Below are 144,179 nucleotides of genomic sequence, written 5' to 3' on the forward strand. Positions count from 1 at the left end.
TCGGTAAAGACTTACCAGTTCAATTATCTGCCCCAAACTAATCCAACATCAAATATTAGGCGGCTTTCATTTTTCTGGAAATCAATTACAAGTTGAATTTCTTAAGTGCCTCTGAAAGGAGACATATGTCATTCAAGTCCTTTTATTTACCCCAGCAACGACTCCGAGGTGGAGACCACCATTACTGACATACGTGTTTGTAAGTCTTAAACATAAACATGTCAATGGAATTAGTTCACATTGGTCCAAGGAAGTATTGACCCTTTAGTATAGAAAGATGTTATTTTGGGCTCTGTCTACGGGAACCAAATATATTGTGTTTGTGTGCATAAGACTTACAAACACGTATGTCAGTATTGGTGGCCTCCACCTTTTAGTCGTTGCTGGGGTCTCTAATATCAATGGCCTCTTGTCTTCTCCAGGAACGATAAAGCTCTTTCCATCAAAAGAAACAGCTGTAGTCTCTGAGATTATTGACTTGTCCGGAGCTTCATCAATCTTGTTTTACAAACACAGATAAAGTGTTATGACATAGAACAAGCATAGGAACAACTGGGAAGAGAGCCTGCTGCCTGGCAGCACCGTCATCAGTCATCAGGAGAAGGCTGGTTCAGCTGCAGAGCTTGGGTGGCAAAGAGAAGATTTCTTCCATCTGGATGTGTATAGTACACCGATGCAACCATTTAGTCACTCGTGCAATGTCCCCCCTTCACTGCCACTTCACTCAGGTCTAATATGAGAGCAGGGCAAATATTTTAGGCCCCTCGTGAATGGAAGGGGGATCCCTTGGATGAGATTTTTTAAATTCAAGTCTGTCATGTAAGTTCTAGTAAGACACAGACAGTGACAGGCTGTCCTATGGGGTTTTCCCCCTCCTCATCCTGAGTGACAGGAGTGGTGGTGCATGTGCTAGGCCCTCCCTCTTCGAGCTACAGGAAGGAAGTGCCTAAATTATAGTATGAAGTTCAGCCCCTTAGGCGTGGATCCTTCAGTCTGTGATTGGGTTTCCAACTATCCCTTCATGGGGTAGGAGCTCTGATCCCTCCTCCCGGCTGGGAGGGAGAGACATGTGCTCAGGCCATCATGGGCTGAGGCACTAACCTAATCCAGAGAGGCCTCACTATTACAGCAGGGAAGTACCATCCAGAAGCCAGGGATCTACCTTATCAACTAAAGCATTCGCTGTAGCAACATCGCAGAGGCTGCTATAATAAAGATCATCCTCATTTATACTTCTGGCTCCATGGCAGTCTGTGTGGAGGGAGTATTGTGAGTAAGGACTGCCATACCGTTGACCCTCTTCAGCCTTGCTGAATCCCCCTATGTCTGGAGGCGCTGTCACCAAGAAGAACCAGAGGAATCCCTAAAAGTCTGCCTGTCCCCCCACACCATCGCAGGTACCTCAGCTCTCCTGTGCCAAACATGTAACCAGCACTACACCTAGCAATAGCCATGACAAAATCTCCCAGAGGTGGGGGAACATGTACTACAAATGGAGGCGCTGCTGAGATGTGCAGGCTTTAGAGACTTTTGCACTGGCAGCTGTTAATTAAAGAGGCCGGGCCGGGCCCCTGATGCTACCCCGGGCACCCATATCGTATTCAGGACAGAACTTTGTTGGGGCGACCCCTGTGAGGGTGGGGTGTACCCAGGCCATTGAATAAAGGTGTTATATCCGGTTGGGTGCCCCTGAGCCATATGGGGGAATTGTGATTGTCAGCACTTCAACCCAATCATAGCATGTAATTGCATTTGTAATAAAGGTGTATGTGTATTTTTAATGTTCCAGGAGTGCCAACCAGCGGAGAGGTGCAGAGCGTGAGTTTCAGGGGTGATTTTACGGTAAAATGTTGTCAGGGTGTGTTTGGGTAGAAGGGGGCCAGTGTTGTGGGTTACCCCAAAACATGTACTCAAGAATCCCCCCAGATTCCTGAGGACATAAGGAACACAGACCACCGGATAAAATCCTCCCTATAAAGCAGTTTGCAGGTCCTCACCAAATCTCCCTGCTTCAGCACAGGCCAGGACAGTAAGAACGGGCAGGGAACTGAATTACATTACAGGTCCCGGTATATGCCCAAACCCCAGAACCCAGTGTGGGGGTTCAGTACATCTCTCACCAAGTATAAGGTGAAGAGAGTTATAGGTATTTTAAGTTAAAGTATAGAGTGCCAGCTCTGCACCCAGTAGTGGCTGCAACATTGCAAATGTATTAAACATGTCTGTGTGTGTCCCACCAGGTATAAGGTGGCGGCAATAATTTCATGAATTAAATGTATGGGTTATTGTGTCCATGTTTCCCTGTAAACCGCGCAAAGGAAAAGGGTTTTTTAAAAAGCAGCAGCTTGCAGCATAGTGCATAGTGTTTAGCTAACTTCGGCTAGGAAGGTCCTGGAGCGCTGAGTTTTGGCTGTGAGTGCTGCTGGAGTAAAATCATTTAAAAGGTTATGCCGCACTTTTTATAAAGGTATATAAAAATTTATGTATAAAAGTCCTCAAGGGTTATGTTTTTGGTAAAGTAATGTTCAGAGGAAGTCATTCAGTGTGGATGAAGGTCAATTTGCATAGGAAACAGAGGAAGCTACCCCGCCCCTAAGCTTCAAAGGACCAGTTTCAAAGGCCGTCCATGTGTTAACCATGTGTTGGCATGGGTATGGAAGCGTTGGACCCTGTGTTAGCAAAAAGGGGTGAAGAAAGAGACTTCAATAAGCCATCCTGCCAAATGGCTGCTCTGTCCAGACTTTCCGGCGCTGAGCCGGCAGGGGGTCTAACATGACAAATGGAAAAAGATGATGTTTGTTGCACATGCCCAGTTGCTATGCTGAAGCTCCCAGTGCCAGTCTACACAGGACTGTCAAACTCCAGGATAGGTGGGATAATTTATTTCCACGCAGGGATTGGCTGGCCAGGTTAGGTATAGGTATTTTTAACCCTATAATAATCCATGCAGCCCATCAGGAATCAGTTCCATCTAAGAGTCATCATGCGGTAACAGATTCACCTAAGATTTATCATGCAGTGAAAGATCCATCCTGTAACAAGACTTAACATCGTAACTAGTAAGTTATTTACTATTATTATTTTGTTGTAATTGTAAATCAAGCTGTGTATGTTCATTGTGTAAATAAATTATAATTTATTTTATCTCTTGCTTTGCTCAATCAAAGGATCCGGGTAATTAAGGTGTTAAAAGCATTGGTCTCCCGTGACAACCCCCCCGATGGGATGTTACCGGGGGAGCGCTGTTACCCTTCATCATATCCAAGACAGGGCCAGGACAAACCACCACGCACTGTGAGGAACCCTGGGTACCTGGGCACATAGACTGTGCAAAGTTGGGGCAACCCCTCTGATGGGATGTTACCGGGGGAGTGCTGTTACCCTTCTTCAGTTACTGGAAAACGGGCCAGGGCCATCACCGTGGACTGTGAGGACCCTTGGGTATCAATGCACATAGACTGTGTATATGGGACGGGACCTTTCAGGCTCTGGGGCAACCCGTGCACCAAGCAGGACGGGCTGTGCTTTTGGGGGCGTACCCAGTGGGAAAATTATCCCAGGAGCGTGTACATCACATCTCTGTTCTACAAAGTACTGGCCTCTCACAGTGTACCGTGGGAGACCTTGTGCACCTTCTCAGGCTCTGGACTTGTGTAAAGTCGGTAAAGAGTATGAGGCTGGCCCCTGACGCATCCCCGGGGACCCCGTGTAAGTGTATTCTAGCTCTATTGCAGTGCTCCCAAAATGGAGTGCGTAGTGAAGCAAGATGGCACTCCCGCCAAACAGTAGGACCACGTGGGTTGAAGGAGGCCAATGCCCTTTCTGCAAAATCCCAGTCTGCAAAAACACAGTTTGCAAAAAGTTCTGAAAAGTTGCAATCTTGTTTGGCGGCAAAGTGAAGCCCCACCCCTCATTGTGACTGGCTCATCCGGAGCCTGGTCACTACTTGGTCCCACCACTAGTGGTTTCATGTGGTAGGTTCTTTCTGTCTGTATTGTAGCAGGTGTTCACGTGGGGCTTTTTGTGCAGATGTAATAGTCTTTGATTTGTATCCCTTCTATCTGAACGATTTGGTCAGAGTTGTGAGATGCCTGTTTCTGTCTTCAATGTCAGAGCATATGCGGTGGTATCTTATATCCTGGCTGTGTATGATACCTTGTTTTGTATGAGTGGGATGGAAGCTGGAGTTGTGGAGGTAACTGCATCTGTCTGTTGGTTTCTTGTATACAGATGTGTGTAGTTTGCCATTTTTCAGTGTTACTGTTGTATCTAGAAAGTTTACTAGGTTTGCAGAATAATCAATTTTGAGCTTAATTGGTGGATGGAATGAGTTCAGGGACTCATGGAATTGTTTTAGGTTTCCCTCACCCTCGGTCCATATTATAAACAGGTCATCAATGTATCTGTAGTATTTGTAGGGTTTGTGGGGGCATGTAGTTAGGAATCTTTGTTCAAGATTTGCCATGAAAAGATTGGCATATTGCAGTGCCATGTTGGTACCCATTGCAGTCCCCATTAGTTGTAGGTACACGCAATTAGTCAACAGAAAACTTCATAACGAACATAAAGATACTGATAATTGCACAAAACTGTGCAACAACACATGTTGCAAACTCTGCAAACATATATGCCAAGATCCCACAGCCAGTCACAACCATGGAACACTCAATGTTAAAGGATCATACTGCTGCACATCCAGGATTCTGGGAAATGACATGCAAATGAGCACACAGTGCCACCTTTTGTCACAAAACCAGTATTACATGGAACCCATAAGCAAATGCTTGCTGTTTTAAATGCAGCTTTTAAACATATCCTGGGATGAGATGCAAAGCCAGTGAACCCACTCACAGGCAGACTGTTTCGGCCTTGTGGGTCTCATCAGTGTGAGGTTGATTGTACTGGCTTTGCAATTTGAGACAAGAGTAGGTCTTCACCACAAATTATTTACAACAAGTGCACCAACTATACTGTACACACTGTGGGCAGCGCTGCCACACACTTCAGGGTGGGTTGGCTACTGTGGACATCAGGTTGGATAGGTGCCCTGGGCACCTCCATTACGTTGGGGACACTCTCACCAGGATGCAGACTAGGTGGTTGGATGGTGGGATACGGGGTGTGGGTAAGGCCGTGTGAGGCCTGAGTTATATGTATTATAGTGTTACCAATTGCATGTCAGTATACCTGTTATTATATACGCTGTTTGTACTTATTGTATTGAGTCCTGTGAAGGGGTTATCCGGTGCTGTCAGGATCCCTCACAGGTGGAGGCACTGTCACCGGACGATTCAAGTACACCCCAGGCTCCCAGCAGCGGAGGTTCAGGCCTCCTGTGAGCCGCAGGTAAAAGCACCACACCCACACTCAGTAGCTGCCACATCTCCCATAGGGTGGGGGAAACAGCGCTACAATAACATACCTCTAGTCATACATGGCGAGCTATACTGATCTTAATGCTCCTCTCCCACTAGTTCCAAGATTTTTCAACCCCCTCATCCTCTCACCCCCCCTCGTCCTCATCTCACACCATCACCCCCTCCTCCTCCTTCCTCACCCCGCTCCTCCTTTCTCACCACCACCCCCTCCTTCCTCAGCACCAAACCCCTCCTTCCTCACCACCTCCTCATCCTCCTTCTTCACCACCTCCTCATCCTCCTTCCTCACATCCTCCTCCCTCACCTTCTCCCCCTACCTGTGGAGGCAAACAGGGAGGGACTCAGTGGAGCTCTTCTCTCCTCTCCCATGTGCAAAGCTGGAAGGAAACTACATTGCCCAGCATGCAAATGGGGGCGCTGTGCATGTACCTTAATTACATTGAGCCCTCCTATTGGTTAGTCTTCTCCTTGGCTGGGAGGGGGGGGGTGGATGATGCCACCCGTTGCCCTGGTTACCAGACGCTGCAGCCTGCTTCTGAATCGGAGGTAAGAGCCCCTGCATCCAGCCACCCTACTCGCGCTGCCCGCACGTCCAGTGTGTGTGTGTGTGTGTGTGTGTGTGTGTGTGTTGTTTGCTTGGGTTGCCTAATACCCCTGCAATGGCCCTGAATACGTAACGACATATTATTGGAAGATAACTCAATGCTGTGCTAACAGGACATTCAGGCTATTTTTTGCCTATAATTAGTGAGACCAGCTCAAGGTCTCCCCTGGTTCCTGAGGTACCTACCGATGAAGTTACCGGGTTCAAATCCCTCTCCAGGGGAAACAATATGGCTGCCAAATCTCAGGTCATTAGGAAGTCGCAACATTGTTGTGGCAGCTGTACATAATGTGGCATGTCCACGTCATTCTGTTGGCGCAGCTAAAGTGTTTTTCTGCCTAAAGAGGCGGCTGTGGCCCTGTCTAGTGGAATGAGCTTTCACCTTTCAAGGCAGATATTTCCCTGCACTTCTGTGTGGTTCTGTAATGCATTATTGTATCCAACAATAAATGGATGCTTTAGAGGCAGCTTCTCCTTTACAGGGCCCCTGAAAGAATATAAATAACCGGTTTGCTTCCATAAAGTCCTTTGAAGATTTCCATGCCTTCTGTAGATCCAGATTATGAGTGTTTTTCTTTCTAGTTTGATGCAGGATGAGGGAAGAATTATATCCTGATTGAGACAGAAAGCAGATACAATTCCACCAGAACACAGTGGTGCTGTGCACAGAACCACAGTTTATCATGAAAATTGTAAATATGAATGCTTACAAGAAAGGGCATGAATCTCATCCACTCTCCGTGCTGACGTAAAAGCCGTTAAAAATAGTTTCAGCGTGAGGAATTTCAAGGATACTTCCTGGAGAGGTTTAAACAATCCAGCTGGCGACAGTTTTCCAATGCTAGGTTAAGGTCCCAGGAGGGTACTGGGCAATGCGCTCTTGATTTTGGGTATCTGTCATGGGTGACCTGAACAATTTACACCAGGGATCAGTACAATAGACAGAACTGCAGAGTTGAACAAAATTAATTTATTGGAAAAAGTTTCCACAAACTTCCAGTACTTAAAACACGCACACAAACTCACCCAACTGGGGTAACCTAAAGTCCTAGGTGCGGAGACTTCCACCCGGAAGCTTACCCCAATACGCGTTCTCAACTTGCGCCGCTGTCATCTGCTCTCCGCTGGCTAGCAGTTTCAAATTTCCTGCCATTGCTTCACTCCAAACAGCTCTGGCCAATGCTGCACACACAGACTGCAGCAATACTGGCTGCTCCAGACCCCTGCACTGGGTCTCCTCAGTTCCCTTCTGCTGACTCCCTGTCAGCTCTTCCTTTACAGGGGCTCTGCCAGTCCCCTGTCCGCACACAGCCTTCACAAAGAATATTTAGTCCAGAATGACACTCTTGAGGCTGGGTAGAAGGCGTATTTATACCACTGTCCCAGTCAGGGAGATGCCAACTAGTCTGGGTAGGAACAATGTTCTTGGTCTCTGCACATGTCCCTAGATCCAGTTGATGAGATTACTGGGGTTGAAGGTGGGCCAGAACAATGCTGATTCAATCCCCTTCAACAGGCAAACAATACAGATACAGCCCCAGGTCTTTCAGCTTTCTTGCAGTGCAAGTCCACTCTGCAGGTGGTCGACCTCTCCCTGGCTCCTCAACAATGGCCCTAATCACATCAGTGTCCAAGCCTACAATACCAAACTCTGATGTGATTACAGCTCATAGAGAGTTAATCACTACAGGTCCCCACTATTGAACAGAGCTGTACATCACTGGTTTTTTTTATCCTTTAAGAGGAACATATATAGGACTGCTACAATAAACTGTACATACATAAATAACTACATCATATTATTGACAGGTAGGGGTAATGGCGGACGTAACCTTTATATAAAAGCAGCCAAATCTACCCCGACCGTCACAGTATCGCTCTAACAAAACGAACTATGAGCTGAGCCTGCTGAATCCCCCTATGTCTGGAGGCGCTGTCACCAAGAAGAACCAGAGGAATCCCTAAAAGTCTGCCTGTCCCCCCACACCATCGCAGGTACCTCAGCTCTCCTGTGCCAAACATGTAACCAGCACTACACCTAGCAATAGCCATGACAAAATCTCCCAGAGGTGGGGGAACATGTACTACAAATGGAGGCGCTGCTGAGATGTGCAGGCTTTAGAGACTTTTGCACTGGCAGCTGTTAATTAAAGAGGCCGGGCCGGGCCCCTGATGCTACCCCGGGCACCCATATCGTATTCAGGACAGAACTTTGTTGGGGCGACCCCTGTGAGGGTGGGGTGTACCCAGGCCATTGAATAAAGGTGTTATATCCGGTTGGGTGCCCCTGAGCCATATGGGGGAATTGTGATTGTCAGCACTTCAACCCAATCATAGCATGTAATTGCATTTGTAATAAAGGTGTATGTGTATTTTTAATGTTCCAGGAGTGCCAACCAGCGGAGAGGTGCAGAGCGTGAGTTTCAGGGGTGATTTTACGGTAAAATGTTGTCAGGGTGTGTTTGGGTAGAAGGGGGCCAGTGTTGTGGGTTACCCCAAAACATGTACTCAAGAATCCCCCCAGATTCCTGAGGACATAAGGAACACAGACCACCGGATAAAATCCTCCCTATAAAGCAGTTTGCAGGTCCTCACCAAATCTCCCTGCTTCAGCACAGGCCAGGACAGTAAGAACGGGCAGGGAACTGAATTACATTACAGGTCCCGGTATATGCCCAAACCCCAGAACCCAGTGTGGGGGTTCAGTACATCTCTCACCAAGTATAAGGTGAAGAGAGTTATAGGTATTTTAAGTTAAAGTATAGAGTGCCAGCTCTGCACCCAGTAGTGGCTGCAACATTGCAAATGTATTAAACATGTCTGTGTGTGTCCCACCAGGTATAAGGTGGCGGCAATAATTTCATGAATTAAATGTATGGGTTATTGTGTCCATGTTTCCCTGTAAACCGCGCAAAGGAAAAGGGTTTTTTAAAAAGCAGCAGCTTGCAGCATAGTGCATAGTGTTTAGCTAACTTCGGCTAGGAAGGTCCTGGAGCGCTGAGTTTTGGCTGTGAGTGCTGCTGGAGTAAAATCATTTAAAAGGTTATGCCGCACTTTTTATAAAGGTATATAAAAATTTATGTATAAAAGTCCTCAAGGGTTATGTTTTTGGTAAAGTAATGTTCAGAGGAAGTCATTCAGTGTGGATGAAGGTCAATTTGCATAGGAAACAGAGGAAGCTACCCCGCCCCTAAGCTTCAAAGGACCAGTTTCAAAGGCCGTCCATGTGTTAACCATGTGTTGGCATGGGTATGGAAGCGTTGGACCCTGTGTTAGCAAAAAGGGGTGAAGAAAGAGACTTCAATAAGCCATCCTGCCAAATGGCTGCTCTGTCCAGACTTTCCGGCGCTGAGCCGGCAGGGGGTCTAACATGACAAATGGAAAAAGATGATGTTTGTTGCACATGCCCAGTTGCTATGCTGAAGCTCCCAGTGCCAGTCTACACAGGACTGTCAAACTCCAGGATAGGTGGGATAATTTATTTCCACGCAGGGATTGGCTGGCCAGGTTAGGTATAGGTATTTTTAACCCTATAATAATCCATGCAGCCCATCAGGAATCAGTTCCATCTAAGAGTCATCATGCGGTAACAGATTCACCTAAGATTTATCATGCAGTGAAAGATCCATCCTGTAACAAGACTTAACATCGTAACTAGTAAGTTATTTACTATTATTATTTTGTTGTAATTGTAAATCAAGCTGTGTATGTTCATTGTGTAAATAAATTATAATTTATTTTATCTCTTGCTTTGCTCAATCAAAGGATCCGGGTAATTAAGGTGTTAAAAGCATTGGTCTCCCGTGACAACCCCCCCGATGGGATGTTACCGGGGGAGCGCTGTTACCCTTCATCATATCCAAGACAGGGCCAGGACAAACCACCACGCACTGTGAGGAACCCTGGGTACCTGGGCACATAGACTGTGCAAAGTTGGGGCAACCCCTCTGATGGGATGTTACCGGGGGAGTGCTGTTACCCTTCTTCAGTTACTGGAAAACGGGCCAGGGCCATCACCGTGGACTGTGAGGACCCTTGGGTATCAATGCACATAGACTGTGTATATGGGACGGGACCTTTCAGGCTCTGGGGCAACCCGTGCACCAAGCAGGACGGGCTGTGCTTTTGGGGGCGTACCCAGTGGGAAAATTATCCCAGGAGCGTGTACATCACATCTCTGTTCTACAAAGTACTGGCCTCTCACAGTGTACCGTGGGAGACCTTGTGCACCTTCTCAGGCTCTGGACTTGTGTAAAGTCGGTAAAGAGTATGAGGCTGGCCCCTGACGCATCCCCGGGGACCCCGTGTAAGTGTATTCTAGCTCTATTGCAGTGCTCCCAAAATGGAGTGCGTAGTGAAGCAAGATGGCACTCCCGCCAAACAGTAGGACCACGTGGGTTGAAGGAGGCCAATGCCCTTTCTGCAAAATCCCAGTCTGCAAAAACACAGTTTGCAAAAAGTTCTGAAAAGTTGCAATCTTGTTTGGCGGCAAAGTGAAGCCCCACCCCTCATTGTGACTGGCTCATCCGGAGCCTGGTCACTACTTGGTCCCACCACTAGTGGTTTCATGTGGTAGGTTCTTTCTGTCTGTATTGTAGCAGGTGTTCACGTGGGGCTTTTTGTGCAGATGTAATAGTCTTTGATTTGTATCCCTTCTATCTGAACGATTTGGTCAGAGTTGTGAGATGCCTGTTTCTGTCTTCAATGTCAGAGCATATGCGGTGGTATCTTATATCCTGGCTGTGTATGATACCTTGTTTTGTATGAGTGGGATGGAAGCTGGAGTTGTGGAGGTAACTGCATCTGTCTGTTGGTTTCTTGTATACAGATGTGTGTAGTTTGCCATTTTTCAGTGTTACTGTTGTATCTAGAAAGTTTACTAGGTTTGCAGAATAATCAATTTTGAGCTTAATTGGTGGATGGAATGAGTTCAGGGACTCATGGAATTGTTTTAGGTTTCCCTCACCCTCGGTCCATATTATAAACAGGTCATCAATGTATCTGTAGTATTTGTAGGGTTTGTGGGGGCATGTAGTTAGGAATCTTTGTTCAAGATTTGCCATGAAAAGATTGGCATATTGCAGTGCCATGTTGGTACCCATTGCAGTCCCCATTAGTTGTAGGTACACGCAATTAGTCAACAGAAAACTTCATAACGAACATAAAGATACTGATAATTGCACAAAACTGTGCAACAACACATGTTGCAAACTCTGCAAACATATATGCCAAGATCCCACAGCCAGTCACAACCATGGAACACTCAATGTTAAAGGATCATACTGCTGCACATCCAGGATTCTGGGAAATGACATGCAAATGAGCACACAGTGCCACCTTTTGTCACAAAACCAGTATTACATGGAACCCATAAGCAAATGCTTGCTGTTTTAAATGCAGCTTTTAAACATATCCTGGGATGAGATGCAAAGCCAGTGAACCCACTCACAGGCAGACTGTTTCGGCCTTGTGGGTCTCATCAGTGTGAGGTTGATTGTACTGGCTTTGCAATTTGAGACAAGAGTAGGTCTTCACCACAAATTATTTACAACAAGTGCACCAACTATACTGTACACACTGTGGGCAGCGCTGCCACACACTTCAGGGTGGGTTGGCTACTGTGGACATCAGGTTGGATAGGTGCCCTGGGCACCTCCATTACGTTGGGGACACTCTCACCAGGATGCAGACTAGGTGGTTGGATGGTGGGATACGGGGTGTGGGTAAGGCCGTGTGAGGCCTGAGTTATATGTATTATAGTGTTACCAATTGCATGTCAGTATACCTGTTATTATATACGCTGTTTGTACTTATTGTATTGAGTCCTGTGAAGGGGTTATCCGGTGCTGTCAGGATCCCTCACAGGTGGAGGCACTGTCACCGGACGATTCAAGTACACCCCAGGCTCCCAGCAGCGGAGGTTCAGGCCTCCTGTGAGCCGCAGGTAAAAGCACCACACCCACACTCAGTAGCTGCCACATCTCCCATAGGGTGGGGGAAACAGCGCTACAATAACATACCTCTAGTCATACATGGCGAGCTATACTGATCTTAATGCTCCTCTCCCACTAGTTCCAAGATTTTTCAACCCCCTCATCCTCTCACCCCCCCTCGTCCTCATCTCACACCATCACCCCCTCCTCCTCCTTCCTCACCCCGCTCCTCCTTTCTCACCACCACCCCCTCCTTCCTCAGCACCAAACCCCTCCTTCCTCACCACCTCCTCATCCTCCTTCTTCACCACCTCCTCATCCTCCTTCCTCACATCCTCCTCCCTCACCTTCTCCCCCTACCTGTGGAGGCAAACAGGGAGGGACTCAGTGGAGCTCTTCTCTCCTCTCCCATGTGCAAAGCTGGAAGGAAACTACATTGCCCAGCATGCAAATGGGGGCGCTGTGCATGTACCTTAATTACATTGAGCCCTCCTATTGGTTAGTCTTCTCCTTGGCTGGGAGGGGGGGGGTGGATGATGCCACCCGTTGCCCTGGTTACCAGACGCTGCAGCCTGCTTCTGAATCGGAGGTAAGAGCCCCTGCATCCAGCCACCCTACTCGCGCTGCCCGCACGTCCAGTGTGTGTGTGTGTGTGTGTGTGTGTGTTGTTTGCTTGGGTTGCCTAATACCCCTGCAATGGCCCTGAATACGTAACGACATATTATTGGAAGATAACTCAATGCTGTGCTAACAGGACATTCAGGCTATTTTTTGCCTATAATTAGCTTTGAAGATGCGTGTTAACCTCAGGGAACATAATGTCTGTTCGTATTCTAGGTAATATCACGTTATGAGCCCGGATTTAACAGAGCCTTGTGGATCTGGGAAGAACTTAGACCGAGTTCTTCTGGCCAAGAGCCCTTTATCTTAATAGCCTTAATACCAGGGCTGGGCAACACCATTTCTCAAGGGCCCACATACAGGTCAGGGTTTCAGGATATCCCAGCTTTAGCACAGGTGGTACAGTCTTAGACTGAACCACTGAGCCACCTGTGCTGAAGCAGGGATATCCTGAAAACCTGACCTGTTGGTTTTAATGCAGGGGCAGGCAAAGCCATTGTATGCTCGCTATAAATTAAATGCCGCAGCTTTTCTATCACTAATACCATTCTTTCACATGTCTTTTCATCTGTGTCCAAGGTCAGCTTTATGATGCCATCTTGTGGCTAAACCGCGATGGTTCAAGAACAACGTTTTGAAAGCAGCTACATCCTATGACCCCCCTACTCAATGCAGAAAAGAAACGGGGTCACTCAGTTTACAATACATCAACTTCAATTCAAATGGGTGCCTCATTACCGGTGTATTGCTTCTCACTATTTGCCTCATGCCGTAAGCGCTGATAAGCCCCTTATCGCCAGTTTCTCGCAAAAAAAAGCCTACTGCGATTCAGTGAGCCCCGAGAAGCTGGCGATACGAGCAAAATTCGGCGTTTTTTTTTTTTACCAGAGTGTTATAGTACTATAAAAAGCCGGTTCAGTGCGATATTGCCCTGTTATCTAAGCTTTGTGAATAGCAACACAGGCAATATCGCAGTATAAGGGCATTTATACTGCTATAAGCCACTTATCGAAGTTTAGTGAATGAGCCCCAAATTCTTTCGTTTTCTGCAGTCAAAAGCACTATTTCTTTGCTGCCTGTGGATGTTGGCTATGTTTAGGCTGCTATATATATATATATATATATATATATATATATATATATATATATATATATATAGTGTGTGTGTGCAATGCATTGTCGGCCCTGCTGTTGACAAAGGAGTAACCATGACATGCTGCAGTGAACTTGAATTTTCGGGCATTGCAGAACATTTTAATTGTTGCTAGACTCAGGTAATCTAACACAGGGGTGCTCAACTCCAGTCCTCAAGCCCGCCTCCCCCCTCCCCAACAGTTCCGGTTTTCAGGATATCCCGGCTTTAGCACAGGTGGCTCAATCAGAGGCTCAGTTGAAGACTGAACCTCTGATTGAGCCACCTGTGCTGAAGCAGGGACTGATTGAGCATCTTGTGCTGAAGCTGGGATATCCTGGAAACCTTACCTGTTGGGGGGTGGGGGGTCTTGACCACTGGAGTTAAGCACCACTGGTCTAATTCACCAGCAAGGGACAAGGTAAGAAATCTAGTGTTATATGCAAGGATGATGCAGCATTTGTGTAAATGCACTTTTTAAGGAGTTTAATTTTATACAGCACAGGGAGTGTACTCAATGCTCTTGCTGTACAATACAGTCGTCCTTACCATAGAGCTTGTAATATTATGTATGAACTACTGTACGAGGCACAGATGGTGATTTGTCAAAGGTCATTCTTGAACCATAGTCTTCTATATCACAGGGCACTGTCCTAAATACAAGAATACTCATGAAATCCAGATCAGCATTGCAAGTATTGAGGCTAATTGAACCCAGTCTGTGTAAAGCATGAATAAGTATTAGTAGGACCCACAAAAATGAAGCATTTCACTTAGTGAATCTATGAACTTGCATTCATTGACAAGTGTTAATCACCTATTTGGTTGGTTATTAAAGATTGCACTGTTTGCTTTAACATTATTATTTATTATGAATTCAATCATTGTTGGCATTTTCTTTTAATACAAAGCTTATAACTAAATATACAATAATGAATAATCATAACTAGCTAAATTATAAAATAGCAGAATTTGTATTTGTTCATCCTATTATTTAATGCCGCAATCCCCCTAGCCCCAATGTTAACCCCCATTATTCTTTTTGTAGAGTGGAAACCAAGGGGTCTCTAGAGCTGAACAATGCTATTTCCAGCTCAAGGTCTCCCCTGGTTCCTGAGGTACCTACCGATGAAGTTACCGGGTTCAAATCCCTCTCCAGGGGAAACAATATGGCTGCCAAATCTCAGGTCATTAGGAAGTCGCAACATTGTTGTGGCAGCTGTACATAATGTGGCATGTCCACGTCATTCTGTTGGCGCAGCTAAAGTGTTTTTCTGCCTAAAGAGGCGGCTGTGGCCCTGTCTAGTGGAATGAGCTTTCACCTTTCAAGGCAGATATTTCCCTGCACTTCTGTGTGGTTCTGTAATGCATTATTGTATCCAACAATAAATGGATGCTTTAGAGGCAGCTTCTCCTTTACAGGGCCCCTGAAAGAATATAAATAACCGGTTTGCTTCCATAAAGTCCTTTGAAGATTTCCATGCCTTCTGTAGATCCAGATTATGAGTGTTTTTCTTTCTAGTTTGATGCAGGATGAGGGAAGAATTATATCCTGATTGAGACAGAAAGCAGATACAATTCCACCAGAACACAGTGGTGCTGTGCACAGAACCACAGTTTATCATGAAAATTGTAAATATGAATGCTTACAAGAAAGGGCATGAATCTCATCCACTCTCCGTGCTGACGTAAAAGCCGTTAAAAATAGTTTCAGCGTGAGGAATTTCAAGGATACTTCCTGGAGAGGTTTAAACAATCCAGCTGGCGACAGTTTTCCAATGCTAGGTTAAGGTCCCAGGAGGGTACTGGGCAATGCGCTCTTGATTTTGGGTATCTGTCATGGGTGACCTGAACAATTTACACCAGGGATCAGTACAATAGACAGAACTGCAGAGTTGAACAAAATTAATTTATTGGAAAAAGTTTCCACAAACTTCCAGTACTTAAAACACGCACACAAACTCACCCAACTGGGGTAACCTAAAGTCCTAGGTGCGGAGACTTCCACCCGGAAGCTTACCCCAATACGCGTTCTCAACTTGCGCCGCTGTCATCTGCTCTCCGCTGGCTAGCAGTTTCAAATTTCCTGCCATTGCTTCACTCCAAACAGCTCTGGCCAATGCTGCACACACAGACTGCAGCAATACTGGCTGCTCCAGACCCCTGCACTGGGTCTCCTCAGTTCCCTTCTGCTGACTCCCTGTCAGCTCTTCCTTTACAGGGGCTCTGCCAGTCCCCTGTCCGCACACAGCCTTCACAAAGAATATTTAGTCCAGAATGACACTCTTGAGGCTGGGTAGAAGGCGTATTTATACCACTGTCCCAGTCAGGGAGATGCCAACTAGTCTGGGTAGGAACAATGTTCTTGGTCTCTGCACATGTCCCTAGATCCAGTTGATGAGATTACTGGGGTTGAAGGTGGGCCAGAACAATGCTGATTCAATCCCCTTCAACAGGCAAACAATACAGATACAGCCCCAGGTCTTTCAGCTTTCTTGCAGTGCAAGTCCACTCTGCAGGTGGTCGACCTCTCCCTGGCTCCTCAACAATGGCCCTAATCACATCAGTGTCCAAGCCTACAATACCAAACTCTGATGTGATTACAGCTCATAGAGAGTTAATCACTACAGGTCCCCACTATTGAACAGAGCTGTACATCACTGGTTTTTTTTATCCTTTAAGAGGAACATATATAGGACTGCTACAATAAACTGTACATACATAAATAACTACATCATATTATTGACAGGTAGGGGTAATGGCGGACGTAACCTTTATATAAAAGCAGCCAAATCTACCCCGACCGTCACAGTATCGCTCTAACAAAACGAACTATGAGCTAATGGACGTTCTATTAGAACTTCTGCTAATGGCAGCTGGAATGAAACATCTAGGGCTGAAATTTACACTTACAGAGAGGCAGGTTTCAGGCCCTCTCTTTAGAACAGTTGAGAAAGCTCTTCCAGATGCTAGAAGATATCCTTGAAGTTATTGTTTTCCTTGACTGCAGCATTGTATCACTGGATCAGATACGCATCTATCCCTCAAAATCAGTATTTCACTCTCCAGGCCATGAGGTGAAGCATTAAAGGATCTGGGTGGAAAATTGGACCTTGTGACTAACCTTACTAGGCCTAAGAGGTCAATGAGAGGCTTTCAGGATGACCATTTGCTTTGTTCCTCTTCATTTTCTTCCGTACTTCCTAGCACACAGAGAAAGGAGGGCCGTACACAGGAGCACAATCCACAAAATGATTGACATTGCGTCTATGATAGTTGCTTAGTGATCTCTCCATCCTGCTGCATGTATTGGTAGTGAAAAAATAACAAACTGCGCACAAAATGTGAAGGGAAATAAAGGAAAATAACCAAGAGGCAATATATTTGCCACAAACGTGACCTTTACGTGACCTTAGGCCAGGGTATAATAGAGTCGGCTGCTGTGCTCAAAAAGATGTCTCACATCTCATGAAACTGGAAAAAAGCAAGAGGAAAAAGCGCACAACTCATGGTATAGTATATAAATCTATATTGGTGGAAGTGACGATGGTAAGTTATTTATTTATTTTATTTATTTATAAAATATTTTACCAGGAAGTAATACATTGAGAGTTACCTCTCGTTTTCAAGTATGTCCTGGGCACAGAGTTAAGACAAATAATACATGGTTACAAATACAATTACATAAGTGAACAGGGTATGCATTATATACAAGACATTGCGTGCACAGTTAAAGATAATACATATTATAAGCATTTGTAACAGTTACAGTCCAGATTAAAATGTGAGACAGCTTTAGTTTTGAAAGAACTTAAACTGGTGGTGGATGTGAGAGTCTCCGGTAGGTTGTTCCAGTTTTGGGGTGCACGGTAAGAGAAGGAGGAGCGGCCGGATACTTTGTTGAGCCTTGGGACCATGAACAGTCTTTTGGAGTCAGATCTCAGGTGATAAGTGCTGCATGTGGTTGGGGTGAGGAGCTTGTTCAGGTAGCTGGGTAGCTTGCCCAGAAAGTATTTGAAGGCAAGACAGGAAAGGTGAAGTTTGCGCCTAGACTCAAGTGATGACCAATCTAGTTCTTTGATCATTTCGCAGTGAAGTGTGTTGTAGTTGCATTGGAGAACAAAACGGCATATTGAATTGTAGAGGGTGTCAAGTTTGCTAAGGTGGGTTTGGGGTGCTGAGCCATATACTATGTCTCCATAGTCGATAATTGGCATTAGCATCTGCTGTGCGATAAGCTTTCTGACCAGCAGGCTTAGGGAGGATTTGTTCCTGTAAAGTACACCTAGTTTGGCATAGGTTGTGGATGTCAGGGTATCAATGTGCATTCCGAATGTTAAGTGGGAGTCAAACCATATTCCCAGGTATTTAAAACTAGTAACAGGAGTTAGGGTGGTGTTAGCGTTGGTTCTGATCTGGAGCTCAGTCACTGGAAGTTACACACGTACAACAAAGCTGTAGTTAAGGGCATTATATGCAATAACCAGCATATATTATCACAATCACAAGGAATGTCATGGGTGGACTCCGACGTCAGCTGTTCGGTCAGATGGACGAGATGTTTCTTTAAATCGCCTCACTGGTAAGCGGATGATGTCCAGAGCAATGGGGGGATAGCAATCCAAGTGACCCCCACGGTAGAGTCTGAGACAGTTGTTTAAATACAGCGCCAATGCTGCCAAAAACATAGCTGTATTGCTAGCCTGTATACTAGTGGGTGACCACCAGATACAACACCATTAAGCAGCCAACGCCGCAAGGTGGGAAGCGAGTCACAGATTATACTGCACAGGTGATAATTGATACTAGCAGCTACTAGCAATAGCATATAGAGTAAAGTTCAGAAAACTAGCGTATCACTAACAATATCCATATTAAGCAACATGAACATTAATAGAGCGCCACCCCGGACAGAAGCTTGTGACGGGCTAACCTGTAAATCAGAGGGCGACAGTCAGTGACGTAACTGCTGAGCCGCAAAGCATGTATTGGTAGTTTGCAATTGTCTGGCGTAGCCATCAGGTCTATGACCGGATGACCCCATATAAGGACAATCTGATGAAACACTTGCGAGAGTGCCCACTCTCCAGCGGATATCTTCTTTCAATTGAGACCGCCATCAGGTGACCTCCTTTTAGCTGGCTAGTCTTAGAACCTCATCATGTCGTGTTTTACCGCTCAGATTTCTAGAATATGGATCAGTAACCTGGCTTCCTCTTTTCTTCCAATCTTCAGGTTGGAGTCGGCAAAGATTTTCCCAGAGTCAGATTCCTCCAACCAAGTAGCCATTTTAGGCTTATATTTAGTTTAGCTTGATATGAGAATATTTTAAAATACATTCTGGGAATTCTTGTTCCAGATAAATAAGAAATTTCATTGGAGAAAAGTTGGGTGAAATCGTGCCTATGAAACAATTTCTATTGTTGCATTGAATACGCCTTTTAGCCTCATGAAATCTCGACTTGAAGGATGGTTTTGTGTCTTAAATCTGCCGACACACTCTCTAATGGAAGATAAACCATTCCTTTTATCTGTAGAAATGTACACCTAAGAAGCGTATTTGTTTTGATGGTAATAAATTGCTTTTCTTCTGAATTATGAGCCAGCCATGTTCCTGGCAATATGTTCTGAACTGTTTTCATATGATCTGAAGCTTCCTTTTCTGATGTTGCTACTATTGTTTTATAGTCTACTCTAGATATAGAATGGCGATTCCTTTTTGACAGACATGAGCTGCTACTACCACAAATATGTTTGTAAACACCCTTGGCACTGTTGATATGCCAAATGGTACAGATTTGAATCCACCCACTGGGATGGATTCCACGATTCGGGCCTGCTGCTCCTCAGGAGCTCTTGATTAATGTAGCTGACCATCGATTACCATATTGCCTGCCTGGTCTATAAGCTCCAGCTTCTTGATATCCTCATCTAGGATTTCGACTGTAGGTATAATCTGGCCCTTCTTGCCTGTGGCAAAATTAATTAATATAAAATGCTCACTCTACCTGTAGGGTGCTCACCCTGGATATTTAAGCTTCCTAGGAAGCTTAGTTACTACACAAAAAAGGTTAGGGGCAATGGGTAAGGGGGAAAGAGAAATATCCTTTAGATAGGGCACTCCTAGATATACCCAAAGTTTGGGTATAGCGCTATGTGAATCACTCCTACTGCTTCTAACCCTCTTACAGTTATGCCCATAGGAGTGATTCGCACAGCGCTTGCAAACGCGATCCGAAACTGCTACGCGGCACTCACTGCCTCAGGGGCTGACATTATTAAACAACTACCGGTTTTTAGCATCTACGGCTGCGGCCAGGCAGGGAGCGGGCGTGCTGGCGCTCGTGCGCTGGGCCCGGCTCGGACGGGCCATTCGTGGCTGGCGAGGTGCGCGCTTGGGGGCGTGTCATGGGGCGCGGCCAAGACGTCATGGAGCTGGTTCGCCCTCATTGGGGGAACCGCTCACGTGACGCGCGAGCGAGCGGCAGATTCAAATTTGCTTGCTTGGCAACGCGCCACGCATGCTCAGGCGCTCGCCCACGCTAGCCACACACATTGCCGCAATGTGTTTCATCGCGGCCCGCGTGATCCCGCTCAGCGCCACCCTGGCCGAGGCCTTAGAAGCCCCGTGGCTTTCTAAGCTTACAATTCAACAAGTGGGGGAATCAGAATCATACGCTAATCATGTACCAGCGTTATTGATTCATACTCTCACCCATCTCACAACCATACGATGTTGACTACCACTGTAAAGTCTGTCTACAGTGTTAACAACACTTTCTATGTACGATAAGTATATTTACAACTTCTTGTAGAGGCAGAAAGCTTTATGAGAGGATCAAACCAGGGGCAATTAGAATCCACTGTCTGTATTATACTACGTACAGTCGTGGTGTTTCATACCCATGTGAGACGGACTATCTAGAGCCAGGGTGGGCAACACTGTCGCCATTCGCCACTTGTGGCGAATTGGCAGTAAAACTGTGGCGAACAGGGCCGCCTTGACACTGTGCGACCCGCAACGGCCCCCTCAAACACCCCCTTCCTTGGTAAGGAGCGCGCTCCAGTGGTGTGACGCACTCCCCTCCCTCCCACACCCCCGCCTGCTCCAGCATGCGCGTGACACATGTGCTCCCTCCCCTCCGAGGCTACTCCATGACTCGCTGATGCCGCGCGCTCCCTCTCCTCCGAGCACGCTCCCCCCCGAGCACGCTCCAGCGTGACGCGCTCCCCTCGAGCGCGCTTCAGCGTGACGTGCTGACGCCCATCCGCCTGTCACCGCCGCGCTGCAATCTGGTAGGTGCAGGGGGGAGGTGCAAGGTGCAGGGGGCAGATGAAGGTTGCAAGGGGGAGATGAGGGGTGCAGGGGGGAGATGAAGGATGAAGAGTGCAGGGGGGAGATGAAGGGTGCAGGGGGGAGATGTAGGGTGCAGGGGTGAGATGAAGGGTGTAGGGGGGAGGTGATGGGGGGGTTAAAGGAGATGGTGATGATGAGGGGGGTGAGGAGATGGTGATGAGGAGGGTAGTGGTGGTGGCGTGAGAGGATAAGGGGGGTTGCGGTCTGAGGGCCGTTCTATAGTGCGTGTGCTTGCTGTGCCGTGCGTGCGGCAGTTATAGTTGGCTGAGGTTAGTCAGCCTTTCTATAATGGTGCCACACGCAAGGCAGTGAGTGTTCTGACAGGGGGAAGATGAGGAAAATAAAGATTTTGCGCCGCTACCGCCACTGAAATGTGCGTGTATATACAATGTTAATAAATAATTTATTAAAGTATTTCTTTATTTATTTCAAACGTATTTATAACACACACATACATTGCACCTCACTCACTCACAGCATACACACAAAAAGCATGCGTCACGTGCACGCGCGTTCGCACTAACACACGCACGGGGGCGCACACACTATAGAACGGCCCTGAGAATGTATAAACTTGTTCAAACAGTGTGTGTTTAAAATGTTCGCATGCGCAACATAATACCTCAATTTGTATATGGTGTGGCTATTTTCACTTCTAATTCGCCACACCTGTGGCTACATTGAAAAATAGGTTGCCCCCCCCTGATCTAGAGGCTATATGTGAACTATTTTGGAGTCAAAGATTATCCTGCAAGACTCCCTTTTCAACATACAAATCTATGGTTAGCATTTGCCAGGGGCAATCAGAATGATCTATCTGTGCAACATATACAGACAGTTTATTCGTACCCCTTGTGAGCCAGATCCATCAATGGTCATTTCTAAACAAAGGGTGGAATCATATAATATCCTGTAGTACCTCTTTAATATACAAAAATAAGAGGTCCGCATCTGCTGCAGAGGATACCTTAAATCAAGAGACAAACGGTCTCTTTTTGAACCATTAAGCTAACATTAGCGTTATATGCATACTGTATCTGCAAAAGGCACAGACTGTCTGTTCCATACCTTTGCCAGTTCTGCCATTTCATAGATCAAAGTATAGAGTATAAGGATGCATCACCATTCTAAAGTATACTCTTAGGTAACTAGTCTCTACTCTATTTGAAGAGATATACAGCTATGTGCTACAAAGGAATAGTTGTGAGATATACTTTTTGATTCATCAAGTTATAGATAGGTACATCAACTATTAGCACCTATCATCATTAGGCACCCAAAGGTAAAAGCGCTAAGTATACCATAGTTTTCTTTGCCAGTGAGTTTGGTTATAGATATTACCACGATCGGCATTCAGCCAGTATACTTTGGATCGAGGACTATATGTACGTTCACTGTCACCAGCGTATGTATTAGCCGCGCTACATTTCATCGTCACCCTCATATTTTAATAGTTTGTTTTTTTTGTGTTAAAGTTTGAGTGTAATAATTATTTGATGTATTCAAATGTATTTTAATTAAAATGTGATTTTTACCAATACTCTATACATCCAGGTATTGGTTACCTTAAAAACTTAACCCACTACCAACCAGTCAAATCTTTGCTAGTCCTAAGTAATATGGTTTAACTGCGTAAAGAGATACCCTAGCTGGGACGCACATTGTTAGCAAGCCAGCTAAAAATGTTGGTATATCTAGGACTGCCCCTATATAAAGGTTATTTCTCTTTTCTCCCTTACACATTTCCCCTAATCTTTTTATCTGTGGTAAAATTAAATTTTACCCCCAGAGATCCTTGAAATAATACTCAAGAGTTTTGAAGAACAGTCTTTTTCTTGACATACCCGATTCTATTCCCTCTTTGAGGTTAGCCGTCGATATTCATATAGTTCTAGTGATACATGCAATGGCTTCAGCCGCCTTCATTGTAGTGGTGATGTAAAGCTTTCGCCAAGACCCCTCAATTCTATCCGTCGGGTCTTTCTGCACTCAACATTATAGCTACAGACACAATTTTTGAGGATGAGAATCTCGGCTTTTAACATCATCTTCCAGAAATGGATACATTTTTGTAAACGTTCTGGCCATTCCTGCTCTTCTCTCCAGCGCTGACCATTCTGACATAATAATGTCCTGACTGACTGATGAACTGGAAAGCATCGACTCATTTTCCTGGGACATAGGAATGCTTGGTCGAGCAGGCACACCTGCTTTTAAAGTTCAATGTTTTGTCCTACCCCCAGCTAAGAGAAGTTATCCACTAGTATCTGACTGCCATGGTGGGATGCAAAAAAAAAAAAAAACTTTTTTGGTGATGTCACGGGAGACCAGCACTTTTAACACTTTTTACCTTCTGCGAGCATTCAATAGGCAAGACAAAGTAGTGGAATAAAATGAGGTTTATTCAGGTGAAACCCGCGTGCATACAATGAATATACAAAATACAGATTAAATACACTTACTGGGTGAAAACTAGCCTCAAATAGGTGTAGGGCGCCTGCTCCGGAAGGCTTACCCAGACTGGGACCTCGTCCCGAGCGTCCTGATAAACTTTTCGGGTAGAATACTCAACCGCGACCGCTTCGTTCTATTCTGAGAATTTGGTCCTCGCGTCTGACTTAGTTTCAGCTAGGCAGACTTTCCTAGCTCCAAAAATGAAGCTAGTTGCTCTGCTATACGCAACAGAGCAACTTTGAAAACCTGCCTTTGCATCATTGACACAAGCCACTAGATGGTCTGGTTCTATGATCGGGCAGTCTCCTTACATAGACACCACTGTTCTATGTTTAACATGGAAGAGAAACCAGCAACCAATCAGAGAACGGATCTTAACTCAGCCAGCTAATCAGAATGGGGGCTCACCTGGCTGCTGACAGAGGAGGGGGCGTGCCAAGCTGAGTGGGTGGAAAATATCAATCGGCCAATGGGAAACATGCCTACCAGCAGCATCATCTTCGCCCAGCCAACCCATTGCCACTCACTGGGCAGGCTCCACTAGGTCTGGCAGTCCAAAAGGTGCCCCAGCAACGTGCCCTTTGTTCTTCGGACCTGGTACTTCACCCTTCCTCGCTCACCAAACCGTCTTCTCACCTCTGGACATTCCCTTCTCTCCTTTGAACGCCGATGTCTGTGCAGACATCCCGGCGCCTATGTAGATGCGCGGACTGACTGTATAGACTTTAATACATATAGTATAAAACCATTATAGCACTGTTTCAATAAACTCATACCTCTTGGGACCCTTATATATGTGGGGGGAATGGGTCTGGGACACGGCTCGAAAATCAGGATTCTGGGTGACACTGGTTGGCCCCGGTGTAATTCACCTCGGGTACCCGTAAATCATGCCTGCACAATGGGGAGATTACGAGACTACCTGTCACTTTGTTCCCCGTACTCCTGCAAACAAGATAAACACATTTTTATCCAAATATCCCATCTAAAACTCCCACTCCCGAAGTCTCATGTTTATTGGGAAAGGGGTACAGTTAAAACCCACAACAGGATAGGTTTTAGATATACATTAGTGTCCCTGGCTTATAGTGCAACTTAGCTGCCAGGGGTAAGCAGCAGGCTTCACCTTTATTTATGAAGACTGGCTACCCCCACGTCACAGTTAATTTCTATTTTCAAGTGCTGCCCCCTTTTTCCACTTTTCATGCGCTAAACTCTTAGCAGCTCATGCAGCAGTTTTATTAATTGTGGACATTGGGTATCTAACAAATGTTAATCGGCTTCATGTTTTTTACTTGACTGTCTGGAAATATGCTGGCAGAATCAATCACCAGTTTTGGTTGGGATGACTTAAAGAGAGTGCCGTTTTGTAGGCAACACACACGCACACAAAAAAAACCCACCCCCCTTGGCCTAAGAATTTAACTAAATGACCCTCACGTCTAAAAAGAAAAGCAGGTACGTATTTAACTATATAATTTGGAATATTGGCTGTAGCACTGAGGCTTTAGGACTTAAAATTTATAGTTGTGTTTTTTTACTTGAGCGACTTCACGTCACAGTAAGGTAAACACAAATACCTCAAAAAGAATCTTCGTAACTCTGCAGTCAAACCTACCAGATCGGAACCAGGATAAAGAAGGACAAAGACCCGTCATCAGGAAGGGAATTTTTATTTTAACTCTGCATACACTTGTAAAAGTGAAATCCCTCATCGAAGGGTTAAATATAAGTGGCACTAAAAAGTGATGACCGTGTTACATCCACACACGATGACAGGAACTGGATTGATGGCGGCAGCAGCAGCAGATTAAAATGTCCATTCACTCAACATGAAATCTAAATGCTTTTATTACAATGTTGATTCTGGGTGATATCACACAATTTTATGAAGCCGAACTCCATAGAGCCTTGTGACAGTGACAAGTGAAGATTTCCAAGAGTTAAGGATCCACCCCCCAAAAAACTGATGTAACCTAATAATTTGGGGTGTAGTTTGCAGCATGCTTCCAACACCCTTCTCCTAGAAAGAGGCTGAAAAACACGCTTGTGCTTCCAACTTGTTGTCCAAGTTGTTGTTGCTGCAAAATAAAAGCAACTTGAACTCCTTGCAGCTACTGAATAGGAGCCCTCCCAGCTTGTTTTATTTTTTATTTTATCTAATAAACTAAATTCCACATGGTAATAATTTTTGTCATTACATTTTAATGTATGCTATTAAAATGCTGGCAGTATATGTATGAGGCGACACTTCCACACCAGCATATATAATTCACCCTGCCTTATTGTGATGTGTATTATGGAAGGTTTTACATATGTAGTATAAGATCAAAATTGTATACTCAGTCTTTCCAATTATCTCCAATTGACCAATTGTATACAGTGTATTAAGTTAGACACTGACTTTTAACATGATCCCTGATGAAGCCCAAAGCTGTGCGAAACGCGTAGTGGTCACAGCACACTACAGCTGATCCTGTTCGGTTTCTGACGCAGCCATCTGAGATGCGTCAGTACTCATCGCACCGGGAATCTCCATTGCGGACACATCCAGGAAGTGTCAGTGATTGTACTGCCTACAGAAAAATGTGTCCCAGCGTGCGTGACATGGAGTCGCACAGTGCCACACTATTCCGAGCGGCCAGCCGAGCAGTGAACCTCAAAATGTGCTTATCATGTAATACCTCAATTGTGTCTACTTACCTTTTACTAACTGTTTTAATACAACTTTTACACTTACCTTGGGTGCGCTCCCTGTTTTTCTACCCTTCTAGCCCTAACCTGGAAGACTGGCCAAATGAAACGTTAAAACATTGGTATCTTTTATCCTCTGCAAAATGAATGCCATTAGTAACACAAGAATGCTCCTTTACATTATTGGGCCAGTGGAATTTACTTCTCTGCCCTTGAATAGGTATGAATAAGGCAATGACATTAAAAAAAAAGACTAATGAGCAGATGGAATCCCCACATCTCGTTCCAACAAACATGATATATTTGGAGAATGTTAGTTGAATTAAAATGAGGAGTTCCTTTCCTGGCACAATATGAAATGGACTATCGAGCACATTCACCAAAACCCATCCAATAGTTCAGTGCAAGTTAACCCCTGGCATAGTGAAGGAGGCCCTACAAGTTTAACCTTTGCAACAGAATCTATACTGAAAACCATGTCCTTCTCTGGAATCAAAACACCACAAGTTAACATTTGCTTTTATTTTAATGCATTTTTAGCCAGGAAGGCTATTATCCAAAGAGGTAGACAGCATGCCAAATAAAATGTTATGTCATTACACAAGGGTATTATTCATAGCCAGTAATTTTATTTCTGAATTCACAAGGTGAAGAAACTTGGCATGTCGCAAGATAGAAAGGCTGCACAGAAAATTAAATGACTGAATCCCGTGCCGGCTGTGTTCCCTTTTTAAACTATGTAGCAAACTACATTATTGTTAAAACCAATATAGTATTCTACAGGGACTCCACATGTGACCTTCACCAATCCATGTAAATATATTTATATATGTATATTAAAAACAGAATGTAGATACAAACAGATATAATACACATAGAAAGATATAAAAAAAGTGCAAAGCTTAATAACATTACCCCACCACTCCTCCTCCATCCATCAACGATTAGCCAAATATCTCCTATTTATTGCAACCACGAGGAAAGTTCCACTGAATGATGAATGAATCATCCGACTGGAATTATTGTATTATGCAGAATTCCTGTTTTTAACCCTTTTGTGGCCAGAGGGGCCTTCAATGCATTTGTAGAGGGGTTAAATGTGCAGTGCCACCTGAGACCAAAGTGAACTAACCGCAGTGATAATCTGATTAAATTACATTTTACAGGTTTTTCTTTTTTTTTATTTAAATAGTCGGCAAAGTTTCAGTGTTTGTAATTAATCTAAAACTTGAGTGATTATTAATCTCGTCGGCACAATCCCGGGGTAGCCAAGTCCAGTCCTCAAGAGCTACCAACAGGTCAGGTTTTCAAGATATCTCTGCTTCAGCACAGGTGACTCAATCAATGGCTCACCTGTACTGAAGCAGGGATATCCTGAAACCCTGACCTGTTGGTAGCTTTTGAGGACTGGGGTTGGCTGACCCTGCTCTATCACAATACTGAGAAACTACGGACCCAGCCCTCCCTGCTGCACGCACGCCTGGCGGCGCGAGCACAGACTACAGCCGCGGTCTGTAGGTGAGCGATGTGCGAGGGGGCGGGGCCATGATGGGGGGGCACATCTGCCTTCCATTGGCCGCACGCGGACCACGTGACCATGTCGCAGCACGGGAAGACAACATTCTTGTCTTGCGTACGCGTCACAGCGCTTTGCGCTCCCACACACACACACACACACACGGCCACAAGCCTGCTCCATAGAGGCCTGTGCTGTGGTGGTGTGTCTGGCGCGCACGCTGTAGCGTGCGCCGCAGCGGCCACTGGGGACCTGGCCATAGACTGTTGCAGAAACCTTCCCATTGTTCTAGTAAATGGGACATTTACAATACAAACTTTGAAACATGCCTTACAAATACTTACATTTATTTAAATATATACACAACAGTTCACTGTAATCCTACATGGGACTGCACCATTAAAAAAAAAAAAAAAAAACCACCATAGGAATGCAGGTTATGGGGGAAGCCCCGATATTGTTCCATAACCCAACTAATGTTCCCACAGAAGCAAGCGTTTAAGAAAAAAAACATGGAATCCTTCAGTTTTCCACGTACAGATACTTTCCATCATCTTGTAACAAACAAACCAGTTTTCATACAACCGCCTACTCGGTTCACCATTAGATAAAGTGTTTCAAAGCGTGAAATAAATAAAGTGAGAGCATCTGTTTTTAGCACAAGATGGGCCTCGTGCAACACACGTGTAAGCCTCTCCCAGGCTCTCGTTACTGTCGCTGTCTTTTGGAAGGAGAACAATGAAGGATAGCTTATTTCGGGAAAGATATTTGGAGCATGGATGTGAAGTGGTATTTGTGCATTGCTAGCTATGTAAAAAGTCACAGCATGGAGTCAGCTTACAACGTACAACGTAAGTGCACGTGGAGAAAGAGTTAATGGGAGCTCGAAAGGTTGGCCTGTGTTAAAGACGACAGGGTCAGGACGAGAGGCTTTGTGAGGTCGTTGTATCCTCTGTGGGCAGGATTTCAATACTGCTGTCAGGCTGGCTGGGGGACACGCTGTCCGTGAGATCCAGCTCGTGTACCTGGCTCGGAGACAGTGGCTGGGGAGGGCTGGCTGTGTCTGGGCTGGGGGTTGGGCACTTGATTTCCGCCAAGCCTAGCAGCTCTTTAACATTGTGGGGTAATTCCTGTGAATTAAGCAAAAAAATTAAAAATATTGAACAGACACACAAAGCTGCTTTCCATGCAGTTCACGCACAAACCGAATACACCTATATATTATTTATCAAACGCAAACATAGTGTATCATATTACCCAAGAAAACCATAACAGAGCAAAAATAGTGCACATAATGTTTTACTGGATACCCCGATACATCGCCTGGATGTTTAGGCTGAATGTTCCTGCATTGCATTTTCCATCACGCTGTTCTAGAATATCTGAATTGACTCCTCTTAAGTTACAAGTAGATTTTCTCTCTTTTTTTTTTTTCTTGGAGCCCTAAATGCCTCTGCCCTCGTCCATTCAAATCCTTGTTAGTCCTGCCAGTGCCCAAATCTGTGTAAAATAGGATTGTTATGGTTTGTTGATTTCTGGTTAGACTGAAGATCAAAGCTCTTGTGGCCAATTCGTACCTTTCTGCAGAGAAGTATTCAGAGAGTATGGACAAGTGAAGGTACGGTAGGTCTGGCAGAGGCATATACATGCACACAGGGCCGGTGCAAGGGGATTCGGCCCCTAGGTGAACCCCCCACAAACTTCCAGATGTTTTTAATGTTATTATAGCCCCATTCTCTCACCCCCTCCTCTTCCTCTCTTGTCACCGCGCCCCCCCACTCCACCCCACCTCCCCTCTCTGGGACAGCAAAGAGCAGCACAGGTAGGAGAGCGCTGTTGCAGCGGCAGAAGAAGTCTGTGAAGACCTCCGGGTCGGGACGCTGGGGTGCGCTCCTTCTCGGCTGTTCTCCTCTGTTCCCGTGGTCCTCAGTCCTCTTCTCCCGCCGCCTAAAGTCCTCCTCCTCTGCCAACCTGCTCCCCTCCTGCCATCCTTTTCTGCCACCCAAAAATATGCCGCCCTAGACGACCGCCTACTGTGAGCACTGGCCCTGCATGTACATGTGCTAATAACACAGGTAATACAAAGCAAATAAGTTCATAAAGTCACCTAGAAAAAGGGTAGAGTTTCGGCTGCAGAGGACACCGCGAGGTGAGGTGAGAGAGGTGGTGAAGAGAAAACGTTTCTAAATAGAGTGGTCTAAGCCAGGGGTGCTCAACTCCAGTCCTCAAGCCCCTCTGTCCAACAGGTCATGTTTTCTGGATAACTGTAAGGAAACGGGGAACGCGTCCCATGCGGCGTGTTCCCTCCTTACCTGATGCTCCACACACCTCCGCACCGATAACAGAGCGCGTGCACACACGGAGCTCCTTGTAGCTCCGCCCCCTCCCGCGACGCGTGTCTGTCACGCGCAGCGCGCACACGTGACATCGTGCACTGCTCCCCAGCTGCGAGGCAAATCTCTCCCACCTGTCCCCTGCACCTTGCAGCCAATCTCTACCTCCGCGGAGACCGCGCCTCCCCTCTGTCTAATTCGCCCAGCTCTCCTATATATTTGGGGGGAGGGGCTTGACGACTGGAGGTGAGCACCCCAGGTCTTAAGTTACAGTATTTCGCTTTTGTTTTTAGTACTTGCCGGTACAACATTACATTCGTGGTATCAGTTCAGTTCTTTCCCCAAAATGTGAATATTTATGCTTAGTGGAAATGTCCCAAAACGTCACCCTGTGCCTGTGAAATGCTTCTATTCTATCACATGAAGCTGGGGTCATCGATTTGGTTTTTTTTAAACTTTAATTGCACAATGGGCTTAAAAACAGAGAAAGCGGAAGGCGGTTTTGTAATCACCATGAGGGCAAATACAATCTTGAATGAATACATTTAAACTTCAACTTCCAATATTTCATTTATGCACGTTAGTCAAACTCTATTCTAATGCACTGCTAACCGTGTTCTTTATTAAACCTGCAGCGCTGCTTTATTATTTCCCTGCACACTCACAAAAAAAGTTGCATCTTAAAAGAAGAAAATACAAACTAAAGCCCATCCAGGGACAGATGGTGTATGTGAGAAGAGGGACAGGTCATGTAGAATTGACAGTGCTGCAGCATTAGCAGCAGTAACCCAGGCACTCACCTGACAGTGTGCCAGCTGCTGATGCAGGGCTTCGGCCCGACACAGAATGTCCTCCACGCTCATCTTCATGGTCAGCTCATTAATGTGCTGGACAGAAACAAAGGGAACAGATAAATAACATCTGCAGAAGAGAAGCAGGAGGAGGGAGGGAGTGTGGGAGGAGAGAAAGCACCAGATCAGCAAAAACTGGAGAGAACAGAGGAAAAACAATAACGCTATATTTATATTCATGTAATCAAATCCTTCTGCTAACATTGTGTGAGTGTTACATTTACATACAGTAGCCCGGCCACTAAAATGTGTATAATGTGGGATGGAGCAGCTCAGTGCTCATGGTTCAAATCCTCAACCAATTCACTCACACCCTGTGCCTCAGGGGCACCACATTGATATTGCAAGTTCTACACGGCAGGGACTTTTGTCTGCAAAAATCTATGCACAGCTCTGTGTACGTTGTCAGCAATATACTGTATATGAAGATTTAAAAAAAAAAAAAAAACTTTTGAATTTTTTTTTTTTTTTTTACCAGTGTATAATTCTATCGTTTTGTTTAATCAGTTAGCTACGCTAACTAACGGAGGTTTCCAAGATGCAACCACCAGAAGCAGGAAAAGCATACTGGAATTTGTAGCTCTGAATTTTCCATGCTGACAGCTGACTGACAAACCCACTGGCACCAGCTGAGGCTCAGAAACATCATGGCATAGAGAAGATATACAATGCTAAGTCAGTGTATAAGCCATGCCATCTTTCCGCTCATTTCTGTGCAGCCATTTGTGGCTCAATCTTGTTCAACCGCTAGTGATTTATCTGTGATGAGAACTCGCACATTATCCAATTTACCGTTACACCACGGGCAGGAAAGCTCACACTCTTATTTTTACTGCCAGCCTCATCAGGGTGAGCCCAATCTTACAGAACTATCAAAGGTTTTTCCGAGATGTTCCTGGTGGTAGCGAGGTGGGGGAACACCTTTAAGGTGCACTCCATAGAAAGAATGTCTGGGGATCCTTACCTCTTAACAGCTGGCAAGCAACTGCATGGTCTGTTTTCCAGAGCAACCGGCACTTCTACATTTACCATGAAGCTACTCCAAAAAAATTAAATAGACAAAACCAAATTGCCATAAAAATAAACCCCTTTCATTCCTTCAATCTTCTTGCTATGAAGAGCTCTGATCAATCTGCCCTTTCTTTTCACACCATATGAAACCCTTACGACACGTTTGAGAAAATAAAAAATAAGAATACAGGAGTGCAGAAAACCTCTAAAATATCATAATATGCATTAAAAACAATGTAGTAACAGAGGAGGGAGAGGGAGTAGGGCGATATGATACCTTTTATTGGACCAACAAGTAGTTGATATGTTACAGGCCTCTGAACCTCTCGAGGTCCTCCATCAGGTCCTACCCTAGTGAGAGGTGCTGAAGCTTGTAACATATCAACTACTTGTTGGTCCAATAAAATATATAATATCCCTTACTCCCTCTCCCTCCTCTGTTACTAGGCAGGTATGAAGAAAACCGGAGCACTACCACCACGTGGAAAAAATAATACAGGATCAAGCGATGACTCCCATAAAATCAAGGTGAGCATAGGTATTTTATCGCAAGGAAACCATGGGAACTAATAAAATAGATTTGATGGGAATCATCACTTGATCCTTTATCTTTTTTCCCCCCTCGTGGTAGTGCTTCAGTTTTCTTCACACCTGCCTGGATTTCTACGTTTGCAGACGCACACCGCTGAATATCAATTTCCTGAGGACGCCACAAGGGTCACCTGGATACACGTGAGTGACTTGTGTTTGGACTTATTTATGTCCTCAATGTAATCTTCAATCAACTAATTATGGAGGAGGTCTATTGTGCTGCTGAGTTTGAGGCCCAATGGTTGGGACCCCACCAGGCGCTATTCCTTCAATCAAGTTATATCTGCTTAAACTAAGCTGCATACAGTTAGAAAGTCATGTATAAGGTCCAAAATATCCTAACTTTACAAACATTTGGAGCCCATACCGAGTCTGAGCACCATTATCCTGCGGGACTTTCACTCTCCTTTGTTACTACATGGAAGAAAGGAGCCACACAGCTACCCACCCTTCCTTGCTAAAAACAATATGTCCTATAAGAAAATACAGAAGACTGTAAACATTGGCTACAAGGCGTCTTATATAATAGCGCGGCTTAGTAAATATCACCTCTATTTTTAGTGGATAAAAAAAAGCCTAGAAATATCGTTAAAAGATTACTTTTTTTTTAATCCCTTTAATCCCTTCCCTGCCAGAGAAGCCTGCAGAGCTATGCAATGCGTGGGGGGGCCTACCAGAGAAGCTTGCAGAGCTATGCAATGCGTGGGGGGACCTGCCAGAGAAGCCTGCAGAGCTATGCAATGCGTGGGGGGACCTGCCAGAGAAGCCTGCAGAGCTATGCAGTGCGTGGGGGGACCTACCAGAGAAGCCTGCAGAGCTATGCAGTGCGTGGGGGGACCTACCAGAGAAGCCTGCAGAGCTATGCAGTGCGTGGGGGGACCTACCAGAGAAGCCTGCAGAGCTATGCAGTGCGTGGGGGGACCTGCCAGAGAAGCCTCCAGAGCTATGCAGTGAGTTGAGGGACCTGCCAGAGAAGCCTGCAGAGCTATGCAGTGAGTTTGGGGACCTGCCAGAGAAGCCTGCAGAGCTATGCAGTGCATTGGGGGATCTGCCAGAGAAGCCTGCAGAGCTATGCAATGCGTTGGGGATGCATGCATTTTTTGTATTTTTGTATTTAAGGTGGTTTTTAACATATTATATAATATTGTTAATTATGTTTGTCATGTTAATATATAAATGCAATGTAGAAGTGTAATAGCATTAATTATTGGAAGTTTGTGTTTTGTATTAGATAGAATGCATATAGCTACAGTTGAGAGTTGAACTAGTGCTATAGAGGGGTTAATTCGAGTCTTTGGTAGTATGTTTAATGGCTGTGTGATTCATTTATCTAATTAGTTTATAGGATACAATGTGTTACTGTGGAGTGATTGAAAGGGAATAAGATTTTTAAGCACCAATAGGAAACTAATTGAACCTAGTGGTATCCCCTATATAAGGGGTATCCTTGGAGTGCTAGGATACACCCCCTGACGAAGTGTTAAACTAAAAGACCATTTTATTTATTAGTTATTTATACATGTATATTTAGGCACTGTACCGTATATAAGTTTTTCTGGATGTGCACTGAGCTTTGTCTGTGTTTTATGTTATGTCTCTAGGATTACATCCCCTGACGAAGTGTTACTGAAACACAGAACGTGAAGAGGTATCCTGAGTCTCTGCGGGACGTGTGACGCCATCGCAGGACGCGGCTGGGATTCCCACTTTCCCCCTCACTTTCCTCAGTAGCGGGCGTGCAGCTTGAGCTCCGCTGCTAGCCCAGGTGTTGGTAGCTTGGACGTCATCCGCAGCCTAAGAGCGGGACCGGTTGTGAGAAAACCACACTGAGCACTGAGGTTTGTGTACATCTTGGGACAAGGGGGGAGTGGAAATGTGCCGTTACTAAAGACAGCCTTATTTATTGTATGTGCTGATAACCAGTGTTCGACAAACCTATACATTTGCACGCCCCGGGCGAGTGGATTTAACATCGTGGCGAGCTCCTATTGGCCCAAGCAGCACACGTGTGGTACTAGGTGGCGAGATTTTTTGGTGATTTGTCGACCACTGCTGATAATTATATTTTAACCATTGAGCAAATGTATAATTATTTCTATCACATTGACTTTGGGTTTTCTTGCGCCCCTTTCTTTTATATGTGTTATGAGTTGGGGACTCCTCTGGTAGCGAAGGCAGATAATTGAATATCTTAGGAGTCCAGTGTCAGTTACCTTAAGGATCTCATTAAAGCCATAGTCAGAATTCATCAGTGCCTCCCGCTCCAAGTCAAGGATGCCACAGGCCACAAGCAGGTGATAATTGGGACAAGGGAAACCGGTCCACAGCACCTTATTAAAACAAATAAACAAAAAAAATGGCATTTTAGGTGACATTTCCAATTACAGATTTGAAGTAGACTGAAGTTTGGCATCGTTTATGCCTCTGTAGTTTTTCACATAAGAACATCTGATATGTGGGTAGCTGGCAGCTCTTCAATACTAAAGATACATGCACAGCTTGGCAAATAGGGTTAACCCCCTCAGTGCTGCTGACCCCTACAGCACTAGGGGTCTTGATGTTGCAGGCAATGCGTGCTTTTAATGCAGTCTTCAGAAAAACCTTGTGTCAGAAGGGCTCACCTCCCACAAGACAAGGACGTCCTGGAAGGAGAATTCACGCTTGAACCAGATGAGCAGCCACCGGAAGCAGAAGCTTAAATTCCCAGAATCCTTGGTATCTGAAAATAAGGAATTGAGGCCAGGGACATGGTGGAGAAATTAAAATAAATGAAGCAAGGACAGAGGAGGGGGGGGGAGGAGAAACACCCCCAAGTCTCCACGCCTCACAGCTCCATAAAGCCTATTCCAGTATCTCAGACAGCACACACTTTAAATCTCATTGATATCTAGATTCTAGAAGTAGGCATGCAAACATGCACATAGTAATGAATAGACTTGACATGCAAGTATTAGGTAAATGTGACAACTGCACAACAAAAGCATCCTAAGGACACTAGCTAACCACCAAATCTCTAATCTACCCATGTAATACATTGCCTTTCTATTCCCACAAGTCTGCAGCATTAAGTTCCATTATATTTGGACGTGTGCTAATCTGTTAACAGCACCTAGCAGTTCCAATCTGCTCAGTCTTTGTTTTTCAATGTGTTCGTTGCTATTCAAACACATTCAGTAATTTTTAGATAAAAGAGGACCTAAACATGCAGATCCAACACTATAAAGAGACTACTATATTATCAAACTAGAACATGACCGCTGTTTCAAATACCCAGGAAATCACAGAGCACTGGATCCAACACACGGAGCAGTAGGTTCAACTGGACCAGCTGCCTCTTCATACTCTCCTGGCTTTCCTCAAAGTTGTGGTGCTGAAATGCAGTAATATAACAGTTGTTACAAACACATTCTCAATCATATTAACAGGGAGATTTCTTAATTCTGTAAAGCTCCCAGCCCTATTTCCCCCCACTAAATGACTAAGAAATGGAGCGCGCTTGTATTAATTCAGGCCTTTGGCATTGGAAATGCTAAACACCTCTTTCCTCACTCAACCAAAAGCAGTCCCAGAAATGTTATTCACAACTAAGAGGGAGTTCAACGTACATATTTTAAATTGCCCCACAATTTTGCCTTTAGCTTTATCCACATGTTAAAAAGTAATGCTTTATGGAAACTACCTTGTATGCAACATTAGCGTCACCTACAGCATGGGTGCACTCAACTCCAATCCTCAAGACCCCTCCGTCAACAGGTCCGGTTTTCAGGATATCCCTGCCTCAGCAGATGTGGCTCAATCAGTGGCTCAGTCTTCAACTTAGCCTGTGATTGAGCCACCTGTGCTGAAGCTGGGATATCCTGAAAACCTGACCTGTTGGGGGGCTTGAGGACTAGAGTTGAGCACTCGGGACCCTATAAAAGGACTCTACAGAGTCATAAGCTTCAGTCTCCTCTCCTCCAGGGAACTACATGCACGAGAAACACCAATGCTGCATAACATGTAGGTTATACTAAACATATCAGTGCCACCAGTGTATCAGTTTCTAAAAGAGGTGTTATCATCAAGCAGCACTTGATGCAGCTTCCCCATTTATTGACCGCTCATTGCATAATAGACTCCCTGCAACAATGTGACATGATCAAAATAGCACTGCCATTTACAGTAGCAAAGGTAGGGGAGATGTGCGAAAGTGAATAACCTGTAATTGCGATGAAGGGTCATTTTGAACATGATCTGAACAAGCATGAGTAGCAAAGTTATTTGCTCCTGTTTGATTTAGAGATGCTGGTTACATAGGATAGGCATCTGGTAAAGATTTTCTTAGGACGCATCAAGTTTGCTCGTTAAATTTTTTTTTTCTGATTTTAGTGCATAAAAAAAACCAAACGTTTGTTTAGTTTTTAACTTCAAAGTGAATGAACGCGCTTGGACATTTCAACTTTTTTCTAAATCCCTGACCGGTCTCGTCTGTCTCAAACTCTTATTTAATACCAACCATCAGAGAAGAACTCACCTTATCCTATCATAGCCAAACGGAGGCATTGCTCACCCCCGGGATGTCTGTTTGTGCCAGCCAAGGCATCCAGACCTTTTGGAAATTTGAGCCAGTGTCATTGACCAAGCTTGTCAACTTTTCCATCTGGCAGACAAACCAAATTCTGTTCCGAAACTTTTCAATAGTTGGAATCAAATCCCGCATCTCACACTCCATTCTTCTCACTTTTAAAGCTTTACACTCTTCTGCCCCTCCTTACATCTCAGCCCTAATTTCTCGTTATGCACCATCCAGACTCTTGCGTTCTTCTCAAGGATGTCTTCTTTCTACCCCCTTTGTATCTAAAGCCCTCTCCCGCCTTAAACCTTTTTCACTGACTGCCCCACACCTCTGGAATGCCCTTCCCCTCAGTACCCGACTAGCATCCTCTCTATCCACCTTTAAGACCCACCTTAAAGCTGCAGTTCAGTCTTTTTTTTATTTTATTTTTTTTTATTTATTTTTTTACTTCAATAGTTTCATGTGGGCAATCTCTAATTACCTAAAGAACTGTATAGCTGCAGGTCAATTCGTTCTCCATGTATTGATCGGTCGAAATTTGGTGACATAATTAGTGAAGGGATCTGTTTATATTCTGCTTCAGTCCGTCAGTGGAAGCTCATGAATATTCATGAGCACTCCTGCACTGACATGTGCTAGAGGGAGGGCAGGGCTGACAAAGGGGTGTGCCAGGGCTTGTGACAGGACATGAAGGGGCAGTGCCTTAGCAAATGCTTGTTAAAATAGAATACAAGAAAATTGGTCTTTCAAAGTTGTTTTTTTAAAAACAGAAAATGCTAAAAGTATTTTTTCTTACTACAGAACTGATTTATTAAAAAAAAAAAACACACATGCAGGATATTGACTGAACTGCAGCTTTAAGACACACTTGCTTAAAGAAGCGTATGAATAGCACTGGGAATAATACAGGACACATGATACATAAAGCTTGGCCCCTTGCAGACGCACTTACCAGAATTCCCTCCTACTGTCTCTGTACGTTCTCCCTACCTACCAATTAGACTGTAAGCTCCTCGGAGCAGGGACTCTTCTTCCTTAATGTTACTTTTATGCCTGTAGCACTTATTCCCATGACCTGTTATTTATACTGTTATTTATTTGATTACCACATGTATCACCACTGTGAAGCGCTATGTACATTAATGGCGCTATATAAATAAAGACATACAATACAATGTGCTTAATCTCCCTTACCTGCTGTTTTTAATATTTTATTAATGATTTAAACATTTTCCAAATGTAGGTCTGACATACATGCACCTTACAACACTATGGCAATAATAGGCAATATGCAATTAGAAATACTCTTTCAAGGACATGTACAATGAAGTAATACTGCAGAGAATTTACTGAAACAACTGGGACAATAATAAAGAATGTCTGCAAAAACCCATAATGGTGACAAATCTTCAAACAGCCCTGGAAATATTATCTGATTTTCATTGCTCTATTTAGCTTAAAACTACTAGCGAATTTCACAATGAAATAGACTATCTGGATGATTACGATATTGCAGAGTAAGAACGGTTGGATATGTAAGCGTTTAGTATCTCTTGATGGGAAGAGATTGGTGGTTGGGGACAGTAGCTCATGGTTGCATCTGGAATATATTATAGAGTTTCTGTCCCTAAACTCACCACAAGTTCCATGAATCCCGAGAAGCACCAGAAGGCATCCACCTCATTCTGTGTGACAAAGAGGATAGGAGAGAGGAGGTCACTCATTCCTTGCACATAGCCTGAAAGAAACACAAGTGAAATTGGGATGTGCAGGTACATTCTGGCGGCTGTTGAAGCAAGGCCATAATCATTGAACCCTTTGTAGAGAACTGCTAAGCATGCATTGCAAGCCCTTCTGGCAGTAAAAGTGTTCCAGCTAGGTGTAAGCACCACATACCCAAATCGAAATTAAACATGCAGTAGGTCATCAACACGTCATTGAGAAGAACCAGTCCTGGGTTATCATTTCCCTCATAGAACTTGTTGTTACGGTCAGTACGACTGACATCTCTCTCTGCAATAGACAAATGAAATCAAATGTTGACATTGTGGCCCATAATTGCTAAGAAGTCTTCTGCTTTAACACAACTTCCAGCACTGGAAGACACCTCCCAGCTCATTGAATGCGTTTCATACCAGCACTAGGGATTCCATAGCAAGAATCACGCCAGCTGATGTTACTAACCTATAAGACTGCGGTAACCTCTCAGCAAAGAGTTCCTCTTCTCCTGATCTTCAGTTACAGACTTCCACTGCAGCTTCATGCGGAAATACTCATCTCTGGTAACAGCAAGACAAACATTGCAGCATGTGTTGAATAATGTCCCACAGAGAAGGCATCTATCCCAAGCTGTCTGTCTGATGCTTCAGTTAGATTACTGTTTACAGCATGTAAGATGTGTGGGAGAGAACAAGTTAAAGAACTAGCCTACACACCATTTCCATCTGCCCAAGACAAGAGGCTAGAGCCAACAAGGGAAGCTTTGCAGAAGCTCTTCTGAGTACATTGCAATGAGCTTGCCACAGTAGTGCAGGTGACACTATCACTATTTTCTGTACTGGCAATAGAAAGGAAGTCTGCAGAGGATAAGTAGAGAACGTTTTAAAAAGAGAATAATGAAGGGGGGGAAAGAATGGGAGGCCAAACCAGGGAGATTGGATTTGGTCAGAGACGGAAAATATACATGGTTGGGAAACAAAAGCAGAAAACTGCAGCATCGAGAATAACGCAAAGAGAGAGAGAATGAACTCGAGGGTCAGACCCAGCAAATGGGAGAGAGAAGGGAAGACTAATTAAGCACTTCAATACAGAACGGGTGAGGCGCAGGGACATGAATGAGGAAATCGCAAAATAGAGCAACTGAATCAAGGCTCATGCACACAATGAGGCCGTCAGTGGTGATATTTTATGGGGTTTAGTGAACAAATATGTTTTATCACCTTTATCTGTGATCATTTATATTAAACATTTTTAAACAAATGTTTACAGAATGCATAAAAACGGCCAGCAGGTGAGTGAAAATAAAATTAAGCCCAAAGTGCTGCTCCATCCTAAGGCTGAGGTTTTACTCCATGCGCTGGTTCTGGTGCGCGGCAAAAGCAGATTGCTGACTCCTTATGAGACCGCCCCTAGCACTCATGCGTGCGCGCACACGACGGAGCACGATGGCGGGTCCGCGGTTTCAAAAGACAAGATTTTTGTCTTTTGGCGCGGCGGCCGAGCGATGGCCAGGTCACGGCGAGGGTTCAGCCGAGTGCGAACCAGCCGTGTGATGTCACAGCCGCGCCCCCCCTATCGCCTGAACATCGCTGGAAGGAGAGTTTACATATCACTTGTGCTAGGGCCGTGCTGCTCACCATGCGAGGGGGCTCTCACAAGCAAGCAGCTCTATAATCCTGGCCTAAGAGCTGTAAGCTGAATGTGATTGGTATATGGCAGGCCCCATGGACATTACTAAAGAGTGCAAAGTATATAGTTACTACTGGGGACCTCACTGATCAAATCTCAGACTAAGCAACATACTTACGTCTTTTTCCGAACATATGTCTTTCGTTCCTCTGCTGTGCTGTCCCACTGGTAATAACCAAGTAGGAACTTCCATGCTTCCTTTCGTAGCCCTGAACTCAGGCCCTGAAAGTAGAGAGATATATCGATCGAGATCTACATCTATATACACACACATTTATTCAATATGCCCCATATTCTGTGAGACTACATTTTCCATAAAGCTTTGCAGATGCTTGCTTCGAAAAACAGCTCCTGTTAGGGCACCGAGAAGGTAGGTAGAACAGCTGAGACAGAAGCTATTTTAAACCATTCCACTGAATCCCACAATGTGAAGGTGAAACCTCTGTTGAGCAGCCATACTCACCCCAGTGAAAATCCTCTTCTTCAAGCCATCCACTTCTACTACTCGGCCTTCAGGATCAAAGAACGACTCCCACTCCGGCTCGCTGACAGTTGCCTGGCGCTGTACAGCGGTGCGCTCACCCAAATCAACTTGCTGCAATACATTTTGCAGTTGTGTTAGCAAATCCACAATAACACCAGGCCCCATGAAATGTTGCTTTAATGACAGCACGTTATCGGAGTGCACTCCGACAAAAATCCCTAAAGCAGTACTATCTCCTTCAATAGCAATGAGGGGGCTCCCTTTAGTGATTAATGAGACATGTTGCATCCTCACATTTACTTACACAAGTGATCACCTCAAATCCTGTCTCGTCCTCCAGCCCAGTTGCCATCTCTGACAGGGGTCTTTGGTGGGGCCCATCTTGGTGTCGCATAGCTCCACGGAAGAAGTTGGTAACTTTGGAAAATCCCCCAAACGTGGCAGAGTAAGGATCCTGGAAGAATCTCTAAATAGATGAAAAGATAGAAACAATCCATTTTAATACATTGTGGGTGTATAATCTAAATTAAATTCAGTATTATGTAGGCCCTGTGGGCCTATGCATTGATGGGTCCTTTGGCAGCAATAGGATTCCTTTTCATTGCACAGTTTACTTAGCGCAATACACATACCTGCGGAAAGCAGACAATCAGCGAATAGTGAGAAGATAAAAATAAGTGATGGACTTGGATATTATTCTGATAGCAGTTAAATACACAAGCAAGATCAAAAACGCAATCCAAAATATTATGTATTTAATGATACCAACTGGACTATTACTGGGAATGTGATCTCGGCTATACAACAGAAATCAAAATTGTATATTTTCTCTTAAGTAAGGGTGGTTTATTTCAAACTTTTGGCCAAAGTCTGTGAAACTATTTTGACCAAGTGGATGCAACTTCTCCCAGTATTCCCAACTCGGACAGATCAGTTTTCACCTCCTGGTTTTAGAGACATGCATGTCTAAAACACATTTAAAAAAAATAAAATGGGGAGACTTCCGGTGATGTCGACTGGCATGGACGGGTAGCTTGGGAGCTCCGCAGACTCTCCTGTATAACTAACAATTTAAGCACCCTTTCACCTAAAACTCCAGCTCATCTCATATGCCCCCAAGAGGGGCAATATCCCAGGCATGTCCAGGCAACCGAAGAAGCCGGTAGCGCAAGCGGTCGCGAAGCTTTTCTACCCGCATCAGAGAAGCCCTGATCCGCAGTCAGACACCCAAGATGGCGGAGGCGCACGCGGGGACCACGCACCGCAGAGCAAAACAGCCCGACACAAGGAGGCCTCGGTCCAAGAACAGACACTCACCAGAGCCTTCATGGAAGAATTAATGGCGACGCAACACACGAAGCTACATGCCTCCCTACAGTCGGAAATTAAAGCGGCTTTACACGACCTGACCCAACAGATAAATGGTCTAGCGGACAAGACAACAGCGCTGGAGGGCGATATGGAGGAGTCCCAGCGGCGCCAGACAGAAACAGAGAAAGAAATCTTTCTGCTCCGGGAGGAACTCGGTCGACTCAGGGATGTGCAGGACCACCATGAGAACCGGGATAGAAGGCAAAATCTCCGTATCCGTAACATCCCTGAAACGGTTCTCCCTGGCCTCCTTCGCCCCTATCTAGTGGACCTCTTCGAGTCGGTGTGCGACTCCCTCCAGGATTGCGACCTGGAAATAGACAGAGCCCACAGGGCCCTGGGGCCCAGATCTGAAGACCCGAGTAGAAGAAGGGACGTTATTGTGCGCCAGCACAGTTATACCACAAAAGAAAAGATACTAATGGCGAGCAGAGGAAAAGAGACACTAACCTTCCAAAATGAACAACTCCAAGTCTTCTCCGACGTATCCAGGACAACGGTGGTGAGAAGAAAAGAAATGAAATCCCTAACAGCCTTCCTGCAGGAGAACGAAATCAGGTATCGTTGGGGGTTTCCCTTCAAGCTAACCGCGAGCAACAAAGGCAAATACCTCACTAAAAGATTCCCGGAGGATATGGCCCAGTATGTGCGAGCCCTAGGCCTAACACCGCCAGCTGCCTGGACAACAGACCAGAATCTCACCTCAGCCCAGCACGAGGAAGAGGGAGACAGCAACACTGAGCCTAGACGGAGAGAGGCCTCAACCCGCACGAAGACGCCTAGACAGTAAGGAGACCGACACCACATGCGTCTCCCACCATATTGACAGCACAGCCCAGACACCTAGCGAGACAAACAGCGAAGAACCGCCCTCTGTGCTGCTGACGGCGGGACCCCGCGATGCTGGACCCCGACAAACAGACATCCCATGGGGAAGAAGCCGCCAGCAGAAGCCCGCGGATGATCGGACCCACAGCCCACAAGTTCGAAAGCAGCTTAAACGGTTGCTGCAGTTCACAAGTTTTCAAAGTTGTTGTTTATGCGGAGGCAGCCCGCCCAGCCAAGCTCCACGGGGTTGAGTGGCTCAGGCTCCAGGGGGGGGTGGGTTGCGGGAGGAGGGGGGAGACGAGAACCGCTGAAGCTCTGTGAAGTCTCCAAACTGTAAGTACTTTTCCCCCTTACGCCACCGGACTGTCCCCCCTCCCTGGAGGAGCCCTGTCCCCGCCACAATGTTGTGGAGGCAACAGCACGGACCGGGTCCCCGAAAAAGTGCCCCCCCACCTCCCCCCCCCACACCTTCCCCCACCTTTTTTACCCCCCCCCCCTTTTACCCCCACCCCCCACCTAAGCGATCATCCCCCATAAGCAGGAATAACCCCCCAGAACCCTTGGTCACATAACCAAAGCTACCATAGCAAACGGAGCCCCATGCAAAGGCCCCCGCTCTCACACCCCCCCCTACCCCCGCCCCCTGGCCCATCTCGCAGAATCCGAGACTCCCTGAATTATCAGTCCCTCTCGCAAAGGCCCGGTGTCTTAGCACCAGGCACACGCGGGAAGCTCCCGGAGGGAAGCACTATGCAACATACCGCGGCGCCGGGGATAAGTACTTTTATCTGAACAGCAACCTGTATATAATGTATGATATCAACAATGTCGCCCGGAAACAAAACGTCTAGAGGAGCAACCCCCCCATCCACTCCCCCCCCTATCCCCTACCTCCCCCCCCCCCCGTACTCCCGCCTCCCCCTCTCCTGCCCCCCCCTCCCCCTCTCCTGCCCCCCCCTCCCTCCGCCCCCTGGCCCATCACGCAGCATCCGAGACTCCCTGAATCATCAGACCCTCTCGCAAAGGGCTCTTACGCCCGGTGTCTTAGCACCGCTGCCTAGGCCAACCAGGCACACGCGGGAAGCTCCCTCCCGGAGGGAAGCACTATGCAACATACCGCGGCGCCGGGGATAAGTACTTTTATCTGAACAGCAACCTGTATATATTGTATGATATCAACAATGTCGCCCGGAAACAAAAGGTCTCGAGGAGCAACCCCCCCCCCCTATCCCCACCCCCTCCCCTACCCTAAGGTGACAATGGCCTAGCATATCAACCAAAAGCTAAAGTATTCGCATCAACCTAACTCGAAGGTCAAAGGGGTAACCAAGCCTCCATTATACACAAATGCACTGTTCGATAAAGATGTTGGTACTGCATGAAATCAGCAGAGAAATATGTACCTTTCCCATCCCCCCCCCCTACCCCCTCCCCCTCAGTCCCCCCCCCTTATCCCTACCCCATCCTGTGCTCTACGGTGATAATGGTCTAATATACTAACCAAAAGCTAGAGTAATCGCCTCAACCTAACTCAAATGTTAGAGGGGTAACTAAGCCCCCACTGTGCACATTTACACTGACAAATGACAAATGAACATGCTGGTATTCTACGAAATAAGCAGAGAAATATGCACCCCCCCCCCCCTATTCTACCCCAACCCCCCCCCCCCCCATGCTCTAAATTGATAATGACATAACATGTTAACCAAAAGTTAAGGTAATCGTTGCAATCTAACTCCAATGTTAAAGGGGTAACTAAACCTCCATTATGCATTACTGTAATGTCTGTTAAACATGCTAGTACTGTACATTATTGGCTGAGAGATATGTACCCCCCACCCTCCCCCCCCCGTCAACCCCTTCCCCCTCCCTCAGCCCATCCTCCCCCCCTCCCCCCAACTACTAACCAAGTTACCTGAGGCCCTTAGCCCTGTCACCCCCCAAAATTTGTCTACACCCCGAGAGCAGTCCTGGAGGGAACAACTCGATACCCTTTTGGGAGTCCACGGGATAGGGTAAATATGCATATAGCTTTGCAGAGTCTGCTTTCCCGATTTGCTTGTTCCCCAGTTCAGGGGTCAACGGATTTCTCCCAACGGGCCTTAAGCCCACATGCCGGTCAATATTACCGGTAGTAAATATCGAGGATCACTCTCGGCCCTCTTTCCATTCTATCTCTACCTGACGACCCTGTCCCGCCAGGCCTTTTTTCCACCCCCTTCCCCCCACCCTGTGCCCGCCCCACGGAGCGCGGACACCCCCCGTGTGTCTTTCCTCACCTCCCCACACCCGAGGCCTACTGAAGTACTCTACTCACGCCTGGCCAGGCCTAGGCGCCTCAAGACACAAGAAACAGCTCTTGACATGGGAAATCCAAGAGCTTCGGAGCATAGGGCCCCGAAAGAAAACAAACAAAAATAATGTCCTCCATTAAACTGATATCAATCAACGCCAAAGGTCTCAACTCCCCGAGGAAAAGGAAGCTAGTCCTTTTGGATTTTTTCAAATCCATAGGAGACATTGTCCTCATCCAGGAGATCCATTTTAACTCCCTGACCCCCCTCAACACATTTAAAAGCGTATTCCCCCAGGCATACTTCGCCTCCTCCCCAAGCAAAAAACGAGGAGTAGCCATCCTAATTAGAGCAGGGACCCCTTTTGCCCTCTCCAAGACCCACTCAGATCCAGACGGCCAATTTCTAATAGTCCAAGGAACACTAGCAGGCACGCCAATTACATTGGTCAATGTCTATGCCCCCAATGACAATCAAATCCCCTTCCTCAGAAAACTCCTTGAATCATTAGAGCAACAATCCCTTGGGTCTCTGATCATAGGCGGGGACTTCAACATGGTGGCCCTCCCATACGCAAGACAAGTCAAACCCTACTACCACATCCCTTCCACCCCCACACGCCACGTACACCTCACAGTCCCAAAAGAAAACCAAGAAATTTAGGGACATTATCGAGGAATTCTCACTAGTGGATATCTGGAGGGCTCAGCACCAGGGTCAAAGGGACTATACCTTCTTCTCCTCCCCTCATCAGTCCTACTCGAGGATCGATTATTTCCTAGGTACAAGAAAAGTTTTCCAGGCCTCTGCCCAGTCAAGCATAGGATCAATCACCCGGTCGGACCACGCACCCATAGACCTTATCTTATCCCTACCCTTTGTTAAAAATACGCAATACAAGTGGAAGTTAAATGACTCTATGCTAAATTGCCCCGACACAGAGGCGACTATCCGCCAAAAACTCTCATTATATTTCCAACAAAACTCCAGCCATGCTCTGGGAGGCCCAAAAAGCCACAATTAGAGGAGATCTAATCTCAATAGCTTCATATAATAAAAAAATTAAATCTAAACACCAAAAAGACCTGACAGACAAAATCGCCCAATTGGAACAACAACACAAAGCCACAACGTCAAAAAAAATACTAAAACAATTAAACTTAGCTAGGTCGGCCCTCAAACAGTCCCAGCTAGAGGATGTCGAAAAAGCACTCAGGTGGACTAAACAGAAATATTTCGACAAAGGCAACAAGGCAGATAGACTCCTGGCCACTAAACTCAGGGGAACTAGAGTTAAGTCCCAGATAGCCCGCATCAAGACTAGAAAGGGACAGGTTACATACATCGAAAAAGAAATAGCGCAGGAATTTGCGGATTTCTACTCCGATTTGTATAACCTCCACCCCCCAGGCCAAGACCCAGTCAGTCTCGACACAATAACTCACTACTTGGAGCAATGCTCCTTACCATCATTATCCCCCGAGGAAATAAAGACACTCAACAAAAAGATATCACAGGAGGAATTAAATCAAGCCATAAGCTCACTTAAACTATCCAAGGCCCCGGGCCCGGGCGGCTTTTCCAACTCCTATTACAAGTTGTTCAAGCCCATCCTCTCAGCTCACGTACTCAATATGTTTAATTCCTTTCTCCAGGGCGAACCAATTCCCGCAACAATCACAGCTGCAAACCTTGCCATAATTCACAAGGAGGGAAGAGACCCGCTCCTCTGCGGGAACTATAGGCCCATCTCCCTATTAAATACAGACCTCAAAATCTACAGCAAGATCCTAGCAAACAGGTTAAACCCAATTCTCCCTAGGCTTATACATGTAGATCAGGTAGGTTTTGTGTCAGGAAGACAGGCCTCCGACAATACCCGCAAAATGGTGGATATAATTGACCACGTGCATCTCACAGGTTCCAAAGCAATGATTCTGAGTCTAGACGCCGAAAAGGCATTCGAAAGAATCAAGTGGTCCTTCCTAGACCAGACTATGAAGAGGTTTGGCTTCTGTGGACCCTACCTGGAGGGAGTGAGAGCCCTCTACCAAAACCCCACAGCCCACGTAAAATTGCCAGGGGGTCTCTCAGAGCCAATACAAATCAGGAACGGGACAAGACAAGGTTGCCCACTCTCTCCCCTCTCTCGCCACAATCAGGAACGAAAAAAGCATAAAAGGAATCCCAATTGCAGATAGGGAGCACAAAATCTCTCTATTTGCAGACGATGTGATCTTGACACTCGTGGACCCCCATATCTCCCTCCCCAACCTCCAGAGAGCCCTGACCCAATTCGGAGCAATATAACTACCCCCCCCCCCTATCCGACCAAATTAAAAAAGACCTAGAAGCATGGAAAAAGCATCAGATATCGTGGTTTGGAAGAATAGTCTCAATAAAAATGAAAATTCTGCCAAGACTACTTTACTATTTTCAAACCCTCCTAATCCCACAAACAGCGCTAAAAAACGTCCAATCCCAATTTTTCCAATTCATCTGGAACAATAAGAAACCCAGAGTTCCTAGATCAGTGATGCTTTCACCAAAAGAGAGAGGGGGTCTGGGGGTTCCCGACATAGTTAAGTATTATATCGCAGCACAATTGAAGCAGGCTGTAGTTTGGAATTGCGACCCGGCCTTTGCTTCATGGCTCGAAATAGAAACCCATTATGCGCGTCCCAACTCCCTCCAGGTGGCAATGTGGGCCCCGAGCAACAGTGGGACCGGACCACAGAGGTTCGACCTAGGAGCAATGAGATGCACGTGGAATGTATGGCTTAAAAGCAAAGGGAAGTATGGTCTGTTAGCATCCCCCTCCCAGCTCACACCACTCTTCGGGAACCCCAACTTCCCTCCAGGGTGTTCCCCGAGACAATTTGACCAATTCCAGGGTCACAATATTAGGCTGGTTGCTGATCTGCTGCAGAAAGAGGAGATATCGACCTACCAAGAGCTAAAAACAAATATCAGATCCAAGATCTCCACCTATTCAAATACCTTCAAGTTCGCCACTTCCTACTAGCATTGTCCCCAACCGCCAAATTCCCCCCGCTCACCAGATTTTAATCCCTTTGCATATCAGGTCTGATATCTGAGATCTATAAAGGGCTAGAACGTATATCCCAAGCCCCAGACCACCGGTATATGCAAAAATGGTCAGAGGAACTTCATCTCCAAATAGATCAGGAAGACTGGGCAGAGATCTGGGAGCAAGCTACAAAAACTTCAATCTGTACAACAACAAAAGAGAACATCTACAAAATTATGTATCAGTGGTACCTGACTCCAGCTAGACTGAGCCAAATCTACCCCGGCACATTGGATCTATGCTGGCGGGGATGTGGTCAAAAGGGGGACATGGCCCACATTTGGTGGTCATGTCCGGAGATTCAGAGGTACTGGACCATGATCCAGACGCTCATAGTTGGAGTAACGGGACTCTCCCTCCCTCTTGATCCGTTGACTCTGGTGCTGGGCAAACCAATGGAGGATGTCCCCTCCCCAATGTCCAGGCTCATCATGGCCATACCTACGGCAGCCAGGTGCTCTATAGCAGCCGCCTGGAAGCAAACCAAGGCCCCCTCGAAAACCACAGTGATCAGGAGAGTAAACGAGGTGATGATAATGGAGAAACTCACAGCCATGCTCCAAAAGAAGATGCCTCAGTTCCAGAACACATGGGACCCTTGGGTGGGGAGATAAATCTCGAGAAGAACTCACAGCCATGCTCCAAAAGAAGATGCCTCAGTTCCAGAACACATGGGACCCTTGGGTGGGGAGATAAATCTCGAGAAGGCCAAACAGGGGAAACCCTGAACCAGACAAACCCGCATGGAATCTAAGGCGATGATACCAAGATGGCCTCGGGCCCCGTGTGTGTGTGTGTGTGTGTGTGTGTGTGTGTGTGTGTGTGTGTGTGTGTGTGTGTGTGTGTGTGTGTGTGTGTGTGTGTGTGTGTGTGTGTGTACTGTAGTGTCAGGGTGTGTATGTTTGTGTTTTTTGGGAGGCATGTTTTGTGTTAAGGGGTTGGTCTTGTTGGTTGATGGTATATCTGTGCGGTATTGTATGTGGTGTAGAGGCGTTGTGTGTGAAACTTGTGAGGTGTGTTCCAGAGAGTAGGCGGTGTTTGAGTGTTGCGTTAGGCGTTGGGTGTGGTTCAGGCATGTGTGGTGTGTGATAGTAGGTAAGTGTTTAAGTGCATATGTGCGAGTGTTTAGTATACTTCCTGATCTTGTTGTGTGAAGGGTTAATGATGTGTAAGTGGTCTGTTATGGTTGTTTTGTAGACTTCAGCTGTCGAAGTGGTAAAGGCGTCAACGGTGATCTGTGAAAGTGTTTGAAATGGGTTAAGTGTTAGAGTCTTCAGGGGTGTTATTGTGGTTGTTGCGGGGTGTGTTTGTGGTGTGGGTGTGTGGGGGTGTGAATAGTGCGTGGATGTGGTGTGTGATTGGTGTGTGTGATTGGTGTGTGTGATTGGTGTGTGTGATTGGTGTGTGTGATTGGTGTGTGTGATTGGTGTGTGTGATTGGTGTGTGTGATTGGTGTGTGTGTGTGTGTGTGTGTGTTTGGTGTGTGATTGGTGTGTGATTGGTGTGTGTGTGTGTGTGTGTGTGTGTGTGTGTGTGTGTGTGAGTGTGATTGGTGGGTGTGTGATGGGTGGGTGTGTGATTGGTGGGTGTGTGTGTGTGAGATTGGTGGCTGTGTGTGTTGTGTGTGTGACTGTTGGGTGGCTGTGTGTGTGACTGTTGGGTGGGCTGTGTGTGTGAGTGTTGGGTGGCTGGGTGGGTGTGTGAGGGGTGTGTGGGGTGTGTGTGGTGTGTGGGGTGTGGGGGTGTGTGTGTGAGGGGTGTGTGAGGGGTGTGTGAGGGTGTGAGGGGTGTGAGGGTGTGTGAGGGGTGTGGTGTGTGTGTGGGGTGTGGTGTGAGTGAGGGGTGTGTGTGTGAGGGGTGTGTGGTGTGTGTGAGGGTGGTGTGTGTGAGGGGTGTGTGTGTGAGGGGTGTGTGTGTGAGGGGTGTGTGGGTGAGGGGTGTGTGGGTGAGGGGGGGGGTGTGTGGGTGAGGGGTGTGTGGTGAGGGGTGTGTGGGTGAGGGGTGTGTGGGTGAGGGGTGTGTGGGTGAGGGGTGTGTGGGTGAGGGGTGTGTGGGTGAGGGGTGTGTGGGTGAGGGGTGTGTGGGTGAGGGGTGTGTGGGTGAGGGGTGTGCGGGTGAGGGGTGTGCGGGTGAGGGGTGTGCGGGTGAGGAGTGTGTGTGGGTGAGGAGTGTTGGGTGTGTGGGTGGGTGAGTGTTGGGTGTGTGTGTGGGTGAGTGGGTGTGTGTGTGGGTGAGTGAGTGTTGGGTGTGTGTGTGGGTGAGTGAGTGTTGGGTGTGTGTGGGTGAGTGAGTGTTGGGGTGAGTGGGAGTGTTGGGTGTGTGTGTGGGTGAGTGAGTGTTGGGGTGTGTGTGTGGGTGAGTGAGTGTGGGTGTGTGTGTGTGGGTGAGTGAGTGTTGGGTGTGTGTGTGTGTGGGTGAGTGAGTGTTGGGTGTGTGTGTGTGTGGGTGAGTGAGTGTTGGGTGTGTGTGTGTGTGGGTGAGTGAGTGTTGGGTGTGTGTGTGTGTGGGTGAGTGAGTGTTGGGTGTGTGTGTGTGGGTGAGTGAGTGTTGGGTGTGTGGGGGGGGTGAGAGAGTGTTGGGTGTGTGTGTGGGTGAGTGTTGGGTGTGTGTGTGGGTGAGTGTTGGGTGTGTGTGTGGGTGAGTGTTGGGTGTGTGTGTGGGTGAGTGTTGGGTGTGTGTGTGGGTGAGTGTTGGGTGTGTGTGTGGGTGAGTGTTGGGTGTGTGTGTGGGTGAGTGTTGGGTGTGTGTGTGGGTGAGTGTTGGGTGTGTGTGTGGGTGAGTGTTGGGTGTGTGTGTGGGTGAGTGTTGGGTGTGTGTGTGGGTGAGTGTTGGGTGTGTGTGTGGGTGAGTGTTGGGTGTGTGTGGGGTGAGTGTTGGGTGTGTGTGGGGGTGTTGGGTGTGGGGGTGAGTGTTGGGTGTGGGGGTGAGTGTTGGGTGTGGGGGTGAGTGTTGGGTGTGGGGGGGTGAGTGTTGGGTGTGGGGGTGAGTGTTGGGTGTGTGTGTGGGTGAGTGGGTGTGTGTGTGGGTGAGGTGAGTGTTGGGTGTGTGTGTGGGTGAGTGAGTGTTGGGTGTGTGTGTGGGTGAGTGAGTGTTGGGTGTGTGTGGGTGAGTGAGTGTTGGGTGTGTGTGTGGTGAGTGGTGTTGGGTGTGTGTGTGTGGGTGAGTGGTGTGGGTGGTGAGTGAGTGTGGGTGGTGTGTGTGTGGGTGGTGTGTGTTGGGTGGTGTGTGTGGGGGGGTGGGTGAGTGTTGGGTGTGTGTGTGGGTGAGTGTTGGGTGTGTGTGTGGGTGAGTGTTGGGTGTGTGTGTGGGGTGAGTGTTGGGTGTGTGTGGGGGTGAGTGTTGGGTGTGTGTGGGGGTGAGTGTTGGGTGTGTGTGGGGGTGAGTGTTGGGTGTGTGTGGGGGTGAGTGTTGGGTGTGTGTGGGGGTGAGTGTTGGGTGTGTGTGGGGGTGAGTGTTGGGTGTGTGTGGGGGTGAGTGTTGGGTGTGTGTGGGGGGTGAGTGTTGGGTGTGTGTGGGGGTGAGTGTTGGGTGTGTGTGGGGGTGAGTGTTGGGTGTGTGTGGGGGTGAGTGTTGGGTGTGTGTGGGGGTGAGTGTTGGGTGTGTGTGGGGGGTGAGTGTTGGGTGTGTGTGGGGGTGAGTGTTGGTGTGGGGTGTGTGGGGGTGAGTGTTGGGTGTGGTGTGGGGGTGAGTGTTGGGTGGGGGTGAGGGTGGGTGTGGGGGTGAGTGTTGGGTGTGGGGGGTGAGTGTGGGTGTGGGGGTGAGTGTTGGGTGTGGGGGGTGAGTGTTGGGTGTGGGGGTGAGTGTGGGTGTGGGGGTGGGTTGGGTGTGGGGGTGGTGTGGGGTGTGGGGTGGTGTTGGGTGTGGGGGTGAGTGTTGGGGTGGGGGGTGTGTTGGGGTGGGGGTGAGTGTTGGGTTGGGGGTGGAGTGTTGGGTGGGGGTGAGTGTTGGGGTGTGGGGGTGAGTGTTGGTGTGGGGTGAGTGTGGTGTGTGGGTGAGTGTTGGGTGTGGGGGTGTGTGTGGGAGTGTGTGGGGGTGAGTGTTGGTGTGTTGGGTGAGTGTGGGTCGTTGTGGGTGGGTGTTGGGAGTGTGGGGTGTGTTGTGGGTGGTGTGTTTGGGGGTGGTGGTTGGGGTGAGTGTTGGGGTGGTGTTGGGTGTTGGGTGTGTGGGTGTGTGTGTTGGGGTGAGTGTTGGGTGTGTTGGGTGAGTGTTGGGTGTGTGGGGGTGAGTGTTGGGTGTGTGGGTGGTGTTGGGTGTGGGGGTGAGTGTGGGGTGTGTGTGGTGGGTTGGGTGGTGTGTGGGTGAGTGTGGGTGTGTGTGTGGGTGGTGTGGTGTGTGTGGGTGAGGTTGGGTGGTGGGGTGAGTGTGGGTGTGTGTGTGGGTGAGTGTGGGTGTGTGTGGGTGAGTGTTGGGTGTGTGTGGGGGTGAGTGTTGGGTGTGTGTGGGGGTGAGTGTTGGGTGTGTGTGGGGGTGTTGGGTGTGGGGGTGAGTGTTGGGTGTGGGGGTGAGTGTTGGGTGTGGGGTGAGTGTGGGTGTGTGTGTGGGTGAGTGGGTGTGTGTGTGGGTGAGTGAGTGTTGGGTGTGTGTGTGGGTGAGTGAGTGTTGGGTGTGTGTGGGTGAGTGAGTGTTGGGTGTGTGTGTGGGTGAGTGAGTGTTGGGTGTGTGTGTGGGGTGAGTGAGTGTTGGGTGTGTGTGTGTGGGTGAGTGAGTGTTGGGTGTGTGTGTGTGTGGGTGAGTGAGTGTTGGGTGTGTGTGTGGGGGGGTGGGTGAGTGTTGGGGTGTGTGTGTGGTGAGTGTTGGGTGTGTGTGTGGTGAGTGTTGGGTGTGTGTGTGGGTGAGTGTTGGGTGTGTGTGGGGGTGAGTGTTGGGTGTGTGTGGGGTGAGTGTTGGGTGTGTGTGGGGGTGAGTGTTGGGTGTGTGTGGGGTGAGTGTTGGGTGTGTGTGGGGGTGAGTGTTGGGTGTGTGTGGGGGTGAGTGTTGGGTGTGTGTGGGGGTGAGTGTTGGGTGTGGTGGGGGTGAGTGTTGGGTGTGTGTGGGGGTGAGTGTTGGGTGTGTGTGGGGGTGAGTGTTGGGTGTGTGTGGGGGTGAGTGTTGGGTGTGGGGGTGAGTGTTGGGTGTGGGGGTGAGTGTTGGGTGTGGGGGTGAGTGTTGGGTGTGGGGGTGAGTGTTGGGTGTGGGGGTGAGTGTTGGGTGTGGGGGTGAGTGTTGGGTGTGGGGGTGAGTGTTGGTTGTGGGGGTGAGTGTTGGGTGTGGGGGTGAGTGTTGGGTGTGGGGGTGAGTGTTGGGTGTGGGGGTGAGTGTTGGGTGTGGGGGTGAGTGTTGGGTGTGTTGGGGTGAGTGTTGGTGTGTTGGGGTGAGTGTTGGGTGTGTTGGGGTGAGTGTTGGGTGTGTTGGGGTGAGTGTTGGGTGTGTTGGGGTGAGTGTTGGGTGTGTTGGGGTGAGTGTTGGGTGTGGGGGTGAGTGTTGGGTGTGTTGGGGTGAGTGTTGGGTGTGTTGGGGTGAGTGTTGGGTGTGTTGGGGTGAGTGTTGGGTGTGTTGGGGTGAGTGTTGGGTGTGTTGGGGTGAGTGTTGGGTGTGTGGGTGGGTGAGTGTTGGGTGTGTGGGTGGGTGAGTGTTGGGTGTGTGGGTGGGTGAGTGTTGGGTGTGTGGGTGGGTGAGTGTTGGGTGTGTGGGTGGGTGAGTGTTGGGTGTGTGGGTGGGTGAGTGTTGGGTGTGTGGGTGGGTGAGTGTTGGGTGTGTGGGTGGGTGAGTGTTGGGTGTGTGGGTGGGTGAGTGTTGGGTGTGTGGGTGGGTGAGTGTTGGGTGTTTGGGTGGGTGAGTGTTGGGTGTGTGGGTGGGCGAGTGTTGGGTGTGTGGGTGGGTGAGTGTTGGGTGTGTGGGTGGGTGAGTGTTGGGTGTGTGGGTGAGTGAGTGTTGGGTGTGTGGGTGGGTGAGTGTTGGGTGTGTGGGTGGGTGAATGTTGGGTGTGTGGGTGAGTATTGGGTGTGTGGGTGGGTGAGTGTTGGGTGTGTGGGTGGGTGAATGTTGTGTGTGTGGGTGAGTATTGGGTGTGTGGGTGAGTGAGTGTTGGGTGTGTGGGTGAGTGAGTGGGAGTGGGGTGGTGGAGCAGCGGGGCATATGTATTGTCATAAATTATGTATCCGTCGCCCGTCCGGGCGTCGGTTCCCCCCCTTCCCTCCCCCCCAGGTTGGTCTCTCGATGGCTCGGGCCGCTCCCCCCTCCACCCGGCAGGAAGCGCCATGTGTGGTCCTGGCCTGAGGCGGGAGGCTGCGGGGGTGAAATTGGTGAGGTACTGTAGGGGGGACATCATTTAGTGATTAATGGCTGCTCCCCCGCTTGCTCCCGGGCGGTTGAGGCGGGACGCGCCGGTCGCAGGGGTTTGAGGCGCAGGGGTGGGGGGTGTGAGGCGCAGGTGTGGGGGGGAGGAGGGGTGAGGCGCAGGTGTGGGGGGGAGGAGGGGTGAGGCGCAGGTGTGGGGGGGAGGAGGGGTGAGGCGCAGGTGTGGGGTGTGTGAGGCGGCAGGGGTATTCGGCGGCAGGGGTGTTTGTTTGTTTGGGGGGAAGTTGAGAGGTGGGGCCGGTGAGGGAGTTGAGAGGTGGTGCGGCGGCGCAAGGGTGAGGGGTGTGCGGGTGAGGGGTGTGTGGGTGAGGGGTGTGCGGGTGAGGAGTGTGTGTGGGTGAGGAGTGTTGGGTGTGTGGGTGGGTGAGTGTTGGGTGTGTGGGTGGGTGAGTGTTGGGTGTGTGGGTGGGTGAGTGTTGGGTGTGTGTGTGGGTGAGTGTTGGGTGTGTGGGTGGGTGAGTGTTGGGTGTGTGGGTGGGTGAGTGTTGGGTGTGAGTGAGTGTTGTGTGTGTGAGTGAGTGTTGGGTGTGTGGGTGAGTGAGTGGGAGTGGGGGGGTGGAGCAGCGGGGATATGTATTGTCATAAATTATGTATCCGTCGCCCGTCCGGGCGTCCGTTCCCCCCCTTCCCGCCCCCCCAGGTTGGTCTCTCGATGGCTCGGGCCGCTCCCCCCTCCACCCGGTTCCCCGATGGCTCGGCCGGCCGACGGAAGCGCGTGCACGCGGCGGCAGGAAGCGCCATGTGTGGTCCTGGCCTGAGGCGGGAGGCTGCGGGGGTGAAATTGGTGAGGTACTGTAGGGGGGACATCATTTAGTGATTAATGGCTGCTCCCCCGGTTGCTCCCGGGCGGTTGAGGCGGGACGCGCCGGTCGCAGGGGTTTGAGGCGCAGGGGTGGGGGGTGTGAGGCGCAGGTGTGGGGGGGGGGGGAGGGGTGAGGCGCAGGTGTGGGGGGTTAGGAGGGGTGAGGCGCAGGTGTGGGGTGTGTGAGGCGGCAGGGGTATTCGGCGGCAGGGGTGTTTGTTTGTTTGGGGGGAAGTTGAGAGGTGGGGCCGGTGAGGGAGTTGAGAGGTGGTGCGGCGGCGCAAGGGTAGCGGAGAGTGAGTAATTTTACTGCGGAGCGGGCGGGCCATTTTGAGAGTGTGATTGAAGCGGCGACAGGGTAATGCAGAGATTTTGCGTGCGTAGCGGGCGGGAAGGGAGTGTTCATCGGGCAGGAAGGCGGACATTTTGAGTGTGATGATGAGGTGAAGTTGGAAATTTTGTGTGCGGAGCGGCGAGAGGGTGAAATTGCTGACGGGAACGGGCGGAACGTGGAGTGTGGAGCAACCGTGAAGGCGCAAAATTTGAGGGGGGTAGCGGCAGACAGGGTGCTGACTCCGCAGGGGTGATAGTCTCAGGTGGGTTAAATTTACCAAGGTCACTGTGTGACTCCGCAGGGGTGCTAGTCTCAGGGTGTGGGTGTGTGTGTGTGTCACAGTGGAGTAGGTGTGTCCGTTATGTCAGCGTACCTCTTGGCCAATGAGAGTCGTGGGGGAGGCGGGCCATGGGGGCGGGCGGACCGAGGGACCAATGACAATCCCCACATCTACTAACAATCAAATACTTTTCATTTTTATATACATTAGATAGAGCCATATGTATTAAATGGTGCTATGCCGTAGGACACATGCATTTGTTGATAACATTTTCATTTTCACGGGTTGGATTTGTGTAATTATCTTTACATTACTAAAGTCTTTGCTTCACGGTTGTGCCGGCATTTCTTCCGTGACAAGTATTGGTTTTGTAGGAGTCTTCCTCTATGTTGAGCTGTCCATTTAATAATTGTTTTTTTTTTATGACTGCGCATAATCCTTTTTTTTTTTTAAAGAAATCAGAACATTGAAGATAATTGAGCTCTTAATAAAAAGAAGCCATTTAAACAAAAAGTAAGAGACTTACAGACACCAAGTAAGAAGAGTTCTCATCAAAGAGCTGAAGTTCATCAAAGGAGTGGGAAAGTGCAAGGGAGTCGTGTGAAAACACCAGGAAGAGACGAGAGTCCTTTGGATAACTGTTTCAAGAGAAAGTCAAAGCAAAATATTAAATCTTTAAAAAAAAAACTTGGGTCTTAATAAACCAAACTGTTATAGTAACATTATGGTTCAGTCATATGATTGAAAGTCAGGATGACACATTGTTCAGTGAACTTGGGGATGAGTTCATGGCATTGGTATGTGTTGATGTGGCGGCGAGTGAACACTACAAGAACAGTTACTTAATCATTGTCATCTGCTCACATGAACCGTTAATGAGATTGATAGCCGACACAAATTACACCCACCAGTGTCACTTCCTCATCCGCAATTAGGCGTTATATTTTGTGATGACACAGAAGACACTGTCAATGTCAAACTATGAATTGTTTTACGTGTTAAGTGCTGACTGGAAGCAAACTGAAATAATAATTTCTCTCTGCTATATCATCCTGGATGGCCCTCCGACGCCTTAAACTCAACATGGCTAAAACAGAGCTCCTCATACTTCCTCCCAAACCTGGCCCTACTACCTCCTTCCACATTACTGTTGGAACTACAATCATTCACCCAGTAGCCCAAGCACGCTGCCTAGGGGTCACAATCGACTCCTCTCTCACATTCGCCCCTCACATTCAAAACATTTCTAAAACTTGTCGCTTTTTCCTCCGCAATATAACTAAGATACGCCCTTTCCTCTGTTGTTCGACTGCTAAAACTCTGACTCAGGCCCTCATTCTCTCCCGTCTTGATTACTGTAACCTCCTGCTGTCCGGCCTTCCTGCCTCTCACCTGTCTCCCCTACAATCTATCCTAAATGCTGCTGCCAGAATCACTCTACTCTTTCCTAGATCTGTCTCAGCATCTCCCCTCATGAAATCCCTCTCCTGGCTTCCGATCAAATCCTGCATCTCACACTCCATTCTTCTCCTCACTTTTAAAGCTTTACATTCTTCTGCCCCTCCTTACATCTCATCCCTAATTTCTCGGTATGCACCATCCAGACTCTTGCGTTCTTCTCAAGGATGTCTTCTTTCTACCCCCTTTGTATCTAAAGCCCTCTCCCGCCTTAAACCTTTTTCACTGACTGCCCCACACCTCTGGAATGCCCTTCCCCTCAGTACCCGACTAGCATCCTCTCTATCCACCTTTAAGACCCACCTTAAGACACACTTGCTTAAAGAAGCATACGAATAGCACTGTGGCTATTCTAAACACGATACATAATGCTTGGCCCCCTGCAGACGCACTTACCAGAACTCCCTCCTACTGTCTCTGTACGTTCTCCCTACCTACCAATTAGACTGTAAGCTCCTCGGGGCAGGGACTCCTCTTCCGAAATGTTACTTTTATGTCTAAAGCACTTATTCCCATGATCTGTTATTTATATTATCTGTTATTTATTTGATTACCACATGTATTACTACTGTGAAGCGCTATGTACACTAATGGCGCTATATAAATAAAGACATACAATACAATACAATAGTGATGCTTATGTTCAGTGGAAAATATCATGCACAACAAAAGTGAACTTTATACCCACATATCACAAAATCTGCTAAATCAATCAACCTGCATGTAGAAGTATTTTGTTTTACCTTCATGCTTTGCTTATTTTGTATTGATTTTAGTTAAACCATTGTTTCCATCAAAGTAAATCTACAGACATGATATATAGTGTAGTAAAGCCTTGCATATGCATTGTTACAAATCGGCTACATCATAAAAACGTTTGCTCTAAGCAGGATAAAGAGGTTGTTAAAAGTGGACAACAGCTCATAACATGCATGCCACTTTAAACTGGACATCAAAAGGAAGAGGACATAATGAAATGTATGGGGAGAAAATGTGCATTTTCAGCAGTTTCTCAAACGTAGAAAATGAGAGTGCAAGACAGATTTGGAGAAAATAGTAGAGTTTTCAGAGCACTGGATGGCATTGATAGAATAGGTGTATGGAGACAGATCATAGAAAACTATACTGCTGGTAGATTTACATTTACATCAGCAGCACTAAGATTCTGATTGAGACTAGGCTCAACTTTGAATTTGTTTCACTCGACACTGCCAACTTTGGTCAAGGCTCCTCCATCGGTGGTTCCAGGATTCGCCACATAATGAAAGAATTAAAATCCTGGCAAACCTTTAACTATTGCACAAATGTTCTCTTGAGAAAGGCTTAGTAACGAGTTCTTCACTGGTCTCCGGAGGACACTATTTATTTTATTTAAGTTGTGATGTACAAGCTTTCAGGAGTGCTCCGACTAATAACCAAGAGTTTCACCGAATGATCTAAAACTTTGCCTTACGGCCCCCTTCACGTAAACAATTTAGCACTGCTTAGTAAATATGCCCCTTAATGCCCAAGTCTGTCTCATCGGGTATAATTCAGCACTTGTCAGCAACCCATTGATTCCTAGAGTATCTATATAACAAGAGAGCAAGTGAAACTACTGCAGTGTTTAGTTAAGGCAAGAATACACTCTATGAAGTAATAAAAACGAATACAAGAAGGTCCATACAATCATTTTTGTATTAATCTTTATAAAAAGAGAAAAGGCTTTTAAACATGTTGTGGTTACAATGCTGTCTGTTCTGTATTGATTAGGTTACTTCCATTACCTTCTCAAAACATTTAGCTGCATCAGTTAATATAAATCAACTTTTAGTCACTTTAAAACTATTGTTTGCAAAATGTAAGATAGAATATCTTAAGTGTCGACTTCTAAAATGTCTAATGAGGCTCAGTTTTTCAAACACTTTAGCCTAATTTCTAGTGGACAGTACAGGACCTTATAGGGCACAAAGTTAACATCTTTATGGATATATGCTTATTTTATTTTTTGCACTAGATGAAATGCAGCTTCTTTAAGTACTCACGTTGCCAGGATGATGTATTTGCACAGAGCTTTGAGCAAAGCCTTTGTCCCGCCTTGGTGAAAATGCAGCGCTTGGCAGGACACCCCTTCCTTGGTTATAAAAATGAGGTAAGACCAGCCTAGGCCTGGCTTGCTTTTGCGGATGGACTTCAGCTCTGACAGACTGACGGTGAAGGCCCATTTTGCACGATTACCAGGCTTTGGAGCTGGTGAACGATGGGAAACGATAAGAAAATATAGTAAAGCAAGACCAGTGAATTAGGGGACTATTTACTAACCTTGGCTTAATCGCACAAGACCCCCCCCCCCCAAAAAATACTATTTCTGTTTTTTGAGGGCACCATTGTCATGTACTACTATATATTATGTTTACAGGGGAGCAGCGTTGCATGGTAGGTGTTACAACAATGAAGGAGAAAAGACATGGAAAAGGGCGTGCTTGAGAGCGGCCCATTGTTTTAACATGCAGATGTGATGTAAATAAATTAGCTGTGTGCAATTGTCTGCAAATTTTATTACCAGCACATCAGAGCTGCCTTTAAATGCTGCACCATGATAAATACATGGAATATAAATGGACACCAATGTTCAAAGTATTGAATGTTTAATCCGGTAAGCTTTTGGGAAATAGTGAAACAAAGAATAGTAAAATGAACAGTGAAGATCAGATCAGTTAATAGTCTCTATTGTTCAGGTGTCTGACTACATGTAATATTAGTCCCAAGTCTCTCCTTCAAGGTGTAGGGAGGGGAAAGAAACCAGAACCCTATGTGATGCACTCAACTCTACTAATATGAAAATAATAAAGTTTTATTAATATCTATTAAGGTAAACATAGAAAAAAGTTTAAAACCTAAACAGTGTACTTGAGAGATCCTAGGTGTGGATCTATCTTAATGGTCAGATGGCAGTGGTAATCACCTTTAAATAGCCATATAAGCTAGACTGGACTTGCAGTCAGATACAGATATAAAACTCATCGCACTTGAACCTGATAGCTCAAAAAATGGACACTTAGTGAATTCCCTCAGGATAATAGTACACAAAGTGTTAATCCTAAAGTGCCATGAGGTGCAGTGATACACGGAGAGGAACACTGAAAACTTTGGGCACTGTGTAACAATGTCAGTGTATTACACATAGCATTGGTGCCTGCACAAATGAAGTCAGTTGTGTCCCCCAGCAGGAGAAAAAACCCCCACCCTTGTAAACAAACGATGGGGATTAGCGTGGGTATGCAGTAAGTGTCAGTAAGTACACAACCTTGATGGCCAGTATGGTGTACCAGCCGGGCATAATCAAAACCCCAGGCTGCTTACATTGACCCAAACGCTATAATCCCAGCAAACACTTCCTGTAGTGTGTTGATAACACTGCATCCACTCGTGTTAACCTGTGAGCAACCTGGGTTAGATAAATCTAATCTTCCCTGTCACTTGCTAGTGGGATCCACATCTGTGGCCCACATCAAAGTTTAAACTGCCAAGTTACTAGTCTAGCTGACCGGAGAACATACTCCTGTGAGTATGTGGTACACTGAACGTCGCTATGACGTCATCCCGACGCGCGTTTCGTTCCAAGGCAAGGGAACTTCTTCGGGGGGAGGAGGCACCCTGAACTGACCTGCTTCTTATACCCTGCAGTTGCCATGGTGATCCGATGACGTGGTTTAGTGGGAGTGAACCCTCCTACCAGTCAGAGCGGTCCCTGCTGCTTCAATGCTATGCAGTTGCTTATTTCAAAGGAAACCTCGTATAAAATACAATGCAGTAGGGGTTAAAATAAACTATATATTACACACACAAAGACTGTTGTTTATTTATAGGGATGAGATTAAATGACACTTCATGTTGACACGATCCAAAGGTAAGTCAATGTATCATATGCATAATGCATATATTCCATTAGGCAGTGAAAATTAACCCCGTGGTAAGTATAAAGTGGAGTTAATCCTGTCCTGATTTCTCATGGAAAGCTTAATGCTTAATGACACAAATGGTGGAATATTTTCATAGGAATGCACAAAAGTTGAAATCTTCATTTAACCCATGTGGGGATTGTGTTCCTAAAATAAAAATCCACCTTGCCTCTTTTCTTAATAAGGCATTGTCAATATCACCTCCTCGGAGCCCAAGTGATATATGTTCTATACCTTGAAAGAGGACCGATGTAATGTCCCCTTGGTGTATCAAATTGATATGGCGTGCCAACGGTGTGTCAACTTCATTCCTAATGGTGCTGGCATGTTCAAGAATTCGGCGGCGTAGTTGGCGTGACGTCTTGCCAACATACATCATGCCGCATTTACAAGTCGCCAAATAAATAACTGCAGATGTTTTACAATTAAAGAATTCCTTAATCGTATATGTTTTGGACCCATTGGAATTTCTAAACGTTTTCTGGGGGTTAATAAAGCTGCAGGCTTTACATGCCCCGCATTTAAAGGTACCCTTTGTAGTGTTTGAAAGCCAAGTTGTACTTGTCGGAGTTTTGTAAACTTGTTCAAGGTGCCTGAAGAATTATTAAAATCTTGAGCACTCCTGTACTTCAGACCTCACTCATCCACTCCTCGCTTACACACAACACTCACCCTCTGTTTGTTTTTTTGTTTGTTTAAGTACACACCCAACAATTACCCATCCTCCTCTTACACCCTCCACATTCACATATCATACTCACCCTTTTACTCAACACACACTCCACATTTATCCCCCCTTCTCACCCTCTTTCTTAATCATAAACACCACGCTTCTCTTACACCACATACCTTCCCCCACCTAACAAGCACTGGCCTCCCTCACCTACCCCACACAAAGCACTCATTCCTCATCCCACCCACCCCCACAACATGTCAGCTGCTCAGCGGGCGCGTCCCGCGCTTTCTGGAGATGAAGAGGCTTCTCCCTCTCCTCTGTGCCGAACTGAGAGAGGAGAGGCTAATCGCAGCCACTACGTCTCCAGACAGCGTGGGAGAGGCCAGCGGAGTTTTTCACCCGGGGCCACGAAATCCTTGGTTGAGGGTTGCAGCACACCCGTGTTCCCCAGCGCCCTGGTTGAGCAACACTGCACTAGAAATGCCTTATTTACTTTAGCTCTGCCATTAAAAAAGTGATACAGTATTATCCTCTTTAATATCTTCCCCGTATTTATTGGCTATTAGAAAGGGAAGTTTGCTGCCTGCTTAATAGTACAAAGAATGTGAGCGCCAAAATGATTAGTACTTAATAGCGACATGCTATCTAACGGAATTTGATTTCGCACCATTTTAGTAAATTCGGTACCGGAGCTAGGACTTATTGACATTTGCTAAAGTCATTCCACCATATATGTGCCACGTGACTTTGAAAAACTTTCCTAAATAACCCCCTTTGGAATTTGCTAATCCACATTTAATATTCTGGTGAAATCAATCCCCAGCAGGGGGTCCAAAGGTCCCTAATTTACTGCGCGCAGGAACAAATAGAAAAAACACAGAGTGCGTATAATAAATAAAAAAAACAGCGGTATCTCCCCACCTACGCGTTTCGTGCTGTAGCGCTTTATCAAGGTATTACCTCTGTTTTTTTTACCATATGACCCAATAAATAGTCTTATTTTTTGGGGAACGCACTCTGTTTTTTCTATTTGTTCTGTTTTTCTTCATTTTTTTTCTAGACTGAGTCTATTATCTTCAATTTTTTTTCTATTTGTTCCACGGGTAGTGCTCCGTTTTTCTCCATCTTATTCTTGCAATCAACAAACGGATTGCACACGCAGCGCCCTAGGACACATGGGGTGAAGTTAGGATGCTGCACTTATGACGTGAGTACAATTGTGAATATACAGCTCCCACTACACCTCAAGATGGCCGAAGGAAGGTATGGTCTAATTACATACGCTTCTGTTTCTGGACACTGGATGTGCTAAACCTTTACTGCTGTGATTTGTGAGGTTTCCCATGCAAGCGTTTTTTTAGTACCTACCTAATCAAACCTCATATATCAGGTGTATGATACCAAAGGGTAACTTCTGTTGGAACCTACATATTTCCTATTCACATCTGTTTTCTTGTTCTGAGCACCACACAATTCTTTGGATAATGTCAGTCTAGGGATGAGAAGATTCCCTTAGTGGGCCTTCACAGATGAAAATATAGCAGGTGGAAAATTGTGAAACCCTTAGTCATATAGTCTCTAAGGCAGTTAAAATACTATATAATACTACTGTATATCATTTGTCATATATATACAAAATCTCTGGTGGTGAGGTAGGCATCTGGCTAGTCAGAGAAGTATATACAGCAGTACAGTATACAATACTAGCTAAACCGGAATTAATGCAGAAATAAGTGCTTAATTGTCAGGGGTTCCGCGGTACATCTACCACATAGCAATAGCAGAAACTGGTATTACACCAATGAAAAAGATCACTCTGGATTTATCCGTTATGATCATTATATAGCTGCGTGGCAGATGTACCGTGACACGCACGTATGACAATAGCGCACTTATTTCCGCACTAATTCCGCTTTAACTAGTAGTGTATACTATATACTTCTCTGACTAGCCAGATAGCTACCTCCCCACCAAAGATTTTAGTTTCTTTTTTACCGTGACACGCACGTATGACAATAGCGCACTTATTTCCGCACTAATTACGCTTTAGCTAGTAGTGTATACTATATACTTCTCTGACTAGCCAGATAGCTACCTCCCCACCAAAGATTTTAATTTATTTTTTACCGTCTCTTTCAATATATATATATATACAGTATATATATATATTTTTTTTTTTATTCACCTTTGTTGCTGTAGACCTATATTTTGATGTAAAAAAAAATGTGTACTTTAACTGCCTTGATTTGGGGTTTCACATTAGTTTTCCACCACTATGTTTTCATCAGTGAGGATGGATGGATGTATATACACACAAAACTTTTTCCTATATGCACGTTGATGCAAAGTTTTGTATATAGATGTGCTTAGAATATTGAGGCTGAGAGGTAGGTCACATGTTTGATATTTTGCAGGTCACAAAGTAAACAAGATAGCGAGTACATTACAAACACATATATGAGATGTAACCAGGGCTGAAGATGTAAAGAATCATTACCACGCTCCCCAATCATTGTACTTGTTCCTAGCAAATCTTTCAGGACACAGTGTCTTTCAGTCACAGGACAAGTTCCCTATTCAGGGCACCTGGGTGCATTATTTAAGTAGAAGTAAACATCCCCAGCAACTTGCTACAGATTAGAGCCCCTATCCTGTACGATTTGTCTGTACTGCATTCATAGTGGCAAAAAAGTGTCCAGCTTAAATCTACCTGGAGACTCTTCCTGAGTACGCCCTCTGGTCCCAACAGTGCTGATCACAGCCCAGTCAGGCTCATAGCCAGGATCAAATAGCTCCTCGTCAGTCCGACATGTAGGGCTGCCTGGGGATTCCTGTTAAAGTATAGCGGTAACATTTTTACTGATGCAGTACAGGCAAAACAATAAGCATGTTGCATTGCATCAATGTTGTTGAAGTGAAATGCTTATATAGCCGGGAAAAGGATAACCGCTAGGACACTGCACCAGTTATATCTTATCAAGCAGGACCAATACTTCATTTTTTGTTTATGAAACAATAAACATTGCTAGAAGCAGAGCAGACCCACATTTCCCGAAGATATGAATGTTTGACATGTATATCAAAATTAAACATGAAAAGAAATATAAAGGCAGCAGTCCGTGTACCAGTTTCAATTAGAAGTGTAGAAACATGAACCAAAGAAGACAAAGCACTACTTTCCAGCAGGAAGAAATTATCAAAAAGGCAGGGAGATGTCATTTCCCTATAAAAAGTAGCAGTTTTTCCTTTTTGCATCCTGTGTAAAATGGTAATGTTTTCCTTTTCTTTGGGTCCACTGAATTCGTTCAGCAGATAAATATTTGTATCTGTTTGACTAATGACGACACTAGAAATACTTCACAAATAAAGAAAACAAAAATAAATTACCTTGAAGAATTACCAGATTTTATATAGATTGTAAATACACTTGTCTGGGTTTTTTTTTTTTAAGTGTCAATCAGATACCTTTAACTTAATAAATATGCCACTGTCATTAGTTCAATTGGTCTTAGGTTGGACTGCCGTTTAAGGCAGACAAAGAAAAGGCTGCCGTTCACTCACTTTCTTTGAGTAGACAATCTGTTCTCCAACCTCCCCGATGGGGGTCCACTGCAGAATCACATCGGATGTCTGAAGGAAGAGAGAAGGGCATAAATATTGGATTAACAATGCTGTGTTGGGTTTACATTTTGGGGAGTGATGTCAGGAAAATGAAGGGCAAATATCAGTGACAGAAATGTTTTACCACTTTCCTGCAAACAATTTAGCACCTCTGGCAGTGAAGAGATTAAGGAGAGAATGGGCCTGCCCCAGTCGGATAGCTGGCGGCCTGCCCCAATTGGCGTCGGGAAATTTTCCACACATTTTTTTAAAGAAATGTGTGTGATTTGTGAACTGCTGAACCAAAAGATTCAAAAGATAAGTGCTTCCCAACTTATTTATGCAAGTATTTGTGAAAAATCTCTATATTCACCAAACCACTAACCATTTTTGCAAAATACGCACAAGCGTTGGTATCAAAGTGCTCTCCTAATCGTTCAGTTGCAATAACCCATAATAAAGCTTGATGAATAACGTTAAATTAGATATTCCCAGTTGGTGATTTTTGCAGTTTGCCAAATACGCAAAAGTTTTGCCCATCTCTAATTAACAAGCAACAATTCACATTAATCATCTGATGGAAACATAACCTTTATTTGTGCTGGGACACAAATAAGCAAATTAAGAGATTGTGAAGAATTGTAGACGCTTTATCAGACATGAGGAACTCCTTTTATTGCAGACTGCAATACCCTTTACATACAGGAGCTATAGAAAAGTTTGCTCAGCATGTTTTATTACTACTGTAAAGCGCTATGTACATTAATGGCCCTATATAAAGACATACAGTACATACATACAAGAGCGCAACGGTCGCTTTGTTCCATATAAGAGATATTATATATAAATATAGATAGATTATATATAGCTAGAGAGAGATATAGATAGGGAGAGATTATATATAGATAGAGATAGAGATATATAGAAAGAGAGAGATTATACAGTATATAGAGATAGATTATATATATCTAATCTATAAAGCGAGATATATAGAGAGAAAATATATATAGAGAGAGAGAGATTATATATAGTGATAGAGAGATAATATAGAGAGATTATATATAGAGAGATATTATAGAGAGATATTATAGAGAACATTGCAGACCATTTTTTTTTTTTTAGATTTACTTTTTCAATAACACGGATAACCCCTGGGATCAAGGAGTCCTGATCCTGCTGCCTCTTGGCACTGGTGTGAAGGAAGACGCCCTCTTTTTCAAATACTACCTGCAAGTGGGATAGCAATAAAAAGAAAAAAACACAATGACAATGTCATCCATTTTACATTTAAGGACTCTATGAATCAAAGCACAAATAAGCGCAAAGTCTTCATTAACACGCAAGTCGCGATAAAAAAAAATACCTGCGCCAGACAGCATATATGTAGCGTTTAAGTTGCGCTATTTTGGGGTATACTTGAGATGAGGGATTTATGAACCACGTGGGAGGAGTTTGCACGCAGTTACATTTGCGCAAGTCAATGTATTAAGAAATGCGCCATCTGCATTACTTTTCTTTAAAAAAAAAATTGTTTGTTCTCTCTGTCACTGTAAAAGGTAGCAGCGCAAGTCTTTTTTTATTTTTAGAGCAGCATGGGCCAAATTCTACAACCGTAGAGATACACTTAATAAACATGGCATTTCAGACAGAGAAACTATTATGTTTTTAAGCAAATGCATCAGCGCAGACCTCTTTCTTGATACATACTCCATTGTGTGCTGGAACAGTAGTATAAAAGACCTTAAATGTGAAAGTACAGTATCTATTTATACTTGAATATTTAAAGGAAACCCCACTATGACTACTGGTCTCCTAAAAAACAAACAGCAAACAAGAAGTATATTAAATGGGACATCAAGGCTAAAAATACAATAACTGTCACCGCTACGTCTGGCATGCAAGAAAAAAGCACAATTTGAAATCAATTTTGTGGAAAGGTCTCATCACTTCTGGATATCGATCTGTTTCATATACTACAAAAAAGTAGTTGAATTTTGAAGCTACAGCAGGTGTTGGGTACTTCCTTTATTGCAGAATGGCTGAATAATTGTACATATTTATGGACTACTGTATATTTCATGTTTTTCATACTATCCAAATTCTTACATTCGTTTTCATAAGTCCGATTTCTATTATTCGTTTGGCACAAGCATCATCATATTTGTGTACAGCCCTTTACTTCATTTGCCCCCCACTTTTTGCAAAAATTTAGAAGACTTTATCCAAGTGTTTCTTCCACCATAAAGTATTAGAAACAAATATATGTATACATTTCTTTTTATTAAGGTTCACAACAATAAATGTTCTTTTCTCATGGGTACTGAACATCTGTAATGACTTATTGCTTCAACCCTGTTAGGAATCCCAGTGTTCCTGCTTCCTGATAATTTTGGAAGAATACTATAGCCTAGAACAGTGTTTCCCAACTCCAGTCCTCAGGGAACCCCAACAGGTCAGGTCTTAAAGATATCCCTGCTCCAGCACAGGTGGCTCAGTGAAAATGACTGAGCCGCTGATTGACCCATCTGTGCTGGAGCAGGGATATCCTTAAGACCTGACCTGTTGGGGTTCCCTGAGGAATGGAGTTGGGAAAACACTGGCCTAGAAGATGAATTCCTGTTAAACAAAGGGATGAAGATCTTGCTTTATCTGCAGGGGCGGATTGGGGGGGGAGAGAGAATATGCAGAGGAACAGACACTCAACCAAAAGGTGCAGGGAACCTCCAAGACAATTGACTTTTCAATGACAATAGCTGCTCGTGACAACAACCTTTCATGCCAGAGGGTCTCTTCGTCAGGTGTATATAACTTAGCACACAGACATAACAGGTCAAAGCTATTTAACCCCTTTAGCTGTCAGAGGCGCCAACAACGCATTACTGCCCACCCTCTGACAGCTAAAGGGTTATAGGCAGGGCTATTTTTTTTTTTATGTGTATCTTGAAAGTTGAACTTGTGAAGCTCAGACCCCTATGTGTCCCTTTAACCCTACAAAATAAAAGGCACACGATCTCCTCAGCGCCCCCTGCCCCGATATAAGGCCCTGCACTGTCAGGCTTCTTCCCTGCTCATAACCTGTCTGTTAAGACTAAAATATATATCCTGTTCCGCCCGGCAGCTTTTTAATGCCCTGTGCTGGGGAACCTCCCCCGTTATACCGCCGTAACCCCGCCATAACACTGAGCGCGGCGCCCCTCACCTTGTGACCGTCTGACTCCATGGCCAAACACTTCAAAACTTCCGCATACCGTACGTCACTTCCGCCCCGGTGATATTCTCCCTCCCACCCTCCGGTTCAGTACATTCGTCGCAAGCTTTGCCATGGCAACGGCCCGCCCCCTCGTCTCCTGTCAGATGGTTTCTTCCATTGGGGTCGACGGAGACTCTGGGCACGTGACCTAAGAGAGGCACAGGGATACGAATAGCAGAGGTGCGACCACAGAAAGGCTTTGGGAAGCGAATACCAGGGCTGTGACCCCAGGCGGGGCATTGGGAAGCGAATACCAGGGCTGTGACCCCAGGAGGGGCATTGGGAAGGGAATAGTAGTGCGGGGACCCCAGGGGGGGCATTGAGAAGGGAATATCAGGGATGTAAGAATAGGATTTTTTGCACTGGTTATTATGCCCCATTGGCGTTTCTGCAGTTGAAAGCCTGTAGTAAATAACAACCTATGAATGCTATTAAACGTTTCCTGTGAATCACAATTGATACCCTGAGTTAGTCTTGTCTGCTTTATTATTACATCACAAAAAACACCATATCAATCAACGCTAACAATCCCATTGATTTCAGTGGAATTCATTTTCTCTGATAAATCTGGATGCCGTTTTTTGTTGTTGTTCCATATTTGCCCCCTGGTGTTGCAGCTGACGTCCCAATATCTGCATCCTCTGGTGGTGAATTAGGCTGTGGCCAGGGTGATGCTGAGCAGGCGCGCACACGCTTGCACTCGGTGTGATCAAACACTTTGCTACAATGTGTTTGTCCAGGCATGGCGCTCAGCTGCTTGCAGAGACAAATAAATTTGTTTCTGCCGCTCGCAGGTGCGTCACGTGAGCGGTTCGTCCTCAGCTCCGTGATGTCATGGCCGCGTCCCCCGCCAACACCCCTCTCCCCCCCCCTTCGAGCACACAACTGGCTGGCCACAAATCCCTCAAGCAAAATGAGCGCCAGCGGGCTCTCATTCACCCTGGCCGCAGCCTTAGGCTATGGCCCCAGTCACTCCGCACACGCTGGGGTCAGAGCGCCTGGTGGCGCGTGCACCTTGTCAAGCCGTGATCTGTGAGGAGAAAGACAAAATTGCGACGGGGGTGCGTGGAGGGAGCGCGGCCATCACGTCACGCGACTGGTTCACCCTCATTGGCTGGACAACTGCTGTGACGTTGCCATGTTTCTGTCGCCACTAGTAAGGTCCCTGCCCCAGTGTCTACTGCTGCACTCACTACGGCGTGCGCTGCAGGGACAAGATCCGCCCCTAAATGGGGCCGGTCCCAGTAGTTGCCTGCAAGCGCATGTAACGGTCGCGATGGTGACCACATTTTCTGCCAACCAGATTTTTGTGTTTTCTTGTGGCGACGGAGCGCTGGCCACGTGATGGCGGCGGTTCAGCCAATGAGGGCGAAACAGCAGCGTGATGTCATGGAGCGCCCCCGCAATGCCCTTTCCCCCTCCCCCCCCCTTATCGGATCTCCTGCTCCGCACTAAAAGCTCAACCAGAGACCGCAACTTTCACACGTGCACGCGCCGCCAGGCGCGCATGCAGCAGTGTACACTGGGGCCGTAGCCTAAAGACAAAGTACTTGTCTTTACAAAATGTGGTCGCGCATCGTGATTTGTACACGCGCACGCAGGGAGGTACTGGGCCCGGCCCCATTGAGGGATGGATCTTGTTCCCGCAGCGCACGCCATAGCGCTCACTGCAGCTGACACTGGGGACCCAGCCTAAGGAATTAACCTTTGCTGGAAGAGATGGGGTTATAGAGAAGTCAGATACAGACACTCCAAGCATGATACTTATAGATGTATAATGTTTATTTGACACACTAAACCATGCAACAATTTGCAAAGAAACACACTTTTATATTTCCCAATGGCTAATAATTCCTAGGAAAAATAGAGAATCAGGTCCAGCCACTTGGGATGCCCCTGCCAGGGGTCTAAAGTAATGCAAAAATGTAAAAGTTGGGTGCAAAGACAAAAAAGAAGTAGTAATCATGAAAAAATAAAGTCAAGCACACCAAAAATAAGGAGAATTCAATATGTAGCAAAAAGGTCATTTTAATGACTTTAAAAAGTCATATTATCATCCAACGTTTCGGTACATGCAAGCCTGATGAAGGTACTTGTATGCACTGAAACGTTGGAGGCTACTGTGACTTTTTTTTAAGTAATGAAAATGACATTTTTTGCTACTTATTGAATTCTCCTTATTTTTGGTGTGCTTGATTTTATTGTTTTCATAATAATTCCTAGGGAAATTTGGATATTAGTTATTAGTTCGCATAACTGAGTACACAACAGACATGTCAAGTGTCACTGATTGTCATGAACGGCACACCTGTGAGCATGTGTCTTGTATATGTGACAAGGGTTAATACACACAGCTACCTAGCTGTCTCAATCTTCACCCACGGAAGTTCCTCAAATGAGTAATATCTTCCCTCAATCCGTCACAATATATATCTAATCTGGGCGGCCATTGCAAAATTATGTATGCCTGACCCTTTTTCTGGTATAAGATATCTTACTTAGAGCCTATTGTCCAGTGCATTATGTTAGATCAGACGCATGTCTTGATTTAATATGTTAATGTACTCTTGTAAGCAGCCGCTGCAATAAAGTTTCTCAACAGATTGCTTTTGCCTAAAACATAATACGTGTGGACTGAGTTTTTCCATGACAACATTAACCATTGATGTGCCAGATTGATTAAAATACGTAATACTTTTTTGCCATATTCATTACACTGATTTTTGGCGTCAGTTTTACAGATTTTTAGCAGCAGGTGTATAGAGGGGTGAATTTTTTTGGCGGATTTGGAACCGCCGCGAATCGGCTGGTTTCTTTGGTCTGTGGATTTCCGCTGATCAATCTCAAAAAGGGGCGATTCGCGTTTTGCAGATTATTACCAATACACTCTGTGGATTCTGCAACCCGTGGACGGATTTGTAGAATGCAATCCACGGATTCAACAATCCATTGGTGGATTCTTAAGAAACCACCAACGGATTACTAAATCCGCGGATTGGACTCTACAAATCCGTCCACGGGTTGTATCCACCATTTGATGAATCCGCATGGATTAAAACCGACCAAATCCATTTGTGGATTTGAACCCGCGAAACGAATGTTGGGGGGGGGGGGTGGGAGGTGGTATGGGGGATGTGAGGAAATCCAGGAAAAGGATGTGGGCGGATGCGCCCATCTCTAATCAGGAGTCCGATTAATTTCAGTTGAGTCTCACTAATCAATAAATCATCACTTTTCTACTAAAATTCCCTTTTTTATGTCTTAAGTACAAATAGCCGTGTTAGTCCAGTTTTGATAGTGCAGAATAAGGCTGCGCTTATAGTGCCGGCGACGTGACGGTCAGGCGACGGTCGCTGGAAAATCAAATAGAGATGACTTCCAACGATCGCGACCAATCCGTTGTGTCGCGCTTACTATAAGCGCACGCGATGGCGGCAATGCATTTGTTTTGACGCAACGTCGCGCCGCTGTAGCCGGCACTATAAGCGCAGCCTAAATGAGTACATCAGTTTTAGGTGATACCTTTTTTTAATTTTTTGGAAAAGGAGAAATGGATAAGGGTACAAAAATATAAAAAGAAGGCCGGGAGGGGGAACAACAAAAGCAGGGAGGGGGTAAACAGGGAAACAAGTTTTACAGTCATACAATTATTTCAAAAAACAAGGGTTTATATCTGTCAGATATGGACTTGTAAATAACAGGGCAACAACCATTAAATTAAACAACAATTAAATTGGGAAGCCTTTCTATTTCTCCCCTCTTCTACGTACCCAACTGCTGTTCTGATGGATATTTATCAGGGAATATCGATATCCATATTTTCAGAAATCTGGGCAAAGAATTGTCTAGAATTGCTGTCAGCTTTTCCATCTCCATTATATGTCTCACCTTGTCTTTAAAAACTTGGAGTGGGGGAGGCGGAATTCGCTTCCCATGAAGCGCAGTAGCACAGTAGCACAGCGTGCTGCTGTCAGCAAATGATCAATCAGCTTATTGACCCTACGGGGCATATCTGGGGTGGGTTTACCAAGTATTATTATCAGTGAGTTAAGGCTCCGAACCCCAGGGTCAAAAACTCCTTCTGACCAAAAGCAAATTCCTTTATCTCTATGCCTCACAGGCACCAAAGTTAGATTGGGGGCTCATCGGGGCATATCGGTGCCTGCAAAATTATATGTACAGCATCTATGTATATGGTCAGCACTATATAAGGAAAAATAACACACAATACAGGAAAAGATGTTTTGTGACCTGTACCTACTGTAGCCCAGATTGAACCTATTGCATTTCCACACACATTGTCGCAATGTATCTCATCTTGGCGAGTGTGAGTTTGCCCACTCAGCGCCACCCTGGACAAGGCCTAACAGATGAACCAAAGTGAACATAGTTTCAGATGCCATATATTGGACGGTGTTATTGTATTGTACGTCTTTATTTATATAGCGCCATTAATGTACATAGCGCTTCACAGTATTAATACGCGACAATCATATAAATAACAAATAATATAAATAACAGGTCATGGGAATAAATGCCTCAAACATAAAAGTAACATTTCGGAAGAGGAGTCCCTGCTCCGAAGAGCTTTATTGGTAGGTAGGAAGAATGTACAGAGACAGTAGGACGGCATTCTGATAAGTGCGTCTGCAGAGGCCCAAGCTTTATGTATCAAGTGTATAGTATTAGCCATGGAGCTACTCATATGATTCTGTAAGCAAGTGTATCTTAAGGTGGGTCTTAAAGGTGGATAGAGAGGGTGATACAATGAATACACCTGTTACTTTTCTACAGATCAGATCTATAGAAGTATAACGCACAACAACAATAATAAAGTTTCCCATGGCAGGTGAATGTCTTGCCATCATCCAAGCCTCTTTCTACGGGATTGGCTTCTCAGAAGCAGTGAGTGCTCTGAGCAAAACAAACATGATCACACATGTGGGGGGACCCTGAAGGGCCGCCCATAGGAGGGACTGAGGCTTCTCCACCGCAACTTGGCTACGCCATCTTTGTGACGGGCAAGTGGCCTCTCTCCTTTGACACTAACACAATCCTACACACACAAATGACAGCATTCAAGCTCCCTACAAGCTTCCCCGACACCCCCTATGTTATCTGCAGGGGGGCTCCTTGTGACAGCGAGGTGGTGACAAGCAACCTTCCTCACACCTGTGGGGAGGGAGGAGGCGCCATCTTTGTTGGTGGCAAGAGAGGGGGGAGTGGAGGTGAACGAGGGGTCGGAGGGATCGGAGGGGGGTCGGAGGGATCGGTTGGACGAATGCCTGGGCAGTTCCCGTGTGTACACCCCCTCCCTGCGGTGTTTAATCAGTGGTCACCAGCGGCGGGGACAGAAGTAGCGAATTGAAGGGAGAGAGGGGCGGGGGAAACGTGCAGGGGGCGGGGCTTGTGCTTTAAAAGTGGGGTGGGCGGGGAGGGGTGAGAGGTCAGTCTGTGACGTTGGTGGTTGTGCGACCCCGGGGGGCTTCGGTTTGGTGCTGTGAGGGCTGCAGGTAACATGTCTGTGCGCGCGCACCCCCCCCCCTCTCTGATGCTCCACTCGCCCGAGCACAGGGGACCAGTACCTTCCTCCCGCGCCCCCCACCCCCCTGCACTCTCTACACATGTCCCTGTCTCCCACCCCTTTGTACTCTCTACACATGTCCCTGTCTCCCCCCCCCCACCCCCTGCACTCTCTACACATGTCCCTGTCTCCCACCCATTTGTACTCTCTACACATGTCCCTGTCTCCCACCCCTTTGTACTCTCTACACATGTCCCTGTCTCCCACCCCCCTGCACTCTCTACACATGTCCCTGTCTCCCACCCCTTTGTACTCTCTACACATGTCCCTGTCTCCCCCCCCCCCCGCCTTGTACTCTCTACCCCCCCCCCCCCGCCTTGTACTCTCTACCCCCCCCGCCTTGTACTCTCTACCCCCCCCGCCTTGTACTCTCTACCCATGTTTCTGTCTTCCCCCCCCGCCCCCCTTGTACTCTCTACCCATGTCTGTCTCCCCCCCCGCCCCCCTTGTACTCTCTACCCATGTCTGTCTCCCCCCCCGCCCCCCTTGTACTCTCTACCCATGTCTCTGTCCCCCCCACCCCCTTGTACTCTCTACCCCCCCCACCGCCTTGTACTCTCTACCCATGTCTCTGTCTTCCCCCCCCTCCTCCCCCGCCCCCCTTCTCTCTACCCATGTCTCTGTCTTCCCCCCCTTCCCCGCCCCCCTTGTACTCTCTACCCATGTCTCTGTCTTTCCCCCCCCCTTCCCCGCCCCCCTTGTACTCTCTACCCATGTCTGTCTTCCCCCCCCCTCCCCCCTTGTACTCTCTACCCCCCCCTCCCCCTTGTACTCTCTACCCCCCCCTCCCCCTTGTACTCTCTACCCCCCCCTCCCCCCTTGTACTATCTACCCCCCCCCCTCCCCCCTTGTACTCTCTACCCCCCCCCTCCCCCCTTGTACTCTCTACCCCCCCCCCTCCCCCCTTGTACTCTCTACCCCCCCCCTCCCCCCTTGTACTCTCTACCCCCCCCCCTCCCCCCTTGTACTCTCAAAAGGGAGAGTTGGGAGGAGGTTATAACTGGTCTGTGTACTCGGCACCCTTTCCTCCTTTGTGCCCTCATGCCTTGTGCGGGGCACTGTATTGTAGATGTTCCTGCAGGGAGACCAGGCTGTTGCTTGACACTTTTGCTGCCAGTGGGGGCTGCAATGTTTGCAGGCATTTCTGGCAGTGAAAGGATCAGTGTTGAGAAACTTATTTTATAACTTTGGGGTAGAGGGGTTATTTGCCCCTAAAATTTCACCACTGCGCACTAAATTTGGGCTTTATCATCTTGATCACATGCTTCCAAAAAAATCTAGTGTGTTGGAGCAAACTGATGTAATGTGTGCGGTTCATTAAAAATGGCCACATTGGTCAATCTGGTTAAAGGTGCTTCAGAATGATGCATTACTTTCCTGCATATAGTAATCACTGTGGCTATTCCCGTTCTTGCTCTTGGCTGTAATACAAACAACTTGCAGATTATAACTGTGTATTGTCTTTTTTTTCAAAGAAGCCTAGCAAACACCATTTAATCAACATTAATTGTATTGTGCATTTTCTGTAAATGAACTTGTATCCAACTATAATTTTTATTCCACCCATATGAAACTAACACAATTGAGAGAAAATGTTCTTTAAAGCAAATTCAGTACTTGTTTTAACCTTCTTGCCAGAAATAATTTAATGCGCTGTATACTATCTTTTTGGAGAAATTGGGGCAATTAAAATGATCCGGTTTGAGACAGATTCTGACATTTGCTTTCCACTCTTTGCTACTGAGGCAACCTAGATGTTTGTGCAATTCTAATTACGAACACCTAGAAATTACAGTCTTCAATAATGTATCCTTCAGTGTGATACACCTCCATCAAATCTTTACCAGAATATCTGCGGGCACTGCGTTCTACACACAATAATTACTATGTTCTGAAGAAAGAATAATATTCTAGGCTTGGTGACACAATTTAGCAGCTAAATGACTAGAAGCATTGGCCATTCTCAGATACTGTTAACAAATCAGTTGCACTGGACTTTCAAGGGAGTCTTGAACACCCCCCCCCCCCCCTGTGAACACTGATACCAGATATAATGATCAAGCTTTCCAAATCAGTATTTGTGTCTAATACTGTACCATTTGGAGCATTATCCAGACATTAAATCTGGCACTTACCACCAACTGAAACATATATATATATATATATATATATATATATATATATATATATATATATATATATATATATATATATATATATATATATATATATATATATATATATATATATATATATATATATATATATATATATATATATATATATATATATATATATATATATATATATATATATATATATATATATATATATATATATAATTATTTTTTTAAAATCTTTTTAATTTATTTAGTTGATATTTAAGTATCTCAATATACACAGGAGTGTGTAAGAGGAAATAATGTGCCTATGTTCATACTGTACTTGTAACTGTGCTTGTCACTGCAAAACGGTTCAAAAGTCACAAATGACTGCAGTTTCTGAATCTTATTCATGGTCTGTCTGCTTAAAACAGAACTATTGTTTTTTGTAATATAGTTGTGATTCTGATATCTAAAGCTGCAGACCTGTGTTCGATGACATGTCTAAGGTCAACTAGATAATAGATTTACAGAACGTAAAATAATATTTTGTGCCTTTTTTGAAAAATTGATTTTTATTTATTTTTTTCTTCATTAAAAGGATCCTGGAAGGCTATGATTGGTAATATGAGTTTCTGCACTTTATTAAAAGGTTAAATCTAATACATATATAGGTTTGTTTGACATCTCTGGGATACCTAGGTAAAATGTCAACCACTTAGTTTGTGTGTTCACTTTGATCCTACGTAGGACTGCATCGAAGTGTATTTCTTGTCCCTATTGTGGCACCTTATTTTGCCCTTTATACATGTCCTATATTGTACTTTATGATTTTTTTTTTATTTTTTTTTACACTAGGGTACAAAACATCTCTCAAACATGACTGACATGGCTGACAATCACAAGGAGTGCTGGGAAGCCTTAATCCATGCTGCAGAGCAGTATCGCCGACAGACTGGAAATGACATTGTGCTAATCACTGCATACAAACCCAAGATGCACTCCACCTTCGCTTATACATTTCATGGCAGTGGGGTGCTCTTGGATGCCACCCAGCGCTACCTTGATGACATTGCTGTAGTGCACAAGACTACTGCTTTAACTAACCCAGTACCCATCCACAAAGCCAGCAAAGAGAACTCTGCGGGCAAGCAGGACTCTTACTCCAAGAGCTACCCTTCCATCTATGGTAAGGAGAGCTTTTCCTCCATAGAGGACAATGACCGACCCAAGCTTGTGCCCCAAATTCTAACGCCCGAACAGATGCCCAATTTGGAAGCAAGGGAGGAGGAAGAAGATGACGACGATGATTACAACAAGCAAAGCCTCCAGGACAAGACTGCTGAACATGAGATTCCTAGTGACTCAACAGGTGAGTAGTGCATTTGGAGTGTAATGGGAGATTTGGTGGTGCTGTAATGTTCAGCATTGGGTCTTGGCCATATGTGAAACTCCATGATATAATCCATATTATGTGCTTTTGACACATTTCTACAGCGCTCCTTTAATGACTTGCCTGAGAACTGATTGGTGGGTAGGATTAATGCAAAACTAGAATCCGGTGCTAAAAAGACCACACAAACTAATACAGTGATAGTCCAGTTCAATCTTTACACATCTGCAGCAGAGATCATGAGTCCATAAATATATAGTGCAGTGTTGTATCCACACTAATCATGAAGGTATCAAGCCTCACTAATAAAGGAGGGAGTGTCCTGCAAAAGCAGAACTACCGACACTGTCAATCCACACCAGATAAGGAGGGGGTTAGCAGACAAAACAACTGACTTAAAACTAAAGCACAATGTTTAAGAACTCTCTTTTAAACTCCTCACGGTCCTCCTGCGATGACACCCGCCAGGCATGCTCCCAGGCTTGGGAAAGATCCAAATAGAAATTGCCGGTGCACAGCCAAAGTAGCAAAGCTAGGACATGGTGACAAGTAATTAATTAAAAAAAACTACGTTTATTTATTTTTAACTTTTGGTCACCACGTCCTAGTTTTTGCTACTTTGGCTATTTCTATTTGGATCTCTCCCTGCCTGGCAACAAACTTGAGTTTAAGGAACTGCCTCACAAAGCTGGCACTGATAGCCATACACTGACATGCTTAATCTGGGAAGATTCCCTCACTTCCAGCAAACATGACTTGTTTGTATACAGTACTGTGAAATTAATGTGTTCCTTTAGGTCGGCTGAATTGAGGCTGATCAGCTACTTAAAATTGTTTGCTTAATGATGGCATCAGAAGTACATTACAAGTAACCAGCTGATGTGAAGATTAACAGTCTTATGCTCAAATACCATATTGTAACCCTACATCTGGTTGTAAAATAGCTTCTAAATTTGATGCTTCCATGGCAAATACATGCCCTTGCTTTAACCCTTTGGTCCTAGGATGGGCTGGTTAGAAGGGCTTCAACACTTTACACACCGTTTTCTCAGGCCTCTGCAACACTTGCAGATCTGTTTTTAATACAAACTGCATTACCACCAGATAAATGAGCGGCTTTTCTGTTGCATTGTACTAATCCTTGATCCAGACAGGTTCTGCTCAATGGTGACCTCTCTGAAAAGGGATGAGGCAGTAAAACCCCCAACTAACCTTATCTACCTTTAAGTAATGACTTTGAAAGTCTCAATCTTCACGATTCCTTTCCAGAATGGGATACATCTACAGTAAATTAGAAAGTATGCAAGAAAAGTACACTGGACCTCTATGTTCTGTACTAATTGCTATAAATAATAACCTTTAAAATTATTGTGTTATTGAACAACATATTAAAAGGGAAGTATCCCGTTCTATAAATTGAAACTTTTTGTTTTAGATTAAACTTTGGTCCATACACTAGTTTTGTAGGCTAGTCTACCATATTTGCATGCTGTTTACATTCCTTATGGGCAAAAGTCTCTAAGCAGTATTACACTAGATGGCAGTGTAGGAACTAGACATTATTAATCAGCTGGCTATCCAATTTAAGTGTGCCCATTTGGTATTGGGCACCATGATGCCAAATGTCTGTCTTGCAAACATTGCTATTCTCTAATGTTGTATTATGGTAACAGGACTATTTGTGATGGATGAAGACTCCACCAGCCAAGATTGCGAACCGTTTTTTGAGTCTGACCAAGAAGAAAGCACAGATGGTATGCTTTATTTATAAAATATTTTACCCAGAAGTAATGCATTGAGTTAACTCCTTTCTCTCCCTTGCGCCCCCCCCCCCCCCCAAAGTATGTCCTGGGCATAGTTGAGACAAATAATACATGGTTACAAATACATAAGTGAACAGGGTATACATTTTATTCAAGACATTGCATGCACAGTTAAAGAAAATATATATTATAGGCGTATGTTACAGACCAGATAAAAATGTGAGAGCCTTAGTTTTGAAAGACCTTACTGGTGGATGTGAGTCTCCGGTAGGTTGTTTCAGTTTTGGGGTGCACGGTAAGAGTAGCGGTCGGATACTTTGAGCCTTGGGACCATGAACAGTCTTTTGGAGTCTGATCTCATGCCACGTGGAATACATTGATGGAACTTCCAAAGTATCTGTGCTTAGCTGTAGTGAAACTTTAAATTTGTTTCTCAGGTGTACAACATACAGTAAATTATATATCAAGGCTGGAGGCCAGACAATTATATTGCATTGGTGTACCTGTGTTCGTCACGATCTGTGCTTACAGAGCACCATTCTAACGAAATAGGGAAGTGATGCTTTAACAATAGTTGATGGTGTGCAATAGTTGTTGAGCTTTTCTACCACTAAACATTCCGTTTTCCATTTACTTATGTTATAACTAGTCTTTGACAATCCTGTTTTTACTAGGGGAAAAAGCCAACTTTAGTTACTGTTTGGAACCTGTTATGGGTACACTTCTGCAAATTGACAGTGGTAGTTTTCTTATACTGTAGAAAACACTTGCTTTTATGTATGAAGGTGGGGAGTACAGAAAATTCAGGCTGGGAGGCAAGAAAAAAAGGGTTAAAGAGCCTTATTTTTCATCACAATATGCATTTTGGTAAAGATGATACATTGGAGAAATACTGCCATCCATGTTTACTGACACTAATTTGTATATATTAATTTGGCATTGTTACTCAAGCTGCTAAACACACTGTGCTAACATTATCTTAAATGATTGGTAAAATGTTTTATGGTATGTTAAGCACATCAGAGGAGGAATGGTAAACTGTTTATCATATGGAAAGTTGTTTCCTGTCTGAGGATCTGGATAAATTTGAACGTTACAAGAAGTGTTGCTTCAGTGCCTTCACACAAGTAACCAGGTGGCTTGGTTATCGATGCTAAAGGGATTTCTTTGATGCACTCCACTTTAAAAAAAAAAAAAATTGTTTCCTTCTCCCAGTTGTCCCAAATCAAACCTATTTGACTTTTCTTCTGCCCTAGAAGTGTATAACAACCCCCCCAGCTAATTTTTTTTTTTTTTTTTTTTTTTTTTTTGGCCACAGAGGTGGATAAAATGACTAATGTGCATTATGTAACTGCACCTATTCTATTGTCACACTCCAAATCACCTGGTGACTCAAAGCAAAACTACAATGTACCCTGGGCACATTGCTGCATTTGCTGAAGTTTTGCACTAAAAGTACCTTAATTTTGTAAATGCCATTGGCTTGTAGATTTGCCATACAGTTTATGTACCCTGTATAGCCAAAATGACTGAAAATAAAGTAGTTCAATGAGACCTATTGATTGCCATCCTGCTGTGGCTTGAGTCTACAATGGAATGTTGACTGACCACACTTCAGAATTGTTGGGCAGAAAGTATCATTTAATGACCTAAAATTACAGTATTAATACTAAATTAACCCAGTAACTCTCACATATTCCTAGTCGGATAAACATGGCTATAAGTAAAATAACCTCTTATAGTAAAGTGTCTGGAAGGTAAGAACCTTGTTGAGTGTCCCAACTATTACTCTTGAGACTTTCTTACTTTCAGATGGGAGTCTGAGTGAAGATGCCCCTGGACAGCCCTTTCCCCAACGCAGCTATCAGCAGTATGCAAAGTCTCTGCCTGTCTCTGTACCAGTCTGGGGCTTCAAGGATAAGAGGCATAACAATAAATCATCCGATGAAGAAAATGGCAAGGTGGGAATTTGAGTATGGCACTTGGGCAGCATTGACATTTAAACTAATTGCCTAGTTAAGTTTGTTACCTGCATAAAGTCAAAACATGCATACAATAACGTTTACAGGTGTAAATCACCATGAAATCATCCTGCTGGTACTTGGGTTCCTTGTCTTCGGCATCAATGCTGGAGCACGGACAACGCCACCTTTGGAAAGCTATACCTGTACTGTCATAGTGAATCTTTCAATGCACATCTGCTTTTGAAGTGTCAGAGGAGGATATTGCTTTTCAAAGTGATCTGTCTTGTGAGGGGTGTTTGTTTTTTTTGTGTATTTGTGTGTGTGTTGGCCACAGTGTGGCTCTTGTATGCTAAAGATCCCCCAAAATTATTAGTACAGTAAAAATAAAGTTTGGTTTTCCAGCCCCATCTTTCACCCTAAGGTGCACTTGCCTGTCTTACTGGTGTGCTTTAAGGCAACTTGTGTAATTTTGACCAAAAAATAAATGAATAGGGTATTTGTATCTGAAGAGCTGATTTTGCACCACTTACATATGCCCCAAGTGGCTGTTAAAGACGGTACAGGGTATGTTTATTTTGTATCAATCTTAAAGCTTAATTTAAAAAAAAAAAAAAAAAAAAAAAAATTTATTAAATGTTATAAATGTGCAGTGTCTCCTACTGGTTAAGTACTTTGACACTTTGCTTCACCGCATATTGAACAGTGGTCCATGAAGATTGGTGCAAGGAAGTGTGATTTTTAGCCACGCTTGGGTTGCTAGACATGATCTGTGGCTGGTCCTGTGTCCACAATGACATGATATATATTTTGTCTTTACGTTTTATCATGTAAACATGCCAGTAAAACTTTCTGCGTAATTAGATCTCTTGCTATGAATCTCTCCCATGTCTGTTTCTACCCAGGTGCCATCTCCGGACCTGGAGAGAATTGCTGCCAGCATGCGTGCTCTGGCTCATGACAGTACGCAGCTCTTTGGTGAGCTTCCACGCCCCCGACTGAACACTGGCGACTTTCAGAAAACTTACCGGAAGTATTAAGTCCCAAGCAGTCCCTCCTGTACCCTGGCCTGAACACTACAGAATTTCCTCTTGCCTCAAATGGATCAGCAGATAAAGCTAAACATATTGAAACTGCCCATCTACTGTTAAAGGGATCCAGTCGCCTTTCTAACACAGTAGACCATATTTTAAAGTTTATTTTTTGTTTTTTTTCTTTTTACCCATCTTGTCGACCTTGAGGCATTGCAAGATTTAAAGATGGAGAGCCCTTGATTTGATGTATGATTCCTTACCCCCCTTTTTTTTAACCATTACCTCAATAAAAAGAGGAATCTTTCTTTTGTTTCAGTGTAATACCTTATTTTCTTTATGCACCCTCAAATTGAGTAGTGATCCAGCTTGAGGGAAAGTTGCAGAATCCTTGCGTGTAAAAACCTCCTTGTTTTGAGATGTAAACCTTGGTTTGCGACTGGTTAATGCCAAACTCTTTTCTTGCCAATATAACATGCTGTAGTTGGGCACTTATCTCGAGGATTTCTTACCAGCAACTGTAAAATACTACTTGACCTTTTCCCCCTAATCTGGATGTCTGGACACTACCAAATGGTATGAGCAAGCACATCAGCTAGCATGGTTGTCATGCTATTTGAAACCAGCATATTTGCACCAGCATTTTTTTTGTCTTAAAGGAACGTGCGTTTGGCCTTTTTGGGAAAAGGCGGATTGGATGCAATGAGTGTTGCAGAGACATAGGAAAATGGCGCTTCAATATCGCCACCCACCGAACGAATCTTGTGATGTAATTGTTTTGTATGATTGTATTGAGCTGGAAATCACTGCAGGATGTAGGAATTTCATGTTACGACCCTAGTGTTGGATCTAATCACTGAAGTGTGATGGCAATTGCACTTTAATGGTGGTTAAGCTGATGCACTGCAGAAAAAGCTTGTGAGATCTTTTAGAATAAATACAAAGTCCAGCCAAGATCAAGCTTTTGATACTTATTTAATGGCTCCCTTTTCAATCCTAAAATCGGGTGTAATTTTTTATTCTTTATACTAATTAACAGGTTGTGATTTTTTGGAAGCCTTCCTATTGAGGCAATCGCATCAGCCCTTTAAAAAAAAAACTTTTTTATTTAGACCCTGCTTACCCATTTGAACCTATAACAAAGACCAAATTTGCAACTATAATGTGCTACTTGTAAACTTAATTTAAGTAAATGTACCATTAAAAGTAAATATAGAACTAAATCTTGGAAGATACTAGAATCCTGCACTACACCACCTAGATACCATTACAACATAGGTCTGTAAAAGGATGTATGCCAGCAGTAGCCAACTCCAGTCAAGAGCAACCAATGAGGTAAGGTTTTCAGGCTATCCCTGCTCCAGCACAGGTGGCACAGCTATCTGTGCTGAAGCAGGGGTATCCTGAACTTGACCTTTTTGCTAGCTCTTGAGGACTGAAGTTGGCCACCCCTGGTTTATGCATTTTGCATGTAACCATAAATGCAATGTTCCAGTTCCCTTTTTTTTTTTTTTTTTTTTTTTTTTAAATCTATGGTCTGACGTCAGTGGGAGCCGCTGGGTTTAGCCATGTCGTTTTTATGGCTCCAACTGCCAAGCTATTGCTGTTTAAATAGTAACAAGTTACTTGAGATACAACTAGTGGTCTTGGTATAATCAAGCTGACATTTGTTTACTGTTGACTAGTCGACCCTTTGTATACCAGCTGTTTTTTGTCTTATTCGTTCTACACTACTACATTCAGGGCTAGGCGCTGGATCACTGAGGTTAAAAACCAAGGGCCATTAACTAAATGTACAGCAATTACATTGCTTCAATGCCATTCGTTCTCAATCTAATGTGACTTCTTAATAAAGCTATTTTAAGGAAATAAACTCAATTTGTCAGTAAACTTGTATAGGGTGGGTGTAACTATATATAACTTAACTCAGTGGTGTGTGTGTTTCCCCATGTATGAAAGAATTGTATCTTTGGATGTTGACCTGGAAATGGGAGTTGAACAAAGCAGGCAGGACACAGCAAGAATGTGCTGTAAATGAAGTGCAAATGAACTCCTTGCAGTCCTTCCTGCACCCTGGCATGAACTGTTCCCAGCTTTTCTTATGTCAGAAAGATGGCCATATATTGTGTGTGCTGAGCAATGGGAAAATGAGCATCTTTCAATATGGCAAGCTATGCACACTGCAATTTTCCAGCAGAGTAAAATAGGTTTGTTTGAAAAGGAAAAACAAATCTCCATTTAAGTAGAAGTATAAAGTTTATTTTTTTTTTTTTTTTTTAAATTTCCCATTAACGGGTTAGGTGGGGGCTGTGTGACTTGTCAAGTAAACTGCTGCATTCTCCCTTAATATTAAAAAAAAAAAAGCCTTAGTATGTAGGAGAGGTCAGGCTAAAGTGAGTGTAAAATCTGTGATTCAATGTTGTAATATTTAAGAGTACTGTCCTGCATGCTTCTCTGCTCTGAAAACTCAGTGCCTGTGTAAATGATACATTTGTTACATGTCCCTTTTTTCTACACAGCCTGTAGTCTTAGTTGCCCTAGCAACCTCAGTTATCTTAGCTGAAAATGGGTCATTCCACCCCCCACCTGCCGCCCCCCCCCCCCCCCCTCTGTCTGACAAAATAATTTTAGTCCTGAGACTATTCTTGTCTCCCAGGAACCCTCACTACCTTTTTCCATCCTGTACTGGCTGAGTACATTTTATGCTACACACCTGGGCAAGGCCATTCTGTTTTTACCTGCCTCTGATTACAGAGCACCCACACAGAGAAGCACTCTCTCACCACATCATACCAGCTCTACAAGTGCCTGTATACGTTTGTTACCTTTCCCATAAAGTTAAGAAAATATCACAGGACTTGGTGTGCTTTGAAAAGGGGCTGAGTTAAGCTATCTGGCCATACTTATATCGAGCATATACGCTGTGGCTGCAGAATAAGTACATTGAAATGTTAGGGCCCACTTTACTAAAAGAATATTGGATACATGGAACAGCCACCCGGAGATGCTAGTTGAAGTAGGGTACAAATCTGCTTTGGAATGGCCCAATATGGTGATGGAGGGCGAATGCAAATGTTGGTCTTGAAAACATGTAGGAAAATGGATGGACTCAACGGTCAAGTTGACCTGATGTGACCTGAATTTTAGCGTCACCTTCGGATACAGTCAGATGGGAAGTCTCATGTCTGGACTTGCATCCTGAAATTGCTACAAAGTGTCTGCAAACTGGATCTGTTCCACTTCTCTCAAATAACTACACACACAACAAAGTTCAAACATTCCTACCAGCTATAGTGAATGAAGCGTGTCCCTTTACAGGGAGCTGCTGAGAAGCATCCCTCCAGCTACTTGGTTGTGTTTGAGAAAATGGTGTTTGGTTTTGTGCAGCAGTATTTCGATTAATAATCGGTCTTGTGACTCTAGTAAATATCTATGACTGATCATGTTGGTGAAAATAAATGGAATGAGTAGATAGAATGTAAGATACGGAGTGAGATTTTATTCTTTATAAATACTTTGTTCCCCTACCTCGTTTCCGGGAGCCAGACTACTTGCAACGGTTTCTCCTTGGAATGTTGGATCAATACTCACAAAATATACGTAGATGATACCGTATACAAGCTCTCAAAGCAACAGCTGGCCTGTTGTGGGCCTAGAGCTAACAATCCCAGTTTGTTTTCATTGTATTAAAAGGTTCACTCGGGTCAGGTTAGGAACACTCTGATCAGATCATTGTAGCAACTTGTATCACAAATAGCTGAGAGTTGTAATGAGCAGTGTGTGTAGCTGACTTTTTAGTTCGTATCCTTATTATCTATATATATTTTTTTGAAACCATTGTATGTACGTGTCTAGGGGCAATCTGATTGGTCCGTCGGTCCGTGGGCAGGCCGCCCTCCCACAGCTCTCATTGGCTCACCCCCCCCCTGTGTCCCCCCCCCCCCACAGCTCTCATAAGCCGGTGTACCTCGCCTCCCCCCGTGTGTCCCGCCCTCCACGGCTACACCGCGTGCCCCTCTGAGCGGAGTGCAGCCGCAGATTCTCCTCCTCACCGAGCGCCCCTGCAACCCCCCCAGCCGCACCTCACACCCGGCCCGTCATCTGGTACTGAAATCCACCAGCCACACCCGGGCCGCACCCCCGCCGGATCAGTCCCTCACACCCGCATTACCACCCCCCCTCGAACCACACCATCAGTCCCTCTCACCGCCGCCTCACATACACTGCCACCGGCCCCCCGCATCACCAGTCCCTCACACCACCACTTCAAGCAGCCGCATCTCCGCCCGCTATCACGCCCGACCGTCGCCTCTCTCCCTGCCGCCTCTCTCCTGCCCGCACGCTGCATACACTCCAGGCCTGTCGCCTCTCGCCCGCTGCCGCCTCTAGCTCGCACGCCCGCTCCTACCTTTCACCCCCTCCGCTCCTGCCTTTAACCCCCCCCGCTCTTGCTTTTCACCCCCCCGCTCTTGCTTTTCACCCCCCCGCTCTTGCTTTTCACCCCCCCGCACTTGCCTTTCACCCCCCGCACTTGCCTTTCACCCCCCCGCTCTTGCCTTTCACCCCCCCGCTCTTGCCTTTCACCCCCCCGCTCTTGCCTTTCACCCCCCCACTCTTGCCTTTCACCCCCCGCTCTTGCCTTTCACCCCCCCCACTCTTGCCTTTCACCCCCCCCGCTCTTGCCTTTCACCCCCCCCACCGCTCTTGCCTTTCACCCCCCCCGCTCTTGCCTTTCATCACCACCCCCCCCGCTCTTGCCTTTCACCCCCCTCCCCGCTCTTGCCTTTCACCACCCCCCCCCGCTTTTGCCTTTCACCCCCCCCCGCTCTTGCCTTTCACCACCCCCCCTCTTGCCTTTCACCACCCCCCCACTCTTGCCTTTCACCACCCCCCCACTCTTGCCGTTCACCACCCCCCCACTCTTGCCTTTCACCACCCCCCCACTCTTGCCTTTCACCACCCCCCACTCTTGCCTTTCACCACCCCCCCCCACTCTTGCCTTTCACCACCCCTCACTCTTGCCTTCATCCCCCACTCTTGCCTTCACCCCCCCCGCTCTTGCCTTCACCCCCCCCCCCGCTCTTGCCTTTCACCCCCCCCCCCCGCTCTTGCCTTTCACCCCCCCCCCGCTCTTGCCTTTCACCCCCCCCCGCTCTTGCCTTTCACCCCCCCTGCTCTTGCCTTTCACCCCCCCCTGCTCTTGCCTTTCACCCCCCCCTGCTCTTGCCTTTCACCCCCCCCCGCTCTTGCCTTTCACCCCCCCCACTCTTGCCTTCACCCCCCCCAATCTTGCCTTCACCCCCCCCCACTCTTGCCTTCACCCCCCCCCACTCTTGCCTTCACCCCCCCCCCACTCTTGCCTTCACCCCCCCACTCTTGCCTTCACCCCCCCCACTCTTGCCTTCACCCCCCCCATTCTTGCCTTCACCCCCCCCTCTTGCCTTCACCCCCCCCACTCTTGCCTTCACCCACCCCCCACTCTTGCCTTCACCCCCCCTCACTCTTGCCTTCACACCCCCCCGCTCCTGCCTTCCAGTCACTCAGTCACCCACCCGCGCACCCACCCACCCGCCCACCCACTCAGTCACCCACCCGTGCACCCACTCAGTCACCTATCTTTTGTGGAAAATATAAAAAGAAACAGGTTGCATTGTAATCTTTTTTTCAGTATGACAATAAGAAAACGGTTACGTTCAAGTTGTGCGCTAAAAAATATTTTTCCCTGGTAGGTGCGCTATGGGGGGGAGGGGGGTGCCCTGCTCCTTTCATTTGTCCTGGGCCCCATGCTTTCTGTTGACGACCCTGCTCCCGCCCGCCACCGCAGCGAACACCCCGCCCCACAGTAAGTCCGCCGGAGATGTGAAAGGAGGGGTGAGCGTAGAGCGAGGGGGAGGGGTGAGCGTAGAGCGAGGGGGAGCGGGAAAATTTTATCCCGGCCAACTCCGGGTATATCAGCTAGTAACACATATGTTCTGAATCTTTAAATTATATTTGTTGGTCCTCCTTTGGTGTCAAGAGCTTTCACTGAAACCCTCACACATTATAATTAATTGTAGCACCACTCTCTGGAAAAGGTAATAAAATGTGGCCTTTTAATGCTATTTGCATAAATGTACAAAAACTTTTTGGTTTTGTATTGGTGACAAAATGACAATTCTATGCAGGCTGCTTATTTTTTGTTCAGAACTTAGTTGGAGGGGTGATAGATGTAATCACCCCATTGTAAATAGCAGTGTTGCATGTAACTTGTTAATGGGTACCCCACTGTTATGACTGGTGTGACAAACCCACCTGATTTATTGAGGCGATCTATGCAGCAATGGCTTCCAGTACAGAGGAACAAAGCGTGGCTCCTATGGCAACCGATGTTTGCAGGCTTGTGCCAATTTGCATGTCATTTCCCAGAATCCCTGGCTGCAGTGGAATCACTATGCTAAGACTGGAGGGTGTGATATGTTTCTTCTGGGGCGGGGGGGGTTGCAGAGGCCTCGCGCTCTTCCCCAAGGCATTAAAATTACATGCCGGGGGATCGCGTGAGGCATCTGCAAGCTCAACTTACCGAGATTCAGCCGGCGTCTGGACGTGTCTCCATGGCAATGCAGCGTCAAGGGGGTCATGCGGCATGAAGCGTGTTGCCATAGCAGCGCGCGTCATTTGCCGCCGAATTAAGTGAAGGGGGGGGGGTGGCTCGAGCACCAAAGGACACATTGCAGGGGGGCGCAGAAGCAAAAGTTTGCGCACCCCTGTGCTAAGAGATAATGTTGAAAAGTGGAGTTGCAGACCTGTCTGAAACGTGACTGTGCTCACAAGTGATATTTTTATTTGCTGTACAGACAGCAATATTCGATTATTTTGGTGGTGATTTATAATGTTAAGAGTACCCTCTGCAGTTGTAAATAGTAGTCACTAAAACCCTTTCATGTATCTCCTGAATTATCAAGCATTTTCTCTGGAACATGCTTTGAACTAAGCTTATATATCTAAACTCAGTAATTTGAGTTGAACCACCTGTGCTGAAGCAGGGATAGCCTTAACACCTGACCTTTTGGGAGTTCTGGTGGACTGGCGTTGAGAACCACTTAAGCATTTTAGAACTGTCAGTCTTTTGCTGTCGGGGGCTATAATACCCCATGCATTGCGTGCCAAAGCTGAAACATCCACATGTGAGATTTAGGGTTCCACAACCAATATGTTATGAATATCTCATTTTTTAAGTGAGTCCACACAACTGCAAGGACATTGAGGCTTGGAATGAGTACAACAGAGAGTATGCGTGGAATAAATTAGACTCAATCACCAATGAGAGAAACTTGATATCTGTGGAACATTGAAAATCACAGCCGAACTTGCAATGTAACCTTTCTTGGTGTTGGATTTCACGGTTCCAGGTGTTTAGATTTTGATCCAGTACCCTTACACTATTGGTATATTTGTAGTAAACTGTATTTTTAAATGTGTATGCCTTTCCCAGATATGCTGATATAGTGAATTGTAAACCAGCTATTTCTGCTTGCATCCTAATTTCAAATGCTTATAACATTTTGATACATAAACTGGATCAGGTTGAAATTTGGCAGATTTTGGTACCAGATTGGTTTCTTTACTGCAAATTCGGAAGTTTGCCAGGGTATCTTTTGGTAATGAAACAAAAAAAATTACGCAGCTGGATTAAATTTAAGCATGTTTCCTTTAGACAACGAGTTCAAACTGAACTTGAGGTTATCTTATCTCCAGCACAGGTTAGTCTGGTTTGAATTTTGGCTATTTGTTTGTTGTTTAAGCCAACAATGCAATGTACTGTGCTTTTTCTCAACTTTCTTATAAGCAAGAGTTTTAGTTCATTTTTTTTAGTTCAATGCAATTTGACTGCAGGAATAACACCCCCCCCCCCCCAACCCCCCCTTATTATCTTCAGCCCTTGTCCATCCACTTCTGGATGAAGGCCTCCTCAATGATCATCCACGTACTGTGGTTGCAAGCCTCTTTTCTCCATGTTGCTCCAACACATTTTCTGATTTCATCGTGTGTGTGTGTGTGTGTTACTGTAAACGTAGTGGGAATACCAAGCACTGAATACATTGTTTATTTAAAAGTCACATTAAAAAAAAAATTACATATAAGCCACAAACCTCACTACAGCTCCAGTGGTCAATAGAAGGGGAGAGCAAAGAGTAACTATCAAAGGTTCAAAGCTATTAGTGTACCCAGAAGTCAACAGTGCCCATCTGGCATACTATAACACAGCTCATACATGTAATGCAACTTTCCTCATCAAATATTTGGCTGGCACAAATATTACCCAAATGTAGCAGTTCCATGGTTTGGTCTTGATTCTGGAAGGTTTATGACCACTATCAGGTTGCCTTTTAAAGGTATTTGTTGTGGTCAAAGTCCCTCCTAATCCTGTCACTCATGGAAAGTAAGAAAGGTGAAGGATGTATCGTCTTTCCTTACAATGGGAGATTAGGTTGAAGATTTCCAAGTTCATGAAAGAACGGCCTTTTAATCAGGACACTACCAATGTCTCCTGCGGAGTGCAAGCTGTGCCATCATCTGCCAGCTGAGTCGTCTCCTCATCCTTGGACTTGTTGGCTGGTCTATTTGTGCAGATCCCAGAGAAGCAAGAAGAAAAGGGAAGAGCTGTTTGGTCTGTTTCACTGAGATTGACAAATCTGCACAAGGGGGAAAAAAGAGTCTTAGTTTACAAAAAAAAAATATATATATATATATATATAACATTTTATTTAAATGTTGTTTGGTGTTGATATTCTCCTTATATTTGTGTTTATTACTTCTTTGGGTGGTGGTGCACAAAATATACCTTTAAAGGAACGTCTACATTAGGGCTCCTCAACTAGTGAGCCTTGGATCAAATGTGGCCCGAGACAGGCCTCGAAGTGGCCCTTGGACTCTCCTGATCATTTCGTATTAGCTGCTAAGGCCAGGGCCATGGTCAAAAAGACCATGCTGAGGCACGCTGAGCCGTGCTGAGGGGAAACATTATCCCTATCAGCACGGCTTTAGTCGGCACTTCCGCAGGCGTGCGGAGGCATGTGGAATTGCAGCCGACAGGGAAATTTACGTTTTCCCGCTGAGGGAAGCGCAGGGCCGGTCACGTGACTGCCAAAAGCCAATGGCAGTCCGTGACGTTGGCGCCGTGACGTGGCGCGCTAGCCCCGCGTCCCGCCTCCGCGCCACCCGGCACACAAGCGTGCACGCTGACGCTCATGCAGGGACAGAAAAAAAACTCCTGCTGAGCGCTGTCAATGCTACCATGTCCGAGGCCTTAAGTAGCTAAGTGCAGTTTTTCACACAGAAATTCCCATGTAGGTTAAGGTAATATCATTATATATGGTACATATGTTATGCTTGTAAAATGATGAAATCTTATCATTTGAGTCTTCAAAAGTATTGTACCTACAAACACATTACAATAAGCTTGTCCACGGTTTCTGATCTGGCCCCTTTGGAGAACTCGAGGTAGAGCCCTGGTGTACATGATACAAAATGATGAAAAGCTGTGAGTCTACAAGTGTGTAGAGATACACACTATATACAACACACCATTGTCGGTTTCAGGTGGTTAAATAGCCAGACATAAAATGTATCAAGATGATTTGATTCCAATTTTTCGTCACTTCTGGCAGTGAGAATTTTGGGGAGTGGTTAAAGGAAGAGCTTGAGGAGTATATAGTGTAATATTATGTGATGTATGCAAATGTGCGCCTATTATTGATGCCGCATTCTCTTTTTCTTTGCATTAAATAAATCCGCCCAATCTGAGAAGCAGAGGTTAACGCCACGTTACCCTGTACTCCTAAAACATCTACGCCAAATGTAAGAAGCAAAAATAACAAACTTCTATATAACACACTTCTACATATGTCGCTAGTGCAAATTTACACCGATGGATATTTTTTTCTGTGTTTTGGAGCAAATTGCACCATTTCACACAAATCACCCAGAGGTTGCAACTCTACGACAACGGCTCTTGTGCCTTTAAATCTGCTTGGAATGGAAGGTCCTGGTTTAGGAGGTCACATGTCTGCTCATCCTCAAGTTGTTTGATCTCTTTGTCAAAGTCATTACCCTGGATTTCATAAACACTGCCTGGGCTTGTTTATTGCATTTTAACTTTTGCCAGTCTGGTCATGGAAGGGGTGATTACCAAGGCTTGCTCAGAATGCAGTACAGCTGGATTAGTGTTAACAAAACTAGAGCTAAGATTTTTAAACAAGCAACCCACACAGGGGCACTGATCCTTAACCCCTACGCTGCCAGGGGAGACTGAAATGTTCTTTCGTCATGCCAATAAAGCTGATTTGACACACATTGCTCTGCAAAGCGTCGCAGTCCCCTTGTGGTTGTGGAAGCAAAGGGGTTATTGGGCAGCAGTGAAATTATCTCTCAGTTTTATAGCTACAATGTCCTAAAAAAAATAGTTGACCTTAGATTCGCAACGTATAGTGTGTCCTGTTTGCAGAAGTGGTCAAATTTGAACCTAAAAATGAGCGTGCTACAATATGTAGCAATGTCTACACTGGAAGTGCGCATTCTTTTTCTCCGGCGCCCCCTTGCCGACTCTCTCCCCCCCCCCACTCCTCACCTTGGCTCTGATGTCACAGGAACGTAGTGTCACGTGACCCCCGCAGCGTCATTTGACACTGCATTGCCATAGCGACGCGTCGCCAGAAGCCGCCTGAGCCAAGGTAAGGCTAAGGCCCCGCTCCCAGAGTCAGCACGCCCGCACTGCAGACAGGCGGGTCGCTGACATACACAGACCGATATGTGGTCTGTAGGGAGCGGAAGGGGGGGCGTGGCTTGAGCGGAGGGACCCGCTACTCTCCCCCCCTCCCTCCACGGCTCGGGTAAGTAAAGCAACACACACAGGCAGGCAATCACGCACTCAGGCACACACACACACTCACACACACAGAGGCAGGCACTCACGCACTCAGGCACTCACGCACTCAGGCACACACATACACACATACAGACAGGCACTCACGCTTTCACTCCACACTCCTCCCCGCTCCCCGAAGCCTCTCCTCCTCCTCAAGCCTCCCCTCCCCATTGGCTCACAGCCACACCACGTGACGCGTCAACGCTAGGGAACACCATTCTCTTGTATCCCATAGCGGCTGACGCGCCACAGCGTGTAGTAAGCTGTGCAGCCAGGGTGGACCGGGACCGGCTCCGCAGGATTCCCCTGCTGGTGGGGAACTCGCGTGTGGCCGCCCGCGCCACCGAGCGCAGCGGGACCGAGGCCTAAGTGAAGTTACAGAGGCCCTGCGCGGAAAGAGATTCTCTGCGGGGCCTCTGTAACCGCCGTGCCCCCCCGCAGAGAATCGTGCACGCCCCTGGTCTATAGACATTGGGAGCTGCTCAAGGTGATACCAAGCAAAAATATCATTTATAGAATATTTAACGCATTGTGTTATATATATATTTAAAAGCATTTGATCAACAGGAATTCTTCTTTACATCTATAAGAGAAGTCAGCAGCCATTTTAGAACAACATGTGAGACTTGTGACCTGTTAAAGCTGCAGTTCAGGCAATATCCTGCAACTTTGAAAGACCAATTTTCTTGTATTCTATTTTAACAAGCATGCTTGTTCCTATATCAACGATTTACATTCCCCATATTTAAAGATGTCGCCAAACTTTGCCGATCAATAGACGGAGAACGAATTGACCGGCAGCTATGCAGTTCTTTAGGTAATTAGAGATTGCACACATGAAACTATTGAAGTAAATAAATAAATAAATAAATAAATAAAGACTGAACTGCAGTTTTAATGCTCACGGATTGTTGCGAGTCGCATTGGTTTTGTGCATCAGCCGGATCACAGACCTCAATGCAGTCATTGATACAAATCAATAGTTGTCCAATAACCTCACAGATGTGGGTACCAGGAAGTTGATAGTGATGCTATACAATTTATATGGGGAGGGGGACCACTGTAGGAATCATGAATAGGCGTATTAACTACTTCTGTGGCCAAGGGGCAAGCAAAACAACTGCCATCTCTCTGGCACTGCAAAGGTTAAAAAGCACCCTCGTGAAAAAGAGTGTGTTAAAATCCCAGCAGGACATCCTGCTTTAAAGACACTGTCCCAGCTACATCTTAAACAGTCACAGTCAGTGGCCAACTGAGGGACTGATTATATCTGCTCAACAATAGTCAAAAGAAAAATCTGCTTATAAATGTTTAAACGTGCACTAATTGCATACAGTATGTTGTTACTGGATGTGTTGGCTCTGACACAGGGCATGTCCCGGCTTGTCCTGCCTCTGGGTCAGAAACAGAGACAGCTCTCAATGGGAGACCTTGTGAAAGCCAGACCTTCCTACCGCAGTGGGAGCTGCTGATTAGCTGACATTCCTGGCTAGACTTCTATGTAGCTCAGCGAATTCTGCCTCCTGTTGCTATGCCCTACCTGTTAGCAACTCGGTACTTTGCACTGGAGGTGTCAGAGGTGCAATTATTATTACTGCTGGTAATAAGAAAAGAAGGCAAACACATGTCAGTTATAATAGGCACCTGTCTCCTTTTGTGCAGGCTCTGAAAATGCAGGAGTCATGAGCCTGGTTCCTACATGTTTTTGAAGGTAAATGATGCATTGTATAATAATCTACAAAAGGGGCGCTCAACTCAAGTCCTCGTGCCCCCGCCCCCCAACAGGTCAGGTTTTCAGGATACCCCTGCTTCAGCAAAGGTGGCTCAATCAGTCTATGACTGAGCCCCTGATTGAGGCACCTGTACTGAAGCTTGACTATCCTGAAAACCAGACCTGTTGGGGGAGGGTGGGCTTGAGGACTGGAGTTGAGCCCCCCTACACTACCCGAAAAGATGTGCTGTGGACTCCCTATTTAAAATAGTCTACATTGTAAATCACGGATGTTCAAGTGAAATTATTATTAAATATATTCAAGAAAGGAAGAATGTAAGGTCATTTTTTACATACTTTTATACAATCTAAAAATATAAGTTTAATGGGCAGTGGCTCTGTGACTGAAACCCAATGGTATATACGGGTGAAGGGCACCCTTGGGTCTCAACCCAGTGTCAGCTTCTTGTGACCTACTGTCTCTGTACGTTCTTTGTACCAACCAATTAGATTGTAAGCTCTTTGGAGCAGGGACTCCTTTTCATAAATGGTACTTTTGTCTGAAGCAATTCAACACAAAAGGTGTTATTTGTATTATTTGTTCTGTATATGATTGTCTTGTATATTACTGCTGTGAAGCGCTATGTACATTAATGGCGCTATATAAATAAAGACATACATACATACATACCTTATGCAAGTGACTTACTTTCTCTCCCAGAACTAGACTGGCAAGGACTGTTGTGTACAAGTTTCTATGTGCAGCTTTGCATTCACTGTCAGCGTATATAATATTGTGTATAGATATACACACATTAAAAAGAATATTTCCTCTGAGAAATCATATAATATACTGTACATGTTGTTCGTAGACAGCAAAACTATTATTCTCTGAGCAAGAAACTGCAGCCATTTTCTGGTAGGCTTAGAAACCCAACCAGTATAAGCAGATATGAATGGAGCGCTCCTGTATAAATAACAAGTATACGGTCCCTGGTGAAAGGCATAACCACATGTGCAGGCAATTGTCAACCAACAGATTAAAATGTGACTTTAAAAAATATATATCTTGGGCTGCATCTTTACAGCCAGACAGACTGGTGATTTATTGCACAGTTTATTACAGCGTAATAAACCGGCGGCATTGTGTGGCAGAAACAGGTGCTAAGCAGCCAGTGATCAGATGAAGGCTAAAGTCATTACTGGCAGGCTGCACTCCCCAAGCATCTGTGTAGCCTGAAGGTTACAGCGAGCAGGCTAAAGATTTGGTCATTATGGATATAGACGCTGCCCTGTCCTTGAGTATATTACCAAGGGCGATGAGTCACTGTCTTACCTTGTCTTGGCTATTATATAAATGAGGCACATCCTATGCTCCATTATTACCACCAAACCACAGTGGTGCCTTAGAGCAGGGGTGTGCAAACTTGCCCCCCTGTCTGCACTCCCCCCCCTGCTCGCGCCCCCCTCCTTACCATGTCTCTGGCGTCAAATTACGCCGCAGGGTCATGTGGCGTCACGTTGCCATGGCAATGTGACATCACGTGGCCCCGTGGTGTCATTTGACGCCGTGTTGCCATGGCAAAATGTCGCCGGAAACGAGGTAAGTGAAGTTGCAGAGGCCTCACGTGATCCCCCGGCATTTCATTTAAATGCATTGGGGAAGAGCGCGGGGCCTCTGCAACCGCCGCGCCCCCCTTTAAAAATCTTGTGCACCCCTGCTGTAGGCCGTGCTTATAGTGCTGGCGATGGCGATGCAACCGATGATGTCACCCGTCGCCATTGGCGAAAGTTGTAATTTGATTTTTAGCGACGTCGCTGGCGACAAGGCCAGTGACATCACTAAAAGGGGCGGGCCGCACAATTTGATTGGTTTAGAGACAGTCACATGTGGCGACTGTTTCTAAAAAATCAAATTTACCCGGCTTCAAAATTTTTGGTCGCTCCGTCGCCGTCGCGCTTACTATAAGCGCTTGCGACGGAGTTCATGTATTTGTTTCTGAGCGACGTCGCGTCGCTGTCGCCAGGCACTATAAGCGCAGCCTTAGAGCAGTGGTGTTCAACTCCAATCCTCAAGCCCCCGCCACCCCCAACTGGTCAGGATTTCTGGATATCCCAGCTTCAGCACAAGTGGCTCAATCAGAGGCTCAATCGAAGACTGTCACCTGTGCTGAAGCACTGACTGATTGAGCCACCTGGCTGAGGCTGGGATATCCTGAAAACCTGACCTGTTGTGGAGACTTGAGGACTGGAGTTGAGGGGGACAGCGATGCATTGTAAAACATGGCCCATCCTTCAGCGGCTGAATGAACCACTTGAAAATGATTGATGCTTTATAATGTGTTGACAGCTTCAAAGGATTGTTTTAAAAGCCTAGTCACACGCAGCTGGCTGACCAATAGCAGGGCTTGATTTCTCTGAACTATTGTACGTAATTAACCTTGTGATACACCGAAACATGCATCATTCATATTGTCGTACTGCGGTCTTGCATTCACGTTGGCGCTACCCTTCGGGGGTGCAAAAACTCTTTTACAATGTTCCACGTTAACATTTTGCATTTTAGAAACAATTTTGCTCACACACAAAATATGGCAGAAAATATATATATATATATAGCGAGTAAAAAAAGTGAGTGAAGAAAGATTTTGTCTTATGTAGGAAAAAACTAGTTTCACAATGCAGAGCAAAGGACCAAGACACAGAACTGGATACCAATGATGGAAATAGCTACAGTATAACTCGTTTTTTTCCTTTGTTGTAAAAGCCTTTGGCGGCCAGAGCAGTGCATGGGTTAAATGCCTTTCTGTGGGTTTAGTTTAGCAGAACATGCTACTGTGTGAAGAGGAAGTAAGCTAAAGCAAAAAGGCACATATTAATAATGTCCGGATTAGTGATGTGTGAAATTTTCACAGACTCAATATATATTTGTTTAGTGAAAAATGTCGCAAAAACGTTAAACTTTGCTAAAAAAAAAAAGGGTGTCAAGCATTAAAGGTTAATGTGGCCCTTGATATAGAGCCATTTATTGATATTTTTTGCGAACGTTCACTGGAATTTGGGAAATAAAGGCAATATTTGGCAAAACTGGCGCAATTGAAGGAAGAAAAACCACAAATAATGTTGCCTGTTTGAAGACATTATCTGTTTGAAGACATTATCTCTCGTTTGAACCTGTTTGAAGACATTATCTCTCGTCCTGATGTACAAACCCCTCACTTATATAGGAGTAGTCCTTGGGAAGCTGAGAGAGACCTACAGATAGATGTTTTTTGATCTGTACTGTGGTGGAAAGAAATTCGTGATGGACTATGGGGGTTACAGTCTCCAAGCTGCAAAACTGGGACATATTCAGCGCTAAAGAATTGCCCCAGTTTTATCAAAGGAAAAAACTCTACTAATGTACTATTTTCTCAAATTGAGGTTGCGTCAAAAAATATCAGTGCTACGAACTAATACAAGGCTTCTTAAAATGTCCGTCGTGTATAAAAGTCGGCATTATTTGGCGTTTGAGTTCTTTTTGACGCATTCCTCATGTTGAATACCTGGTTGATACAATTCCAATTAAAACAGAATGATGTGTATTTTATTTATTTACAACTAGTATTAGTAAATACTAATTATAATAGCCATACTGTGAAAATGGCCCGTTCTGATAACCAATACAATGAAGCTTCCATGCTGCATCAACGGACATTTTTTTGTTGCTACATGTTTGTTGCAAATTCTTTCTGTGCTAAGACCATTAATAGAGTTATTAGCATTTACACCAAATTGAACTTGGCTGACTTTTTTTTTTACGCGCTTTTAATCGATTTTGTGGTGCGCATGAATATTCTTTTTTATTACAAACTACAGGTATTAACATCTGTGCGCCCAGCGCACGCCATTTCTGTGCGTCAAAATAAATAAGAAACATGCTGGTGACGCAGAAATTTGAACTTAGTACAAAAGCACACACAGGCACAATTGAAATAAAGTTTAAGACGCCAATTTTGTGATGCTTAGTACGTACAGTAAGTCGCTAATTGTTTTAATTACAGTTCCTTCTCATTGACCTGGTACTGCCTTTTGCTCTGGTTCTGCCTTCATTTTGAAGCCAGGAGACCTTATTAAGTAAACCCTTATTGCCAGCTTCTTCCTGCAGCGTTTGGCTGCAGGAAGAAGCTGTGTGGGAAGCTAGCGACCTGACACTTTGCAGTTTGCTGTAAATGCATTGCAGGCCGCTCTGGCAGTGAAAGGGTTTAAATCATCCAAACCAGGAGTGGACAACTCCAGTTCTCAAGGGCCACCAGCAGGTCATGTTTTAAGGATATCCGTGCTTCAGCACAGGTGGCTCAATCAGTGGTTCGGTTGTTGACTGAGCCACCTTTGCTGAAGCAGTGATATTCTTAAAACCTGACCTGTTGGTTGTGCTTGAGGACTGGAGTTGGCCACCCCTGATCTAACATCCAGGGGTCACTGACACCAGAATCATCTTGGCAACCGATACCTACAAAGCCTTTGGGAACAGCCATGAAGAAAACCTGGAAACTCAGATATTAGATAGTATGTAACATGCTTTAAAATACATTGCCACTGTAATACCATTAGTGGGAATTGCACATAGGAGATAATCAGCACAGCACAATCAGCTGGTAAACTAATAAGGATTAGTTTCCCCATTCACGCTTCGTTATGTAAAAATAGTGTGTGCAACTCAAAGTGTAATTGGGACATTGCATTCGAAATGCAAAATGATTCAAATTCTAATGAAAGAAAGGAGCATCATACACTTGCGTTGATGGATGAGCGAGGACCTGAAACCTTTCACTACGTTGCTAACCGCTCTGGGAGAAAAGGGATTAACACCAAATGTGTTATTGTGCCTCACATACAATGCATTGTACCTGTGAATTCTCCTATGTTCCCAGAAATATTCTTGTTATTTGCAAATGTCTCATTTAAAGGAAAAAAGATAAACTCAATACCTTTTATTCACTCACTGATTGTGGGGTAGTCACGGACCCCAGCTCCTTAGACGATCCCCCATGTCCCTGGCCTGATGCTCCTTGCGCGCCCTGAGCTCTTGCACGGCCCTCCTGTTTTGGAAACCCACCAGGGCCAGCGTGATCTCAGCGTTCCAGCGGCTGCGCTCCCTGCAGCGGAAGTCAATCTCCTGCCCTTCCATTGTCACCAGCGTGAAGTAGACACGCTCCCCTTTCCTCTCCACGCACTCCAACTTGGCTAAGGAGTCAAATCGCAGCACCTTGGCCTTGCCTCTTTTTCGAGGGTCTGTGTAGAAGTGAAGACCCTCCGCGGTCAACACGCACCTTCGCTTCTTCCACAGCTGGAGGAAGCTGTCACTGCGTTTCTCCAGGTCACCCTCCTTGATGGCCACCGATGAAGACACCCCATTGCGGCTCATGGTTCAGTAGACTCTACACTCCCAGAAGTTGACCCTCTTCCAAAAGCTTTGTCTTCTGTGCTCCAGAGAATTCAGGATTGTTTCACTCTTTATAGGAGAACCTGCAGTTATTTAGTTATAAGGACGACTCAAGCCCCTTCTTCAAACGTCCATTCAATACCAGGCCTCCCAACTTTGCATATTCTCTGGAATTTCCTTAAATCTCCAACTCAGGTCCAACTTTACGACGAGGCCTTGTTACTAAATACATCTGTCAGTAGTGGACTGGGGAAAAATCCATCTTTCAGAAAACAAAATGCTTATTTCATCCTTAAGATGGTAACAGCTGGCTGCCTGGCTGGGTGTTTCCCAATAGGCCTTTACAGCAGTATCTGTGTAATTTAGAAAATAAATATTTGTCTTCTTCAACGCATCTTGCTGCTGATGGCTATAAATTGAGCTTCACCACAAAGGCAAAGGTTGGTTCCAGGCCTCCTCTTCAAAGAACACCTACAAGGAGAAAAGAGACCTGAAGCAGAATCCTCCAGCCACAGAGTCTTCCAGGGGCAGCAGTCATGGGATGCACCAGATGCTGAGGTGTAGTGTCATTCATGGCCCAGGGATCCACACTGCCTCTCACATGGGTCTTCAGTTTTTCAGTTCTCCCTTTGCTGACTAGAGCAGGGAAGAGTCAGAAGCATTTTGCATAGAAAGGCAGGGCTGTGTGTGTGTGTGGGATGGATCTGTGGCTGTGTCTGGTTTCTCCTCCTCCTCATTCCTGCCCCAGGCTTCAGGGTGGATCTGAACACTCACTGCCAGTTATTCCCTGTCACTCAGCTGGAAAACACAGCACTAATAGGATGACTTTGGCTTGCCACTGACTGAGATCCCCGCAACTCCTCCCCTCTGGAAGGCAGCAAAAGAGACTGCAGGAATTTTTTTTTTTTTTTTAACTCTAATGCTTCCTATTGACAATTGTTAAGAGCTTGGGCACAGAACTGGAAGAGGACAGCGTTAGGAGATTAATCCTTTGCAGAGCTCTGGGAAATCTGTGGCTATAAAATGTGTTTGGCTATTAGCGTGGGATTCAGTAATGAGTTTTCTTGTCAGGCTGAGCATCTGGATTAATGTGAAGGGGATGATTAAAAGCATATAGTCCCACCTAGAATGGTTTATTGGAGTTCCCATACAGTAAGAAGTACTCACCCAAGAAACACCTCCTCTCTGGCATTGTCAAAGCAGTGTGACTTTTTCTGCACCCCTAGCATCGCACTGAAAATATGTGGGGCTGAAGGAGTGGTTCATCGAGTGACTGACTGAAAAGCAACGCCTGAAACAGGGGAGCCTGGTTCAAATCCCAGTATCAATCAGCTCCTTGTGACCTTGGGCAAGTCACGTTATCTCCCTGTGCTTCAGGCACCAAAACATAGATTGGAAGCTCTATGGTTTGCAAAAATTCTATGTACAGCACTGCATACATACAAGATAATTTAAATAAGATGCTGTAATTATGAAGTAGTGTTGGGTAGGAATGTGTATGCATAACACACTTCCAATCTGCTAAACCATTTTTTATGATTACAGGCATACCCCGCATTAACGTGCGCAATGGGTCCCGAGCATGTATGTAATGCGAAAATGTACTTAGTGAAGCACCACCTTTTTCCCACTTATCGATGCGTGTACTGTACTGCAATCGTCATATACGTGCATAACGGATGTAAATAACGCATTTGTAACAGGCTCTATAGTCTCCCCGCTTGCGCACAGCTTCGGTACAGGTAGGGAGCCAGTATTGCTGTTCAGGACGTGCTGACAGGCGCATGCGCGAGCTGCCGTTTGCCTATTAGGCGATATGTCCTTACTCGCGAGTGTACTTAAAGTGAGTGTCCTTAAACCGGGGTATGCCTGTATTAATTAAGCCTTGCAAAAATGATGGCTTTTAAAAACCCTTGACCAGCCTTATTGCTCTTTAAACCTGTCACGAACAGCACACCTGTGAGCAGGTGACAAGCCTTAATACACGCAGCTACCTAGCTGTCTCAATCTTCACCTACGCAAGTTCCTCAAATGAATAATATCTACTCTCAATATATATCATTAATCGATTCCGTCACCAAAAACAAAGAAGAATTATAATCGCCAGTGTCTTTGGTCCCTGGTTGCTAAGAAAATATGCACTTAACATTTGCAGCAAAATGTATGAAAATTTTAAAATTACTCTACAAAGCGTGCAACAGTTCAATCAGAGCCCGAAGTCATTACTTATTAAAGTTTAGATTTAATAAACAAAAAGCACAGTGCTTATGTTACAGAAAAAGATTATTACAAAAACATACAGTATAAAATGCAGACCGTTTCATCAAATAAAAAGGATAAACAAAGAATTCCTATACGTAGTAGGGTTGCCAGATGTCTAGTATTGAACTGGATTCTCCTCTATTTGGACACTCCGTCCAGTAAAACATTAGAGGTAAAGCTGGACATGTATGTGTCCGGTATTACCTCTCTGGACATAGTGACCTGACCGGCTTGGGTGGCCGCGGGGTTTCAAAAAGCAGGGAGTGAGCAGGGCTGTTTCTAGGGGGCTGGGCAGCTTCCTCCATCCTGATTGGCTGCATTTCCCAGCAGCAGCCAATCAGGAGGAGGTGTCAGGATCCTGGGGTGCGGCCAAGGAGTGGAGGAAACCATATGGAGTGTGTGTGTGTGTGTGTGTCTCTTGAGCGCGTCGTTCCTTTCACCATTGTGTTCAGTATTTTTGTAGAAGCAACTTGGCAACCCTATACGTTACCACAGAACATGTAACAGATTCTTCCCAGAGAGGTCACTGGAGTAGGAAACATGACAATTCATGTATCTTGTTGATATCAGACACTCATCTGTTAAATTCTGATTTCATTATTATAACCAGGCATTAAAAAAGTGATTTACATACAATAATTCCAAAAAAACGCTAAAATGCTAAAAAAAACCACCAAAAAATACATACATTGTAAAAAAAAGTTCATAGGTGAAAAGCCATAAAAAAAAGTCCAAATCGGGATGGGTGCCACCTCTTCAAGAGTACTCCCAAATCTCTCATAATTAGACGAAAACTGCAGTGGATGAGAAGAGCACACACACCCCTAACATGGTGCAGATTATGTTTATAATAATAACTGAAAAGATAAAATTTGGGAACAATTCCCACTCGCACTCTTGGGTGCTGCACTCAGCACCTGGATTCTGCGTGTCCCCCAGTGATTTTGGGTGTCGGATTCTGTGCTCCGCAGCTCCTGGACACTTCCCCACTCCTTCCCAGCCGGAGCACCGGATCGTGTCCACTTGCACGCGTCCTAACACTTCCGGGTTCCGCTGTGACCGCTCTCCAGTGCAGGAGGAGGGACTCCAGGAGGCTGTGACAGACAGCAGTGAACAGCTCCGAGACTGTGCCTATCCAAAACTCGCCCTACGCGTTTCGAAAGGGCTTTCCTTTCGTCCTCAGAGGCATGGGTGTCCCATTAAAAAAGTGATGGTGGTTAAAAAGTGATAAAAACCCTCCAGGGTACAGTGGACAGTAAATAAAAATACCACTTGTATTTGCATGTCTTAGAGCAGAGGTGCGCAAAGTAAGGGGCGCGCCCCCCAGGGGGGACGGGAGAATTTCCAGGGGGGGGGGACGCGGCGGCTACAGATGTCCCGCGCTCTCCCCAAAGGCATTTAAATTAAATGCCGGGGGGACCGGGCGAGGCCTCTGCAGCTTCTCTTACCTTATCTTCGACGACGCGTCGCCATGGTAACCGCATCATCTGACGACGCGGGGTCGTGACGTCACATGACCCCGTAACATCATTTGATGTCGCAGCCGAGGAGGAGGGAGGTAACCAGGCAGGGAGGGGCGCAAGTTAAAAACTTTGTGCACCCCTGTCTTAAGAGCATGGGCATGCAAACTGGAGGTGCACATTTTCTGTGGGGGGCGCGGCGCTTACAGAGGCCCTGCACTCTTCCATAAAGCATTTAAATGAAATGCCCGGGGAGCACGCGAGGTCTCTGTATGTTACTTACCTTGTCTCCGGTGGCTTCTAGCGATGCGTCGCCATGGCAACGCAGCATCAGGGGTCACATGATGTCAGAAACGCTTTAGACAAAGTGAGGGTGGGGGGTATGGGCAGCAGGGGGAGAGAGCAGGCAGGGGGGCGCAGATGAATAAGTTTGCGCACCCATGTCTTAGAGAGATCTGCAACCCTGTCTTTCCCCATTATCGCATATCAAACAGTGCCTCCACTCTAGCCAGGGATTCTGGGTAATGACATGCAAATGAGCACTCGCAGTGTGTCACTTTATTTCTTATCCATTTTAACATAGGACCCTATAAGCTTATGCCTGCCGTATTATACAGCTTTTCAGCAGAGCCTGAGTTACAGAAGTGCATAGTCACCCTCACACTGATGAGACGTAAAAGGTCGAAACAGCCGTCCGTCAGTAGGTTTTAGTGACTGTGCACTTAAAAGCTACCCAGGCTGTGCTGAAAATCTGTGTAATACGGCACACTGTGCTCATTTGTATGTCATTACCCAGATTACCTGGCTGCAGTGGAAGCACTGTATGCTAAGAGATAATGGGGAAAGACAGGGTTGTAGACATGTCTGAAACATGCAAATGCACCACAAGTGGTATTTTTATTGGCTGATTTCATGATTCAAATGCAGAGTTTATATTCTAAAACCCTGTCCTGGGAAACAGCATAAACACTCACTTTGTGGATGTGTTCTCAAACCCCCCCCCCCCTTTCATCAATGACATTTTATGACTTAAGAAAAATAATATCACCTTTCTTTTGACTTTTTAAAAATTGGCTGAATATATAAAAGACTTTATAACTTCATTTCTGTAATACTTAGACGAACGGCGTCTTCACTGCTGTGTCTGTGTACTTAATAAGCATTAACACTTTAACTTCTATTTTTGCATGAGAACAAATATCAGAGATTAGACATAGACCACCCTTTCATTATTGGTATCATTTGATTTGTGTAATTGCAACTGTTACAAATATCTACTCTTCATTCTTGTGAATCGCTGTTAGACCCAGGGTATACTCGGCTTTGCCTCAAGCCTTCATCTCTTCCAGGCAGGCCATTGTTGGTCAGTAATGCCCTGTTCTTCTGGAATAATTACTTAAATATAGGTTACCATACAGGTTAAGTTCTAAATGAGGGTGCACATCTCAGAGTCAATAATTGGTCCCAATTAAATAGCAAATGCTATACTGTACATCATTCCTGTTGTCTTAGTATGGGATAAAGTAAAAGTTGGTTGACATGCATTACTTAACTGTCCATCAGCTGGAGTCAAAAAAGGGAAGGGGAAACAAAGTGAAGTTGCTATTTAATTGGGAGCAATTATTGACTCTGAGATGTGCAGCCTCATTTAGAACTGAACCTGTACGGTAACATATATTGTATGATAGCAGCCTTTTGTGAGACTGCTATGAGAGCCCTATGCTGGCCTGTGACAACTTTTTCATGGGCATAGAAAGATATAACATGCTGTAAACCATCTTTAAACTACTCTGATATATATTGTGCTGATGGTCTCATGCACATTACATGCATTTAAAGGAGGATTAGCTTCAGCGATACTAAAATCTTATGGCCCTGCCCTTGCATTAATCATTCCACACCTGACTCAAGAAAGATTATATTTGAGACTCCTCCTAGTGAGTCCTACGTTACCCCGTTACTCTTCTTCTTGGGATTTAGACCCTTTGTGATTACATATAGCAGCTATAAACAATGACTGACTCAGTAGTCCTCAGACTACTTGCTACTAAACTATAATGCATTCTAGCTCTGGCTGCCGGAGGATCAGGACTCACCCTTATGCATATTTCAGCCCAGTGGTTGTCCCAGACTCCCGGTGGCTTTCATATTATACTGAAAGACAGAACTGAAATGAATCATTTCGTCAATACACCTGTCGAGGAAGATTTGATGAAAGATGAGGATTTCTCGCTTTGTGCTATCCAAAGCCTCTCTGCATATCTGCAGCGTACTAATTCCCTCAGGGCAGATATTTCTCAATTATTTATTACATCACAACCCCCTTTAGAGCGTTTCAAGTTAAAACGGTCAAGATCTTCACAGCTATGAAAGAGGCAGGTATTGACATACTGTATCCCTGTTTTAAGGGTCATGACCTTAGATGCCCTCAATGCAGCTCCCTCCTCTACCCTTGAAAACATACCCGCAAATAAAGCTAGCAAGAAAAGGTCTGGAGGTCCATCGTCCGCGGCTTTTATTAAAATACCAGCACCAGAACAGTAAGTGCCAAATCCCTGCCAGACTGCTCCACCAACCCGTAGGTCAATAGTGCTCAACCACGGCCCGCAACACCCCAAACCAGGCACCGCACAGCCCCAGCCACTCAGATGACTCCTCATCAGCTGTGAGAATGGGCCCCAGGTACCCAACCTGTTGTTCTTTCTTTTTTTGCAACTTATTTTTTATTTTGAGTTTTTGAAAAACGTAAGGGAAGGTATACAGAACTAGAGAAAGGGAGGGGGGAGGGGGCTACCACCAAATTAGCACCGGTATCATAGAAGAAACAAAAATCCATTCATACAAAAATACGACGAAGAACAGTCCCAACTCCTGATATCATATACAAATTGCCAACTGTGTAAAGGAAAACATACAGCCCTCCATCCACAGTGACTAAACAGACCATCTAATCCCCCTAGCGTTGCAGGGCTCCCAGACCTTTTGGAATTTTCTTGAATTATGTTTAACACACGCTGTTAGTCTTTCCATAGATTGCACCTTATTTATTCCCAAAATAATCTCTCTCCTGGAGGGGGGGTAATGGCTTTTTCCAGGCCCCAGCGATCACACGTCTAGCTGCGATCAGAATATGCAATGATAATTTAGCTTTATTTTCGTATAAATTATCTAGCGGTTTACCCAGAACCATAATAACCGTGTCTAGGGCAACCTGTTGTTGTTTTGGCGCCAACAGGGGGGGACAGCCGGTGCTGGTGTCCCGGACCCCGTGAGTCAGGGGGCGCGGCTGTGCCCGTTTTCTAAAAAAAAAAAAAAAAAAAGGCGGTGACCGTCCCCGGCACGCATTCACAGGAAAGCAGGGTGTCCGGCCTGTGCCTGTAGGCCTGCTCACCCCTCCCGCTCCCTTCCGCTCCCCCCCACTCCCAATGTGGGGCAGAGAGGAAGCGCCATGGCAGGTCCGCGCGCCAACCCAGCTTCCCCCACGCGCGCCAGCCCAGCCTCCCCCGTGCGCCCGATTCCAGCTGCGGAATCTGCAGTCTCGCCCCCACCCCAGCCACCAACGTCCCGCGCCCTCCCCCCAGCCGTCCACCTCCCGTGCCCGCACCCCGAGCCTACCTCCCATCCAGGGCAGGAGCCGCAGGGATATCGGAGGCAGGAGGGGAAGCGTCTGGTGGGGCAGGAAGCAGCACCCACCCGGTCAAGGTCAGTCACTCAGTCACCCACCCAGTCACTCAGTCACCCACCCAGTCACTCAGTCACCCACCCAGTCACTCAGTCACCCAGTCACCCAGTCACCCACCCATTCAGTCACCCACCCGGTCACTCACAGTCACCCACTGACCCAGTCACTCAGTCACTCAGTCACCCACCCAGTCACCCAAAGTCACTCAGTCTAAGTCACTGAGTAACCCACCCAGTCAGTCGATGTCAGTCAAGTGTCTGTCACCCACCCACCCACCCAGTCACTCACCCACCCACCGACCCAGTCACTCAGTCAAGTGTCACTCACTCACTCACTCACACAGTCACTCACTTACCCAGTCACTCACACACCCACCCAGTCACTCACTGACTCACCCACCCAGTCACTCAGTCACCCACCCAGTCAGGCTGTCACCTGTCTTTTGTTGAAAATATAAAAATAAACAGATTGCATTGTAATGGGTTTTTTCTGTATTACAATAAGAAGAAAACAGTTAAGTAAAAGTTGCGCTCTAAAAAATATTTTTTCGTGGTAGGTGTGCTATGGGTTTGGGGGGCGGGGGCAGGGCAGGGGGGCTGCTCCTTTCATTTACCCTGGGCCCCATGATTTCTGTTGGCGGCCCTGGCCCTGCTACTGTAGTTGCAATATTTTATATTCTCTTGATGTGTTCCATTTTTAAGCTGTTCCTTGTGTAGGGATTAGAAGTTTGGTTCTGGTTCCATGTTGCAAGCTGTTTCTTTGTTGATTTTTGGTTTGGTTTTAACCATATATGTGTCTCTGTTTACTTCTAATATCATAGCATTGGTGGCGATTGGTTTTCTTCATTACACTATTCTATTTAATAGATCTGTGTCTCAATGTTTCAGATCTAGGCTTGGTTGGCACTGTTTAATTGGGCGTTTGGTGTTCTCTGCTGTTTTCAGGAGCATGCCCGGGCGCCCGCAGGCTGGCAGAGGTGTGGGATTTCATTTCACTGGGTGGTCATTCTCTGGGAGGCCTGCCTTCCCACCAGGGTGGGTGGCACTGGCAATCCTTTTCCTTTGAACGAATGAGGTTTGCACATCATAGATTCCTACAAACTCTGTTTTTCATGGTTTAAAGCAGGTAACCATTGTGGGGAAGGAGCACTTGAGAAATGAGGAAGAATTACTCAACAAAAGATATAGCAGCACTCCAGCATTCAAAGTGAAAAAGAATGTGTGTTAATGCGTCAATACAAATGTTTACATAATGTTATATGGAACAGAAAACCCATCTGTTCTAATACAGAAGTGGCCAACTCCAGTCCTCAAGGGTCACCAACAGGTCAGGTTTTAAGGATATCTTTGCCTCAGCCAATGACTGAACTTAAAACCTGACCTGTTGGTGGCCCTTAAGGACTGGAGTTGGCCACCCCTGTTCTAATACCATTCTGGCCTTGTTCCATTGTATAAAGCAGGGGTGCGCAAAGTTGGGGGCACCCCCCCCAAGGGGGGCAGGAGAATTTCAGGGGGGGGCACAGCGGCTACAGAGGTCCCGTGCTCTCCCCCAAGGCATTTAATTTAAATGCCGGGGAACCGCGCGAGGCCCCTGCAGCTACTCTTACCTGGGCTTCGGCGACGCGTCGCCATGGTAACCCGGCGGCAAATGTCGTTGTGTTGCCATGGCAACTTGACGTCACATGACTTCGCAATGTCATTTGACGCCGGAGCCGAGCAGGATTGGGGGCGCGAGCCGGGAGGTGAGCAGGCGGGGGTGCGCAGGAACAAAACTTTGCGCACCCCTGGTGTAAAGTACTGTAATGTGCTTTCATACATATTCGTTTTTTTATATGTTGGGGTGCTGCTACATGTACAATTTTTCTGCTTCCACCCAGAAATATATTCTCCAGCCCAGTGCAAGTCAATGAAAGTGTAAAAAATCACCCACATTTTTCTACCAAACCCACCCATGTTGGCCAGTATGATTTTCTTTAATACCTTCAGCATAAAGAAACTCTGTCCCCCAAAGTAAAGGATGAACCCTTGTTGGCACTATGCCCCGTGCCTGACATTTAGATAAAGCCTCAATTAGCACAATTATGGAAAGGACCGTGAAGCCCTGTTTATCACAGTTTGCAATACCCACTTGGTATTTGCTGTTGTGCAGCCTTTTAACAAAAACTATGTGCTGCTGCCTGTAGAGACAAGGGGGGGGAGGCGGTAGGGGGGGGGGGGGCACGTGTCAAGACAGATGCGGTGATATTGTTTCCAATGGGAGTTTTCTCTACATCAGAGCAGGTTCTTTGACCCACAATGTCACAGATTTTGCCTTGATGCCTGGACCCAAAGATCCCGTGAGTGCATCTGTGTGTAAAACGGCTTCATTCACCCCATTATTTAATGTCACTGAACACAAGGATCCTGTTAATGACATGAGTAGTACACAGAGTATTTTTAGCTTCCTATATGTGATATACATGGACTCTCCCTAGCTTTTGCATGCTGTATTACACAGCTTGTATAGGCGCACAGGAAACTAGGAGCTGTTCTTTCCTTTTGGCTTGAGCTTGGTGACTGATTCTTTATTATGAAGCTGATGGTGTGATTGTAAACCAGACACAGTGGGGTCTATTGACAAAATTCTTCTGGCTACAAAACTGGGTGACAAGCAACGCAACCACATTGCACCACATTTATCCATGAAAAAAACACAAATTCATTTCCGTGGGATTCCTTTTCTTTGGTAAATACTGCGGTGTTTTTTGCCCTGTTTTGCAGCCTGGAAACTTTTTCCGATATCCCCCAATGAATCCCACTGAAAGCAGCTGGAGATTTTCCCTTAAATCCGGTGCAGCTCTTTTGCACTGGTTTTGCCCCAGTTGAGCAACTGAGGACATAACTCCCCAAGTGCAGCATAATCTACACTGCACAAGCATTTGCCAAAATATCTTTACACACTACTCTCATTTGTGGAGTACATGGACAGCTACCATAAACTTCAATGGCTACTTGCTTCTTATAGTCAGAATTATTACATCAAAATGTTGCTTACTTTATAAGATGTTAATTTGTTTAAAGTTAAAAAAAAAAAAAAAAGGAAAAAACTGCAATCTGACCTTTGATGTCCCCCCCCCCCCCTACTTATTAAGGATTGCACAGATGCCTCCTAGGACCTGGAGACAGGGAAAATAATATGTATGCTAGAAAAAGTTAAAGTGCCTTTATTAACTAGTTTATGTACATAACTGGTAGAAATGAAGCACGAAAGGAGGGCTCGGAGTCCTCTCTCAAGGAGCCGCTGCGAGGGCGCACAGGAAGTTCTCCAAAGAGCAATAAGCTCTTACCTTCGGCCACTAGGGCACCGGAGGATCCAATGTTAGGGCTCTTTAAAAGCCCATCTGTTTCCTTTCCTATCTTCTCACTCTATCTCCTGTCCTCTACCTCTCTCCCTCCTTCCCTCCCCATCCCAGACCTAAGCTGCCTTGGGAAAGCGGCCGAGTCAAGGGTCTCCAATCCAACAGCCATGAAATGACTAATACAACAACATTAAAACTTATATCCATGAACGTGAAAGGTTTAAACTCAGTGGGGAAACGAAGATTAGCTCTGCAGGAACTGAATAAGCTCAAAGGAGATATCCTTTTCCTGCAAGAGACACATTTCAATTCTATTTCACCCCCCAACACTTTTAATAACACGTATCCTCAGGCGTACTACGCATCAAGCTGCAAGAAGAAGAGAGGAGTGGCCATTTTATTTCGTAGTAACACTCCTTTTGCGATAGATAAATCCGTTGCAGACCCGGAGGGAAGATATTTAATCCTATTGGGTTCTCTTTCAGGGGTGCCGATCACCATGGTGAACATCTATGCACCAAATGAAAACCAGGTTCCTTTCCTCGAGACAGTGTTGGAGATAGTAAGTAGACACAATCACACATCAGTAATACTTGCAGGTGATTTTAATATGATCAGTTCCCCGGAACATGATAGAGCCAATGCTCATGGCACAGTCCCACCCAAGACTACTATCCTTAATGCTAAGAAATTTAAGGAAATAATGAAAGATTTCCCACTGTTTGATATCTGGAGGTCCCAACACCAGGGACAGAGAGATTACTCCTTCTTCTCAACCCCACATCAGACCTACTCGAGGATTGACTATTTTCTAGGTACCAGGGATGTTCTCCAGGCGTCCTCCCAGTCGAATATTGGCTCAATTTCTTGGTCTGACCATGCCCCCATTGAAATGGAGCTCTCTTTGCCTTTTATAAAGAATTCCAGCTATAAATGGAAACTAAATGATTCCCTGTTAAATTCCCCAGAAATAGTGAGCACATTTACTCAAAAAATAGTAGAATATTTTGACCTAAACAAGGGGTCAGTCGAGTCTCCGATCACGCTGTGGGAAGCCCATAAGGCATCTATTCGAGGCTCTCTCATTTCTCTAGCGTCATATAAAAAGAAAAAAAAGCAAAAAGAATATAAAGAATTAATGGACAAGGTCCAGGCTCTGGAGACTCAACATAAATCCAAGCCTACTAAAAAAATATATAAGACCCTAGTTGAAACAAGGACTGAATTTAAAAGAGTCCAATTAGAGGAGGTAGAGCGGGCACTTCGATGGACGAATCAACGTTACTACGATAAAGGAAACAAGGCAGACCGGTTATTGGCCAATAAATTAAGAGGTCAAAGGGTCAAAACCCAAATTACAGCAATCCGAACCAAATCTGGTCTCAAAACATTCAAAGAAAGCGAGATTGCCCAAGAATTCTCAGAATATTATACGAAACTCTATAATTTAAATCCCTCCCAAAATACTCAGTCCGGGTTGACGACCATCTTAAAGTACTTAGAGGAATGCAACCTTCCGGCCCTTCCAGAAAAAACTATCTCACAATTAAATGAGAAAATAACGCCCAAAGAACTATTTGAAGTAATAAAACAATTAAAAATAAATAAGACTCCAGGGCCAGACGGGTTCTCAAACCAATATTAGAAGAAGTTTAAGGCCGTGCTGGCTCCGCACCTAGTAGAAGTTTTCAATGCATTTATGGGGGGTGAAGATGTCCCGGCCTCTATGTCTACAGCCAACCTGGCAATAATTCACAATGAAGGTAGAGACCCACTGCAATGTGGCAATTATAGGCCGATATCTCTCCTAAATTCTGATCTAAAAATATATAGTAAGATTTTAGCAAACAGACTAAACCCGATTCTTCCGAGCTTGATTCATAAAGACCAGGTTGGATTTATTTCGGGCAGACAAGCTTCAGATAATACTCGGAAAATAATAAACATTGTGGACCACGTGCATCTCTCAGGTACAAGAGCATTTTTGTTGAGCTTGGATGCCGAAAAAGCATTCGATAGAATTAGGTGGGACTTTTTAGACCAAACATTGATTAAATTCGGCTTCAGGGGCCCCTTCTTAGAGGGGATCAGAGCTCTGTACAAAAACCCAACAGCGGTTGTAAAACTCCCGGGAGGAGACTCAAGTCCCATAAAAATTACGAATGGTACAAGGCAGGGTTGTCCCTTGTCCCCACTTCTGTTTGCATTGTCGATTGAACCACTCGCGGCCACAATTAGAAATGACGATGATATAAAAGGGATTGTTATTGGAGCGCGAGAATACAAGATATCTCTTTTTGCAGATGATATCATTTTGTCATTGTCGTCCCCAATGACGACTCTGCCTAACCTCCAGTCACAGCTGGAAAAATTTGGCCGGGTATCAGGGTATAAAATTAACAGCGATAAATCTGAAGCCCTGAACCTATCACTTCTCGCCCCCGAGGTAAAACTATTGCAAATTAATTTTAGTTATAAATGGAGCCCTAACAACATTAAATACCTAGGGATCAGAATCGCAAATTCTTATGCTGCCTTATTTAAATATAATTTCCCCCCCTTATTTACAGAAATTAAAAAAAAACTACAGTGCTGGAACAAGTACCACATTTCATGGCTCGGAAGAGTGACATCTGTTAAGATGAACATCCTTCCCAGGCTACTGTACGTCTTCCAGACCCTCCCGGTCTGTGTTCCGCTGGCAGACCTCAAAAGCATTCAAAATAGTATTTTCCAATTCATCTGGAAGGACAAAAAGCCGCGGGTGGCTAGATCGGTAATGTTGGCACCACGGGAGTGTGGAGGTCTGGGAGTACCAGATATAATTAATTATTATCAAGCGACCCACCTAAAACAAGCGATAGTTTGGAACAACGATCCAGTGTCTTGCGGCTGGTTGGAAATTGAGTCCTCCTGTGTCGCTCCCCTCTCACTCGGGGCAATACTTTGGTCCGGAAGGGGGAGAGAAGATAATATCGGACAGAACAGGCCTGGGAGCAATGAGATGCACGTGGAAAATTTGGACAAAAACAAGAAATAAATATAAACTGACGTCTTCCCCCTCCATACTCACTCCCATTTTTGGTAACCCTGAATTCCCTCCGGGTTGTGTCCCAGGGAACCTTAAAGCATTTAGTTTGGCTAACATGAAATCAGCAAGAGATCTAATAGACAAAGGGACTCTTATTCCGTTACTTGATTTACAGGAGAAATGCCTCCCCATGAAACTCCCACTTTATGGTTATCTTCAGATCAGACACTTTCTCCTAACAATTTCCCAAACATCCAAATTTGAAGGTCCAACGTCTTTTGAAAAGATGTGTATGGTGGGCACATACCGGAAGGGTCTGATCTCAGAGATTTACGCGGGGCTAGCACGGTCCAGGAGTCCCGTCAACCACAATTATATGTTGAAATGGGCTGAAGACCTCAATCTTGATATAGACAGAGATGAATGGGAGGATATTTGGGAAGCAGCAGCCAAAACTTCTATTTGCACTACTACTAAGGAAAATATATATAAGATTCTATTTCAATGGTACTTAATCCCGAGTAGGCTGAGCCGGATCTTCCCTGGCCTGTCTGACCTCTGTTGGAGGGGGTGCGGCCAGAGAGGAGATCTGGTGCATATATGGTGGACATGCCCAAAGATCCAGACTTTCTGGAATATGATATGCTCATTGGTTGAGGAGACGGTAGGAGTTGAGGTCCGGATGGACCCGCTGATATGCCTACTCGCGAAACCCATCGAAGATATCTCTGTCCCTCTTAAAAAACTGGCCTCGTTCATCCTGACTGCGGCTCGCTGCTCAATAGCAGCTAATTGGAAAAAGATTAAACCCCCTTCTAAGCAAATGGTCCTTCGCAAGGTAAGCGAGGTCAAGCTTATGGAATACCTATCGGCGCTCCTGAAACAGAATATAGTACAATATGAGAAAGTTTGGGCACAGTGGCCTTATAATTAAAGAGATTAAAAATGAGATATGGATGCTTCAGTTGGACTCTGCATTAGGCCACTAACCCCTCTAAGGGGGAGTTCATGTCTACTCAGGGTCTTTTGACAAGGTGGAGGGGAGGATAACTACACCCCTTCCCTTAGCTCTCCCCGTTCCTATCCCCTCTCCCCCCCCCTTCTTCTGTTCTTCTCTCTTCTCCCCCTCTCTCTCTCTGCCTATCCTTTACAGTACTAATATAAGGGGTTGGATCTAAGATCCTCCTAAAACTGTTAATTCTCCCGGACGGGATCTACATAGTAGAATCTAAATGCATAGGAGGTTACAAAATACTAGAGGCAGATCGCCTCTTCTCGATCAATCAACCTTGAGATGCTTCGGGTTGTTCACTTTTAAATGTATATGTTAATTAAGTTTACTGTCTATAAACAACCATGTGATGTGAATGTACCCCTGTCAGAAAACAATAAAAATGTTTGAAATAAAAAAAAAAAATGTTGCTTTCTTCTGCAGAGCTACGCTAAGTGGGCCCAGAGAGATAGCCAGCTATGGACTACTCACATTATAGGGTTGCCAGGTGTCTAGTATTTAACCGGACTGTCTTGTATTTGGACGCTCCATCCAGTAAAAAATGGGAGGTAATACTGGACATGTATGTGTATACTGGTATTACCTCTCTGGGCATAGTGACTTGACTGGCTTGTGGACCACAGGATTTCCCCACGTAAGGACAGAACAGGGCTGTTGCTAGGGGCTGGTTAATGCAGCCAATCAGGAGATGGTGTCTGGAGCCTGGGGTGGGGGCCAAAGAGAGGAGAAAACAGCATGGAGAGGCGAGTGTCTGTGTATGTGTCTCGAGTGCATCGCACCTTTCACCATTGCGTCCGGTATTTTTGGAGAAGCCACCTGGCAACCCTAGTCACATACAGCAATGAACAGTCATACCTATTCAGAACTAGGCCTTGCTCTGTAGTCTTAGTGCTCAGCGTGGCAAATCTAACAAGCAAACCAAAGACGGCAAACATATTTTCACTCCTCTTTTGCAACTGAGAGCTGCTTAGAGCTGTAATTGTGCAGCAAGCATTATGTTACGCTTGGCTCGTTCCCATGCCTCCACTTTCTACGTTTGTGCTCCCATTTGCACATTTGACAAATGTTTGTGCATCTTGTTTTTCTTTCTTGTCCATTACTTTTATAGCAACGAAATGTCCGAGGGTCCTATATTTCAACCAAACTCTTTACAAATGTATAAAAAATATTGTGTTTTTTTAGTTTGACGGAGGAGTTAGGGTGGGGTGTGGTGTAGGACTATTTTACAGGCATGTTAGGTATTAAGAAACTTTTTGACTTGGTAGCTGGTTAACCTAATAAGGAAAACACGTTCTTTCCGATACTTCCCGGATAATCTCACATCAAAGCACTTCGTGCGTGTCATGCGACGCAACCAGGTAATTGGCAGTGACAACATTCAGTAAATTACAGTGTACATGAAAATTAATTTAATCTTTCATCCAACAACAGCGCGCTGATTTAAAGCTTCCAAGACTTTGGTTGAAACAGGGCTGTGTCACCACGGGAACAGTGGAAATATTCCCCAAAAGCTCCATGCACGCTCACACTTTTAATTAATGGCTCATTAAGAAATCAAATAGAATCAACCCGTAGCCCAGGGGGGATATTCTGCCTGTTACGGGCTGGAATCCTCTTGGGATCCTAGTTCATGCCTGTTGTAGCTGGAGGACTATGGTTTTGATGCCAGGGTGGGTGACTGTGTCCTCGTCAGAATCATTCACATATGAGAACTACATTGCCACACCAGGATTTCAGAGACAATTATGGAGATGTCAGTGGAATCGTTCTCTTAATCCCTGACAGTCCCAGACTTTCAACTAAAACAGGGTTGGGCAAATCCAGTCCTAAAGGCCCACCGACAGGTCAGGTTTTAAGGATATCCCTGCTTTAGCACAGGTGGCTCAGTCTTTGACTCACAGTCAAAGGCTGGGGCCATAGAGGGGTGAGGAGTTCGGAGCCGCGCTGACGCTGAGGCTCGCCTGCTGAAATCTACACGATTTCATGCCCATGCAGGCGAGCCAGCGGGCGCGATCGGAGGCGGGGGGAGACTGAGGGAGGCGGGGCAGTGACGTCGCTGGGCCAATCGCCCGCGATGCACCAACGTCACGGCGCCGACGTCACGGCACTGTGACGTTGACGCTGCTCCGCGCTGATTGGATGTTTTCAGCCGACAGCGCGCTGAAAAACAGCTTGGCTGCCGGCTGAAAAATCCAGCGCCTCAGCACGCCTGCGGACGCTCGCGTGAGCCCCCTCTCAAGGCATCCTCATTGAGGATGCAGGGGCTCAGCACGGAGCGTCCGCACGGCTCAGCGCGGCCTGTCCTTCCATGGACTCGGCCAAAGACTGAGCCACTGATTGAGCCACCTGTGCTGAAGCTGGGACTGATTGAGCCACCTGTGCTGAAGCAGGGATATCCCTAATTCCAGGCCTGTGGTGGCCCTTGAGGACTGAAGTTGTCCACCCCTGAACTAAAATGTCATTTTTTTGGGAAACTAACTAGCTACTGTCTCCCCACATCAGACTTATTTGGGCTCTTAGTATAAGCAGAACTACGTTAAACAGAGATTATCACAGTATCATATTACTCCCCTGATTTATTTGAGCAGTTCAGGCCAGAATCAGAACCTTATTGGGGTTCTGACAGGCCCGTGCACATAGTATTTCTTCAAGTTGTAACTATGTCAACTGATGTTCTGTAGGTCTCACTGATTTTAAGTCAGGTTTACTGAATTTCAGCATCAGCCGCCTCATTTTTTTTTTTTAATTAGCATGTTCTTGTATAACGCTGCTAGTTTTACGCAGCGCTTTACAGAGACATTTTGCAGGCACAGGTCCCTGCCCCGTGGAGCTTACAATCTATGCTTTTGGTGCCTGGTCTCAAACTTTAACGGAGTCTCGCTGAATAAAAAAACAAAAAAAACAAACAAGTCCAAACATCTACTACTATTAAATCAATCAAAATGAGAAATGGAGAGATCTCGTATCATCCAAAGATTGTGGTGGAGGAATTCATAGCCTATTACTCTTCTCTGTACAACCTGCAGAATAATTAAAGGAGACTGATAAACCTCATCCAATGGGGAAAATGTTTCTAAAATACCCACACTGCTGATTTCACTTGACCCTGAAGACAAGGTAAGGGAAGTTGCAGAGGCCTCACGCGATCCCCGGGCATTTCATTTAAATGCCTTGGTGGATGAGCGCGGGGCCTGTACAACCGCCGTGCCCTCCCCTGGAAAATCTTGCGTCCCACTGTTTGCGCACCCCTGGTCTGTACCATCTGCACCCTCATTTTGTCTTGTTTTTCCCTCAGGTGGATTCCTGTTACTCAGATGTACACCAGAGAGGACATATAGGCGTGCTGCCTATGTTTAACAAAGAAGGGACGCTGTGCGGGTCGGAGCGGCAGTGAGATTTCGGCACTCTGAAGAGAGTATAAACCTCTAACCCTTTATTCTCTCTTCGGAGTGCCAACATCTCACCGCCACCTGACCCGAACCCCGTGACTTGCCATAGCGTGTAAAGTCACATCCGGCAGGACACAGCTCCGATCCTTGGAGATGGCATATACATAGGCTGACCATATTTTCTTGAGACAAAAACGGGACATTGGGATGGCACCATTCAGCAGACCCCCAACACCATTCATGATCTCCCCCAGTCCCTTACAGCAGTCCCCTCATCATCAACCACCCTCCCCCCCATGCCTACCTGATCGTGGCAGCGGCAGCTTCAGAAGAAGCGGCGGGGATGGCCGAAGCAGCGGCGGCAGGCCTTAGGTCAGCAGCGCGAGGTCAGACGTGCACTCTAGCAGCAGCAGACCCCGGAAGTTCTGGGTCACACTGCTAGAGCGAGTTACTCTGCTGGAGCGAGGGGGGGAGGGGGAGGGCGCTCTAGTGCGTCCATGCGTCGTCCCACTGCTGGTGTGAGCTCGGGGGGGGGCGTGTTACACTTCTGGAGCGCTCCTTCCCTACCGGTGAAGGGGAGGGGAGGTGGAGGGGGGCCATTGCGGGCCGCACAGAGTGTCCCGGTGGGCCGCATACAAAAACGGGACAAAGTTGACATTTATATTAAAACGACGGGACGGTCGGGAAATATGAAAAAAAAACGGTACTGTCCCGTTTAAAACGGTACATATGGTCAGCCTACATATACATGCATACATTGTGTTGTATTGTATGGTGTCGCTGCATCACTACATGAAAGGAAGTTTTTTTTTTGTGCTGGCACACAAGCAGCTGCTAAAAAAAATCAATGCGAGTTTCCTCTTTCACAAATCAGCTGCAGTATTCTTGCCCCAGTTTTGCAGTGGGAAACTTTAATAAATGAGTCCCATAGAGTCCAATGAAAATAGAAATTGGGAAATTGCACTATTAAACAATTATGTTCGCTGTGCTACACAGGTGTAACTGGTGACACCTTATTTAAAACTGCAATGTATACAGTATTTGGATATACATTGCAAAACTGCTGGTCTGACATAAATATCACTGTATGTGTTACTTCATGCATTGACAGCATAATTTCCCCTACTCAACCTGCTTACACTGGTAATGTTGTAGTAATCCCCAAAAAATGATACATATTATTTGAATTCAAAATAAATCTAATTTTAACTTATTTTAAAAGATGCCACTAGTGAATCTTCTTGGAGTTCTCATACATTCTACCATGATCACTGAACCATTCTCTCCGCTATATCAAAATCTCCCAGCTGCAAAGGTGGAGCAAAAACATTGCACCAGATTCATCAAAGAGAAGTGTATCATGGAATAGAATGGGATATTTGGGGCTTTTAGAAATATGGGCAGTTTCTTACTCCAGTTTGCAGCCAGGAGACTTTGACACAAAGTCTCGCCGCCCATAGTGTAAAGCATATGGCCCAGTGTTGCCAGGTGGCTTCTCCAAAAATACTGGGCACAATGGTGAAAGGAGTGATGCGCTTGACACACACACACCTCTCACCACTCCATGCTGTTTCCTCCTCTCCTTGGCCCCACCCCCAGGCTCCTGACTGCTCCTCCTCCTGATTTGCTGCATTACTCAGCAGCCAATCACGATGGAGGAAGCTGCCCAGCCCCCGAGCAACTGCCCTGCTCTCTCCCTGCTCGGGGAAACCCTGCGGCCTCCCAAGCCGGACAGATCTCTACTTTATGTCCAGAGTGGTAATACCGGAAACATACATGTCCAGTATTACCTCAGTGTGTCCAAATACAGGACAGTCCAGTTCAATACTGGACACCTGGCAACCCTAGCCCTGACCCCACATGGTATAAAGCACATGGCTCAGCTTGCCCCTCGTAGTATAAAGCACATGGCTCAGCTTGGCCCCTCATAGTATTAAGCACATGGCTCAGCTTGGCCCCTCAGAGTATAAAGCACATGGCTCAGCTTGGCCCCTCATAGTATAAAGCACATGGCTCAGCTTGGCCCCTCATAGTATAAAGCACATGGCTCTGCTTGGCCCCTCATAGTATAAAGCACATGGCTCAGCTTGGCCCCCTCATAGTATAAAGTACATGGCTCTGCTTGGCCCCTCATAGTATAAAGCACATGGCTCAGCTTGGCCCCTCATAGTATTAAGCACATGGCTCAGCTTGGCCCCCTCATAGTATAAAGCACATGGCTCTGCTTGGCCCCTCATAGTATAAAGCACATGGCTCAGCTTGGCCCCCTCATAGTATAAAGCACATGGCTCAGCTTGGCCCCTCATAGTATAAAGCACATGGCTCTGCTTGGCCCCTCATAGTATAAAGCACATGGCTCTGCTTGGCCCCTCATAGTATAAAGCACATGGCTCAGCTTGGCCCCTCATAGTATAAAGCACATGGCTCTGCTTGGCCCCTCATAGTATAAAGCACATGGCTCAGCTTGGCCCCTCATAGTATAAAGCACATGGCTCAGCTTGGCCCCCTCATAGTATAAAGCACATGGCTCAGCTTGGCCCCTCATTGTATAAAGCACATGGCTCAGCTTGGCCCCTCAGAGTATAAAGCACATGGCTCTGCTTGGCCCCTCATAGTATAAAGCACATGGCTCAGCTTGGCCCCTCAGAGTATAAAGCACATGGCTCTGCTTGGCCCCTCATAGTATAAAGCACATGGCTCTGCTTGGCCCCTCATAGTATAAAGCACATGGCTCAGCTTGGCCCCCTCATAGTATAAAGCACATGGCTCAGCTTGGCCCCTCATAGTATAAAGCACATGGCTCAGCTTGGCCCATCATAGTATAAAGCACATGGCTCTGCTTGGCCCCTCATAGTATAAAGCACATGGCTCAGCTTGGCCCCTCATAGTATAAAGCACATGGCTCAGCTTGGCCCCTCATAGTATAAAGCACATGTCTCAGCTTGGCCCCTCATAGTATAAAGCACATGGCTCAGCTTGGCCCCTCATAGTATAAAGCACATGGCTCTGCTTGGCCCCTCATAGTATAAAGCACATGGCTCTGCTTGGCCCCTCATAGTATAAAGCACATGGCTCAGCTTGGCCCCTCATAGTATAAAGCACATGGCTCAGCTTGGCCCCTCATAGTATAAAGCACATGGCTCAGCTTGGCCCCTCATAGTATAAAGCACATGGCTCTGCTTGGCCCCTCATAGTATAAAGCACATGGCTCAGCTTGGCCCCTCATAGTATAAAGCACATGGCTCAGCTTGGCCCCTCATAGTATAAAGCACATGGCTCAGCTTGGCCCCTCATAGTATAAAGCACATGGCTCTGTTTGGCCCCTCATAGTATAAAGCACATGGCTCAGCTTGGCCCCCTCATAGTATAAAGCACATGGCTCAGCTTGGCCCATCATAGTATAAAGCACATGGCTCAGCTTGGCCCCTCATAGTATAAAGCACATGGCTCTGCTTGGCCCCCTCATAGTATAAAGCACATGGCTCTGCTTGGCCCCTCATAGTATAAAGCACATGGCTCAGCTTGGCCCCCTCATAGTATAAAGCACATGGCTCAGCTTGGCCCCCTCATAGTATAAAGCACATGGCTCTGCTTGGCCCCTCATAGTATAAAGCACATGGCTCAGCTTGTCCCCTCATAGTATAAAGCACATGGCTCTGCTTGGCCCCCTCATAGTATAAAGCACATGGCTCTGCTTGGCCCCTCATAGTATAAAGCACATGGCTCAGCTTGGCCCCCTCATAGTATAAAGCACATGGCTCAGCTTGGCCCCCTCATAGTATAAAGCACATGGCTCTGCTTGGCCCCTCATAGTATAAAGCACATGGCTCAGCTTGGCCCCTCATAGTATAAAGCACATGGCTCAGCTTGGCCCCCTCATAGTATAAAGCACATGGCTCTGCTTGGCCCCTCATAGTATAAAGCACATGGCTCAGCTTGGCCCCCTCATAGTATAAAGCACATGGCTCAGCTTGGCCCCTCATAGTATAAAGCACATGGCTCAGCTTGGCCCCCTCATAGTATAAAGCACATGGCTCAGCTTGGCCCCCTCATAGTATAAAGCACATGGCTCAGCTTGGCCCCCTCATAGTATAAAGCACATGGCTCTGCTTGGCCCCTCATAGTATAAAGCACATGGCTCAGCTTGGCCCCTCATAGTATAAAGCACATGGCTCAGCTTGGCCCCCTCATAGTATAAAGCACATGGCTCAGCTTGGCCCCCTCATAATATAAAGCACATGGCTCTGCTTGGCCCCCTCATAGTATAAAGCACATGGCTCAGCTTGGCCCCTCATAGTATAAAGCACATGGCTCTGCTTGGCCCCTCATAGTATAAAGCACATGGCTCAGCTTGGCCCCTCATTGTATAAAGCACATGGCTCTGCTTGGCCCCTCATAGTATAAAGCACATGGCTCTGCTTGGCCCCTCATAGTATAAAGCACATGGCTCTGCTTGGCCCCTCATAGTATAAAGCACATGGCTCTGCTTGGCCCCTCATAGTATAAAGCACATGGCTCAGCTTGGCCCCTCATAGTATAAAGCACATGGCTCAGCCTATTACAAGCACATTTACTCTTACACGCACATGCAAAAACAAATTGTGTGTGTGCCGAGCACGCCCATTAAGTGAAACATCTTTGTCTTTTGTCACACAAATTGTATTTGTGATGGTAATGTTTTTAATTAAAAATCGAAACACAATTTCAGTGACAAAACACAAAGAAGTGTGGAAGTGTGACTTAGAACGCACGTGCACGGCCCCCTCCCCTGCTTTAGCTTTTTGCGCTAATATATTTATAGTTACTTTGAATTCCTTGTGTGTGTGCGACTGTGTGACTCTGGGTGTGTGCGTGTGACACTGCGTGTGTGCGTGTGTGTGACTGGGTGTGTGTGTGTGTGTGACTCTGGGTATCTGGGTGTGTGTGACTTTTGTGTCTGTTTCAGTTGGGATACTCGGCTCTCTCACCGTCTCCCTGCCCGGTATTCCCGGCTCCTCTCCCCCTCCACCCCCCCATCGTCCACCCTATCGTTGGTGGCTCGAATGCGCAGAAGCCCGCGGCCGTGGTGCGCATAGGCCCGTGGCCATGCGCAAAAGCCCACGGCCATGCGTAGAGGCCCGCGGCCATGGAGCTATTTAGTGGGTGTCTGCGCATGCGCTGGCTATGGTCGGAGCCGTAGGGGAGGTGGGATCTCCCGCAGGCATGTCACGCAGGCCCCAGCGACCACGTGCAGTCAGGAGAAGCAGCGGCCTGTGCTCGGTGAGGGGGGGAGACTAAAGTGAAGTGACTGTGGTGGTGTCTGCGCATGCGCTGTTGTGAGCTGTCAACAGTCCTACGACCTCTTCTGCCAGGAGTGACGTCACTTCCGGGACAGCACTTCCGTCTCCATCAAGGCGATTTACTCCCAGGAACATTTTCATATGGTAGGTGCCGGTATAGAAGTTTCACTTCAAAAATCCCTTTGTGCATCTACTTCACCTCCTATGTGGTCAGAGGGGCCTGTCAGATAATTGCTTTGCAATGCATTGCAGGCCTTTCTGTCTCAGGTTATTTAACCAATACTTGATACAATTAGAATGATTAGCATTATTTAAAGCTTGCCACAGATGGTTTACCCTATGCATCTCCATGTTAAAACCTGCCCTTCTACTATCATTTCTATTTACTGTTTATAAACCCGCATTAGTGCAGGGATGATAAGTTTTGGGTTTGATTTTGACCAACTAAAGGTAGATATAATGCCTCTTATTGGACCAACAAGTAATTGATAAGAACATTGAATCCACAGTTACATTCAACCTGAACCCCTTCAGTGTACAGCGTGCTAAGAGTTAACATTTGCTTGTACTATGTGGAACGTCAACCCCACCCACTGGAATGTTAATGAGCCAAGAGGACAAATAACTTTGAATTCCCAGCTGCATTCAATATGAACCCCTTCAGTGTACATCTCCGGCGCCCCAGAGGCGGACAGCCTGTGGCACAGCCGAAGGTCAGCCAAAGGGTGTAAGCCATTTGCTGCCGTTCGCTGATGTTCAAGCTTCCCTATTTCAATCTGAAACTCACCAGCCCTTTATCCTCTGTACCCAATTTTCCAACTGTATCTGTTCATAAAATGTCTGTGAATTGACTGTATAACCTCTGTTCTTTTAATGTAACCACATATTGTTATAACTCTCAATGTATTACTTCCTGGTAAAACATGTTTATAAATAAAATAGAAATATGTTACAAGCTTTCAAACCTCTCGGGGTCTAGTGAGAGGTTCAGAAGCTTGTAACGTACCAACTACTTGTTGGTCCAATAAATGGTATCATATTCCTACTCCCTCTCGGTCCTTTGTTACTACATGGAAGAATGGACCGACGTGGCTACCCACCCTTCTTTGCTCACATCGAGCAATGTAATTACTACAATTACATGAAAGGCATTTAGTTGTTTTTTTTTTTTTTAAATATATATAGTTTGATGACAACTAGGAGTAAAAGAAGGTCTGTGTGGGCTTTGCCCTTATTCCCTCACTCTCCGCTGCTCCCTCCTTTATTTCATACTTCCGTCTCTCTGTCAGCTTTGGCTCTGGGTAAATGTTGAGCTTTGTTCTGCACAGTGAATGTGAGGATCATGTGAAGTTTCATGAATGGAGATTTATTGCAGCTTTCCTGGAGGCTCACAGTCAGCCAATCACTGCGACTGAAAGGCACAGAGACAGGATTTCCATTGGCTTAGGAGCACTTTGCATTTAATAAGGGTGGAGATAAGAGGATGAAAAAAAAAAGAAAAAAGTCCTATCATTTGTTTCCTCTGTTCATTCACCTTACCCCAAACAAAGTTAGTGTTATCTTAAAACCCCAGAAGCTTTTGAGCAACTCCCAAATTAAGCCTGCGGCTTACTAAGCTATGCAAATGGAACATTTGTACAAGCAATGCTACTGTTCACACAGTTACCAGCTGTCATGTGTGTCTCCTGGAGCTATACCAGAGTAAACAAGGTGTGGGATTGGGCACTGATCTTCAAAGAATGTAAACAATAAAAAAAAAAGTAAGAATATATAGGCTGTGGAATCTCTCAAGGACAGGGTTCAGTTTCACAAAATCCTTAAAGTACCACTATGATATAATAATGCTTTATGGAGAAACTGACTTGTCTACTGAAGAACAAACGTACTAGTTTCCTAAACACTTCGGAGACATGGAAGGCGCATGCGTTCTGACCTGACCACCCCAGAGACCTCACTGCCAAGTAGTCAATCTTGGGTAACTGAGATGTAATGGACCTCTTAGGGCAGTGATGCTCAACTCAAGTCCTCAAGACACACACCCCCCACCCCAAACAGGTCAGATTTAAGGATATCCCAGCTTCAGCACAGAGAGCTCAATACCGCTTATTGAGCCACCTGTTCTGATGCTGGGATATCCTTAAAACTCAAACTGTAGGGGGGTCTTGAGAACTAAAGTTGATAACCCCTGTTTTAGCGTATCCCTTTTAAAGTGTACCCATCCTTTTGAATGTATGAATGTGCATGCAAGGCATTACCCTGGCACCTGTTCTAACCTATCCTAACCCCTACTCACACACCCCCTGTTATTATTTTCTATACACTCCTATACTATTCCTCTCCCACCTACTATATATCCAAAATGTAATAAAATATTTTTATTTGATTGATTTTTTTTTTAAAATACAACTATTGTGACTCCTTACAAATTGGCAGAGGTTAGTGCTGAATTATAAACCCAGAAGTACCAGTACTTACTTATTTATGAACCCCAAGCACCATTACTTTTTATTTACAAGCTTAGGCTGCGCTTAAAGTGCTGGCTACAGCGACTGGGACGTCGTGCAGCGCCGTAGCAAGTACATGCAGTCCGTCACGGGTGCCCATAGTGGGTGCGACCACGACGGCGCTGCAGAGTGACGGAGCGGTCGCGATCACCGGTAGTCAAAGGATTTTTAATTTTTTGCTGATCGCCACGTGACGTCAGCGGCACGTGAGCGGTTCAGCCAATGAGGGCGAATCGCTCACGGCCACACCTCCGCCACACCCCCCCGGTCACCCTCTCTTGCACCATAAGCAGGAATGGCTATTACAACGACGACGGTTGACGTCACGCGGTCGCGTCTCCGTATCCTGCACTATAAGCGTAACCTTACTGTTCAAGTTTTTTTTTTTTTTTACTCAAACCCTTTCTGTTGCTAGAGCATAAATATTGAAAACATGTTTCTAAAATGTGGCTCAAAGAGCTTTGCCTGAATGTTTCATTAACACGTTTAGCAATTCTTGAATTCAGAAGCAGGACCATTCATTTTTCAGGCACTTTGGCCCAGATGCACTATGCTCTGATGAGTCAACATAACGTTACATAAAACAAGATTTGGACGTTATGTTCCCTGAATTAAAGTGGCAATCCAAGCAAGCAAATTTCGTAGCTTTTTTGTAGGATTGAAGCAGGGTGTCGCCGGAGCTAAACCCCATTAATTTCAGCTTCGGATCCGGAGATACCTCCATAAGGGGTTCCGTCAGCCACTCCAGCTCCTTCCGACATCCTCCTGGCATCTCCCCCTGCAACGGCTGTCAGTATGGCTGCTCGACGTCAAATGGTGCCACGTTGCCATGAAAATGGGGCGCTGCGTGACATCACGACGTCCCGCAGCATCAAGTTGCCATGCCAATAGGACGACTTATGTCGCAGAGGCGTCACGCAACATCACATTGTCATAGCAACGAGATGACGCATGATGTCATGTGACGTAATGTAGCGTCCCGTTGTCATGGCAACTGCCGTCAAGTGACGCATTTGACGCCACGCAGCCATATTGACAGCAGTAGCAGGGGGATATGTCGGAAGGACGTTAAGGATGCCAGGAGACGCTGCCACACACCGCCACCCGGAGGTTTACAAGGTAAACCCATATCCCGGAGATACATGGCCAAAACCCATAGTCTCCGAGTCAACCCGGAGTGGTGGCAACCCTGTTGCTAACAGGGATCACGTAATGGACCCTTTTCAAAGCTGCCGCGCCCTTAGGAAGCTGTGATGTCACCCGGTGCTGCTTCCTATTCGCCCATCTGACGCAGAAGATTTAAAAAATAGAGTGAGGTAAGAGAGAGAGAGAGGTAAGAGAGAGAGAGAGAGGTAAAAGAGAGAGAGAGAGGTAAGAGAGAGAGAGAGGTAAGAGAGAGAGAGAGGTAAGAGAGAGAGAGAGGTAAGAGAGAGAGGTAAGAGAGAGAGAGAGGTAAGAGAGAGAGAGAGGTAAGAGAGAGAGAGAGGTAAGAGAGAGAGAGAAAGGTAAGAGAGAGAGAGAGAGAGGTGAGAGAGAGAGAGAGAGAGGTGAGAGAGAGAGGTGAGAGAGAGAGAGAGAGAGAGAGAGGTAAGAGAGAGAGGTGTAAGAGAGGGGTAAGAGAGAGAGGTAAGAGAGAGAGAGAGATGAGAGAGAGAGAAAGATTTAGGTATAACGTGATATACTGTGGAAAAAAGGATGGAGCACACAAGTAATGCTGCAAAAATTGCATAGGTGTACTGCTTAATAGTTGGCAGAACTAAAGTAACGTTTCGGGGGCACAGTCCCTTCCTCTGACAAAAGCCCCCCCATAGTCTGAGGAAGGGGCTGTGTCCCCAAAACATTACTTTAGTTCTGCCAACCAGTATGCGGTACACCTGTGCAATTTTTGCAGCGTTTCTTGTGTGCCCCATCCTTTTATGGAACATATGGAAGGGGTGGGCTAGCCTGCACCTAGCTTTTATCCTCTTCTCGTTCCTGTACTAATTTTTGGCATTAAGAGTACTTCTATATACCTTTTTATTGTAGGTATAACGTAAATAACGTAACGATAAGTCCCCACATTAACCTTAACACACTTAAGTGGATATGAGATTAGATGATAATGCCTCATTTGTATATTATTTGCATTTCTCTTATAGTTAACGCTAAGCGCTTTACGTGAAAAAACATAACTTAACATTATGTTATTGTGGATACAACATTACTCATAACATGACATTAAAGCTGCAGACCAAGCAATATCCTACTTGTGTTTAAAAAAAAAAAAAAAAATATGTTCTCTACTATGAGAAAATACTTGTAGCATTTACAAAAAATCGATTTTAATGACATTTGCAATGCATTATAATATTACAAGCATGTTTTGTTTCTGTAGCAACCATTTACAAAGTCACATCCCCTTCCTGTTTTGAATTAGTCTCTGGCGCACCCCTGTTTGAGCCCTGCCCTCTCTCTAGCAGTGCACCAATTGTATCTAGTGACTTCCTGGTCACATGATCTTCCCCACAGAACTTTGCATCTTTGGTCCTCTTCTGCTGCAGTGACAGGGATTTAGTGAACCCCCGAGCCGAAATTCCGAATCTTCACCGATCGATCACAGGAGAACGGATCGATCGCCAACGTAGCTAATCACTTGTCAGTGTGCAGATTGTATTGATGCACATATTTTTTTTAAACAGCAGCTTGAACTGCTGCTTTAAGTTAGGCTAAGGTCACTTTCAGTGCATAACGGAGCAGTACATCCAGGCATTTGACTACTGTATAAAACGTATTAAAAACTGTGCTAAAAATTGCAAGATAATTTTAAAACAAAATATATGATCAGAATGACAGAGAGGAAATCCGTATATATATACAGTATTCAATTTTTTTATGTTTTGACAGAATACTTATAAAACTGCTCTTTCATAAATAGGGCTATATAAGCATTGCAATCTTTTACAGATACCAGTGGCCATTCATATGGTCCCTTCTGCATTTGGCAACAGAAAGTATTTTTATTCTAACTGATAAAAGAAGATTAAACATTTTTGGCCTCATTCCCCATGCTGGAGGTTTGCCTATATCAGTGGTTTTCAACCTTTTTTTTGGTTAGGGGACTGCAGAATTCGATTGTGAAATTCTGAGGAACCCCAACCCTCGTCGTCGTCTTTCACCCTCCCCTCCTCTCTCGCCCCCTCCTCACCCCCGTCTCTCGTGTCTTTACACCCTCACACTCTCCCCCTTACGCTCCCTCTCCCCCACACTTTCTCCCTTACACTCACTCTCCTCCTCTCTCTTCTATATACACACTCACACGCTCCCCCTATCACTCACACACTCTCTCCCCCCCACACACACTCTCCCTCTCTCACTTACACACACACATACCCACCCCCTCACACACACACCCACTCATACACACATACTCACCCCCCCCCACACACACACACGCACTCTCCCCCATACAGACACACACAGATACACACTCTCTCCCCTGCCACAATACAGACACATATACACAAAAAGGAAGCGCAAAAGAGAAAAGAACCATCAGTCAATATTCCAAAGCTTTATAAATTGACTCAAAATAACAATATCACATGAATAAAAAAGATCACATAGGATCTGTAAACCCACACAGTCTATGCACAATGGTGAATTCTCAATTCAAAACCCACAGAACTACAACTAGGTAAGTACAGGGTGCAGAAGTTTATATTACTGCTTACATATGAAGGAGAACACCCCTAGTGCTAGACCGCTGGGTATCCGCAACAGGCTGGGCTTCCGTCGTCACTGTCACTCCCCGCTGCGTGATGACATCACCTCTACGCGTTTCGCATCATATGACGCTTCTTCAGGAGGTATATTTAAAACCGACACTCACAATACAGACACACACACACTCTCTCCTCCTCCCCCATACAGACACACACACACTCTCTCCCCCTGCCCCACACTGTCACACACACACACACACACACACACACACACACACACACACACACACACACACACACACACACACACACACACACACACACACACACACACACACACACACTCTCTCTCTCTCTCCCCATCCTCCACACAGACACACACATTCCCCCTCCCCACACAAACAGATACACACTCTCTCCCCCCCCACACACAGATACACACACACAGACACATACACACACAGAGACACACACACACACAGACACACACACACTTTCTCCCCCACACAGACACTCACACTGTCTCTTTAAGGGAGCCGGTGCGGACAGCCTGCATGATATGTCCTGTCAGCCTGAAGTTGATGGCAGAAGCAGGGAGAGGAAAGAGCAGTGATCTCTGCCGGCTGCTGCTGCTGGGTCACTGCTATGTGGGGGTGCCGCCGTGCCGTCGGGCCTGGCACAGCTGGGAGAGTTGTCCCAGCTCTCCCCCTCTGGCGGCCGCAGAACCCCAGTTGAAAATCACTGGCCTATATAATAATTGTCCTCCCACTCAGAGATCCAATGGGCAAACGGAAAACTCAAAAACTTAACCCCCTCACTGCCGGTAGGGCCCAGCAACCTTTTGAGTTTCATTAAAACCACTGGTTACCTGAACTAAGAATCCCTGGGGGTAAAAAAGACGCAGTCATTCAAACCTGAGTCTGGCGACCTACAACTGCCAGACCCCCTCTACTGAAGCAGCTGGAAGACGAACTTGAAAAGATTAAATGGGATATTCTTGGCCTTAGTGAAGTAAGGCCGTGATTGTCACGGTGACTTATGACAGGCTGCAATTTACACCAAAAATAACTGGGTTGAACTGGGACGAGACTTAGATATGATAAAATATAATTTATTCCTTGAAAAAGGTGAACACACAAGATATACAAATAACAGGCAAAATATTTACTTAAGATGGAAATGCTGAAACAGTCATATCTGGACTGGCAGTTCATACAGCAATCTTCATAATCATCAAGACATGAAAGACATGAAGACATGAAAGACAATAGCCATAGGCTGAGCCTGGTTCTTATACAATTATTTCCCATTGAACACAACCTAAACCCAGCCCCTCTCATAAATCAGTGGTGAAGTTGACAGTTTTCCTCAGAGTAAAACTCCTCCCACCCAAGGACGTCTAAAAACTGCTTTTCCTATCTAAATAACTTCATAACTTCAGTTCAGTAGTACCTACCGGCACACGAGCCATATTAATACATTCCGGCACGCATGACGCTCCCAACGGGACTAAATATTACAGTGTAATATTAAAATTAAAAGAGATATTAATATCTGTCTCTTCAAACCGGCTAAACATCAGGTGTTTGTATTCCTTATGTGCGAATCAGTCCCAAGAATACACATATGTAACTCTTAGCATGTTCAGCCGAGGACATCTCATAATATTCTTATATTTAATAAGGTCACTCATTCTGAGATCTCCTTGCGTAACCGCACCCCTGGCCCCCATCAATACATCCTTTGAAGCAGGCTTTTGGCTTCCATTGTAAGTGTGAAGTATCACACTTAAAAAAACACTCAGTTTCTTGGTTCCTGGGCCCAGCATAAACAATTAGGCAGTTAGCCTTTGATCACCGGGCTAGGTTTATTCTTGCAGGATGCCCTGGTTTGTAAGCGTGAGTTTTAACGCTCACAACCCACTCTAGCTTCCTGCAAACAGGTAGAGTGGCTGAGCCTTTGGTCAGGGACTGCATCCTAACCATTTGGTCGCTCTCCTGACCATTTGCATTTAGTAGGCAGGCATCTTTGAGGGTAAGTTAAACAAAGGGCTAGAATCACTATTTTAACATTAACCCCTTCCCTCCCGCATCATCCCTAGTGTATGTGTGAGTGCAAACACCAGAATAACACAATACAGTTACACAGGGGAATAAGCATTTGGATATTGAAGCGAGGTAAAAACACATTACTGGACCTCAGTCCAGTTAACCCCTTGCTTCCCAGGTGAGAGTAGAGGGTGGCCAAATGGGGTTGTAACCCCTTTAATCCCGGGCCAAATCCTCCCCATCGTGATTATACCAAAATCGGCCGGCGGCGTCTCGTGTCTCAAAAACAAATTGCAGTAATCCTATTAAAGCTATCATACCTCGCATGACGCGCATGCCGCCTGAAACTGCAGGGCGGCAAACTTGAAAATGTGTTATCTTTGGGCGACGGCCGCGTCACGTGAGCGGTTCAGCCAATGAGGGCGAACCGCTCATGGCCACGCCTCCCTGTCTCCTGCTTGCAGTTCACATGCTGCTCGCGGCATCGCGAGGATGGCGTCACCGGATCTGTGATATGGTGAGGAAGACTATCAAAGATAACAGCTTAAAGAAGATGAAGCAGCGACTTCTGATTGGAAAGCGGCAAATCATTGCACTCAAACAAGACTATTGATCAACAATGAAAGACTGTGCACTTACCATAAAGAGTGTTGAGGACTTCTGCATAAATTTGCACAAGAACACAGATGACATACAGTAGGACGTAATCCAGCAGAGGAAGAGCAAGAAGAAACCACCACCAGTTGTACCAAAGAAAATCAAATCTATAAAGCATATAGAGGCTCCCAGGGGAAGCTGAAATTACGGCAAGAGGAACAGATGAAGAAAGAAGAAAATAAAAAGAAAATAATATTTTACAATACATTTTTACAGATGAAGAATCTTCAAGCAACGGAGGATTGAGGGCGTCGGTCAAGCGGAGGATCACTCGTCGCCAGGCCACAGGTGGAAGCGGATTACAAACTGATTTGGCTTCTTGATTTTTCTTGGCTTTATTTTATTTTTTTGCCATCGGTTGTGTGGATGTATTTTTATTTTTTTACTGGTTTGATGGTTTACGTTTTTTTTTTTTAATGGTTTTTGCCCATCGGTCCCTTGGAATGTTTTTTTTATGGTTGGGCATCGGCCCTTTTGGGTGGGGTGGCGCGGAGAGCTCATTGCCCTGAAGATGGAGGTTGTCAAGTAAGATGGGGTCATATTTATTTCAGTTACCCATTGAGTGCAATTGCAGCTACCTAGGTAGGCTCTCCAGAGAGCATAGGTAGGCTCTCCAGAGAGCATAGGTAGGCTCTCCAGAGAGCATAGGTAGGCTCTCCCTCAGAGAGCTCTGGTAGCCCCACTGACAATCAGTTATTTTTAACCATTTGACTTTGTTTTATGCCTTCATAGCTACTATGGTTGCCAAGGGGTTAATACATGGCCTAGTCCAAGGCTAATTGCTAAGGCAATATAGGGAACCAAAGAGGCCCACTTCAGAACCTTAGACCAGGCCAAAACATTTTCTGCGACCCAGCATTAGGTGCTAGAGGCGCCAGGTATAGCCATGACCTACAATGACATTGAACATTTAGGGCCTCATGCAGTAAGCGACGATTATGTGAAATCGGCAAGCTTATCGATTAGTCATGTTATTGGCGTTTTTCCCTCTCCGTATGCAGTAAGTGCCGAATACATTCAAAATCAAGCCGAAAACAAATCCGACCACTCTCACGATGATGAGCCGATCACACACAGGTGTATCGGCGTGCGTGGCGGGGTGCTGTTAGGTTGCACAATCACAAATCTTGCTGAATCAGGCGAAACAAGCATGTTTTTGATTGCGCGCCATATTTAAAGGCAACGTGTACTGCTAATCATTCTCTGTGTTGTTGGGAGTGAGAGAGAGAGAGAGACGCACAGAGCTGGACGATTGAAGATTTGCATATTGACTGAGAGACTTGTTGTGTATTGGGAGAGCTTTGTCCTTTGTTGTTTTGTTTACATCTTTGTCTTGTTTTATATGTGGAAGTGGGTCGTGTGATTGCCTGTACATTTCTTGTCTGTTTTTTGTGAGTGCTGGAAGTATGCCCGCAAAGCGTGGGAAGAGTGATGCTGGTGGGAGTGGGAGTGCTACTCGTGCGAGTACGCGTCGGAGTGAACGTTCTGTTCAGGGGAGTGATGTTGCTGGTGCACCGAGTGGTGTTGCTGGGAGTGGGAGTGCTGGTGCTGGGAGTGGGAGTGCTGTTGTTGGGAGTGGGAGTGCTGGTGCTGCGAGTGGTGTTGCTGGGAGTGGGAGTGCTGTTGTTGGGAGTGGGAGTGCTGTTGTTGGGAGTGGGAGTGCTGTTGCTGTGAGTGGGAGTGCTGGTGCTGGGAGTGCTGGTGCTAGGAGTGAGTGCTGGTGCTAGGAGTGTGAGTGCTGGTGCTAGGAGTGTGAGTGCTGGTGCTAGGAGTGGGAGTGCTGGTGCTGGGAGTGCTGCTGGTGGCGCAGTTGCTGATGGGGTGTCTGGTGGTGGCGTGCTTGCTGGTGGCCAGCTTTTGGAGGCTCTTCCATTGGAAGAAGGAGAGTCCAGTCAGCACCAGCCAAGCTCTGACCCTAAACCTGCTCGGAAGAAACGTGTGGAGAAGCCACGTAATCCTCGCTTCAATGACCAGGAAAATAGGGCTCTTGTCACTGGCATTCTGGAGCACTATGACAGTCTCTATGGACATTTAGTAGGTAAGTGTACCTTTACATTTATTATTCAAATACATGTGATCCTAGGTCATCTGAGTTTTGTTCATATGCAAATATGGGTACACAATATCTTTCTATGTTCATTAGTGTGGAAACACAGCTTTTTATCATGCCTTACAAGGACAAATAAACACAGGCGGTCAATTTGCCAGAACTGCATACAATATGAATGCAACCTTGCTTACATGTATAGGTTTAGTAGTGAATGCTCATGTGCTTCACATATTACACATAAAACAGCATGTTTGCTATCTCTTGGAACAGCTAGCAGTGTAGGAAACTGGTGCTTATATTATTATTAATTTACCTCATATCTTTTATATGTTTTTCAAGGGCGGACAAGTGCAGCAAGCAAAAAAGAAATGTGGGACACAATAGTCATTGGTGTCAATGCCTGTGGGAATAGTGTCAGGGACAAGTATCATTGTCGGAAAAGATTTGATGATATTAGGTCCAAATTGAAAAAGAAAATACAAGACCAACGCATGCATGCTACTGGCACTGGAGGTGGGCCCACACCACAACGTCTCATATTGACTCCATTGGAGGAGCTGCTTCGGCCAAAATTACTTACCGTCGTCGTGGAAGGCTTGGCTGGTGACCGTGACATTGGAATTTATCCGTCACAATTTCCAGCAGGTGATAAATATTACTGTACTAGGCGTGTCGTTGCTTACAGTTATTTTGCATATTTACACTGCTTTTTATACTGTCTTCACAATATAAGCATACCTGCATCTATATATGTATATGTCTGATTCTGTATATATATGTATCTCAAAATAGACATATATGTAGTAGTCCTACTAAAAGCAGTAACTAATATAGCACGTGCCATTGCGTGCTCATTTACATGTGAATTCCCAAAATGCATAGCTGCAGTGGAAGCAATTGATGGTGGGCGAAGATGGGGAACAACAGGGTAGTACACATGTGTAACACATGTTCATGAGAAATTATTAGTAGCTACAGGTACAGAACAGAAATATGTATCATATTATTGTGTATTTTATTGATTTTACTCCGACAAACATGACATTACTGCCTATTTTAAGCATGCATCAAAGAAATTGCATGTAACGGCCTACAAACATCACTGGCACTAACACATCTATAGTTGCTTATGAAAAGGTCCATTTTTGCTTTATGTCATATACAGACAGCATAATGAGGCACACGTATCATATGTTATGTCATTGTTTTCATAACTTAAACACTGCAGATGACTACTTAGCTCATCTACCATTGTGTTAAAGCAGCTGCAATTAATATCTCATCACAGCATACACTTCAACAGAGGGGGTGGGGTTCAGCACACACACTAATTACAGCCTCATTTCACGGTCAACTTAGTTCACACCATTTTCACCTGTTTCAAGTAATTGAAAGGTGTGGCTGATTAGGCTTTTTGGGGAAGGGAATACCTTTCTTACAACCTGAATAGCACAACTGAAGTTAATCACACTCATTTGAAAGCTTAACTCTAGCTACTAAATGCCCCAACAACTCATTACTTATCAAAGCGTACGTCACACATTAGTTCACTCATATCTATAGTTGAACTACTATCAAAGACACATTATCACACACTGCATGTGTTGTCTTGTTGAGTCACAGCCACATTCAGGTGTGCCACATCTTCGATTAATGTACCACACATATCCTCTACCAAAAACAACACTTTTTGCAATATGACCACCTTCATGATAACCATTGTGAATGGTCATCTCATGATAGTTATGTACATTATGATACTGATATCACTACACAACATATGATTTTTATGTACTAATTTAATCTATTTATCCTCACGCATTACTGCAGAAACATAGTATGTTGTATGTTAGGGAACTCAAAACTTCTAAGTACACAGGCATGTACAGTGTTATTACAACTATTTATGTTCACTTTCACACACATTTTCGGTTAAGGAACTGATGTTGTTAGTTAATCATAAATACAGAACATACAATAAGTGTTTGTTCAATATTTACACATGTAAATGTAAAACTTATGTTATTGTTATATATAGTTGCCCCTGGAGGACATGTGTCACCTGAGATGGAACAAGTGTCTTCACCTGGGTCAGCCAGCTCAACACAACTAGAAGGTGAGTGTATCATTTGCTGGCCATATAATATGTGCTCTTCTATATGTTATGTTGTCATGTTCATTATTTGTTTTGCACATCTTCTTTAAATAGGATTACTTAGTGTCAGTGCAAATTAAGTGTAAGGCAACATGTATTGTGTTAGTGATGTGAACTATCATGTAGGACTTCTGAGTTTAGAGCAACTTTTCATTCATTCATATTTCATACTGAGTCCAAACATTATTCGTAAGTCAAGGTAGTTTTTAATGTGAGGTTATAAAACGTATGCTAACATGTTAGGTGTTACTTAGGACACAGTACAATTACATAGTAACACAGCATACATTAACATGCCATTTAATAATGTGTACATTTCTTTTTAGAACATCATGGTGATGAGGATGATGAGTATGATGAGGATGACGCCGCAGAAGAGACTGAAATACAATCATGTGACCATGAAGAGGTGCCAATAGAAACTGTTGTACCGCCAAATCGTCCATCAACTTCCACATACGATGCAATTGTAGCTTCAGAGGGAAAAATAGTGGACGCAGAAAATCGTTGCCATTCAGACATGATGACAGTGCTGGAAAGGATGATTGGACTGCAGGAAGAAACAGTATCACAATTGGCACATCTCCACAGAGTCTTCATTGAAGTGCCTAAACAGTTGCAAAAAATCAACACCTCATTCGAAGCATTAGTTGTTCAGCAAACACAAGCTAATTACTGGAGAATGACTAATGTACCACAATTCAACACCTCACAGCCAGGATCTGTTCATGCAGGTCAGTTTTCACCACATTCATCTGATATTCATTCACCAGGCCCAAATGTTACCGGTCAAGTAGCAGACATTGGTGTGCAGGTTCCTGACGACATCCTACCGCTGCCATCTGTACAAATTCAGCAGCTGACACCTACAAAGGAGGCCACAAAAAGAAAACACAAGCAGTTACTACTGACCAGTTTTTGGTCAAAAACAAAAAAAGACTCACATGAAACAGACCGACCATCACTTGTGCAGTGTCTACCAACTTGCTCACATGTGTCAGTGGGCACAAGCTCTGTCGGTGAGTCACTTGCCACAAGCCCTGTCCGTGAACAGTCAGTACCCACAAGCCCTGTAGGTGAGTCACTGCCCAAAAGCCCTGTAGGTGAATCGCTGCCCAAAAGCCCTGTAGGTGAATCACTGCCCAAAAGCCCTGTAGGTGAGTCACTGGCCACAAGCCCTGTAGGTGAGTCACTGGCCACAAGCCCTGTAGGTGAGTCACTGGCCACAAGCCCTGTAGGTGAGTCACTGGCCACAAGCCCTGCCCGTGAAGTGCCAGAGGCCACTCAAAGTGGCTCTGTTGTGCCTAAAGTTGGTGGCAAAAGAAAAAGGAAAATTCAAGAGACAACAAGCAGGCCTGTTACTCGCTCGCAAAAGGAACAAAAAAAATAAATGTTATAATTCAGAAAATATGTCTTTGGCCTTGTTTTGTTGACTTCAGATTATCTAATTACTATTGTATGTATGCTGAAGACTGTGTTGTTTCCAAACTTTCAACTATGTTCTTGTACACGTGAAGTTTTGGAAATGTTAACACTCATAATTAATTGTGTTATAAATATTTATGTTTTAATCGTCTGTTCAGTAATGGTCCACCAGGAGCCAGTTGCTAAGTTTAGAGAAGCTGCCATTGACTTTGCAGCAAAACATTGCATTTGGGTGTGTTAATTGATGTAAGAATTGCATATGCATATTAGTCACATGCAATTATAAAAACACCTAAGTAAGTGCAAACATCTTTCTTGTACGTGTACAGCAGGATTATGTGTAAATTATTACTTACCTTTGCCTTGCTTGGCCATTGTAATTTTGTCCTTTAATCATTTGTGTGTTCGTTTCAATAACCTCTCAGAATGTATAATAATATATATACACACACACTGAGTGTGTGTGTGTGTGTGTGTGTGTGTGTGTGTGTGTGTGTGTGTGTGTGTGTGTGTGTGTGTGTGTGTGTGTGTGTGTGTGTGTGTGTGTGTGTGTGTGTGTGTGTGTGTGTGTGTGTGTGTGTGTGTGTATGTATATATATGTATATATATGTATATATATGTATATATATATATATATATATATATATATATATATATAGTACTATATAAACTGGTATACATGTATTTTACAAACTAATACACTTCATGCTTCCTTGTGAAAACACTATTTTAATAATACAGGCCTAATGTTTGAGAAATATCCTCAGTATGAGACTCTAACAGTATTGTGCTTAAACAAATGTTTATTACTTAATTCAATCATGTTTCTCACCATTTAAATAGGTTTCATACAAGGTATACTTAATGCCATCAATGTTGTGTGTACTCCTGCAATATTAAAAAAAATAAAATATAATATATAAATATATATATATTTTTATAAGAGAGATATATTTATATATATATATATATATATACACACGTATTTAAACTCATGCAGACAGGGAGTTAACCAGACTTTCACATACACACAGAAATGTAAGCGGGGAAAAAACATTTCTTTTTGCAGGTGTCTGTTTTTACTGATATGCCTGGCTAAGAAATATTTTCACACAGTGGTCTTTGTTAGTTTTCAAAAAAACACTATGTGAACGCATTCAAAGTCTAGGGATGTTTTTCACAAACGAGATAAAAGAAGGAGAAATGTTTCTCCCACAGTCCCATATCACGAACCACAACTGTTAACCCAATTAGACAAACAAATCCAATTGGCGTTTGAAATAAGGAGTCAAAGTAGTTAGTTTTGTTGACCTTGACAAGGAAAAACAGGAGTTTGTTAGCCATTCAGCACATTCATTTTGATGAGCAAATAACACAGACCTGCACACAGCTTTTGTGCTACTCAGACATGGCTGATGAATTCGTTAACAATATTAATCCCCTTTTAGGGTATAAGTACATGATCTGTGAAGCCATCTTGAACAGTCGCGGACAGAAAGCAAGCACACGCCAAATCGATGATTTCATTCGAGCAAAATATCCTTATTACCAAGACCGTAAGCATGCACGGAATTTTAATTCCTCAATAAGATTCACTTTATCAAGTAATGACTTTTTTGAACGTGACCAGGATAAGCTACAACACACCTATGGTTTCTGGAAGATTGCCCCGGAAAAACAATTTCTCCTGAAAGACGGCACTTATATTGTCGTGAAAGGCATATTTATTCCTAATGGCAATAGCAATGTATCCGCTACTACTGATCCGTTTGAATCGATACGTGCTGCAATATCTGCAGCCTCCATTCCTGAAACCCACATTGTACAAGAACAAAAGTACTATGATTATGTACCAAGCCTTTCAGCTGAAAATGCATTGGAATGGGAACCCGAAGAAATGAACCTACCTCCCGACCAATTATTTGAAGAAAGCAGTGGCGATTCCTATGAGCGCATCCTGGAGGAGATATGTGTCATACTGGATTCAGCGGTTGGGTTAAGCGTGGATGAAAATGCCTTGCATTTCTGGAGCGACCAGTTGCAGCCAGGCGAAGAGTTAATTCTAGAAGAATGGTAAATATAACAATCGTTATGCGTTGACTCTGCGTTTAAATTTTTTTTTTTTTTGTAACCACCATTTTCACTTTCAATGCGTGGATACAGCGTAACATTGCAGACTGCATAACATGTAGCGATCACAAACAAATTGTTTCCTAATACAATATAGTAGAACCTGAAAGAGTAGTACACATTGCTGACGGAATAAATATACGTACTTTCCTATCCCTTTAAACATATTAGCAACATTTTTCCATTACTCTAACACATACCTGTTTTGTTATCATGCAACATCTACAACATTGAAAACCGGGTCCACCACGTATGACGTGGGACCCTTGTCATGGGCCAAGGCGTCCTTAAAAAGGATTACTGATGTAAGTCCCGCCCCCAAGCGACGTGCGCGCCTCAAAGCCTATTGGCTGTCATGTTTTGTTATAGTAACGGTAACTGCAGTGTGTGATGCGTGCGGCTCAGTGTTTGTAGGCGTACCCTGGGCGTTAGCCGAATGTTAATTGAGTGGGAGGAGTGTTAGCGTGCGTTTCACGCTGGCTTAACATGACGTCACACGTATTGCATTTGCGCATTGTGTTATCGGCCGTGCTTTCTGTTCAAACACGTCTGTTTAAAAAGAATACAGATGTACTCGTTTAGAACGAATGTAGTTTCGTCTTCATTGTATTTGAAATAAAGATGTTATGTTTACTGGTATTTTCAACATGTATTGAACGCACAACGTACGCTTTGTTTTGCGCATGCGCTAACAGTTAGTGGAGCCAAGCGTGAAGTGCGTGCGCACACAAAGATGTGCGCGCACATCTTTCAGTATACAGGCAACGTTCACTTCTTATACATAGTTATGCCTGCTACAAATTTAAAGAAACATTACATACTGATGAACAGTTTTACTTCTAACATATAAGTGACTGACGTGTGTATCTACACAATCATATAGAGCTGCGTAACGCGTTGTCACGGATGCATATCTAGTAAGGTGCCATCTTTGACCATCATGTGTTTGCTGTATTTCAGAGATGTCGGGGAAGATACAATCGGATCAATGTATGATTTCAGAAGAGTCTACCTTTATATGAGATGATTGTGAGGAGGAGCCACCGACTACTATACTACATATGGAACTAATTTTATATTGCTTGCAGCGCTTATTAACAAACAATTAAATATGTGATACCCTTATGCCTATATTGCATAAGCACTTAATTAACATAATGATGTTGCAAAAGAGTGCCTCATGAATTTTTATTGAGTGTTCTTTAATGACTACTAACATTTTATGACATGGTGTGTTTTATATATAACAACCATTCCCACTCTGCTAACACATTTGTGTATTCTAATATGTAATGGAACGTATGACTGTCGAAACTATGTAACAATAATAATAATAATATGAGCATGTTCATGTATAGGGCTGCTAGTTGTACGCAGCGATTTACAGACACATGTTTCAGCCTGAGGTCCCTGGCCCGTGGAACGTACAAATGTTTTTTTGCCGCATGAGGCACAGGGAGATAAAGTGACTTGGCCAAGGTCACAAGGAGCCCACACCGGGAATTGAACCAGACTCCCCTGCTTCAAACTATCAGTGCCAGTGTGTGTCTTTACTCAGTGAGCCACTCCTTCTCCCAATGTAAAGGACACTTACAACCAAGTAGCCATTTATTTTTAAAATCTCTTGTTACATGGGTATGTAGATAAAATGGTTTGGGACTGTAGCAAATAATGTTACTGGCCAGATGTTATGGTCCCCTCCAATGCATGATGTTCTGAATATGACATCACCATCATGTTATGAAGTACGTTTCTGTGTATATTTCATTAACCTAACTAACTATAGTTTACTGTGTTTATTAATCGTTTAGAAATACATAGTATAGTCAATATGATGATATAAGCTACCATAATAAAGCTGGTGTTATCATTTGTCGGTGTTATACATGGATCCTACACCAATTGATACACACACAAACAGTTGTCTTAAAAAGTGTGTCTATGCTAGTGATGAATGTGCTCCCGTAAGTAAACAAATAAGTACAGTTATCCCCTTTTCTCCAAACACCTCTATATTACATTAATGGAAATTATAAGGAAACATACATAAAATGTGATGAAATGTGAGTAATCATTTTGTAATACAATGCACATGAAACCTCAAGAGTAGCTAAATGCATATACATGATACAGAAAGTACATATATGTAACATTTGTGTTTAAACCAATATGTTGGGTTTTTAGTTCCAATAATTATAGGAAGATTGAGGTAGCCACATCTTATGAGAGATGTCAGCAAATATACATACCATGATCAGTCATACTGCAAATATACCTATAATGCAAAGGAACAATATATAAATTGCAAACATTGACATGCCATCTTCAGTACCGTAAAGAACACATCAAAGTGTGTATTTGGTGTTAAATGTGCAACACCATGTATATTTAATGACATTCAAAATGTAAATCAGCCTGGTGTACACATCATCTGGATGTACATGTTACACTGCACCAATAACATTGTATGTAAGCATACTAGAAGCATGAATGATTATGGGCATAATATGTGTTTTGTCTTAGCATAAGGAATAACACAATGCTAAAATATTATTGCTTTGTTACCCAAGTTGTATTCACATACACACAACTAAAGTACAATTGAAGAGGGATTATATAACCTGTGCAACAATAACATACCGGTGCCACATCCCTTTGTGCACACAGCAGAGAAAAGAAAGGTGTGCAACCCATATTCATCTGTGTCCTAACAGAAGGTTATATAAAGAAACATTATTGTTAATATAACATAATTAAACTATAAAAGTAGTACTAGGAACATATGAGTTTGTACTTACAAGAAAAAAATGAATTGATGAGATTCTGTCGTGTCTGGCCACCACTGGCTGTTTGTTCATTTTCAGCAGCTACATGGGTGGGATGCTCGTCTACCAAAGCCTCAGCTAGGTCTGACTGTACATTGTGCCTGAGTGCAACATTGTGCAAAATGCAACAGGCAAGGATAATATCAGACACTTTTTGAGGCTTGTATAGAAGAGCC

The 144,179-nt window shown here is 45.3% G+C and overlaps 3 protein-coding genes and 1 long non-coding RNA gene across 5 annotated transcripts in view; 1 reads left to right on the forward strand and 3 right to left on the reverse strand.

Annotated features, from left to right (window-relative positions):
* Positions 1–26,680: 26,680 nt before the first annotated feature.
* Positions 26,681–69,243, reverse strand: TBC1D17 (TBC1 domain family member 17). Its single transcript, XM_075605713.1, has 17 exons — positions 69,133–69,243; positions 67,062–67,160; positions 65,895–65,963; positions 65,044–65,164; positions 59,741–59,945; positions 56,785–56,896; positions 41,227–41,388; positions 40,902–41,033; positions 40,557–40,660; positions 39,215–39,309; positions 38,927–39,043; positions 38,668–38,768; positions 35,746–35,845; positions 35,097–35,194; positions 34,689–34,805; positions 30,823–30,909; positions 26,681–28,819 (listed from the first exon to the last, which is right to left on the reverse strand). Exons 1-17 carry the CDS (start codon positions 69,151–69,153, stop codon positions 28,607–28,609), a joined length of 1,953 nt encoding a protein of 650 aa, XP_075461828.1. The 5' UTR covers positions 69,154–69,243; the 3' UTR covers positions 26,681–28,606.
* Positions 69,244–74,603: 5,360 nt separating this feature from the next.
* Positions 74,604–83,324, forward strand: AKT1S1 (AKT1 substrate 1). Its single transcript, XM_075605714.1, has 5 exons — positions 74,604–74,696; positions 77,728–78,241; positions 79,936–80,016; positions 81,838–81,986; positions 82,892–83,324. Exons 2-5 carry the CDS (start codon positions 77,749–77,751, stop codon positions 83,024–83,026), a joined length of 858 nt encoding a protein of 285 aa, XP_075461829.1. The 5' UTR covers positions 74,604–74,696; positions 77,728–77,748; the 3' UTR covers positions 83,027–83,324.
* Positions 83,325–91,084: 7,760 nt separating this feature from the next.
* Positions 91,085–101,875, reverse strand: LOC142497645 (pleckstrin homology-like domain family A member 2). The gene is made up of 2 exons (XM_075605716.1): positions 100,602–101,875; positions 91,085–91,689 (listed from the first exon to the last, which is right to left on the reverse strand). The coding sequence occupies exon 1, from the start codon at positions 101,036–101,038 to the stop codon at positions 100,631–100,633; it is 408 nt and encodes a 135-aa protein (XP_075461831.1). The 5' UTR covers positions 101,039–101,875; the 3' UTR covers positions 91,085–91,689; positions 100,602–100,630.
* A 35,660-nt stretch (positions 101,876–137,535) lies between these two features.
* Positions 137,536–144,179, reverse strand: part of LOC142497646 (uncharacterized) — a 6,733-nt gene continuing 89 nt past the window's right edge. The window contains exons 1-5 of one of the 2 annotated variants that reach the window (XR_012802297.1): positions 143,977–144,179; positions 143,819–143,885; positions 143,428–143,453; positions 140,956–141,110; positions 137,536–138,489 (exon numbers count right to left, since the gene is read on the reverse strand). The exon at positions 143,977–144,179 is cut by the window's right edge and continues 89 nt beyond it. This is a non-coding gene — a long non-coding RNA (uncharacterized LOC142497646). Of the gene's footprint in view, positions 138,490–139,876; positions 139,937–140,955; positions 141,111–143,427; positions 143,454–143,818; positions 143,886–143,976 lie in introns of those variants that run through there. The other variant, XR_012802298.1, reaches the window with a different exon arrangement.

Source organism: Ascaphus truei, chromosome 6 (assembly GCF_040206685.1).
Source record: "Ascaphus truei isolate aAscTru1 chromosome 6, aAscTru1.hap1, whole genome shotgun sequence".
In the NCBI taxonomy this organism is placed as follows: domain Eukaryota; kingdom Metazoa; phylum Chordata; class Amphibia; order Anura; family Ascaphidae; genus Ascaphus; species Ascaphus truei.

What these genes read in the sequence shown, in the direction of transcription:
- LOC142497645 (XM_075605716.1), bottom strand. Translation starts at nt 101,038, where the DNA reads ATGAGCCGCAATGGGGTGTCTTCATCGGTGGCCATCAAGGAGGGTGAC.
- TBC1D17 (XM_075605713.1), bottom strand. Translation starts at nt 69,153, where the DNA reads ATGGAGTCAGACGGTCACAAG. An exon ending in AAATACATCATCCTGGCAAC is followed by an intron (nt 56,897 to 59,740) that starts GTGAGTACTTAA and finishes CTCTTGAAACAG; the next exon opens with TTATCCAAAGGACTCTCGTC. An exon ending in CGGGATTCATGGAACTTGTG is followed by an intron (nt 35,846 to 38,667) that starts GTGAGTTTAGGG and finishes ACTGCATTTCAG; the next exon opens with CACCACAACTTTGAGGAAAG.
- AKT1S1 (XM_075605714.1), top strand. Translation starts at nt 77,749, where the DNA reads ATGACTGACATGGCTGACAATCACAAGGAGTGCTGGGAAGCCTTAATC. An exon ending in GATTCCTAGTGACTCAACAG is followed by an intron (nt 78,242 to 79,935) that starts GTGAGTAGTGCA and finishes TTATGGTAACAG; the next exon opens with GACTATTTGTGATGGATGAA. An exon ending in CCAAGAAGAAAGCACAGATG is followed by an intron (nt 80,017 to 81,837) that starts GTATGCTTTATT and finishes TCTTACTTTCAG; the next exon opens with ATGGGAGTCTGAGTGAAGAT.